This window comes from Ambystoma mexicanum, chromosome 9 (assembly GCF_040938575.1).
Source record: "Ambystoma mexicanum isolate Mex_15411 chromosome 9, UKY_AmexF1_1, whole genome shotgun sequence".
Taxonomy (NCBI): Eukaryota; Metazoa; Chordata; class Amphibia; order Caudata; family Ambystomatidae; genus Ambystoma; species Ambystoma mexicanum.
The window spans coordinates 769,399,115-769,543,293 of NC_090931.1; positions in this window are offsets into that span (position 1 = coordinate 769,399,115).

Below are 144,179 nucleotides of genomic sequence, written 5' to 3' on the forward strand. Positions count from 1 at the left end.
TGAACCCAGCTATGTTTATAGCAGACCCAGTCACTGAAGGAGAGCCGATACATGACTGCATGAATTATGAAGAATTCTATGATGAAATCCCCAGGGTGAAAGAAAATGCCTTGGCAGGAGGAGAGATCGTCTTTATTGACGGGTCTTCGAGGATCGACCAAAGTGATGGCCAAAGGTACACAGCGTCACTGTGATGAAACACACAGCAAATGGAATGAGAATTCCAAGTACTTGTTAGTGCGCAAATACCATCTCACTATTCAGCACAGGCTGCAGAATTATTGGCGTTGATACTCGCCATTGAGATCATGCAGACCAGGAACTAACAGTGTACAGTGACTCCGACTATGTGATGTCAAAGGTGCAAGCAGGCTTAGCGCGCTGGAAAAGGAGGGGCTACCTCTGAGCGGACAGCACGCCAGTGCAGCACGCAGCCTTATTGGACAGGCTGATAAAGGCACTACAGTTCCCAGTGGGAAGAGCAGTCGTGAAATGCACCGCCCACACAAAAGGGAAAGATTTTGTCTCACGTGGAAATCACGCAGCAGACACGGAAACCAAGCGTATGACATCCAAAAGTGAGATGGTTATGAATGTGGAAGTGTCGTGCACCCATGAAAGAATGATGGTTGCACGAACCACAACGGAAGCCTATAACAATCTTGGGCAAACTCAACTAATGGAGCTCCAAGGGGAGGCACCACAGGAAGAGAAAAACCTGTGGAAAACGTTGAGGGTGTTCTTTAAACCCCTCTGACAGCTTGTGGCGACAAGACAGCACTGGTAAACCAGTAATGCCTATAGCCCTACTAAAAGTAGCACTGGAGCAATTACATTACCCAGCTGTCATGCTCACCTGATTCCCACGGAGGCGCAGGTCTGGCTTCGAGTGCTGATGCTTCTTCAATGGTGAAGCGCAGGACTCTGAAGATGGACGGGTAGGGCCCCTCTACTCTGGCTTCTCTGGCTCATAGGAATATTCCCCTGTGCGTGAAAAGGGAGTATTACCTACTAACTGAATAATGCTCAAGCCTCCCACTCCCTTCCAACCCTCCACGATACCCTTCCACGATTCCCCATGAAGTCTCACCTTAGGGTCTGGAAGAATGAGTTCTCCATCCTGCTTCTGATGCAGGGGCGCGTTGAAACCCAGTTACTTCACTGGATTGAGGTTTGATGGAAGTTCAAATAAGCTTGACTATTCAGGTAAGGCACTGTAAGAGTTCTGTTGCAAGTTCAAAAGTTCAAGCTTAATAATAATGTTCATTGTCTTATTGGAGCAAGCGCTAATGCTTATGTCTTTTTCCCCTTAGGGGCCGGGGTTCGGAATGCCGGAGATATGGCGCCGACCCGAAGTGAAACGTGCAGTTCCAATAAATGACAGGTAAGTTCTGGATGAGCGTTCGGGTAATGTCTTTGCATTCGCTCATTCAATGTCTTTGTCTTTTTTCCCCATAGGGGCCGGGGTCCGGAATGCCAGGAAGCGGCAGGACCCGAAATGAAATGGGAATGACCCAACAGGTAAGTCTTAGAAGGAAACTGAGCTTTTCCTATTCCCTTCCTTCTCTCACCTTGTGTTCTTGTCTTTTTCTCTCTAGGCTCTGGGAAGTGGCTGTGGATCCGGATGATCGCTGCTGAAGATGGAGGTGCCCAGGAAAGGTGAGTGAAATGCAGCGCTGCAGCGATCGAAGCGAAATGCTTTTAAAAATGATGTCTTCACTTTCAGGATCGTCGGTGTGATATCTCTGTGATACAGCTTTAGCAGGTAAGGTCTTCTTTCTCTCCCCAATTCTCTCTTATCTCCCTTTGCAGGTGACCCAGGATGCTGACAGGCGTGGCTGAAGTGCAGATGCAGGAGCTGACACAGTGAGCGTCCAGCTGCGAGGAGCAGAACAACGCGAAGCGTGAGTTGCTGATCGGGCGTGGTTTAAATAGCTTTGGAAGATGTTCCAGGTATGTATCCTTCCCCGACCACACCCAGGTGGAAAGTAGTCCCACAGGTAAAGTAGTTCCATTCAGCGCATATGTCGAGAGAGAATCTAGCAGCAATGCTCGCGGAAGACTGGTTCATACCAAATTTAGCTGAGCATGTTGCATTCTTTATGGTGAACTGCATAATCTGTCAGCAATTCACCGCTGGGCACACATTAAAAGTAGTGAGAGGAGTCATCCCCAGGCCAAATGGGCATTTTCAGCAGTTGCATGTCGATTAGGTCGACATGATTCAAATATGCAACGGGTACAGATATTTAATTGTCGTGGTGTGTCCATTTTCTAGATGGATAGAAGCAGGTCCATGTACATACCCAAACTCTACCCGTGCGGCCACATTTTTTGTGAGGGAATTGTTCCCAAGGTGGGGGGTGTGTGAAGTAATGAGATCAGTTAATGGGGCTCATTTTGTAAATGCAATCTTTGAGCAGATTAGCTTGTTGCTTGGTATAAAGCACAAGTTCTCGTCAGCGTATCATCCAGAAGGTAATGGGATCTGTGAGAGGCTCAACGGCTTGTTAAAGGAAAGGATAGCCAAGTTGAAGTTTACTCTAAAGAAGGGATGGTTGCACTGCCTTCCACTGGCACTGTATGCTCTTCGGAAACCAACCTGGCTACGACCATCATCTTACGCCACACGAAATAGCCACAAGAAGAAGAATGAGAACTCCCCTCATACTCCAAGATAGAGCTAGATGTGACGCCCAGTCGACAGGAGAGGTTCTACGTTCTGAAATGCAAAACTATCTGAACTGTATGACATCTTGCCTTACTGTAATTTCAGACCAGCTGCAGCAACGATGAAAAGGGTGCAGTGCAGCACAAAACACAGAAGGAGACACTAAACCAGACTCAGCTCAGGGTCTACGTGTTCCACTCGTTTTCCCAGGAGACACCGTCTTGGTGAGAAATCATACAAGGAAAAAGTGGGATGAGCCAAGGTTCAACGGGCCGTTCACAGTTGAAGACGTTACTCCATCCGCAGTCAAGCTGCAAGGAAGAAGAGCTTGGATCTTCCTGGGTGATATCCAGCCATACATCGGAGGACCCTCCCTGCCTGCACCCCACCGTGAGGAGATTATAGACAACGGGGAAGAACCACAGCACGTGCAGACGAGATCCATGAAGAGGAAGAAGGACGCATGCCCAGCAAAGTAAAGACAAAGAACCTTTTGCAAGTTGTGGTTTAACCTGGACACTTCCTCTAAGCAAAACATGGATAAGGACATAAAAAATGGACACTCTGTGCATTCTAGTTGCAGGGTGGAAATTGTGCGTATAAGCCACATGTTTTGTTGATTTCAACTTTCAAACTGAAGCACTCTTAAGCCTTGAGGAGAAAAGGACTATGACCTCAGAACATGCATAGACTACCACGCATTAAATCAGATCACAGTTAAGAACCGATACCCATTGTCTCTGATCCCCGAATTACTAGACCCAGTAAAGGACGCTTGCATCTACACTAAATTAGATCTCCGAGGGAAATATCATCTGGTACGTGTAAAGAAAGGCGACGAATGGAAGACTGCTTTTCGCACTAAGTACGGGTTATTCGAATACCAGGTGATGACCTTCGGGTTGTGCAATGCACCAGCAGCCTTCCAGTATTTTATGAACGATGTCCTTCGTGAACTCATTGACGTTTGTGTTGTTGTATACATAGACGATATTCTAGTGTACTCCTCTTCAGAATCAGACCATGTGAAGCACGTTTGTGCAGTCCTTGAGAAACTACGCCAGCACAAGTTATATGCAAAATTGGAAAAATGCGTTTTTCATGCTACGGAAGTTGAATTCCTTGGATTTATCCTGACTCCAAAAGAAGTCCGGATGGACTCTCGAAAGGTGGATGCAATCCTCAAGTGGCCATCACCAAGTTCAGTTAAAGGGGTACAAAGCATGCTCGGATTTGCTAATTTCTACCGCAGATTCATTTCGGATTTCTCACATGTTGTACACCTTATCACAGTACTTTTGCGAAAAAACAAACGCTTCTTGTGGACCGAAGAAGCTGAAAAGGCCTTCCAAGAGCTGAAAGCGAAATTCATGTCTGCACCTATCTTAAAGCACCCACGCCCCGAACTTCCATACATAGTTGAAACTGATGCATCAGTTTAGCCATGGGAGCTGTCCTGTTCCAGAAGGATCCTGAAACCGGTCAACTTCACCCAGTAGCATTTTGGTCCAGAAAGTTCTCGGCACCCGAGTTAAACTATGCAGTTACCGATAAAGAATTATTAGCCATCAAATCCGCCTTCAAGGCTTGGCGGCATTATCTTCTCGGTGTCAGGCATACCATTACGGTAATCACCGATCACCGGAACTTGCAGTATTTAAAAACAGCCAAGGCCCAATCGTCGCGTCAACTTCGATGGGCATTGTTCTTTGCCGAGTTCGATTTCGTGATCACTTATCGACCAGGTTGTAAAAATGGCAAGGCAGATGCCTTATCCTGAATAGGGATGGGAGAAGCATATGCGAACCCGGAACCGGTGCCTATAATTTCAGAACAAAGAATTCTTGCCATAACCACTCTACAGACACTAGAGGATATTCAAGTAAAGATCCAACAACTCTTCGATCCAACAGCCCTGCTGGACTGGGTGAAGAAAGGCTCAGACTACTCAGTCATCGATGACCTACCTTATTATCAAGGCGACTATTTCTACCACACAAGGAACTACAAAAACTAGTCATCTCCAGTTATCATGACGCCCTGATGGAAGGACACCCAGGTATCGCAAAAACTGAAGCTAAAATTAAGAGACAATTCTGGTGGCCCACCTGGCAAAAAGACGTAGAGTCATTTGGAATGTCTTGTGGCATTTACGCCCAAAACAAAAGTCAGAAGAAAAAAACAGCTGGCCTCTTGCAACCTTTGGATATTCCACCTACACCATGGCACACCTTATCGTTAGACTTTATTACATATCTACCTCCATGTAATGGATTTAACACCATTCTAGTTATTGTGGATCTTTTTTTATCCAAGATGGCCCACTTTATTCCTCTAAAGGGATTACCTTCTGCTTCAATACTGGCCAAGGAGTTCCCCGAAAACATTGTTTGAATACACGGATTTCCTTCCGTATTGGTCTCTGACCGAGGTAGTCAATTCATTTCACATTTTTGGAAGAAATGTTGTCAACTGGCGCAAATCAACGTGAGGTAATCAACCAGTCACCATCCACAGACCGATGGTCAGATGGAGAGGACCAACCAGACCCTTGAACAGTACATACGTTGCATGCTACACCAGACCGAAAGTAATTGGAAAGATATTTTATGGATTTCCGAGTATGCATACAATAACTCTGTACATTCAGGAACCGGACAAAGCCCCTTTTATACCATATATGGACATCACCCTCAAACCTCAGAACTAGATTCGCTTCAGCATTTAGAAATGCCTGCAGTTAGTAATTTGCATTCTACTATTACACAAGCCATTAAAGAGGCAACAGAACATTTGAAACAAGCAAAAGAGAAATATAAGAAAAATGCTGATCAACATAGAAGTGAAACTCCACAATACCAGATTGGGGATCAAGTTTGGCTGGCTACAAAACACATACCTCTGAAGGGAACTTGGACTTTTAACCCTAGATATTTGGGACCTTACACTATTAAGGCCATTATCAACCCGGTAGCCATCAAATTGGAATTACCCTCTAATATGCGCATTCATCCTGTCTTTCATGTTTCACTTTTAAAACCAGTTCAACCAGGAACAAGATTAACCAAACCACCCAACCCCATCTTGATAGATGAAGAAGCTGAATTTGAGGTAAAAAATATCCTGGACTCCAAGATGGTTAAATCAAAACTTTTTTATTTAATCGATTGGAAGGGCTACGGACCACAAGAAAGGTCATGGGAACCTAGTGTCCACGTCCATGCACCTCGGTTGGTGAAAAGATTCCATCGGAACTTCCCAGACAAACCAGGGCCTAGGGGAAGAACAACTTTAGGAGGGGCCTTGGGGGGGAGTGCTGTCATGACGCCTACCCCCAGGTATCCGGACCAAGCCCATCAGCCCCAGGAGCAGGCATCTAGACATTTAGTAAAACCTCAGCAGCCCGGCTAGGGGCTATCTGGGTTCATTCCTGGCACCTTAGGCGCCAGGCTCATAGTAGAAATCAGTCCTGGCGCCTAAGGCGCCAGGCTCATAGTCATAACTTACCTCAGGCAGGCCATGCTGCAAATAACTCCAATCCAACATGAAGCCTGAAAGGGACTATTTTTCTACAGGGACTATTTTTTACTCTGGTGTGGTTCTAGGGACTTCTTACCTGGGACTACTTTTGAGGCTATTTAAACCACGCCCGACCAGCAACACACACTTCGCGTTATTCTGCATCCAGCATCGTAACGCTCACCGTGCCTGCTGCCTGCATCCAGTCTTCTGCCACGCCCGCCTCGAATCCAGAGCTCCTAAAACAAAGAGGAAAGAAAGGGACAAGGTTAGAAAACAAACTTATTTCTATTCCACACCTGATTCTGGATCCATCTCATCTCCGGACCTGTAAAGAACATCATTTCTGCATGCGCCGCACCTCCAGCTGCAGTGCCGCGCCATACTCACCAGTCTTCACAGCATCCTTTGGGTCGGCGCTGCCTCCATCATTTCTTCGCCGAACTTCGGCACCTAGGAGACAAAAGAAAACCACAAGGTGAGCCGAGGGAACCAACAAATATAATTCTTACCACCATAGACTTACTTGATTTACCACCGGAGGCATCCTTTTGTGACTCTCCATATTTTCACATGCCGCATCTGTAAAGAGAGACAAAACAACACATTTTCCATGTGCAACATTTACCGGACAGCGCCGGGTAATACAGACTCTTACCTGAGCGCCACCAGCTGCCACAAGAGCATCTTTTCACGAGCCAGCTGCAAGACAAGAAAGGAAGGGGGGAACAAGAGTGAACAATCGACATATTGAACTCTATGAACTTAATACTTACTGGTCCGCACAAGGAACCACAGAGTTAATACTCTCTGGAACTCTCCCGAGCCTTCAAACCAGTGAAGTAACTGGAATCGACGCGCCCCTGCAAATCCACGCAAGATGGAGAGCTCATCTTTCAAGAATATAAGGTGAGATTGCTGTGAGGGTATTTCGGAGGTGATTAGTTGGGGAGGACTGTGGGGGTGCCATCACTTGAATCCACAAGTGGCTAAATCCATCCCTCCACTTGTAGGAGAATATTTCTACGGGTTAAGCAGACAAGATGAGGAGGGCAGATCCAGTCAGTCATTACTGCACTACGCATCATGTGGGTGGAGACCGCAGCTGTCCGGGTCCGACCGACACCCCTGTGGGAGCCAGGTGAGCGTAACAAGGAACTGTACCCTGCATTAAGAGACAATCGTCACTCGCAAGAGGGGGGACACTTGTGAAGCACCGGACACTTTTGATACAGAGCTCGAAGAACGATATTGAGAGGGGGAACAATAACCTTGACATTTGGCGAATGATCGAGATGGGGTCCCAGAGCAGTAACCTGGTCCTCCCACAAGCGGAGGGGCACCCCCGCTTCACTGGAAGAAAATGTTGTCGCCTCACATATCAAACCATAAAGTACTTATGCATTGTATTTATCATTATTTTACTGTCATTAACAATCAGAACTACATTTTTTATTGGTGCACGGAGCGTTCCAATTTCAGTGCATCCACCTGATGATACACGCATGAAACCCACAAAAACACCCAGACCTTATATAGTCATTCCAGTCCCTAGAAAATCTGATGGTAGAGTAAATGAACTTGAAATGAACGTGATTAATAGTGATATATACATTCATGGTAACGAATGAACAGGAAAGCCGGAGACAGGGTCAGCACGAGAAGAATGAAGAAAAAGTACTGACAACTACACGCACACACACACTAAATGCATACGAACCAGGCCGAATGTCAATGACCACAGAACCTCAAATGAAAGCAGCAGAAAAGATGAGACTGCTTACTGAAAAACCCTTCACAGCAGATAGTGGGAGAAAACAAGAAGAATTAAGAGAAAGACCAACAGAAGCAGTCATATCAGAAGCCCTTAAGAGAACGGAAGCACCTCAGAAAAACTATCTGCAAGGACACGAATGTTAGTAAACTTTCTGTTCCCGCACATAACCAGAGCGAGAAAACATCAAGAGGAACTGAAGGACAACATGACAGAGGCTATATTACCCAGCACACGTATTCCAACACAAGGGACAAGTACCAGACCTACAATACAGCAATATACCGGACCGGTGTCAGGCTGGTTGGCTTGGGCACTTGCATGCAGCAAAGAAAAGATGCATGAGGACCAGGAAAGAGCTGCCAGCCCCTTGTCCACTCAAATAGAGCATATGAGGAAGCCTGCACCATGGCCCAGGATACCTGAGAACCCACCAGCAAGAAAAAGCCATACAGAGCATTCAGGGATGTAGTTATAGCAAACTACAGTAAAACATTAAGAATCAAGAGAAGCTTATATGAAGATAATAACAAACTAAACGATTACCTGGACAGCACAGCACATCTAGCTAACAACATTTGGTACCAGCACATGAAAGAAGTTGGAAGACGAAATTCTGAAGGAGAGTGCTTCGTTTGTGCACTTCTACCGTACAGCATGGGGAAATCCAAGATCTTTGTAGCTGTAGAAATCGATGTTCCGACAGCACACTGTCTCTCACACGTAGCAATGTGCAACACGAGAGTCCAGTTCATGGGAAGTGATGCCTCAATGATATGGGCAACTTAAACAGATTATCTCAATGAAGATGACTATGTTCAGGACACTAAGACAAGAAATAGAGCCCATACTAGGAATAACGTGATCAGGTACGAGAAACCTGAAGTAAAAGGAGCAGGAATAAGATGGGAAGTAAACCCGAGACTGAACGTCCAAGGAAAAACTATGGAAGAGGCTCAAATTTGGTAAAACAGAGGCCAAATGCTGATTTGGGGAACAATGCTTTCACCAGATGGATGGGAGCAAGGAGTAGTGATCTGCAGAGCATGGATGGTCCTTGGAGCCTGCAAGGAAGCAATAGAGAACTCACAGAGACTGTGCAAACCACTATGGCCAACGCTTACAAAATTACTAACATGGGTCGAAGATAGAGGAGTACCCTTGCAGATCTTACCACTAGAAATCCCTAAATTGTGCTTCAGGAACAATGGCACAATGAAGATGGGAGAGAACCAGGACTGCGGACACATTTTTGAGGCTCCGGGAATGACTTATGGAACTGCAGTAATTATGGATCATTATTGGGGATGTGGATCCAAAGCATACATCAGATTGCTGAAAAACTGGTGCGGCATATGTAGTGAATGTCCACGTTCCAGCACTAGTGATCCCGAAAGGTGAGCTGAATATTGATAGTATCCCGAAAGCAGATGCTCACCTGAGGAAGAGGAGATCTGTGGAACTGATAACTCTAGTAAAGAGCGAAAATTACTTTTCTGCCAAATCAGAAGAAGCGTTTCATGCAATCCCATATGAACACAGGCTGTTCAGCCTCACCTCATCAGTGTTTGTGACAATCATCATGCCACGATTCCAAGTTGGAGCAAATACTAAATGGTTGGAGATAACCAGATGGGAGTTACTGCAAGCCATCAACTCGACAAAAAAGGATTCAATTTGATCAAGGAAGAGTTAAGAGCCATCCGACTGATGACTCTCCAGAACAGAAATGTACTTGACATTATCACAGCTATAGATGGAGGAGTTTGTGCAAAAATTGGAGAATCATGTTGCACATGTATACCTTTTCACGATGAGGAAAATGGAACTTTGACAGAGGCTATAAGTATGCTGACAAATCTACAGAACCAGATGGTCAATGAAACCAACAAATTGATGATGACATCTGGTTTGGCTCGCTGTTTTCATGGGTTCCACAATGGTTGGCGGATGCATTCAAATTCCTAGGAGCCCTGACAGTAATGATATTATTAGGGTTTTGTGTTATCAAGATAATAATATTGCAATGCCAGAAAACTGCAAAGAAAGCCATATGGATGAAGATCATGATTGATGTCAAACCGGATGGAAGCCCAGAGATCTAACTGACGATGAAATAAGAGACTTTGTAAAGGCTAGCGAACATGCACCAGAAGGTACGAAGTTTCTGTATCCCAGGAAATGCAGAAATTATGAAGGGAAATGGATCTATTGCAGCCCAAATGGACAATGTCAGCTAATGACATGGAACCAAGACAAACATGTAAAAACAGCAGGAAGCCTGAAAGGAATGGTAAAAATATGGACTCCAATGAGACACTCCTTGAAACCATCCTGTACAAACCCAGAAGATGAAGAAGAAATGGATACAGAAGAATCAAGTAAGATGAATCCAAAAGAGGAAGCGGAAGTGGTCGATGAACCGACCAGAGGGGGGAGTGTAGAGGAGGTCCGAAATATGGCCTGCACTCCAGTCGCCCATTTTGAAGTTCCAGTAACATTCACATCGAGATATGTGACGTGTGATGAGCAAATAAACCAGCAGAGAGCCGCAGTAGAGCTCCGCCCAGTGCCTATCAGAAAAATAATACCTATTAAAGTACCAATAAACAGACAACCATGGACAGTAAGGTATCCATTGAGACAACCCTACCAGCAAATGACACGAAATGAAGACTGCTTAAACACTGTCCCAGAAGAAACTCAAAAGGCCTTAATTGAAGACGAATGGTGACGACACAAGGGCCCGGACAGACTCACAGATGAAAGAAACGACAACCAAAGGATGACAAACAGAAACGAAACGCCATGAGTAAGGATAGCGTGAACCTAGAAGGAGAGATGATGTTGAAATATAAAGGAACTTAAGCTGTAAGCAGGATGAAGATATTCAACCAGCTAACGCCTGTACATATGCTTGTGACCGCAAGAAGCCAAGAAAACAGTGTGGCTTGCTATGCTTAGTAGAAAAATAGAGCGGCAAGCGCTACATATATATATATATATATATATATATATATATATATATATATATATATATATATATATATATATATATGCATATATATATATGCATATATATATATATATATATATATATAAATATATATATATTTATATATATATATATATATATGCCTATACCTCAATGAAGCACACTATATAAGTGCTAAAAAGTGCAAAAGCAGAATTAACTCAGGTTACTAGGGGTCAAACAGGACAGGATTCATATTCCAACTAAAACCAGATGAGACGGCTGAATCAAAACTCAGCAAGAGCAGCTCATGCCTGGGAAGTCGAGGTCAGACCAAGAGAGGGAGGCGAACAGTAGCTTTGCAGAATTAAAACTTAAGAACAGAACAGCCTGCCCAAGCAAGGCCGAGATAAGGAGGCCCAGGCAGGTGGCGAGCCGAATAAGAATTAAATGCGCAAATAGAAGGATAACTAAGCCAATTCACGGTGTGCTAGCATGTGACCAGCCGAGCGAGAAGAGGCACAGTTTCACACCTACTCCTGGCTGTCTCCCAAACAGAAGATAGCATGACTTTTTCTGACAAGAGGCTACAGTTTCGAGGCCGACCACAGCCAACTAATTGACATATAGCCACTAAAGTACCGAATGATGGAAGGGAGGCCGGGTGAATCTTGGGGCATCCTGCACCTGGTTGACCATTCTACATGCTGCTAATTAAAGTGGAGATTTATGCATGTGGTCGAAGCCAACCAAATCACGATGGACCAAATAATCTTGGGGTTCTATAGATAGTAGAACCAATGGGACGTCGTACTTTTAGTAACGTTCACTGTATTCATTTTTGAAGGACGGGCTTGGACGCCCACCTGATAATGTTTATCCAATCCTCACACTCCGTTACCATATACTGATATAGCACCTATAGTTCAGTTACCTTTTCCAACCAATAGAATTGCATGATAACATTTGAGTGTTACACCTCAATGATGACGAATTTTGGGTATAACTGTTACTGATTGAATGAAGTTGTTGGGAGTTGAAGCGAGACGGGCTATCGCATCACTGTTGATTTCCATGTTTCCCTGTTTTTTTGTACTTCTCATTAAATGGACTCCCCTTTGCCACACCATTGAGTTGTCCTTATTGATTGGTGTTGGAGTAAGAAATCCTACACCCCCATCCACCTCAAGGTGCTGCTTTCTCGTCTTAAAGTACTACAGAACAAACTCTGACCCTATGGGTCGGTCGGGGGTCTCTCTAGTACAGGTGTGTGAGGGAGGGTGGGGAGGAGGGGTGGTGATGGAGATGAGGCTACTGTTCTTGCCAGGGCGAGACGTGCAGTAGTCAGGGAAGGTAAAGGGATACGGTGGGTGGTGGGTGTTAGTGGGAGTGGATGGGAGGATAGGACAGGGGATGGGGGATGGGGGTGGCTCTGCGAGGGCGGGTGGGCGGTTCAGTGAGGGGGTGGAGGGTATGGTGGCGGGGTGGGTAGTGTGGTCTCTGGGGTAATGGGGGTGAGAGGGGGAGTATGCTTGCAGGCGGGAGGGTGGAAGGGATGAAAGAAACAGAGGTCTTTGGATGTCTGGAGCACCATGGGGCTCCTCTGGCTTGGGAGTTGGATAGGGGGCATGGTGAGTTCATGGTGCTGGGTGGGGGTGGTTTGGGACCGGTGGTGTTGTTTGGGAAAGGAGGGGGTTGGGTTCAAAGGGGGGAGGTGAGAGGCACGCCAGAGTGAGGCTCTGAGTTTGGATCTATATAGGATGGGCGGGGTCATGGCGTGGTGCATTGGGATTATGGCTCGATCGTAGTATGGAGATGTGGAAATTCAATACAGTGGAAATTTAGAGCACTCCCAAATTAGTTTGGTAACACTATCTAGTGGGGAGCTTAATCAGGAAGCTTTTGGGCACACTCTGTGCTGCCTTACCATGGTCTCTGGTTGTAGAATTTGAAACAGTGAGGCTTTAAGGCGTGCTCAATGTTGCTTGGTCACACTATCCTGACGCAAAATTCACTACAGTGACATTTTGGGGGACACCCTCAGTGTTGCTTGGGTACACTATCTAGATGCAAATTGAGCACAGTGAGGCAAATAGGGCACACTTAGGGCCTCATTACACGGACGGCGGTAATGGTTAACTGTCACCGTTAATGGCAACGGTGACCGTTAACCCTTACCGCCGTACTACGAGGTCCCTTTGCGGGTTGGAGGATTTAACGCCTGCTTCTTGCAGGTGTTAAAATCCAACCCGCTAAGGGACCTCGGAGCTAATTACGGCACCGCAAAATTGCAGTGGCGTAATTAGCGCCTTCCCCATTTCCATAGAGCCCTATGGGGCAGAAATGGGAATGGGGAAGGGCAATGGCGGAAAGGGGATTTACCGCCCCTCCAACCTTGGAATGGGGCGGTAAATCCCCTTTCCGCCAAGGCGGTGCCGGTATTTTACCGGCATGAGCCATGGCGCTAATAGCACCATGGCTCACCTCCTACCGTGTAATGAGGCCCATTGTGTCGCTTGACCATAATATTTCGACACACCTATGAATTCAGCACAGTGAAACTCATAGGGCTCACTCAAAGTTGTTTAGGCACACTATCCAGAAGCGAAATGCAACACAGTGAAACTATCAGTGCACACTCAATATCGCTTGACCACAGTATGTTACTGCAAATTTCAACACATTAAAACTTTTAGGGGCGCTTAATGTTTGGGCAGACTTTCTAGGTGCGAAATTCAACACAGTAAAACTATTAGGGCACACTCAATCCAGCTTGCCCACAATATGCAGCTGCAAAATTCAACACAGAAAACTTTGAGGGACGCTTAATGTTGTTTGGGCACCCTGTCTAGGTGTATAATTCAAAACATTGAGGCTAATAGGGCACACTCAATGTTGTTTGGGTATACTATCTAGATGTGAAATTCAAAACTGTAAAGCTATCAGGGCACACTCAATATAGCTTGACCACAATATGTAGCTGCAAAATTCAACACAGTAAACTTTTTAGGGGCGGTTAATGTTGTTGGGCACACTGTCTAGATGCAAAGTTCAACAGAGTGAGACTGATAGGGCACACTCAATATCTTTTGACCACAGTACGTAGCTGGAATATTCAGCACAGTAAGGGCCTCATTACACGGTAGGTGGTAAGTGTTTACCGGTACCGGTAAGGGCACTGGTACCGGTAAACCCTTACCGCCTTACTACGAGGTCCCTTTGCGGGACCTGACCTTAACGGCTGGTGTAGACCAGCCGTTAAAGTTGGGACCCGCAAAGGGACCTTGTTGCTAATTACGGTACCGCAATTAGCTCCTTCCCCATTCCCATTGAGCCCTATGGGGCAAAAATGGGAATGGGGAAGGGCCATGGAGAAAGGGGAAATTACCGCCCCGCCAACCTTGGAATGGGGTGGTAATTCCTCTTTTCTCCATGTGGTACGGGTATGGTACCGGCGGCAACCATGGTACTAATAGCACCATGGTTTACCGCCTACCGTGTAATGATGCCCTAAGACTTTTAGGGGTGCTTAATGTTGTTTGGGCAGACTTTCTAGATGCAAAATTCAACACAGTAAACTTTGGGGGACGCTTAATGTTGGGCACACTGTCTAGATGCGAAGTTCAACAGAGTGAGACTAATAGGCCACACTCAATCTCTTTTGACCACAGTATGTAGCTGCAAAATTCAGCACAGTAAGACTTTTAGGGACGCTTAATGTTGTTTGGGTACACTGTCTAGTTGTAAAATTCATCACAGTGAGGCTAACAGGGCACACTCAATGTTGTTTGGGTACACCATCTAGATGCGAAATTCAACACAGTAAAACTATCAGGGCACACTCAATATAGCTTGACCACAATATGTAGCTGCAAACACAGTAAACTTTTTAGGAGCAGTTAATGTTGTTGGGTACACTGTCTAGATGCAAAGATAAACACAGTGAGACTAATATGGCACACTCTATATCTTTTGAGCACAGTACGTGGCTGCAAAATTCAACACAGTAAGACTTTTAGGGGCACTTAATGTTGTTTGGGCAGACACCCTAGATGCGAAATTGAACACAGTAAACTTTTAGGGCACACTCAATAGAGTTTGACCACACTATGTAGCTGCAAAATTCAACACAGTGAATTTCTGGGGACTCTTAATGTTGTTGGGCACACTGTCTAGATGCGAAATTCAACTTAGTAAAACTATTAGGGCACACTCAATATAGCTTGACCACAATATACTAGCTGCAATATTCAACAGAGTAAACTTCTGGAGACTGTTAATGTTGGGCAAACTGTCTAGATGCACAATTCAACACAGTGATAACTTTTGATTAAGAGTGTCAGGGCTTTCTGGAGTGAAGTGATTGCTTCAGTCCCCACCGGTGTCACACTTACTTTGTTGGTTGGAGCTGGTTGATGGCAGGCTACTGGCTTCTCGCTTCCCCTGCAGACACCTGCAGACACAATCTGGAGCCGCCTGGAGGGTCATATTTGCAAGAAACAGTGAAAATTCAGTTCTTCATTCATGCCGTATGGTACCAGGGACTCCAATCTGTGAACCCAAAAGACCTTCCTCTGCACTCTTCTCCTTGCGATATGACCTCAGAATTTTTTTCAGTCAGTACCTCTCGGATCTTGAATATCATTTGCGCAATAGGATGGCCATGTTCAATAAAGTGACGTGCCACTGATGAGTGCATATTTTTGGTTCTTATACAAGACTTGTGCTCGCTCCATCAAACTCTTGCCTGTGTTTTGGTCTCTCCCACATAGTACATGCCACAGGGGCACCTGATACAATAAATGACGTTCTCAGGAGATCATGTGGCAGAATTTCTTAACAATATTTGTTCCCTCGTGTGGGGGTGAAAAACATACAGAGTCTTCATCACACTATTGCAATTGCCACATCTCAGGCATGGATAAGTGTGCTTCCTCTCCGTCCTGGAACTGTTGGGTACGTGTTCTCTGGTGCTGATAAGCATGTCTCTGAGATTCTCACTCCTCTGAAAGGTGAAGACTGGTGCTTCGGGAAATAAATCCTTGGTACATTTGTCATTTCTAGGGATATCTCAATGTCTGTTGATGCTCTGTTTGACCTTGTTGTTCTGTAAACACAATTTGGACACAAATGTTAATGGTGGAGTGGTTTTCTTAGGTCTCATTTGTAACAATGCTGCTCCGGATTGGCTCATGTTTTTTCCAACATCTGCTTCCAGGTCATGCATTGGATAGCCTCTATCCTTAAACTTGTTCACCGTTTTGTCAAACTGCATCTTTCATTCATTTGGATCACTGATGATCCTTTTAATCCCCTTCTGCTGTCCAAATGGCAAATTCTTCAGCGTATTTTGAGGATAAAACTCATCCGATGCAGAAGATTATTCCTGTCTGTGGTTTTGGTGTAAAGTGTGGTTGATATGATGCTGTTGTTGACCTTTACATTCATAACCAAATCATGCACATTAGGTGTTCCAATTTCTGCTGTAAATTGAATGCTAGGATCAATCTTCTTTATAAACATATGGGCATTTCGTAATCTGTGAAGGGGACCGTGCCAGATGTCAAATATGTCGTCAATATACCTTACCCATTTGATCAAGTAGTTGCGCCAGACTGAGTGATGTATGATATGTGTGGTCTCAAACCTGTACATGAAACTATTGGCGGACACAGGGGCAATGGTGGCTCACACAGAGGTCCCTGATGTTTGGAGATAATGATGTTTCTTATATTTGTAATAAGAATTCTGGGAGATAAATTCTAGTAGAATCAAGATGAACTCCTTGTTAGTGCCAGTGGTGTCAGTTTGTAAATGTAACCATTCAACTGCCTCTTGACCGACATTGTGTGGAATACTTGTGTAGAGGCTACAAACATTGATGGTATATAAGATATCATCACTGGTGAGATGGACAGTCTCAAGTATTTGAAGAAAGTGGCAGGATGACAGGCACTCACAACGCAGTGCAGGTGGGCAGCAGGCGCATGCACTGCACTTGCAGCAGCAGATGGCAACGTGGGAGGCAGCCAAGGGCAAGTGGAGGCATGCAAAATGGCATGGAGGCAGGAGAGTGGCTCTTCCATGTCTCACTACTCAGGCAGCCATGTACGTTACATGGCACGTGCTGCATTCAGTGTGTCTATGTGGCTCACAGAATTGACAGGGATACACAAGGATGTGAAAACACATCACTGGCTGTGCGCACGAAGGAACAAAGATGGAGTAGTGTTCTTTACATGTATTTTTGGTTGCCAGGCAATCCGTTCCCTTCAGGTATTGTAAATGATTTTTAGTTTGGGGTTTATGACTCTGCAAATACATGCATATTTTCTAACCATATTTTGAGGCCCGCGGTCTTTCGCGTATACAATTTTTATGTTTGTGCATGCCACTGTTTAACAAATACCTTTCATTTCATTATTGGAAGCTGTCCGGGTGTCGCGTATGCAATTTTTGTCTTTTGGATACCACTGCGTATCGCGTACTGAATTTTTCAGTATTGGAAGCTGCCTTAGTGTTGTGTATGTACTTTTTGTCTTTTTGAGTGCCACTGCATATCGCGTACTTCATTGTTTTCCACTTTGGGGAACATTTGAGCCTTGCTGGACAACACATCTACGTTGCACATCACGTAGATTGCTCCCTTACTCATTTTGCTCAGGGCAATAACTTGGTGTGCCCCCCCATTCATCCCTTACACCTGTGACATGAGTGGAATGACCCCAAGAGAGAAAGGGGAGAGACAGACTTGGGGTGGAGGACGTGGTGAGGAAACATCTACCCCAGCCCTAGGGGGTCAGGGATGTGGTATGGAGACACCTGCCCCAGGGGGTTGGGGGTATCAGGTAATATTATCCCCATATATATGGTCATCGTAAATAATATCGCCGGGAAAAGGTCGTGGCGATATTATATGGGTGACCATATATATGGGGACAGGGGCAAAAAAAAATTATAACAAAAAAAGAAAAAAAAAGTTTGGGGGTTGCGGGGGTGTCCCCCACATGTTCCATGCAATAATGTCGCCACAAAAAAACGGCAATTTTTTGGTGATATTTTTGCATGGCAAGATTTTTGTGGCGACATTATTACATGGAACCGGGTTGGGATGTGGTGTGGAGACATCTTCCCCAGGACCAGGGGTTCGGGGATGGTGTGTGGAGACATCTGCCCCAGCCTCAGGAGGGCAAAGCAGGAACCAGTCCAAAGGGGGCCCGGCACCTGGATGCCAACGTTGCTCCACAGAGACAAGGGCAGCTCCAACACCCTGTGCCACGCGTGGCAGGAAGGGACACCTTGCACAGCAGGAAGATCCTCAGCCCCAACACACGGCACAGGACATTGGCCTGGTGAGGAAGAAGAACTTCACTGATAAGGGGCTCCAGATCCTCTTTAACTATGTATGTGACCGATCATTATCTTGCCATGTGCCTATATGCAGGCAGAACACATACACATGCACAACCTATGGTGCATTGACCTGGAGAATTAAGAGGACAAATCAGGTGAGTGTATGCCTTTGAACCTTCTGTGTTTTGCCAGTCATGCATCACCCACATCATATGTATATTGGCACACCTGGCTGCATTTCAATGACAGCCCTGGGTAAAGCATGACTTGTGACAAACAGACTCATGCCAAATGTATCCAGTGTGGCTACCATTTGTGGCACGTGTCAGTGCGACAGGACAAATCATCCATAGGGTACTCCCCCGGACATGGTCACCATGTGACACCTACATGTACTGTCGAGTGCAATATTCTTGTTGCATTTCACTCTGCACTGCTAGACTGGTGCATGCAGACAAAGTTTAACTTTCACGCCATGTCTTTCCTTGTCACGATGCCTATCAGAGCTGTTTGTCAACGCACATTGTTGTGTTCCCAGCATGGGTATCCACATACCACATACACATTGACTCAATTCCAGTGACAAAGATAGCCTACTCATTGTGACGCATGCTCCCACATACTGTCGCGCACTCTGGGACCACTTCATGGGGCCGCTCCCCTCACCCTCTTGTGGATCGGTGGACTTTGTTTACATCGCCCAATCCACTCTCTGTCTCTCTGCACTTGACGGACCTAGACTAGTAGGAACACTTTCAGGTGTACCTTGCCATGGCCTTTTTCCCTTTCCATACATCCCTACAGGCCCTCATTCTCTCCAGTTCCCTGTCCCAGACCTGATTAGTGTGTCATGTGTTGACTGTGATGTTGTCTGTGGTTATGGATGTCTGGCTGTTCCCGTGTGATGTCACTGAACATTCAAGTGAGGCAACTTGACATTTGAATGGCCTCTCATTGTGCATTTACACCACTGTTGAATGTCAATGTGACCACTGTTGGCCAGGACATGTTGGGTACAGGGAGGGGGGGTGTCACTTGTCAGCAAATGCCAAACATCTGTTGCTTACTGGACCAAATGTGTGAATGCACAATGTCTGATGGGTGTGTGTCCTGCCGTTTCTTGTTAGAGTGCACCTTGAAGCATATGTGCATTGTTGTCTATTTCAACATGGATCAATATGTCTTTCTCTGTCCATGTGCAGGTGAGGATGTACCAGATGCAGAGGATGCAGAGGAGGAGGAAGAGTTGATGGTGCATCAGACCACCAGTGGGGGAAGTGGTGTGGTAGGCTTTGAGAACCCACTGGTGCTCCAGACCATCCTGAGTCATGCTGCTGACTCTTCAGACTCTTCTGACTCAGTTGGCATTGAACCGGAACCTGATGTGCATATCTCAAAGAGAGCTAATGTGAGTGGCCCAACGGGTGGATCAGGTGGGTCCCATGAGTCTACGGCGGGGCAGTGGACTTCTCAAGGCCAGTCAGTGGTTGCCCCCCCATCTGCAGTGGTTACAGCTGTAAAGTCACCCTCCCATGACTTGGCTTCAGGTCCTGGGGCTGATGTTGAAGAAAGGGTTGCAGACCAGCGGCCAACAAAAGTGACGCCACAGCAATGATCATGGAACCTTGCATCTCTCCACCGGGGGCCCTGCACATGGGAGTCATGTGCAGGCTTGGGAGACATAGTGGGAGCGGGAGATGTTAAATGTCGTCCTCCGACATGGGAATGTGTTGGACAAGATATCTGAGGGGATGGATAAGATGGCCAAGTCCATGACCCTGCCAGCAGCCCAGTTAGAGCAACAGCTGCAGGTCATGCAGTCCTCATGCCACTCCCACAAATGGTGCATGGAAGCGAACATTCAGGGCCAATCGGCTAATCTTCAGGCACACAGTGCAGCCCTGAGGCATGAAATGTTCACCATGAGGACTGCTATCCATGAAGAACTGGCATCCGCTAGGACACAGATCGATCAGGAGATGGATGCCTTCAGGCAGACACTCTCCAAGCAACTTAATGCATCACGAGTAAGGGTGCATACAGACTCAGCAGCCATCTGTGAGGAAATGCATGGAGACCTCACCAACCTCACTGTGCTGGTGCATTCAACTGTGTCACGGCTGGCCACGGGCAGTGAAGACCAGGCCTCGGCACTGCATGATGTTGCTCCAAAACCACCTACTCCTGCAGATCAACCGTAGGATGCGGGTCCCAGCACATACCAGTGTCCTTGTCCACCGTTGCCGTGAGGTCCATGAGCCCATGGAGTTATCTTTTATTTTAAACTTTTATCACCTTTTTGATCCACTCATTGACATGCACCCTACCCCTCCACCTTCCAGGGTGGACCTTTATTTTATTTTTTAGTTGTCCATGTCCAGAGTTTGTTTTGCTTTTTTTGGTTCCACTTGATTCTGCATGGACACTTTCTGGTTGTTTATTATATTCCCCTGTAGCGGATGTGGGATTATTATTTTTTCTTCACTTTCCAAGGTGGATTGTATTCATTTTTCTTTTTTTGGGTCCCTTAACATGTGCAGTTGCACTCTGAGGGGCAAGATGGATGCAGTTAGGGACAAGCATCCATGCAGAGTGACGTCAACTGCCATGGTTGCATCATGGAAAACAGGAGGGCATGTGCAGGTAACATTGGGTTAAGTGAATATTAATGCATGTGTGCTTTATGCCAGATTGTGAATTACAGCTGTTGTAATGCATTGTCCCATGTTTTTGCAGTGCTACAGAATCATGCAGTCAATGCATTCCATTGGAGGTCGACCATGCTCACATTTGCATCCCAAGTCCCCATGCCCTCTGCCAAGCACTGGCCCTCCTCTCACATATTTGTAGGCACAGTTCCTGGTGGAGGTGATGAGGGAATCACATCATGCCAGCTCAGTCAGCAGGTACACATGGGCTATGTCTGGCATATTGTGTTGATGTTATTGTTCACCATGGTATTTGCATGCAGTACACATCTTGACATACTGGTGGCTTAAACTTGTGTCTTGGGGAATGTCTGGGCAGATGTGCTTGTGTTCATATGCATGTGTGCGTATGTGCAGTTACACTTCTATGTATGTACATTGTTTGTGTGGATGCACTTATATCATTGACACCATAATTGTAAGTGAATGGACGGCACTATACACACTTTACCCATTTGTAATGTTTCATTAAGTCTGGATGTGCATGCTGATTGATGGCATCTATTCACTGTGCATTTGCATGACCAACCGTGATGATATGTCCTTACTGCCACCCTTGCACTCCCCGTGACCACATGTTTCCTTCTGTGCCCTTGAGGGGTACTCCCTGTACACACTTCTCTTTCACCTGTGCCACTTTACAATTCACTACCTCTACACTTCCATGACCTGCCCAGACATGTCACTGTTCATCATGTGCCACACACATTGATTCTCATGTATCATCATCCGTTGCTTCAGCGTGTCATGCCGTAGACTATGGATATTCATTTTGTCCATTTGTGTGCATTGACTCCACAGGACATGTTTGTCACACTTGATGCATGTCAGGTTATATATGTGCATGTATTCCGGTGACTGACTGGTTCTGTGTTACACAATGAGGACACTTGTATTGGAGTGTTTGATTTTGTTGGTTATCTGCACCACGGTGTGTTACATGTTCTTTGATTCTGATTCCTTCTTCATGTCATTTGCCACTGCCAGTCAGTGAACATTGCGTGCCCACATTGGGGACCAATGCATGTGTATGATCGTCCACAGCTTTTCTTCAGCTGCTCTCCCTGTGTGAGTTGCAAATGCACCCTGGAATCCATGCACACTTCCTGGGCCAGTCTTAATCAGGGTGTTTGGTGTGTTGGGGGCGGGGAAACATCTGTATGTTGTATGTAGGTCCATTTGTGGGGTTGTAGTACCGTGGGGTATGTTGGTTGTTGTCAGGTCTGGGTGTATGGTTGGAGTGCCTTATTTGTCGAAATGTAGCATACATGGGTCTTTGGTTGATTTGCATGCCATTGTGGGTGGTGCTGTGGCCATTCTTTGTAAATCTGCCCTTTACCGTCAGCCACTTTTGTCCTTCATGTACCACTAGATGCGGTCCTTGTACATCTATGTTCCGCCTGTGCTCTCCCACCATGATCCTACTTAAAGAGATGTTCATGTCTCCATCTTCTACCTAGGGCGGATTGTCTATGCCCTCACACACTCTGTTGTCAGTCAGGTCTCTCCTCATCTCCACTCCAGACAGTCTCCTCCTTGCAAGGTTTTTTCCTTTCCCTCTCTCTCATCCTCTCCCACTCCACTCGACTGCTCGTCAATCGTCACTCTGTGTCCTGTCTCCCTCTTGCACTCTGTGATCCTTGTACACTTGGTGGAGCACCCCTACTTTTGTATTCCCTACATGAGTTGTCATGAATGGCCAGTACCTTGAAGTTGTTGCAATACATGTATTTGCAATTTGAAAATGTATTTGCAGGTGGGATGCAGTGGATGAAAGGCAGGTTGATAACATGTGCAGGTAAGTGAAGTGCACTCAGGGTGTGACTTGTGTTGTTTTTTGTGGCATGGTTTCTGTCCCTTTGTGAGGTTGCTTTAAATTTACAAAGGGTCCAGCTTTGTGGGTGACTGTGACTCATGTTGTTGTTAGGATGGTTTGTGTATGCATGTTGTTTTTTTAAGATAATCATGGTGGCACTGGTTGCAAGATCCTAGTTGGTGGTGGGTATCACTGTCATGGCTTAGTTGGTGAGTTGGCAAGGTGGTGGTGGTGAGTGTTTCCATGTACTTTACACATGTGTCTTGGCTTTCAAATGTCTTCACATTGGAAGCATTTGTAATAGTAATGCCTACACACACAGCCAGTCCAATCTTGGTACTTCCCCCCCTTCCCCCCCTTCTGGGGTTGCAGTCCCAAGACCAATCCACACACATACCAAACTTGCTGCACATTGTTGTGATGTAATGTACTCCACAGACACCAGACACACATAATTGTCCATTCTTTGTTGTTTGCTATGGTGACCATGCACCGTGCAGGGTGCGCTGTCACTTATTATGAGGCATGTTGACAGCTGCTAGGTGAAATCCAATGCTAACTTCAGTTAAATGCACATTTCACCCAATTCAATCCATTAGCAGTGAAGACTGACGTCCCTTGCACTTTACATGTGCATTCTCCCCTTTGTGTGTGTTTTTCCCTGGCCTCTGTTTATCATTGCTTTTTCATGTCTGCTTGTATGTTTCATGCCAGTTGCCTCAGTGACCTGCCTTGCAGTGTAACAGCTACCTCTGTGAAGTGCTGCCTTGTGCAAGATCCTATATTGTGTGCAATTGGTGAGAATTTTGGTTCACTTCTTCTTGGGCTTAGCATCATTGTCTCCACTGACAATGTTTACTGCATTGTCATACTGCCACGTTGATGAGGGGATGGCAGATTATGGTGTTGACAATACTCCAAGGGTGCTCCTGAGTTTCCATCCACTCAATGTTCTCTTTTTGGTGGTTGTCTCAGTGTAATGCTGACTGTGGCAAGATGCATGTGTTGTGAAGGTACCATCAGCATGATAATGGGTAAGTGTAACATGGTAATTCACTACATGTCACTTGGGGGGGTAGTGTGGGGGTTGTCGGTGGCTCAGATATAACTGTGTGGGTTGTTCATATTACATAGGTGTGAGGTGGGCAGAAGTGGCTGCATGTGTGCCAGGACACATGGTGATTGGATGTCTGGTGAGTTTGTGTATGCATTTGTAACATGGCATTCAGGGGGCACATGTTGGTGTATGTTTGTGTGAATGGATGTGTTGCCGGCACTCACATTGAATTGGTTTTCTCTACCGATAATTTTGTCATTGAATGATGGATGCAGGAATTGTGAAGGAAGTAGCAGCTCTATGAATGCACAGGAAACAGCATGAGGGGTTGGTAGTTTCCGGGCCGACAGAGGGGGAGTTTGGTGGACTTCATGCTTCCTATGATGCAAGTTCACATGGTTTGAGGTAAGATGTGCATTTCTCTTGCAGTGCACTTTATTTCCAGTTTCAACATGCTTTAATGTGACTGTGTATTGTGGCCATAGTGGTTGTTGTGGAATGGTTTGGCCACTGAACCAGTTTAGTAATGTGTGACATGCATTGTGGGTCCAGGGCTGTCCATGCATGAGTTTGTTAGCATCACATATGTAGTATACTTTCCCACTTGTGGTCTCATGTGTGTGATTTGGTGTCTACTTGCAGTCCAGTGGTTGTTGTACATGTGACGGCACTCTGGGACGTTGTTGGTCTACTACATGGACACTGGTGTGTCAAGTTGATATGCCTGTGTGGTTCAGTTGTGCACTGCCATGCAGATTGGGGACATGAATCACAGGCTTCTTTCATGTGTGATTTCACCATTATTTGACAGTCCTGAGAATGTGACCATTGGGTGTGTCAAACAATTTTGCTCTTTTACAAATCGACTATTATTCTGTTGTTTGTTTTTAGGTACTAAGATTTGATTGTTGCCTAGTTCTAATATTTTTTCAATAGCATCATATTTGTACTTGTGCATGCATTTTTGACAGTTCTACAGTTGTTGATACTCCAGCTTGATTTCACAACATCGTTCAGACAGTGGTAGTGGTATACTGTTATTTACAAGTCTTTTCAGATGCCTCTGCTTGAACATGTTGTTTTATATCTAATGGACACACACAAGTGTGTACTCCCAGTGGTACATTCTCTGGGTGTTGTTGTGGGCACAGAGGATATGCCCCCATTCATCAATGAATGGCACATGGGAGATGGCTTCACTGTGTGTACTCCACAGGGGCTGGTATTTAGGTGAAGTACGATTGCACCAGCTGTGTGCCTACAGACTCTCCACATGCCCTTTGGCCAGCAATGGGCAAGAGTGGTGCCTGTGGGTGCGGGCGGTGTCCCACCAGCATATCCACTGGAACACTGTGCCGTGTGGCAACATTGTGCAGGACATATGTCGGCACAATTATTCTGCAGACTACTGGACCAAAATAGTGGTCAAGGGAGCGGAAGCTTGGCTTTAGCACTCTGAATGTGCGCTCCACTATGCCCCGAGTGGCTATATGTGCAGTTTTGTACCTCACCTCAGCTGGGGTTGTGAGGTTCCTTACGGGTGTCATCATGAAGGTATTCAGCGAGTAGGTACTGTCCCCTGTAAATGGAAATGTCAACATGATGTTATTGTCATTTTTTAGCAAGGTCTATTGCTCAGTGTTTGACGTGCATGCATGTGCATGAGTGTTCATACTCACCAATAAGTCAAGCGCTGCCATGTTTTCCAGATACCAGGGCCTGGTGCAGTGGTGACATGCAAAAGATTTAGCTGTCATGGGTGCAGCCCGGGAAATTAGCATAGACTTCCATGACGATTCCCTTGACATCACACACTACCTGCACATTAATGGAGTGCCAGTGTATTCTGTTCCTGTAGATGTGATCAGTCAATTGGGGGGGGCGTAGCGCTACATGTCTGCAGTCTATGGCACTGAGTATATGGGGGAAACATGCCACTGCATAGAAATCCTGCATGATGTTCTGTCTTTCCACTGGTGTTCGGTCGGGGGATATATATGTGCCTGCGCACACATGTACATGCTGTTATGCAGGACAGCACCTGGTGTAGACCACGTGATTGGGTGGTCTGTGATATCGCATTTACTACTGCAGTGGTCCACTGGAAGGACCCAGTGGAAAGGAAATGGAGTGCAGTCAGCACTTTCTCTAGCGGGGTAAGGGCATGGGATTAGATGGTGGGTGGTGTTAGGTCAACTTCCCTCTCCCTGACAAGGTCTAGGATTATATGGGGGGGTGACATGTACCTGCCATAGACCTGATCATCGGGCATCCCAAAAAGTGTGGTGCACGTTGTGAAGATCCAGGCCCTGGGTATCTTCCTCCCCCTGCAGTGTCCCTGCATAATGGCTCAGAATACTGCTGGATTCATCGTGGTTTTAGACGATATTTTGATGTGTATTGCATGCTTTTATTTGCCTTTGTTCCTATGCGCACTGAATGCGCGTTGATGTTTACGCCTGCTATCATGTGGCCTATGGGTTCTGGGATTGGCGTGTACTTTTTCACAACCTTATGTTCCCAGTTCAAATGAATGAATATGGTTGCAGTTGCACGCCGAAGGGCATATGTTTGCTTGGCTGTGTACCATCCTGCAACACGCCCACATTTTCATGTGTTCTTCCTCATTCTGCATGTTCTGTCCCCTATTTTGGTCGATGTGTAGGCCGGGCCCAGACTCTGTGTGGAGTCTCACGAAAGGCACTGATGTAACGGGTCTGCAAAAACTCCATGCAAGTCCCCGAGAAGTACCACACAGTCGGTTCCACGAATCGACAAGCAGGGAATTGCAAGCAAATTTGCATGCAAATCCCCTATTGTCCCTGCAATATTACCATGAATCGGCCTCTTAATATGTAATCATCTGTAATTAAACTGGTATCATCTGTAATAAAACACATGAACATTGTATTGAGAAGTATATTTACCTAAAGAGTATGTATTTTTTGGACTTATAGAACATACCCAAAGTATCTGTATAACAAGACTGTTACCCTACTTTAAAACTTAATATTTAAAAGAATATTTTCTGATTTGTATTGTGCAATTTGGCGAGTATTTTCCAAAAACACGTGTTATTGTAATGAGCCACAGCAAAACTGAGCTGTGTTCATGCCTAATGATGGCCATGACTAAGAGGAAATCACAACAGATAGAGTTGACATTGATGAAGCAGAAAGAACAAGGATAGATGTTGTTAAAAGTGTTCATGTATAAAACTTGTTTCTGTATATTAACATATTGTTTATTGTACAATCTTTGAACATTCAAACGTTGGCATTAGTCATATAGTTGTTTACCATGCTCATTTAAGTTGCAAACATGTTAAACAAGCTGTTGTATTACTGTGCGACAACATGTTCATATTCCCATATTCTTCACTAAAACTACAATTGTGGTGTGCTGTCTAAAGTAAACATTGGATGGGAAAAGCTGCTTCTGTAATACAAAAAGAAAGTCTCAATGTTTGTTTGAAATGGAATGTGCAGAGAGAACAGGTTATGTTAACTACATTTGTAAAATGTTCGTACACCCGAGGGTATCTTGGCGCTAAGAACAGACAGAAAGGTTAGCAAGCAATTTGACCTAGAAGAGCATGGTTTTCAGAAAGCGTCTGAATTCCAGATTATTTTGAGTATGTCTAAGGGGAGGGACAGTGTATCACACAGCTTGCCAGCAGCAATCAAGAATGCTTACACCCTCTTTTTAGAAAGGCAAAACCTAGGAACCAGGACTAGACAAGCAATACCAGAACAGAGAGCTCAGCCTGGGAGGTAAGGGGCAAACTTATTGCAAAGACATAATGTAGTCCTCCCTTCCCAGGAACTATGTGACTCTATTTCCACCTTCTTTGTCACAAAGATTGCGAATATTCAAGACAACATAAAAATGGAGGCCCGGTCCTCAATGAAGGATATTGCCTCTGCGAAACCTCCTCCTATGGCAGAGTCCTAGTCCACCTTTCCTCTTTTCTCTAATTTCGACGTTATCTCTTCTGTTCAGAAGTTTAAATCATCCTCCTCTACACATACTATACCCCTGATTTAGGAGACATCTACTGATTTAATCAATTATATCACATCTGCTGTCACCATCTCATTTGCTACAGGTCCCATTCCTCAGTCTCTTAAACAGGCCTTGGTTATTCCCCTGCTGAAGAAGCCCTCACTTGATCCTGCGGTGTTGGCCAACTATCGCCCAATTTCTTTACTTCCATTTCTGATGAAAGTTCTGGAGGCACTGGTATCTCCTCTTCTCCCAGTATTTTTGGAATCCTCTCACCTCCTTGATCCCTTTCAGTCTGGCTTTCGGCTAGGGCATAGGCACCGAGTCTGTTCTAAACTCAGTAATGGACGACTTGTTGCGCCTCGTCGATCAGGGCGGTGTCCGGGCTGTTCTGCTTTTAGATTTGTCGGCTGCTTTCGACACCGTCGCCCACTCTCTCCTCATCTGCCGGCTCTCCGAGGCTGGTATTTCTGGCCAAATGCTTGATTGGTTTATTGCATTCCTTGCGGATTGCTCTCAATCAGTCTCTCTTCCCCATTTCTGTTCTGTCCCTGCCCTTCTATCTTGCGGAGTTCCCCAGGGATCTGCACTATCCTCTACCCTATTTAATATCTATATAAGATATCTCCTGCTCCTCATTGCATCACACGGGTTCTGCTTTTACTCTTATGAGGACGACACCCAGATTCTAGTATTCCTTGAATTAACTAAAGCTGATATGGATTCCCGTCTTAGATGCTGCCTTGAGGATCTGGGAATATGGATGTTGCAGAACTAGTTGAAACTTAATGGAAGTAAAACCAAGGCTCTTATCGTGGGTATCCTCAGTCCTCAACTATTCTGGACTAATGATTTTTTGCCCCGTCCCTTGGTCCCCTTCCCACACCAGTCTCGTCTGTGTGGAATCTTGGTGTCCGGATCTCAGCCACTCTGACCATGGACGAACAGGTTGGTGTGGTATGTAAATCCGGCCACTTTAAACGTTGGATTCTATGAATGGTTCTTCCTTTCATTCCATCAGAAAATCAGGCACCAGTGGTGACTGCATTGGTTCTGAGTGTTCTGGACTACTGCAATTCACTCTATTTGGCTCAACCTGGTTACTTGATGAGGTGGCTGCAATTGCTTCAGAATTCTGCGGCTAGATCTATCGTCCACCCTCCTTTTGGGGCTCACATGACCCCTCTGCTGAGGCACCTACACTGTCTCCCTGTTGCAGAGCAGATTATGTTTAAATCCATGTGTATTGTGCATAGGGCCTTCTATGGTACTGGAGCTGAGTACCTGAAAGCCAAATTTCCCTGCTACTTCGCAAGCAGCCTGTTGGGTCGCGTTGCCTCAGTTCAGATTTGTCCGCAAAGGCGGCCTTGCCTTTTTTGGTGGCAGCCACAAAAGGATGGAACAACCTGCCCCTCCCCCTCCGTGCGACTACTGACCACCTCACATTTCGACGGAACCTGAAAACTCTGCTCTTTTAAAAATGACACCTTGAATTCTCACCTTCCTTGTCCCCCTCTCAGCACCATGATGCCCTCGGGTGTACATGCGCTTGATAAGTGCAATTAACATAACAAAGACTGTCTGCCTCTGGATGATAAAAGGCCCGGTGCACTAGCCAGAGAGTGTTAAACTCCACTCGGCTGGCCACTGAAAGCCAGGTGAGGAAACGCAAAACAGGGGTAATATGTGCGCCATATGGTGAATAAGTGGCCACTCTAGCCCCAAATTCTGCAGCACCTGCAGCCAAATAATGAAAACCCCCAGTTTGAGCCAGGAACAGGCCATTGCAGTGATCTATTCTGCTAAGGGCTAGTGAGGCCACTACCAAAGGATGCAGTTGATTCAGTAGGAATATTAAAACCTTGGGCAAAATCTTGAGGTGGAAGTGACCATCTTTACAGACCACACCAAACTTGAGAGGCCATTGAGAGAGTCGAGGACAGAACAACCCCTACCTTCTTGCCCACCATCAGTGGCATAGGAAAATCACCAAGTGCAGAAGGCCTGAAAGACAGGGTCCAAAGAGTAGGATTAGTAAGAGAGCACACCACAAAGACCTCAAGATACAGGGAATGTATCTAAAACTTTCACATTTAGGCATTAAGGAATGTATTGCTAGGCAAGGAGAAATGTTATCAAAGGGCAGAACAGGGTGAGTTAGAGATGGAAAGTTACAGAGAAAGAATGCGATGTGGGAAGAAGGGATGTAGGCAATAGTGACCGGAGGGGTTGGAATCAGTGTAAAGAAAATGTATCTCTGGGTGTAAACAAATAATAATGTTTATTTTGTAATACGCTTAACACCGGAGATCATTTAGTTTTTAAGCGCGATACTGAGATTCACTCCAGTGTTGTTATGCGTTATCTTGCTTCCAAGACAAACACATTGCCCCTGAGCTATCCTTCCGGCCTGTAAAAAGGTTTGAAATACATTATGAAAAAAAGGTAGGGAGCATTTGGGCTGCGGGTTGGGGGCTATGACAATTGCTGGCTGTTTTTGAGACTGGTGTTGGTGAGTCAAGATTTTGTGGATCGTCTTGCAGCTAGTAGTAAAAAGACAGCCTGAGCACTGTCTTATTGCGAGAAGGATTGCACAACTCCAATGTGCTAGTGTCTTTAGAGAATTGAATCCAATGTTGGGAGAGGAGTGAACATCTGAGTGATAACCTAAGATGAGGGTTCATGAAGAGGCCAATGAGGAAAAGAAAAAAGGTTGTGAGAATTTGACCTGGGTCAATTTGAGGACAAAGGGGCTAGAAATCATCCAGTCACAGTGTGTATGGTGAGTTACTACAAGGATAGAATCACCCTTGCATGGCTGATTGGCACAAAGAGTGTCAATTTAGACATAAGAACAGCATTTCATGAATCTCCTTTTACCGGGGCTCTTGAATATGTATTAAATGGAATTGGAATAATTGTTTTCTTTTTAATAAATAGGCTCTGGAAAATGTACTCAGCCATTCTTATCAGGTTTTGACTGTGTGAGCAATTTGGCTTGGGGAACTGTGAGTTAGAAACAAGCATATTTTTCTCACATTGTGGATAAGTCAGCATGTTCCATCCTGAATGTTATATTGTATTATTTTCTCGTTGTTTGATTTGAAAGTTATATTAAATATGGTTTCAAATCGCTGGGTGGTAAAAAGAAACAAAGTACATTTTGTACAGGTTGGCATGTTTTTGAAATAGTAGATAACCTCACCATTCCTTCAATTACTATCAATTTACTGCATTATAGGTGTACTATCATATCTTGTATGCGTATACACTAAATGACATAGCTTCATGGGTCCACAATTCCGAATGGCAGTGCGAGGCTGAAGAATGGATAGTTGAGATCCCAGAATAAAAAGACAGCACAAAGTGGGAGTGACAAACAAATCCTTCCACATATTGGGCCTCATTACGAGGTGGGCGGTAAGGGGTTACCGGCACCGGTAAGGGCACCGGTGCCGGTAATCCCTTACCGTCCTACTACGAGTTCCCTTTGCGGGTCCTCCCTTAACACCTGGTTTTTCCAGGTGTTAAGGACAGGACCCGCAAAGGGACTCTGGAGCTAATAAAGGTACCGCAATTTGCGGTACCGTTATTAGCACCTTCCCCATTCCCATTGAGCTCTATGGGGGCTCAAATGGGAATAGGGAATGGCCAAGGTGAATGGGGAATTACCGGTCCTGCCAACCTTGGAATGGACCGGTAATTGCTCCATTCACCAGGGCGGAGTTGGAACGAGTTTGGAGGCTAATAGCGCCATGGCTACCTCCAACCTCGTAATGATGCCTATCGTCTTGGTGGAGAATAGGGGCAATGCTTAGTTAGTGTTCATTATTCAGGCATGATAAAGCCTTTTTATCAGATGTCTGCTGTCTATTTCAAATTGTAGGCAGTTATTAACATTGTTAATCCATATCCAAGGTAAAGGAATGGCTAACATTGGCATACCGAATTAACAATGCTGCATAAAGGCGAGGCTTTTTTGGGTTTTCATGATGGTTGTCTAATACTTTGGAGAAATTACATCAAAAATTGGCCAAAGAGATTGCTAAACAACTTCTAGATTGTTTATTTGGGTAATGCACAATTCTCCGTACATGCTTGATTACAATTGCACATTTCAGAGAGATGGTTTAACACATTTGGGTGAAAAACGTTCTATCATGTTAGAACAACTGATAACATTTAGAATGCAGGATCTGCAAACAGATGTAAAGTGTCAGAATTAGTTGGCAAAATGACATGAGAAAGTGGCACAATCCTAGAAGGGAAAAGACAGCAGGGAATCAGAAAAATAACAGTTACAAGAGAAATGTAATAGTTTCATATATGCGTTGGTACAGCTAGAGTGTGATTATCAGAGATGTTTATCACTGCAGAGGAAGCTAGAGGTGCAAAACAAACATATATGGGATGCCAGCTGTTACAATTAAAAGGTACATTAAAATGTTCACTGCAGGGCAGAGACCAAATACGTATGCAAGTGCAAATATTGTGCCAGCAGAAAGAACTGTTGAAAAGCGATGGTTTGGGCAATTAAATGGCAGATTTAGTCTCTGAATTCGATAACAGTTTTAAACGTGTTGCAGATTATAAAATGCAAGTCACAGAACTAACAACATTTGTTTCAAGATTACAACTAAATCGAAACCGGATTACGTTCAGGCAGGCTTAATGTGAAACTTCACAAACACAGTTTCAGGAATTAAAGTTAAACAAAAGAAAGAAAGGGCAATTAGCACAGTTACTGAGACATGAGTGAGACACTCTGAATCCGAGAGTGGGCATGCTCATTGAGCTAGATGGACGAGTTGAGAACTGCCCGACATGCAGATTTGATCTGGGAACGGCACGCAGAGTCAATGAGCCACGAAGAGAAAGTGACAGAGTGGAGGGACGTGTGTTTCCCCATGTGAGACAGAAGTGTAGAACAAGACAAATACAAAAACAAACACTTCATGTTTAATATTAGGCATCACAGACAAGTCAGACTCTATGGAGGAGTTGGAATCCTCCGGACCGACCTCAGGTTTAGACAAGAAAAACACTCACAAATAAATAAATCCTGCTAAAATGGTGAAGTGACGGAATCATATTGTGAAGCCATTCACAAAAGATTCTGATTACTCGATTGAAGGAAATGTGGATCAAGTTGGGCAAATTGCTCAAACACTGGCACTACTAGAACACGTTATATAAAGTGTTTCTCTTGGACTGTGAATCCTCATCATGCTGGGTACATGCGCAGTCTAACAGAACAGAACCTTACATCATGGGGTAACTATACAGAGGAAGCTATGAAATATTCTTTGCAAGATGCAAATCAGGCGGCAAATGCATTGTCAGCAGGACCGGTGGAGTCTCTAAAGACAATTGCGACAAACATTAAGAAGGAATATCTTAAGGTTTTACCCAGAATGCAATAGCAATTCCAAAGAATCCAGGCTTACATTTTTTATGAATTTCTCCAGCCAATTATATCACAGCTAGCGAGAGAGCTTGCGAATGAAATAAGTATTCACTGGGTGCTAGATCAAGCAATGACGATATGGGAGTTTATGCTACATGCAGAAGTAAAGGGTAAGGGGAATGAGAACAAAAATAAAGAACAACCAGATTGCCAGAAACGGCCAAGATAAACGGACAAAAAGGATTTGGCACTAGAAGGAGTAAAGGCACAAAGTGCCACATAACTAAATTAGAAGGAACAACCACCACAGGGAAGGTCCAGGTTGAGTGTGCTGCACCAGTAATGCTGGCATTTCAGTCTATTCATCTCAGCAACCTATCTACATATGTAAGGCCTAATTATCATGGGGCAAACTCAAGGCCGGGATTCTGTGTAAATCCTATAAAACCAAGAAGCTGCAATGGGCAAATGCCACATGGGTCTTAACAGCAATTCGGAACTTGTATTATGTTTCACCATATAACAATGGCATATGGGCACTGAAACAAGATAGGACAAAAGTATGTGGACAGATTCCGTGATCCTGGTGGTCAGCAAAATGCACCATCCGTAACAGCATAATGAAGGGACCCAATGTGACATACAACCCCCTCCCCCTGGACATTTATGCAAGCCACTTGTAGGATGCTTATGGTAAGGGGGCAACCCCCACAGCCACCCCCTCCACTGTCACATACATCAGAACAAGAACGTTTCAGAGTTTGGAGGCACAAATGGGGGTGCTTGCTGAACAGGTATGGAGAATGTGTGATAGTCAGTAAAAGCATCTACAGACATCAACCCAGAATGAGCACAATAATAGATCCTGAATAAGAAACAATAGGTCATCCAGACACCAAGGCCGGATTGGCAAGAACAAATTGAGACACTAGTGGACAGGCCCATTCCTATGCACATTGACATAGAAGAAAGGAACATGGTAATACTGGAAACAAAATTATGCACAAGAAAGAAGTGTGGTTAAACCTAGAAATAAGTAAAGTAAGTAAAATGCAAGTGTGTTAGAGCAGTGGCACACGAGGCATAAAGTGTCATGGCTGTGCACATGTGCTGTAGAAAGAATTCAGAGTTTTACACTATGCACTTCAAGGTTTTATTGTTTAGTATAAACAATATTCAAAAAGCTCAGTATGTTAACATGTTACATTTTTGAGGTGCAGGGGAGAAACAACAGTCCAGGCACATGGACTGATAATAATGAACAACAAAGACAAAGTTCCCAGGATGAGGGAACTCCGGTCCCCTGCACACTCCCAACGGCCGAGAATTCAGCCAAGAACTCAATATATAGTTTTAAGCCGTAGCTGTCACAATGTCAGTAAAATTATTCAATATGGATGACAACTTAGGTTAACACCAATTTCATAAAAAAATCCAATAACATGTGTGCACACAACTGAGTAATTCCAAATGATTTATTGATATGACCCAATGCAGATCGAGCTTCAAACTCTTCATCAGTGGTCTTCATTGGATAATATTTCTATAAATAATATAAAGTATAATATCATATCAATATCAAACAATCATATGTATCATTAGTTACAATCTATTCCATTTGAAATATCCCCAAAACACAATTTTTTAAACATGCATACTGAAAACATCAATATGTTGGCCCACACGAATTTGAGAAGAAAGGACAATCGCTTTGTCATGGACAGTTAATGCCATATGCAATCGAGCTGCCGGTGAAGGGGTATGTTTATATTCCTGCATTCACAAGCCAATTTACAGTGACATTGAAACCTCATGCATTTGTGTGTATCAATGAAGTCACAAGGCAGCAAGGAATAAAATGTGAATATAACACACTGATTGAGTTTGGACACATTCCCATTTGGATACTGGTAGATAACTTGGGGGAACATAAAGCCTAGGTCATCTGTATAAGGGAACGGTGTGTTCTACAAAAATGCTCAATGAGCATGATACCCTTTCTACAAACTGTTCACATGGTTATTCAAAGTAGCAGCATACTGTATAAATTCAAAACACTTATCGTAAAAAAAGTGGACAGAATTCAAATGTAATTTTTGACCTAAGGAGGACATTGTTCATACAACAGGGCCTGCCTATGTATTTCGAAAAAGGTCCGTCCTCAGGGCAACCTATGTGACTGTCACTAACTCCTAATCATCTGTACCACTGTAAATCTTCTATAAAACAGATATAGGGCTTAAACCTCCAATTCATAGCATATCTCCTCCCCCAAAGGTTGAGATTTGAGCTTGCTAATAATATCGGGTATCATGGGATTTGCTTAGAAGAAGGTACACCAATAGGGACGGCCATTCAAGAATCACATTCTACTGCAGATCTAAACAACCCAGAGTTTGGTCATTTTCCAGAAATGTATGCCACTGTGAGTTGTCTGAGTTCATTGATTCAAGACCAAAAATGGCCAACAGGTTGCAGTCTGGGTATCCATATGAACCTAACACTGTGATATGCCACCCATGAGATTAATGCTTTTTGTTTCAGTTGGGTGATGTGGATCAATAAGGAGGGCAGCCACAGAAAGCAAAGACATTTCCCTCCTGGAAAACTTCCCAGAGTTCTCTGCTCTTATAGAGGAACACATCCAGGCTGCAGTTGCCTGTGCAAATGACTTGGAGAGATACCAATTGAGGAAATGTATTTCCCTATTATGCATCTGATTCTGGGCACACTGCCCTTCATGTCACTACAGTACCAGAAGGGCATGAGATGAAACCTGTTTTTGTGGAACAATATAGGGTACTTTTAGCCTGTTTGGAGTTGTTGCCAGATATCACTAAACGTCTAGAATTGAGAGGGATAATTAGACTCATTAATAGCACATCAAACGTTGCTATATTAGGGATATTGATACCTGATGATGAATGGCGATTGTGTTAAGACTTAAGGGAACTTAACAAAAGTGTTCCTTTTTCAAGATGGGCACTTCCATTCATCAACCGAGACCATGCACAGATGCAGAGGTTAAAGGCTGTCACAACATTATATTTAACAGCTGGATACTGGTGCATCACAAAAGCACAGAATATCCAACATTTGTTTTCTCTTATGTTCCAAGATATACAGTAAGTGTGGAAATGCATACCATTTAGCTACATGAATAGAAAAAGGTGGGTGTGGTGGGAAAAGGGGACCGTAGTATATGTACTAGAAAGGGTGGCCATACTATAACTAGATGACATCCTGATTAAGAGTGTGGACCTAAAGGTCCTAAAAGATCATTTCAATGAGATACTGGGCCCGACTCATGGAATTAGGTGCACGGTTCAAAGTATATTTGTACAGCTGAAAAGTGACTTTACACAACCAACACAAACCATGATTCATGGAAGTGTGCAAAGTTTATTTTCTCGGTGCAAAGTCACTGCAAAGTCATTTTTGCAGTACAAAATGAACTTTGCACTGCAAAAATAGACTTCACACAGGTCCATTAATCGGGGGTTTTGTTGGCAGTGCAAAGTCACTTTTTTAGCAGTGTAACATCACTTTGAACCGTGCGAAAAATTCCATGAATCGGGTCAAAAATAAGTTTTCATTCTATTACAAAAAGCTGGACAAAGATGTCATTGGAGAAGGGCTGATGGTGCAGAAAATGAGTTAACATTTTGGGGTAAGAAACCACAAAAGATAAAAGGTTAAGGCTATCCAAAAACTGAACAATCTCCACCAGTGTGAGAATTTGAAATATCTATTGGGTATGACAAGTTGCACTAGAAAGTTCTTTGAGGATATGCAGAGATTATACAACTGCTAACTAAACTATTAAAAATATGTATCATGGAATGTGGGGGGACAACATTAGGTTGCAGGTATGTTAGCACATGATTCCAGCCACAGTCCCCTATTAATGGTGCCAAGCTCCAGTTGGAAGCAGCATGTAGAATCCTTCTCCTCGTCAATATTCCATCTATCATAAAACAAGTGTTATACTTAATGAAATCTCTCATAAAGTGTTGTCACCCAATTCCTTCTATTTAAAATAAAGCAAAATATAGACATTACACAAATTGATCACTACTGTTTCCTTATATTGAGTGTTATACATTGACATACACCATCAAGAACATGGTTTTGGTCTCAGAGGCTGATGCACAATTTGAGTCACTGTGTAAGAGGCTCACTCCTCAGATCAGAGTCTAAATGTCAGCTACCCCCTCCAGACAGCAATCTAAGGTGACAAAGACTGATATGCAAATGAATATTTCCCATCTGTTAAAGGTACAGTGAGCTAAAATGTGGCTGCAGACTCTAGAGTGGGTACCATCCCATAGAACAGGCCATTTCTGCCATGTTTGTTCTCATAGAGGGGCGCCCATGACTAATTTTTGAATTAGGTGAGACTCTCACACTGTTGAAATATGTTCATTTTGAAATTTTGAAATTCTGGATTTGCATTATGTTGACATTACTAATTTAATTTTCCCTGCATACAGTCCCACCCCAAACTTCTGGGAAACAAACATACAGTCTAGTTTAAAAATTCACATTTTCTTTACAGAATAACTCCAATTTAAACAAAATTGGTCTCCCTTTTTACTCCATGCCAATCACCACAATGTTGTATAGTCATAAACACTTCCTCAACCAAACTAAATGTTCCCTGCCTCTATGAATCTCACTACTGGTTCTGATTTAAGCATTCCTTGGATTGATTCTAGGAACGTAGTATATTCTACAAAAATAGTAGGCATTTTAAATACACTCATTCTAAGACGGCTTCTATCTAGGCAGGACAGTTGTACTTTTGACTTTTTTAATACATCTTTTTGTTGGTTTTTACAGAATCGAGCAGATAGCTTCAACAAATTCGATGATTATAAGACTCATCAGTCAGAACAATAAATCAAGATATGCCCTCTCATCCTCTTGAGTTACCACATGTCCTATGGTGGGTGGTTGCCTTTGTCCTACATTATTAATAATCAGATTAGATCTCTGTCCCATCGATTACCAATCACAGGCTTCTGGGGCGTGAATGTTTCCAGGTGGATCTGCTTTATTGCAGTAGTGATCCCCACGTCCTGTTAAAGTTTTGTGAAATCCCGCTATACCGGACCATTAGCTTTTCCATGGCTATTATGTTCCATCGTTTTTTCATCCATAATCCAAGTGATGGCGGTTCTTGTTCCCTCCCACAAGTTGTCAATAGCCCGTTTCACTGCTAGAATCATTTTTGCTATCAGGGCCACATGTTATCCCATTTCCACTGAATCCTCCTGCTTTGATGGTATAATTAAGGCTGGTCCCAGTTTACATACCACTCCTGTTGATTCTTTTATTATTAGTTTCATTTCAGACAATAATTCTTCAAGGTTTGTGTACTCTCGCAAGATATGTCAGGGTCTCTCCTCCTCCACAAATTCTACATTGGTTCCCTCTTTTTCACACGAACATGTGTAACTTATCAGGTGTGAAGTACCATCTGAGTAACACCTGTATCCGCATTTCAATATGGTGTGTGCATATGGTACATGTCCATTTTATTCTGTGTATTTCTGTTTAAACCATTTTTATTGAGAACATTAAGGATAGAAGGTTTGAACAGTACTTAGAACATCATAGTATGGTGTACATGGACGTTTTTCAAAAGAAATATTCAGCAAGATGCCCAAAAAAGCAGAAAAAAAGTGATTAATAAACAACACAAAAACCCTATATAGCAAAGATTAGAGACTATCCCAAATGCAGTACACTGCAGATTATCATAAGCTAGTATTTGTATAAGGTGCTTATGATTTAAAGCTTGAACACAAAAACACTAGACAGACGGAAGTTACATACACACAGTGCTTAATTTGTGGGGGTGGTTGCCAGTGCCCAACACTGGCACTCTTTTTTGGGCACCGGAACTCATGCGGGCCAGTGCCCGTGCAATTGCTTTATTTGTTCTTCCACGTTGCTTTGCTTCGATTATAAATCATTGGGATTTGTCATTCTGATCTCGATCCCTCTCTTGCTTGCAGGTTGCAGGCCATGGCTGGCTGGACCTAGGAGGGGCCAGCAATAGCAATGAACAACAAACTGTTACAAACAACAGCCAGTGAAAACTACCATTCTGTTGTTACTATGCAGTATTTGATACTTTCTGTATAGTAACACAGAATGTGCAGTTGTCCTTGGCTGTTCTTCTGAGCCAGTGAAATTACATGGTGACGTGTTGTTGTTGCCACAGGAGGCGGTCTTGACTTGTGAGAGAGAGACCCTGCCCTGCTGCACTGGTGGTGCGGCCTAGTTGATTCCTCGGTCCCTCTCTGCTTGGTTTTTCATTTGTGTGGGTGCCAGTGTGTGCACCCGCCCCCCCCAATTCTGAGGCCCCGACAGGAGACCAAGAACTAGCCGGCAAAGCAGGTAAGTCACTTGTTGTTGCATGCGGTGCAGCCTGAGCCTGTCACAGTCAAGTGATCAGGCAAGGAAGTCCCAGGTCGGGGCCCGGGCGGTGGCGTGGTCCCTTGAGGTGTCCTGACTGGGCTTCTGTCTGTGTGACCTGTGTGCAGTGTGCTGCTGACTGCAGTCAGTGCCAGGCCTAGGCCAATTTCTGTGACCAGGGGCTGCCGCAGACTGAGTCGATGACTCTGCCGCTGTAGGCCGAGCCCGTGGATTGTGCCCAAAATGTTTTACTTTTTTCTTTGAAAACCTGACCTTCCGTGGGACTGGTGGCCAGGGCCCCGCCCCACGGAAGGTAGGTTTTAAAAGAAATAACTTATTTTGAGTGGCGGCTGTGGCCCATCACTTCGAAAGTGATGGGCCTCAGCCGCCCAAATATATGTTTTTTGTTAAAATCTTACCTTCCGTGGAGCCGCTGCGCTGCACACCTATTTTTGTCATCATCAGGCTCAGGATGGCCGTGGCGGTGGTGGCCCCACGGAAGGTAGCCTAAGTGATTGAGGCAAGGCAGAGCAAAGCCCAGGACCGGGGAGCACGGGCGGCAGCGTGGTCCCACAAGTGTCTGTCACAAAAGGAATGAATTGTCATTTGCAACTTTGACCACTTTTTCATTGGTGCCAACCCCGACTCGAGACAATTGTATGCCCCAGTCCGACCCTAGATAACATTCATCTAAGCGAAACATGAACTGTGAATTTTTGCCTGGGTGTTTCCGTTCTTCCTTTTGATGTTATCGGCCTCATTAGTTCACAAACGAGCTTCAGCGAGGGGACCCGGAACGGTACACGTATTGAGCCGAAACCGAACCGGCTGCACTTTGCGAGAAAATCCCATTCAAAGACGAACTTCAGAAATGCTATTTCAGGCTTAAAGATACACACATAGAAACTAGACGGGGATAAACATGGTGCACATGCCCACTAATCTGTCGTCATAAATAAAAGCACTAGTTGAGTATTCGTGTATAATTCTCAACCGTCTTTTGCTGTCATTGTTTTACATAATTCCAGCACATGTTTTCTATCATGATGTGTGGTTTATACACCAGATGTGGCCCCTTAACCTGGGTACAGTACACTCCGAGCATGTGCTCTGAATGAGAGCCCATGCAATCCTCAGATAGGAATCCTCAGATAGGGAGGTGGGTGTCTGCTACACCCCGCAGTTTAGTGAAGTATGTCAAGAACATGTCATTAGGAAGGAGATATCCGAATATGCACTCTCCTCTGGCTCCTGAATTTGGGTGACAAAACATATTTAGTTTTTTAATATGTGTTAAGGTGGAAAGAGGCCCTAAAGCAGAAGTAGCAGAGGCTGTTGATTTCACAGCAATGTCTTGCAGAAATGACTTTTTCCAAGTAATACAACACATGCTTATGCTTGAAGGAAGGGTGAAGGGGGATGCATTTATGAGATGTGATGACTGATAAGGGCTTGAGAGTAAATTGATTACACAAAACACCTGGATGAGTTAACTGAAGAACGGGCTGAGGGGAGGGTGCTCTTCCTGGAGGTAACCGATTAACAATACTTGGTGTATTTAACTGACTGCCAGATGGGGCAGAAGGGGTAGAGACAAATACAATGCAACAGTGACTGAAAAATAATGCTTTTTTATTTATTTGCATTTTTAAAGCGCTCACACAGCCCGGGGGCATCGAAGGCGCAGTTACAGGAGGAGCATGCCTTAGTTGCGTATTTACTACTAGCCTGTGCCAGCAGTTGCTGCAGCACCAAACATGTGACATGGAGCAGCAGCAGTGTGATGGGCTGGTGGTGGGCCGATCAAGGTAGGTCTAGCACTGAACTGGCGCGGCAGGTGCGCCCGTGCTGAGGGCAACGCCGCGCCCGCGCTGAGGGCAGCACCGCGCCCACACTGGGCACCGTGCCCAGCATTGTGGGGCCAATATTTTTTTGGGCACTGCCACTTATTTTTTTTACAAATTAAGTACTGCATACACAAGAGGAGGGAAGGGGATGGGAAAACTAAGAAAAGGTGAGAATCAGTATTATAATGTATTCCAAATGCCTGAAAATAACCATTACTTAGAAATTCTAAAAATGATTGCCATTTCAATTCATGTTTATGCAGAAGTTGTGGGGACAATGCAATGCATGTTCCATTCTATGAATATTGCAGACTGAATTTCACCATACTTTAAAATGAACTTTCTTTATGTCTTTCCAATTAAAAGTGATAGTTTGAATAGCAATAACCAAAAGTAGATCAAACAAATAACAATTATTCTTAGTTCTGTTAGGTTGAATACTTTTGCTTCCATGAACTAGAACTATAAAACGAAAACTCGGACTGAAACTTGAAAATGTGTTTTAAAGTTGGCCACACCTGTTTCCAAAATATTTTGACATATATACATTTAAATAAAATATGTTTAAACGTTCCCTGAGAACTAAGACAACTCCAACATTTATCATCCTTGGAAAGGCCTACTTTAGAAAGTGTTAATGGAGTTATATATGCCCTATGATGAACAAAGAACATTGTCTGGAGCAGGCTAGCTGAAACAATTGACTTGGAGATATTGGACCAAACGCCGAGCCAGCACTTTTCGGAGTGATCGAGGGAGCAAACTTGATTCCATGCTTCTAGGCACTAAAGTAAAATTCTTTCCGTTGGTGCCGACAGGCTGGCTTTGTATAACATGGCCGCTGTGATACAAGGATTCGATAAATGGAATAATCTTTGAGAGGAAAAGGTAGTTGCACTATATCTTAGAATGTTGTAATTCTCCATAATAGTTTCTACAAGTCTAGCATATTGCTGTAAAAAGGACAATGGTGCATCCAATTTTGCTATGAATTCATCAAAGGTGAGCGTGATACCTTTATTAAACAATTGTCCCACATATTTAATGCAGAGAGCTAGCCATGGCCTCCAACACAGGGTTCTTTATTAACTTTTACCAGGGGATTCATCCAAATGTACTGGGAAATAAACTGAGATCTTTTTGCAGTTGACAGTAATACATATGATCGAAGGTACAATATCGAGATACTGATACTCGTGCTATATAAGTGTTCATTCTTATTATTAATATAAAGGCAATCCGTAAGGGTATGTGGGGAGAGCATCGCTCTCTCTATAGCATACCAACTTGTCATGATCTCTGCTTCCAAAAGGTCAGGGTTTTCCCAACTCCCTTGGAAGCAGATTCATAACCCAGGTTCCGAGTGCCAACCAGTCCCAATTGGGACCTTTTGGACCCAGTCCTGGCGCCAGTGGCACCAGGCTCATAAATATGCCCAGTCCCAGCGCTGGAAGCGCCGGGCTCATAATGCTTGGGTGGACTTACCTGCAGCAGACCATGCTGCTTACTTGCCTGCCAGTTGAGCCACTGATCCTCTTCTGTTTGGAACTACTTTTCCTGTTGGGTGGGGCAGGAGCCACTCCCTAGGTTCAGAACACTGGAACTCTTCTGGAAAGCAGGAACTCTTTTCTTACCTAGGCGTGGCTGTGGAAGGAGACACCTAAGCACTACAGGAGGCTATTTAAACCACACCCGATGGATGAATCTTGCTTTGCGTTATTCTGCATCCTCTGCAGCAGAACGCTCATCGTGTCTTCTGCATCTGATCCTGGGCCTAAGGAAAAAGGCTTACCATCCTGAATCCAGTCTTCAGCAACACCTATAAAGACAAGAAAGAACAGGTTAGCATTACGGTCTTCAGTGACACTACTTCACTTACCAGGGCCATCGGCTGTCACCAACGCCTCGCGCTGCATTCTGAAAGACAAAGGCTTACCTACTCTTCGTGCGCTCCGGAGGTCTTCACACTGCATTCCGGCATCTGAAAGACAAAAGCTTACCAACTCTTTGCACGCTCCGGAGGCCTTCGGCGCTGCATCCCGCATCTGAAAGACAAAACAAGGTGCGTTTAAAGACATTGGGGAACTTTAATACTCACGTGCCATTACTCCTTTCCACATCTAACCCAGTGGGTATTCCGGCACCCTGCAGCCGCTCCGAACTTGTACCTGCAAAATAAAAAGACAGTTAGAGCGCATCGTGAAGCAGGCAACAAGCGCTTACTTACGTGCTTCCAGGCGCTTCTATTCATCACACGGGCTCCATCTTCAACTCACTTCAGCCCGTCATCCACCATCGCCGGAACCCTGCAAAACAAGAGACATCATTACTAAAGACTTTAAAGACATTGGGCCTCATTACGACCCTGGCGGAAATCGAAAAACGATGGCGGAAATGCAATACCGCCATCGAATAGCGCTCGGTGCGACTATGACCCGTCACCGCAAAGTACGATGCCATTAGCGACACCGTAGTGAACGCCAACGCTAACTGCACCAAGTACGCGCGCGCGCGCCATGCCAAACCGTAATTACCACCATGGCGCAACGGTACGCGAATTCTGACCCTAGCGGACATGCACCTAACGCCATCAAGCACGGCGGAAAGTACCATTCCGCCATGGTGAGAAGTACGGCATCGCGAACCAACCGTAAATGGCCCCACTGAGTGCCTGTACACCGCTCCCTGGCCACATTGTACAACTCCCCGTAGGTGCAATGAAGTCACACAATGCAACCAGTGAAATGTACTAGTCATCCATGCCTGCCAACGAACAAATGAATCTCAAGAGGGGCCAATGGGAGCTGCAGGGCACAGATGGCACGAATACAGAAGCCATCCCAATGGACATGACCTCAGTCTCCCACCAAGAAACGCACGCAAACACAGGCACCTGTGACCAGCAATATTCCGAAAATCACATCATTCCACCAATCCACCTGGCGGACCGGCATCTGTTACACAAAAGCTAATCCCCCGCCCCTGAGCATGACATCATTAAAACAGTCATATTGGCAGCCCTCATCCCTGACCTCACTGGGCTTCGTAGGCAAACGCGCCCAGCACAGTACCACGCAACTATACTCCGAAGCTGGAACCCAATGCAGATCTCCTCACAGTACATCGCTCCCCAAATAGGAATATGCCACATCACTTGCAAAGAAGAACGCTACACGGTCCATATCAGAATAGAAATTTAATGCACAACAAATTCACCAAGCCCATACAGCCATTAGGCCATGAACTCCAAAACACATTTCAATATTGTGGGCTGCATCCGCAATAAATGACCAGCTACTTCTTGTGTGACGCCCTGTTCCTTCATGGTACACAGGGGCTACATTCTCGTACGAAAAGGCAACATGGAAGCGCCTAGAACCGCAGGGCCGTCCCAATAGGGAGGCACTAGTCCAGCTGAAAGGCCGAAATGTTGCTCCTAGCCACTAGTACTGCGTAAGGGCATGTGGCCCATTGGCGATCGTCCCATAAGATCGTAATGCTGCTCCACTGATTAACACGAAGCAGCAGGTGTCGGGAGTAAAATCCATCTGCAGGAGTGGCATACAGATGGCAGTGGCAAAAGGGGAGGAGATACCTGTCAACCAAATGAAATGAAAAAGAACAGTATGGCCATCAGAACTACATTTGAATTACTCACTTCAATGATCACACCAAATCCACAGCCATATGCATGCTAGCCCCCTCCAAAGGATCATCACCACCCAAAAACCACTTGCGAATCATAACTATCTATATCGAGGTGAAAACACCATCACAAACGAGTGTACCTGTGCATGCGTCTGTTAAAACAGAATCCATCAGATGGGATTGGTAACGTGCATAGACACAAGTGTCTGAAGGCGCGTCGAGACAGGGAGGGCTCAACAAGGCCAGATAGACGATGGTCCCACTATGGCAGCCCTGCATCACATAGCGCAGGGGAGGCGGACAGATTCCAAGAAGCCCTGTACATGGCAAACTCTGTATCAATTCATCTGTCCATGCATCCATTCATCATTCCCTCATCCCGTAATGAGAACGCCTGTTTCCATACTCACATAACATGTGAAATTTCCATTGAGTCTGTGCGTTAGGCAGCCTGCAAAATCCACTGTGCCCCAGCCCGTAATTCCAGTGTTGTGAAGTAACATGTATTTGGGAACGTCCGGCCTCATCGTCCACTTCGCCATTGCGCATCCCAAACTATTCATATCAATCATTGCATCCTCGCCATGGCCCCTGTCCCAAGGACATTGAACAATAGAACGTTATATTTGCAGTCAGACCTGTGGGCATCTCCTCGCTGCTAGCTGAAAACCGAAAGCGCCGCCCTTCGAATTCCTCATTTGCAACATCACGTCGAAAAGGCATCTGTGGCCGCTTGAAATCACAAATTAATCCATCTAGTGCGACTGTGTGTGAAAATGGCAACTGCCTTCACTCACAAATGGGACGCCCCGCCCGTCGTTGAACCTCGGTACAGTGATGCATGAGGGTCCACCGTTACTCGAGTACTACGTTCCACTGACCCTTCACAAGTCTGTTCGCGACTGCAAAGATAGTATGTGAAACAATGGGACCATAGCCGAATGAACATATCAACCAATGTTACACTGCCATCGGGTAAAAATACATGATTGTAATAGCAAGATGCCATTCGTCGAATTGCAGCGTTGTGTGCGGGACGTGCTCGCCCAAAGGGGCGAGCAGCTTGCACAGGTCGAATGAATCACCACAGGTGGAGGCCATACAGCCTGAAAACACATAAATTGCACGCCCAGTCTCCTCCCACAACCACTCCGAAATGCTACCGGCAGGACTAGCTATGTTGGCCCTGGGGGACCTGATAGCACTGCAGGTACTCCAACTTCAAGAAGAAGACGAACACCAACTACAACCGGCCGCACGGAGGAGACGCAGGAGGAGGAGGAGGGCAAGGCAGGGCCAGCAAGGGCCGCCAGCACAGCCACTACCACCACGCAGGCAGCCCGCAATCCCACGCCTCCGAGCACATCCGTTCAACCTCACTGATGAGCAGATCCACACCCTCTACCGTTTGGACCGGGACACCATAACCGCCATTGTGGACATGACACAGGCTGACCTTGTCAGCATGATAGATAGCCCAACCGCCATCCCACCCCTACTGAAGGTGGTGTCTGTACTCCACTTCCTGGCCACAGGCACCTACCAGCACACAGTCGGACAGTTGCATGGCATTTCACAGCCACTGTTCTCACGGACACTATTGCAAGTGCTCGATGCCCTCCTGAAGCACGCAGACGACTACATCTCTCTACCACGCTCGGAGCAGGAAATTACGAACACAAAAGTGGGATTCCATGCACTTGCCGGCATACCGGGTTGCATTGGTGCCATCGACTGCACCCATGTGGAATTGGTCGTCCCACATGCCATGGAGGCCCAGTACCGCAACCGGAAACAATTTCATTCTCTGAATGTACAAATGGTGTGTGACTCCAACAGGATCATTACACATTGTTGTGCCCGATTCCCTGGATCAACCCATGATTCTATGATCTTGAGGAACTCTACAATACCACGCTACATGGAGCGACACGCAGGGAACAGATCCTGGCTACTCGGTGAGTCTCATTTCATGCATGATGATGTGGGGTATGTGATGCGGCAATGACCTGGCAGGAAGGGGGGGGTGCGTACGTAGCAATGGCATTCCACATGATTCGTTTATCGTCCACATACAGGTGATGCCGGATATCCACTGAAGAGATGGCTCCTCACACCAGTCCGGAACCCACGGGACCAGCATGAGGAGGACTACAACCATGCCCACTCACGTACCCGTGTAGTCATAGAACAGGCATTCGGCCTACTGAAGACTCGTTTCCGGTGCCTCAGCAGGTCTGGCGGGGCACTCCTGTACCGCCATGTGAAGGTTGCGAAGATGGTGATGGCATGTGTCATGCTACACAACATGTGCGTACGTAGAAATGTGCCCATGCCCCCTGACGCAGAACTGCAAGCACCTGAAGATGGTCATGATGAGGGTGGGGATGTGGCAGCACCTCAAGGAGTCTGCGAGGCACAGGAGGGCCGTGACATTCGTCAGCATCTCATAGATGCATGCTTCTAGCACTCACGCCTGGTGGCTGATACATGGACACGGGACTCGTGGCACTGTGTGTGTATGGTACATGCACAATATGGACTGTACGCCTATAATGGCCTCGTACACAAAGATCAATGTCCACACATCTCATTGGTTGATCGTGCATTGTTTATGGCATATGTGATATCATGTTAAACACCCTATCGACCCGCCACCCAAGTGAGCCCAACACCCCCCCTCCACCCTCCTACCTCCCCCCCGAACACCAGTGTCCAGAGATGCTCATTGTCAGTGGGCAGTCGCTATTGCAAGCCCCCACTGCGGGTATCAGGGGCACCCCTGCCTGTGGAGCGCAGGTTCCTCCCAGATCTACGTTGGGGGCTGCCCTGGACGGAACTTGCAACGGATGATGTCTCTGCCTGCTCACGTCCATGCATGTCCCTAAGGGTTTGTGAGAGCTCAGTGAGCACACGGCGCACTGCGGCAAGTTCGGCACATACGTCTTTGGACGTCGCATGCAGTTCCCTCCTCAGGCTCTCGGTGCTTCTCTCCATTTGGACTCTCAGGCTCTCGGTGCTACTCTCCATTTGGACTCTCAGGCACTCGGTGCTACTCTCCATTTGTGCCCTTAGTGTCTCTGTACTTCTCTCCATTTCTGCCCTAAGTGTCTCAGTTGATGTTTCTATGTCTGCCTTAGTGCCCCCACATTCATCGGCATGGTCCTTGAGGAGCGTGGCCAGTTGCTGCTGTTGCACGATTAACTGGTCGAGGGACTGTTGCCTCTGCTGGGCCATGGCCATTTGCGGTGGTGTCACAGAGTGGCTGTTCGCCTCATGTTGCCCTGCCTTAGGGCTTGTGGGGGATGGCCAGTCGTCGTCTTGTGGGTGCCCCTGCGTGGTATCCTCATGGTGTACGGGATGGAACAGACAGGGGGATTGGGACAGGTCATGGATGGATCTGACTTCGACATCCCCGTTTTCTGTGTCGGAGCATGCTGCCATTAATGCAGTGTCACCTATGGTGCTGCTGCCACCAGAAGCAGTGCCTACTGTGGCATCCATTGGGATGACCTGTGGTGGTGGTGGTGTGGGCATGCTGGCTGCTGGGGTGCCTGTTGGAGTTCCCTCCTCTGTGCTGCCACTTGATTTGTGCTGCTGCCGTGTCTTGATGCGTGCAGCTGAGGTGGAGGGTCTTTGGCCGTTGGTCTTGGCCCTCTTTGCAGGTGTGCTGGTGGGGGTGTCCTGGAGTTCGTCGTTTGGATCGGACCCTGTGGTGGAGTAAAGGAGGGCGAGCGTTATTAATGGGTCTGTGGGAATTGGAATGGCAATGTATCACATGCATTGGGGTGGTACCTGAGGGTGATTTGGGTCGGGGCCTTGGAGGTGGTTTCATTTGTGTGTGGTGTGAGGGTGCAGTTGTTTGGCAGCCTGCAGTTAGGGTGTGCCTGCTGCACGTGTAGAGGGTGTTTTTAGGATTTTTAATTATTTATGTATTTGATGTGAGTTTTGAAGTGTGCTATCAGGCCTATGTATGTGGACGTTCTCCTGGACATGTGTTACTGTTGCAATATGTGGGCACGTGGTACTTCACATGATTGGACATTGTGGTTTTGGCATTGTTTTATTTGGGCCACCTACCTGATTCTTCGGATGTCTGCACTCCTTTCTCCATCCCTCCGACTCCCTCTATGCTCTCCATTCCTATGGTGGAGGCACAGATTTCTTCCCAGGGGGTCAACTTGATGGGTGATTCTGATCCTCCCCCGGTGGCTGTGGCAATGTTGCGGTTGGCAGAAAGTATGCTACGGACGCGTATCCGCAGGTCGTCCCATCGCTTTCTGCATTGCTGTGGGTTGCGGGGTGCGGTCCCCACCGCACTTACCCACTGTGCCACCAGGGCCCATATGGCCTTCTTGTTCGCAAGTGCCGTCCTGGTCATTTGCGTGGAGAAGACGGCGGCTGCATTCTCCTGGAGGGTCTCTGTGAGTATGGTGAGTTCCTCACGGGAGAAGTGGACCTGCCGCTTGCGGTCGCACGCTTTCTTCGCTACTTTTCCCATTTTTCTTGGTTTCACTAGGGTGGATGACGGGTTGGGATGTGTCTCAGGGTAGTATTTTTAATGGTTGTGTGGATTTAGTGGTTTTATAGGTGTACGGCGTGATGTTTCCCGTTCCGGGACCATGCTTTTACTTCCATTTTCGTATATTTACGGTCAACGTACTTTCCGGTTGGCGCTCACTGCGGTGTCCGCTGAGATGGGTGGCGGTATTGCACCTAGGGCGCCGTACGGCGGCGGTGTGGGCCGTTTTGGGGTCATTTCCGCCATCGCGGACTTTGCACTTCCGCCATGGTGCTCGTGCCCGATGGGTCGGAATGAGCCGCACTTTGCTCCATCGTGCAATGGCGGAAACGCTATTTACGCTGTGGCGGTCCGGTCAGTCACTTTCCGCCAGTGTCGTAATGAGGGCCATTAGAATTACTCAAAACTTACCGTTCGTGCAGTAAACGACGGACAGCAGTCCTCTGAAGTCAAGAGGCCTGCTCCCCTTATCCAGTGAAGAAACTGGTTACAGCACCCTGCCCCGAGGCAGATGGAGAGCACGGCGTTCACTTACCTAAGGTGAGAGCGTTAACCTTCGGGGTTCTACAGGAGAAGAGAAAGGGAAGAAGAGAGAGACATTCAATAACCCAGTTCATTAATCCCATATTTTCTATCTGCAGACATCTTACCCTTCGAGTCAAACATACAGTGCACAGAGGTCCAGCCCAAAGAGCCAGGCGTGTGTTACACGTCACCTTTGAAGATACGGTATACTCCCAGTCAAGACCGGCGCCTCTACGGGAATCAGGTGAGCGTTACAGAACGCAAAGCCTACCACAAAACTCCCGTCCAGGCGCTATGGAAACCTCGGATACCGACCAACTAGCCCAGTTACTTGGGGAACTAAGGGCAGAAGTGCATGCAGCCCGTCAGGAAACGAACGCTCTAAGAAGGGAACTGATTATTTCCAAGGAGCGAACAGATGATCTCGCTAGACAATTGCTACAGTCACAAGCCGGACAGACCCCGTTACCCGCATCTGGGGGAAATCTTCCTTCTACATCCTCTATGAATCCAGTGCAGATCAACCTACCTGGGAATGTACCTCTGGCTCCGACCGAACGATTTTCTGGTGACCCAAAGAGGTTTGCAGTATTTATCAATCAGTGCTGGTTGCATTTCTTATGCCGGCCAGCAGCCTTTCCAACCGATCAAGCTAAAGTAGCTTTCGTGCTTTCGTACCTCAGTGGCAATGCGGCAGACTGGTCGATCCCTCTAGTAAATCAAGATGATCCAGTCCTCCATGATTTTCAAGCTTTTCAGCTCAGTATGGAAAAACTGTACGCAAGACATTCACAGGGGCAGGCCTTGGACAATGAGCTTCTTTCGTTGCGACAAGGTAATCAAGACCTTTTGGTTTATATTGCATCTTTCAACAGACTGATAGTGGAAACTCAATGGCCTGAGGACAAAAGGATTACGCTGTTTTATAGAGGTCTACGTGGAGAGCTCAAAGATGTGTTAGCCCAACTAGTGAATCCCCCACAAGATTGTTCGGACTATATAGACTTAGTCGTTCAAATAGATCACAGACTGCAGAACAGGAAGGCCGATCGTTCCAAGTTTGATGCTCGAGTATTTTCCAAACCGCCAACTCCTTCCAAAGGAGTAGACTCCGGGGAACCCATGCAAATAGGGGGTCTGAAAGGTCCTCTAACACAAAAGGAGCGGGAAAGGAGAAAACAGTTGCAATTATGCCTCTATTGCGGAAACTCAGGGCACTTTCTTCGAGACTGTCCGGTGAAACCTGCTAAGAAGGCAGTAGGAGCTGCAGTTACCAAAGTTACAAACTCTGAGCAGGGAAACGACCTCGCCCGACAAGAATAGAGGTCCTCTTGCCGAGCGTGAAAACCAGTTCCGTGACCTCGCATTTCGTGATACCTATGGTCCTCATTAGCCCTGATAATCAGGATCGATTACATGCAATTGAAGCTTACGTCGACAGCGGTGCCATCGGCAATTATGTGGATCATGAAATGGTTTTGAGGATGAATCTAACTCTTTGTCCCAAGGCTGTAAAGGGCGTCATTACTACGGTGGATGGTACGGAGATAGCCTCCGGGCCAGTAACGCATACCACTCAAGAAGTGACGCTAATAAGTCAAGATGGACACCATGAGAATATCGTGTTCGATGTGATCAAGGCCCCTCAGTTTCAGATTATTCTAGGAATACCTTGGTTAGAGAAACACAATCCTCTGATCGATTGGCGAGCAAGAACGGTCCAGTTTCCAGAATGTGTCTCTACTTGTCACCCTCCACCTGGTGTTGCACTGGCAGCAATTTCTTCAGAGACTCCCCAGTTACCTCCCGAATACCTAGAATACCAAGATGTTTTCTGGAAGGATCAGGCTAACTCTCTACCTCCTCATAGGTCTTATGACTGCCAGATAGACCTGATACCAGGATCTACTCCTCCTTGTAGTAGAATGTATGCCCTCACCGAGCCTGAGAACCTTCACCTTCGACAATACCTGGATCAATACCTGGCAAATGGGTTTATTCGTCCTTCCAAGTCCCCTGCTTCTTCAGCTTTGTTCTTCGTTCCAAAAAAGGAAGGAGACCTTAGAACTTGTATAGATTATCGCTCCCTGAACCAGATCACCGTTAAGAATAGATATCCGTTACCTTTGATCCCTGAACTCCTGGACCAAGTCAGAAAAGCATGCATATATACAAAGCTGGATCTTAGAGGAGCTTACCACTTGGTACGAGTAAAAGAGGGCGATGAATGGAAGACGGCCTTCCGCACCAAGTATGGGCTATTTGAATATCAGGTCATGCCCTTCGGACTTTGCAATGCCCCGGCCGCCTTTCAATATTTTATGAACGATGTTTTCAGAGAGCTCATAGATGTGTGTGTTGTTGTTTACATTGACGACATCCTCGTTTATTCTTCATCGGAATCTGAACATCGGAAACACGTGAAAATGGTCCTCGAAAGATTGCGTCAACACAAACTTTTCGCTAAGTTGGAAAAATGTGTTTTCAACGTGACTGAAGTTGAATTCTTGGGATTCATATTATCACCTGGCGGAGTGCGTATAGATTCAAAGAAGGTCGATGCAGTTCTCAAATGGCCATCACCATCCTCCGTAAAAGGTGTGCAAAGCATGTTAGGCTTCGCTAACTTTTACCGCAGGTTTATCCCCGAATTCTCTCGAATAGTCCAGCCCATCACTGCCTTGTTAAAGAAAAACAAACGTTTTGAATGGTCTACCGAGGCGGAACAAGCTTTCCAGGATTTGAAGACTAAATTTATCTCTGCACCAATCTTAAAACACCCTCGCCTCGAACTCCCCTACATCGTGGAAACTGATGCTTCAAGCCTTGCCATGGGGGCAGTTCTATCACAAAAGGACCCGGTAACCAATCAGTTGCATCCCGTGGCATTTTGGTCCCGCAAATTCTCGCCTCCTGAAATCAATTACACGATTACTGACAAGGAACTTCTGGCTATCAAGTCTGCCTTTAAGGCTTGGCGGCATTATCTGCTGGGGGCCCGACACACCGTTACTGTGATTACAGATCACCGAAACCTGCAATATTTGAAAACCACAAAAGCCCAATCCTCTAGACAACTCCGTTGGGCATTATTCTTTGCCGAGTTTGACTTCATAATTACCTATCGACCTGGTACAAAAAACGGTAAAGCTGATGCCCTTTCTCAGATGGGAGTGGAAGAACACTTGATCAACCCTAAACCTGTACCAATCATTCCCGAACAAAGAATTCTGGGTGTAATCGCCACACAATCCATAGAGGAAGTTAAGGATAAAGCCAGGCAACTTAACTCCAGCAGACATACAGAATTGGCATCTGCAAGGAAAGTACTTTGCAGTAAAGGACAACTTATTGTATTTCCAAGAATGATTATAGCTACCCAGCACAGATCTACAGAAAGAAGTAATCTCTTGTTATCACGATTCTTTAATGGAAGGACATCCCGGTATAGCCAAGACCTCAGAAAAGATCAAGCGCTACTTCTGGTGGCCGTCTTGGAAAAAAGATATCAGAGACTTTATAATGTCCTGTGGAGTATGCGCCCAAAACAAGAGTCAAAAGGAAAGACCAGCAGGCCTCTTACGCCCTATTGACATCCCACCTCGCCCTTGGCATACGCTTTCTATGGACTTCATCACCGATCTACCTCCATGCTCCGGATACAATACGATTCTAGTAATCGTGGACTTATTCTCCAAGATGGCGCATTTCATTCCGCTCAAAGGCTTGCCAACAGCAGCAACTCTGGCCCGAGAATTTCTCGAAAACATCGTCCGACTGCACGGTTTTCCTTCGGTTCTAATTTCGGATCGAGGTAGTCAATTTATTTCTCATTTTTGGCGAAGTTGCTGTCGGTCGGCTCAAATTGATGTGAGACTATCGACCAATCACCACCCTCAGACCGACGGACAAACCGAGAGGACCAATCAAACTCTGGAACAGTATTTACGCTGCATGCTGCAACAAACTGAAAAAACTTGGAAAGACATCCTTTGGATAGCCGAATATGCCTACAATAACTCTGTCCATTCGGGAACTGGGAAAACCCCGTTTTTTCTTTTGTACGGCAGTCACCCTCGAACCTCGGAGTTGGATCCCCTCCAAGATCTTGAAACACCAGCAGTAGACTACCTGCATTCTACAATCACCCAAGCCTTTAAGGAAGCTGTTTCTCACCTTCAAAGGGCTAAAGAACAATACAAGAAAGGAGCAGATCAACATCGGAAGGAAGCCCCTCAATATCGAGTAGGGGATCAAGTCTGGTTATCCACCAAATATCTACCTCTAAAAGGGCCACGCACATTCAACCCAAGATACCTTGGTCCCTATTCCATCACTACCATAGTAAACCCAGTAGCGGTCAAGTTGGACTTGCCCCCGCACATGAAGATACATACGGTCTTCCACGTCTCTCTATTAAAACCTGTGCAACCTCAAACCCGACTAACTAAATCTCCAAAACCTATCCTAGTTGATGGGGAACTCGAGTTTGAAGTCAAAAGCATTCTGGACTCCAAGATCTCCAAATCTAAACTATTTTACCTAATTGACTGGAAAGGCTACGGCCCCCAAGAGAGATCCTGGGAACCTGCTGAATATGTCCACGCTCCTCGCCTAATCAAAAGATTGCACCAAACATTTCCTGACAAGCCAAAACCCCCGGAGAAGCCCGGTTTGGGAGGGGCCTTGAGGGGGGGTACTGTCATGATCTCTGCTTCCAAAAGGTCAGGGTTTTCCCAACTCCCTTGGAAGCAGATTCATAACCCAGGTTCCGAGTGCCAACCAGTCCCAATTGGGACCTTTTGGACCCAGTCCTGGCGCCAGTGGCACCAGGCTCATAAATATGCCCAGTCCCAGCGCTGGAAGCGCCGGGCTCATAATGCTTGGGTGGACTTACCTGCAGCAGACCATGCTGCTTACTTGCCTGCCAGTTGAGCCTCTGATCCTCTTCTGTTTGGAACTACTTTTCCTGTTGGGTGGGGCAGGAGCCACTCCCTAGGTTCAGAACACTGGAACTCTTCTGGAAAGCAGGAACTCTTTTCTTACCTAGGCGTGGCTGTGGAAGGAGACACCTAAGCACTACAGGAGGCTATTTAAACCACACCCGATGGATGAATCTTGCTTTGCGTTATTCTGCATCCTCTGCAGCAGAACGCTCATTGTGTCTTCTGCATCTGATCCTGGGCCTAAGGAAAAAGGCTTACCATCCTGAATCCAGTCTTCAGCAACACCTATAAAGACAAGAAAGAACAGGTTAGCATTACGGTCTTCAGTGACAGCTCTTCACTTACCAGGGCCATCGGCTGTCACCAACGCCTCGCGCTGCATTCTGAAAGACAAAGGCTTACCTACTCTTCGTGCGCTCCGGAGGTCTTCACACTGCATTCCGGCATCTGAAAGACGAAAGCTTACCAACTCTTCGCACGCTCCGGAGGCCTTCGGCGCTGCATCACGCATCTGAAAGACAAAACAAGGTGCGTTTAAAGACATTGGGGAACTTTAATACTCACGTGCCATTACTCCTTTCCACATCTAACCCAGAGGGTATTCCGGCACCCTGCAGCCGCTCCGAACTTGTACCTGCAAAATAAAAAGACAGTTAGAGCGCATCGTGAAGCAGGCAACAAGCGCTTACTTACGTGCTTCCAGGCGCTTCTATTCATCACACGGGCTCCATCTTCAACTCACTTCAGCCCGTCATCCACCATCGCCGGAACCCTGCAAAACAAGAGACATCATTACTAAAGACTTTAAAGACATTAGAATTACTCGAAACTTACCATTCGTGCAGTAAACGACGGACAGCAGTCCTCTGAAGTCAAGAGGCCTGCTCCCCTTATCCAGTGAAGAAACTGGTTACAGCACCCTGCCCCGAGGCAGATGGAGAGCACGGCGTTCACTTACCTAAGGTGAGAGCGTTAACCTTCGGGGTTCTACAGGAGAAGAGAAAGGGAAGAAGAGAGAGACATTCAATAACCCAGTTCATTAATCCCATATTTTCTATCTGCAGACATCTTACCCTTCGAGTCAAACATACAGTGCACAGAGGTCCAGCCCAAAGAGCCAGCCGTGTGTTACACGTCACCTTTGAAGATACGGTATACGCCCAGTCAAGACCGGTGCCTCTACGGGAATCAGGTGAGCGTTACACAACTAGGCATATCATGAGACATAGGGATAAACCATGACTGGGCGTGTTTTAAAACAAAGGCTGAGTGGTAATTCTTGTAATCAGGGAATCCTACTCCTCCTTCTGTTCTATGCATCTTAAGCTTACATAGTGATATCCTTTGTTTCTTGCTTCTCCAGAGAAATTTAAGAATACAGATGTCTAAAGATCTAAAAAAGGAAACAGGAATATGGGTAGGAAGAATATATAGATAATAAAGTATAATTGGAAAAATCATCATTTTAATAGCTTCAAGCCTGCCCCACTAGGATAAGAAGAGGGGGGACCAAGAGTTGGTTAATTCTTTCACTTTAGCTAAAATATTAGCTATATTCCATTTAATAATGTTTTTCTCAGAGGGCTCAATGTGGATTCCTAAATATTTGATACCAGCTGAGCACCATTCCATTCCAAGCCTTGCAATATGGTGGTTGGTGCAAATAATGTTGAGTGGAAATATCTCCGATTTGTCTGTATTGAGTTTATAGCCTGAAGCTTAAGAGAATTGTGAAATAATGCTAGGTAAATGGTCTAAACACTTGTCAGATATATTCAAAAAGAGTAAAATATCATCTGCCTAAGCCACCATTTTGATTTGAATAACTTTGTATTGAATTCCATCTATATGTTCATCTTGTCGAATCACTTGCAGGAAGGGTTCCAAAGCTAGGATTTAATAAAAGGGGTTGGAGGGGGGCATGCTTGGCGAGTGCCCCTATATAAAGGGAAGGAAGGAGATAAGTGATTGTTTATGAAAACTGAAGTAGTAGGGTTAGAGTACAGAGCTTTAATCATAGATATGAATGAGTTAGGAATACCATGCCAGGAAAATGCATTGAACATGTAGTTCCACTCTACTCTGTCGAAAGCTTTCTAAGCATCAAGGGCTAGAGCAGCATATGGGTTAGAGGAGTTATGGATGACTTTTACAATGTTCAGAAAGAGTCTGGTGTTAGCTGAGGATGATCTGCCTATAACATAACCTATATGATCATGTTTGATCATATGTGGAGAAAGGGGATGAGTCTATTAGAAAAAAGTTTAGCAAAGTTCTTACAATCAGTGTTAATTAAAGAAATAGGTCTATAATTGTGTACTAGTTCAGGGTCTTTTTGGGCTTGGGGAATACAATTAACATCGCTTCAGAGAAGGATCCTACTGCTTTCTCTTGTTGAATGCATGAGGTAAAGAGTTCATTAAGTTTAGGTACTAATATATCCTTGAAGCTGGTAAAATAGTTAGTTGAAAAGCCATCTGGGCCCAGGGCTTTACCTTTCTTAAGATCATTAATGGCTTTGTATACTTCAATTGATGATATGGGGAATAGAAAGATTGTAAGTTAGGCCTTTTATAACAATTAGGATGAACCTGTTCAAGGAAATCTTTAATTTCAGTATTATTGGGACGAGCCTCTGATGAGTATAATTTCTGATAACATTTAGAAAACACCTTCAGAATACCTTTATCTTTCACAACTCTTTTGCCATCTTGATCTGTAATAACAGTGACTTTTGCTTTGTCTTTTTTGTCTTAAGATAGGACGCTAGAGCTTTCCATGTTTTATTTGAGAACTGATGAATCTTGGATTTGTATTTTAGAAGATTGGTGCATGATAATTCACTTGCTGAGTTATTGTGCTGTATCCTTAGCTGAGTAATATTATGAAGAAAAGGAGCGGCATTAGTCCGCATATATTCTGATTGTAAAGTTTTTATAAATTGAAGAATATCCTCAGCTTCTTTTTAAGTTTTTTCGTCTTGGCAACAGAATAAGATATAATGTGGCCCTTTAATACTGCTTTGTAGCAGTCCATTTATTCTGTACTGAAGTGTCTGCTGGAGAATTTTCATTAAAGAAGTGAGTATGTTGATGGTGAATACATTTCACAAACTGTTCATATTTCAAGAGTGCTGAGTTGAACCTCCATCTATTATTATGATGAACAGTCTGTGAGCTGGATAATTTAACATGGACAGGGGCGTGGTCAGACAATGAAATGCCATCTATTTTGGCCTCTAATAGATGCTTAGCTAATGATTTGGATATGAAGAAATAATCAATTCTTGAAAACAAATTGTGTGGAGGTGAATAAAAAATGTAGTCTAGATAATATGGATGGGTAATCCTCCAAGAATAAATGAGGCCTAATTCTGAAATGAAATTGTTGAATTGTATGTGGGATTTAGTAGCTTTAAAATGCACATTATACTTTTTATCAAGAAGTGGGTCAAGAACATTGTTGCAATCAGCACATACAAGGAGGTTATTTGAGCGGAATTTAAGATTTCTGTTCCTTAACTGAGTCCAAAATATAGGATCTGGATTTGTGGGACCATAAACATTTAATATAGAGTATTCTGTGGAATCAATTAGGAGTTTGGCTAAAATCCATCTTCCTATGTTGTCAGTTTCTATGGATAACCCTTTACAGTGGAGGTGTTTATTTATAAGAATAATGACCCCATTTCTTTTCCCATCTGCAGCACTCGAGATAACATGGCCTACCCACAGACGTTTTCATTTATTAGCTTCTGTTGGTGAGAGGTGGGATTCCTGTAAACATGCTATGGAAGGCTTAGACCTATTAACATACGATAGGATCTTCTGCCACTTAATGGGGTTATGTAGACCTTTAACATTCCATGTGGCAATATTAAGTGTCATGGATATTGTTAGTAGCAATATATACAAATATATAGCTCACAATGAGGCATTGGTAGTATGAAACAATCAAGGGAAAGAGACACATGGGAAGGGGGATGATGAATAAAAAGAACATGGAATTTTCCAACTTCCATTTGAACCAACACGTGAATATCCAAGTAGTGGCTAACCGGAAAGAGTCTCTCCAATCCATGTTCATAAAATGTCAGTATGAGGTATGGGTGGAGAACCAGATATAGACGGGTCCATCCTTCGCCCCACCTCAGCGATATGGTGGAGTTGATAGACAAAGAATAGTGCATATATTAATTTGAAGTAAATGTAGGTTTGGAGACATCCATCTCTTCTCTCATATGGCTTTGGATGAAGCTTTGTAAGTCTCCTGAATTCTGGAAGGTATATGAGTGCCCATTTAGGGTAACCTTTAGGGATGCTGGTTGAATAATCCATATCTGTCGTTAAGTTGCCTCAATGCTGGTTTACACACTAGTTGCTCCTTTCTTCTTGCTGCTATGGCATTGGAAACATTTTGTGAAAAGAATATTTTTGTACCTTCCCAGGTGAGTAATTTCTTTTCTTTAGCCTTGTCCATAATGAGGAGAACATGCGTTTAATCAAGCACTGCAAATATTATAGTTCTATGAGAATTAGTAGATTAAGTGTTTGGTCCAACACGGTGGGCCCTCTGGATATTTAGCTGCATAGATGCTGGAAGATCCAAAAGCAGAGGAAGCATATGGTAAGGGAACTGGGTAGGACTATCTCTTTCAATATTTTCTGGAAGGTCCACAATCCGAATATGATTCCTTCTGTTTCTGTTTTCTAAATTCTCAGCTTGTTTTTGTGGAGACGTAACAGCATTCTCGAGCTGCATCACTTTTCCTGCAATGTCTTTGGTATTATTGACTCTTCTCTCTTCTTCCATAATCCTTGTTTCGAAAGAGGACCACTTGTCATCCAGCAATTGTAGTTTGGTTGTAGTTGCTTCCATGAAAGGTTTTAGTGATTTCATTTCATCTAAAATGGCTTGCATGACTGGGTCTTGCAGGTCGTCTTTGGGCGTAGGGAAATCACTGTTTTGCTTTTTGGGGGCATTGCTTGTAGATGCTGATGGCAAGTTCTCCTGATAAGGTCTCCTGATATGGTGCAGTATAAGCAGAGCTACTTACCTGTGTTGGATGGATGAAGTATAACACACTTCCTACAGCATGTGGCAAATTGAACCCTCTTACTGTGGGAAATAAACTCTTTTCAATGCTTAACCAAAAGTTTTGTACATAACTTATATGCAGCCAAGTTCTTTGTAAAAAGGCCCTTAAACCTAGAGTGGTTGAGTATTCTCCTCTGTTATTCCCATTGTAGATATATTAAAAAAATAACATCGGCTAATTTTTGTATACAAAATATTAGCAAAAGGCACTGCAGTATAATATCTCTTCATATGCCACAATTATTTAATTAACTATGTAGGAAATATGCCCAAAAACGACTTTTCATTTCTTTCAGGTGCTGTTAGGAAGAACCAGAGGTTTGCATACATTTGGAGAGTTTTTTATATTTAAATATAAATTGTTGTGCTGAATTAAACAGTAGCAGCGTGTTAAAATGTACTGCTGTACATTAGAAAGGCTTTGTGTGCCTTTAAGTCCAACGTTGCCAGTGTTGTGGGGATAACGCGCTTACTCGGGTTCACCGGAGATTGTGGGACCAGCTCACTGAACGCGTCGGATTACTTGGAATGCGATTTCCCTGTCGGAGGCCATGCCCCCGGAGGTACACAGTTCGTAGAAGCTTGGATTATAACACAATACCCTCGGGCCACACTGGTACCGCTGTAGCTTCCACATCCACAATGACACCAAGTGGGTATAATACATCTAATTTAGGGCATAAAAGGCACTGTTTAATATATTATAATAACGCTGAGATGGGAGCCTCAGACTGGGCGTCCGTCTCCATCGGCACCTGGCCATGCCCCATCCCATTCTGTGTATTTCTAACCACATCTCTTCTTTTATGTTACACTTAAACTCTTCCCTCCACCTTTGGTGGTAGGACCATGCCTCGTTCCAAGCAGGTGATGTCAGACAGCTTTACAGTGTCCCTATTAGCATGCTCATGCATGTGGCTCCATGGATTTTAATTTCAATGGGGGACAGTCTTCCAGTGTCCTATGTTTTATTATTGGGATTTTGATGCCTTCATCTTTCACTTTCATGCAGGTCAAAGTCCTGTTTACATTGATCAAATGGTTTACCAGTATTTTGCGTGAACATGTTCCTAGATTTCTACATCCTCTAATACCATTTATCAAACCCTTTATATATTAAAGCTGGAATGAATGTGTCATGCTCCTGCATTGCTTTGAATGACAAGGAGACAGTAATCAGGTCTTTCCATTGTTCCCCATCTGATCCCATTCAGTTACACCCCTTTTGACATTCGGTTTTTCTTCAGCTATGGTTATCGCCATATGTATTGACTAGCCATTACTTGTTCTATTAAAAGACAATTGGGCATCATTATGAGATGGGCGGTAGCCATGGTGCTATTAGCACCATGGCTGCCTCCCATACCGTGTCCGAGTCCGGTCTTGTTCAATGGGGACTTACCGGTGCATTCCGACCCTTGCGGGACCGGTAAGTCCCCATTGAACAAACCATTCCCCATTCCAATTTGAGCCCTTATAGGGCTCAATGGGAATGGGGAGGGCGCTAATAACGGGTTCGCGAATGGCAAGCCCGTTATTAGCGCCCTGGTCAGACCACACGTCCCTTACGGTTCCCTCCAAGGAACCTCGGAATCGGGCAGTAAGGGATTTACGGCACCTGTCTCCTTACCGGTGCCCGGTATCCCTTACCGCCTGACTCGTAATGACCCCCAATGCTTTTCGTATTCAGTCTGCATCCATTCCGCTATTTTGGGTACTAGATAGTAATTCAATATATCTGGACACAATTGTTCTCCCTTCTTCTTGCTTGTCAGCATCATTCTTGGTTTTAAAAGTCCGCATATAAACGAGAGTCGTAGGCTTTGGACAATCTTTAATTCCTTACAGGGATGTGGTAGTTTATCGTACGATGACGTTCATTTTAGTACTGGCTAATCTTCCGAGCCAGCGTATGTACATATTGCTCCATCTATTTTGGTCTGTTTTAATCTCTCTTATAATGACTTGGTAGTTTGCTTGTTCAAGATGTCTACTCTTCGGTGTGATGTTCATGTCTAGATATTTCGCCAGTGTCTCGGCCCACTGGAAAGTTCCTATGTTCTTTAAGTTTTTATGTTACCCATGGTGGACAAAGTTTAAATCTGTGATTTAACAATATTCACTTTGAATCCCTATACCTCTCCAAATGTCTCTATCCTCTTCATCACTGCAATTACCGATCCGGGTGGGCTAGTTATTGATAGGATGACTCATCAGCAAAGAGCATTTCAACTGTGCTAATTGGTCCTGCACTCTGGCACCCTAACTACACTAATTCGCTAATTACATGTATGAGCAAGTGTTGTAAAGTGCATAACAAAAGTGCGCCTTTAGGTACTCAGCCCTGTATGTACAATGTGCCTTTCTGAGTATAGGTGAATATACAAAATGGGCACTACGTCTGTGTAGCATACTCAGGTGACTGTGAGCTCACATAGTTCAATCTTAGGTATGCGACCTTGATTTGATGCGCCGCAGGAGGGAGTGCTACTAAAGACTAAAAGAAACATTACACAATGAGGTAGTGTTTTTCCCATCTCACACCAACATCAAGCAATCAAGGCACTCTATATGTGTTTGCACATACTATTCATTAACACCTCACATGATAAAAACCACGTTTAATGTGTTAATTCAGTCATCACAAAGCCTGAATCAGTGGGCCAATGAAAAGCATGTCATGTGTCAAAGTCTACCGATCCATCGCAGACCGGCAAAATGATGGGTGTTTATTAAATTGACTTGAGAGCATGCTATTTTCTGGCGGACCCAAAAATCAGTCCCGATATTGTATTTCAGTTAAAAACAGGGCGCATTCACAAAAACGAAGCTTTCACAGAAAAGCACCATAGACATCCATTTTATAGATGGACAAAATGTCCCTTATTCCCAAATGGAAATGTGCAAATTACTGAACATGGGCGTTATCTGTTTGAATTCAAGCACACTGCATGTTGCCTCTTTAGTCTTTGGCTGAATTTTGTGAAGGTCAACCAAAGAGAAGCATCCATTATGTTCAATGTTGAGAAAACCTCTGCTAATATATTTATGTGCCAAGATACTTCAGCTATACTAACTACATGCTACGGTTGTTTAAGAAACACACGCTCCTTCATATTACGTGTCATTTTCAAAACGATTTTCACACATTCTTGGCAGGCCCGTGAACTATGCTGCCTTGCCTTTGAAGTGGTGAGCAGAAGGAGTCCTCCATTACTTGTTCCTTCCAATTCTTTGAGGAGGAAAACATTTGACAGATCTGCTTTGTTGATCATCTGTTCTAATTTCAGGAGTGGGAAACGTGGTCTTTCGCATTACCTCTTCAAAGTATGCTTCTCTCAAACAGGAGAGCAATTATAGAGGTGTTAAATGTCAGGTGCACGTGCGGAACACTGAGTCCAACCATTAGAGGCATCGCTGAAGTCTTAAAGAAAGTGTTACAAAATGCATTATTAAGAGATGTCACTCAAAAATAAAGTGTAGATTGTTAAAGAGCACACTGAGACGAAATGTGGCTAGAAAATACATCAGCCGTCCACAACCCATTGAGATTAATGCCTTTCCGTTATGAAATGCAGAGATGCTATCATGCATCTGCTCCCAGAATCAGTCATAACAAGAATTGGCAAGGCCAATAGTTTGGGATTTTGCATACACATTGCCAGTCATAGAACGTTTCCAATCTAACCTGTTTTATGCCTAAGCTACTGAGTATATCCAAGTGCATGAGAAAACCCTGCTGTATTCAGATACAAATGGCCACTGGGAGATCGTACAAAGTGAAGTAAGATAAACATCACAGATGTTGTTATAGTTAGTAATTATCATAAAAACGTCTGCTCTCTTATTTAATTGCTTAGTGGTATATAGAACATATAGCTATCTATAAGAGAACCTTTTACTATTGGTTCTTTCACAACTGACAGGTCCTCCAAGGTTCATCATTCTAAAAATGATACATTTCACTCTAACTTGCCATTGGTTGGCATTCTACTACACTAGTTGATAAGGTGAAGAAGGTCATGATTGGTTGATTGTTTGGTTATCCAGCCTTGGGCTTTATTATGCGATGCCAAGGTGCATGGTGGGGAAGAAGAGATGAGTGAACCGCTGTGAGCCAGCCTTGATAGTTACTCCCATCTTCTTCCCATGCTAAGGTTCTCTAATCCAGCTTGTGGTCTTGGCGTGTCATCCCACTCCCTATATACACAATTGGACTAGCAGGTGCACTATCTAATTTGGCATGGAATAAATGGTCACGGTTCCGACCACATGAAGAGGGACCATTGTGCTAAAACCTGTTCCCCTATTGATTGGATAGCCTACTGTCCTAAAGTGTGTGTGCCCTCTTCGTGGCCACTCAGAGCGCTATATGTTCATTTGTCATGGGATCATTTGACATGGCAAGTACTTGCACCTGGAATTCATAGATGTGTATGTTTTCTCACTGCTACCAACTAAAACAAATTAGTGTTGATAATTGCATGCTATGTGCCCTGGGAAACGTTATCTGGTGTGGTTTTAGCTTCTAAACAGAACTCCCCTCAGCACAGTGACCTTGGTGCTTGGGCTATTGCTGGAGCAGCGTGAGGCCTGAAACTTTGTGTTATGCAATTTATTGTCAGGATGCAGTATTTGAGAATTGAGGTCTTGCAGGGTGTGCTCTGAGTAATGGTGGTACCTCTGCTATTTTTTTTGCCATGTTGGTGCTCTAACACTACGCCAAACCGTTCATCCTCCACTGTACTACACATTTTCTTCTCACCTATACCCTTAACATGCTTAGTAAACAGCACCCTAATCGTTCCTGTCATTCTCAATGTGCATACAGTAACCTCACCTCTTCCCTTGTCTCCACCGAGAGACTCTCTCTCCACCCTCTAGTTATCCAACTGAACTGAATCTGGGCCTCTGGAATGCCCACTCTCTCTGCAATAAAAAATCTTTCTGCAATGACCACTTTGTCTCCAGTCACCCAAACTCTCTCTGATGGCATTCGCCCAAATGTGTATTTCCCCTCTCAACCCATATGTGCTTGCTGCCCCCACACAGACTTTGCCAACTTGCCCTACTCTACTCATTTAACAAATGACGAGGTGATGTTGGACTGATGATCAGTAAGGAAATTCCATCAGCTGAACTTGCCCCTCTGAATTTACTACCGCTTCATTTAATCACATCTCTGCCTACTTTGTTTCTCCTAATACTGCTCTTCTCATTTTCCACCCACCTGGTGTCCTGAATTTTGTATTCACACTCCTGGACCTATACACAAAAGGCTGCCAGTGCATGACCCTGCAGTCTGTATTTGTAACCTACTTAACCAAGGTCCATCAATTACAACTGGACCCAATTCTCTCTGGGAATCTCTCTGATCCACTCACAAAATCTTGCTTATGAAACACATAGCTACTCACAATAACTAATCTTCCTATTCTTCTTTATTGACTCATGGTCCTGGCTGTTGATGCTTCACCATCTGACCATTCAATCATCTATTTCACCAAATATTTTCCCCCTTTACTCTTATTCCCCCCTCCCTCATCCATTACCAAAATGCATTTTGGTTCTGACTCAATAATCCCTTATCTTGAGCACATCAGGACATATCTCCAGGCTCACATTTTCCCACTTGGCCAAATCGTCTAACTCTACACTGCAGTGACTTCCCACTTTGGCCAACCCTATCAAGTCTGCTCCTTTGGACACTAGCTCGCTGTATGCATCCAATAGCTGGAGATTACTATGCGTCTGAACTTGTGGAAAGCTCAGCCCACTCATTACCTCACTGATTACTAAGAATCTATTCCTGTCCTCACCTTGACTCTGCAAAAACTTCCTACTACATTGCCTTTGGTTCCTCTCTCTGTTCTCACACTTGCAAACTGCCTATGCTCCTCCAGCCTACACAAAATGTCATCCATTTCCACCTCCCTCTACTTCTCCTCTAGCATCAACAAAATATAGGACACCCTGTCCAATTTAGAACCACCGATATCTTGTCTTCATACCCGGTCAATCTTATGATGTCTTCTCTAACTTCTCTCCCTCTTTCCCTACTGAGTTGTACCTTATCAATTCATCCTACGCTACTGTTTATCTCTTTGTACCCGAAGAAATCAAAGAGCTTTTCCTTGTTGCTAAGTTCTCACCTTTTTTTCTCATTTGAATCTGTCTCTATTAGCTGCCATCTTACTAGCCTTGTACAAGGTGGGCACTGTCATATCTAACCTAACAACACTTGTACTGATGCTTATAAACTCTCCTTCAGTAGGTCCATCTTTCTTCTTCCCCATTGATCAAAAATCCTTCAGAGATTTATTTTCAATTGGAATGAACCAAAAGCTGATTTAATAATGACATTCTGTCCCTCAGACATCTCAGGAGATCTGCTGAACGAACTTGCCTTTTACAAACTGCCAGTGAAGAACTTTAAGGTCGTTGTCATCCAGGCCAAATCCTCTTACCCCAATACCAGAATCCTACAGGCCAAATCAAATTCAAAGGAATTGTTTGCCATCCTGCGGGACTTTGAGAGGAAACCTTACACCAAAGATGTACCTCCTGGGGACTCCGCATGGTGCCAAACAATCCACGACACATGTATTACTAAAGTTGCTTCTCATCTGCAAGCTATTACACCTCACAATAGTCAGTATGGTAACCTTAGCCCCTCTCCCACAGGCACAGGACTACCTTTCACTCCTACTGCCAAACCCCAATCACCATTTTTTTTCACTCCCCGTACGGTGGTTGAAATCACCCAGATTATATCCAGCATGAAGCCCACCTCTTGCAAGGGTGACTCCTGTCCTTCAAGGCTTATCGTCAGCTGCCTTGGTACCCTAGGACCATGGATAACTAAACTCGTTATCCACTCTTTTCTTGAGAGGTGTGTCCCCTGTGACTTCAAGGAAGCCTGTATTACTCCCCTAAAGACATTCTGGACGCCCCTTCAGCAAAAAAACTATCGCACAATTACCAATGTTCCATGTTTCCTCAAAGTCATGGATCGAGTTGCATATCTGCAACTTCAGATATTCATCAAGGAAAAAGGCATACTGAGCCCCCGTCATTCCGGTTTTCGAGCTTGACATGACACAGAGACCCCCATGCTCAACCTTAAATCTAACCTTTCTTCTATCATCGATCAAGGGAACCCTTCTCATGCTGCTTGATCTTTATGCTGCCTTCCACCTGGTTGACCATGAATTGCTGGCAACCAGGTTGCAATCGTTTGTAGGCTGTTCGAGAACAGCTAGTCAGTGGCTGTCCTCCTTTCTGGGCCCACGCACTGCCAGGGTTTCCATCGATGATGATGCCTGCTCCTTCCCTGCATTACTCACCCACGGGGTTCCACAGGGCTCTTCTCTGTCACCCACACTGTTTAACATTTACATCCTCCCACTTCTGGCGACGCTTGACCACCTGGGTGTCCTGTATACTAACTATGCAGACAACACTTAGGTCGTCCTAAAACTTTCTGGCATCTATTTCCAGGATTCACAGGCCATCAACTGTATATATCACATCATCTACTCCTGGATAGTGGCAAACTCAATGGCCCCCAATGCCAAGAAAACAGAGATTCTCATCACCGCATCTAGCCACATGCTAAAGAAACTCTCCCTAGAGTATATTCATTTCTCCATCGTCAACACCATCATTAGGTTCGCCATGTGTGTTAAAGCGCTGGGCATCACCCTTGACACTGATCTCACCATGAGACAGCACATTGCTAAACCTTGTACATCCTGTGGGTTTATTAACAAACTTCTCAATCATATTCATCTCTTTCTCTCCGAGAAAAATATGTCTCTTTTGGCCTCTTCCTTAGTCAACTCACAGATTGACTATTGCAAAGGTCTTCTGGCCGGCACTGCCCAATCAAACTTTTCTGCTCTCCAGGTGACCAAAACAGGCCAGTAAGAGCAGTCTTCGGTATCTGCAGATGGCATCCTATCTCAGAGGCAAGAAGAAAGCTGCACTGGCTGCCCGTGAGGCAGCGTGTGTCACACAAAATCTTGACTCTCACTCACAAGTGTCTGACCAATGAGGTGCCTGTTTATTTTACAGGGCGCCTGACACAATACCTACCCTCACGCTCTCAAAGATTACAAGACCATGCCAAACTTTTCCAACCCAGATTCCGCCTGACCAAGTATGGGGGGACAATCTTTGATGTCCTGGCCCCTGTTAATTGGAACTCTCACCCCTTGAACTCAAAAAAATCCAAACCATCATTGAGTTTAGAAAGAGGCTGACAACCTTACTTTTCAATGCCCCCTCAATCTAAATCCTGTCTTCTCTCTTTCTGGCGTTCACTTTCTATTGCCTTATCTTGTTTGTTTTACATGCGGCCTGAGGTCTTTGGGCGAGTTGGCATGTTTACAAAAACTAAATAAATACATTGTCAACTATATTGAGGTAAGTACATTATGTGACCCCCCTCAACTCTTGTTTTCATGTCAAACCCTTCACAGAGACTTGTCACAACTATGCCTCCAATGTTCTTACCACATCTCATCACTCTCACCGCTCCTCCATCCACATTGTTCTTGATATCCCTGTCATTCTTGACACTGTGTATCATCTCTTCTCGTTCAAATCTCTACTTTAATGGCTTCAAACAGCATGCCTTCAATGATGTGACCTCTTATGATCCTAACTGCCCATTCCTAAGCTTAATTTCCTAGAATTCTAGCACTTCCACCCTACTGCCTTTCAGTAGACATTTACTAGAACCGGTTTGGGGCCCACTGCTCATTACCACATATTCCACCTCTTTAGGTAAGCTAATGTCATCCTTTGGCTTCCATTACCAACTATTTGCTGATGGCACCCATATCTTCTTCTCCTTCCTCTTCTTCTCAACTGGCAACCAGAGTGCATCACACCTGCTTCTCTGATTTCCAGCACCGAATGGAACTATGCTGGCTGGAGTTTGAAAATGAAAGACATTTTACTTCTGGCTCCCAATGCCAACCTTCCTATCCCCAATCATGTCTACTCTAGACCTCCTTGCTCCTATACCAAGTCCTGCCACCTTGGATTCTTCATTGACAGCATTATTAAACAAAATCACTTTGTACAGCCATTGCCACTACAGGTAGCATTAGCCTTATAAATATCCAGAAGAGCAGTCCTCAACTCTAGCACCATTCTTCCAAAACTCTTATTGCTGCCATGTTCCTGGCTTCTCCTCCCTCTATGTTCCCATCAACTAAGTATTCACATTTTCAACACACATGCACTAAACCATCCTAGAACTTCTCACAAGTCAATGTACAGCCACCATGTTAGATGGCTCCCAATACAAAATTAATCCCTCCTAAAGTGTCTACTCCTCTTCAAATCTATCCATTGTCTAGCCCCACAAATCATAATCAATCACATTTCATTTTCTTCGATACTCACACTCAGGTCTCTGCTTAACAACTCTCAACAAATGTTCTGTATCTCACCCTGACCACTGCCTCACATTTCTGATCTTTCTACCTACTGGCCCTTCTATTTTATTCTATTCTATTCTATGGTATTTTTTTATTGTGCCTCACGCCAGAAGGCCTCAGGGCGCTCACAAAATTGGGGGATAGATGTGAGAGAAGGAGTGAGAGCACTTCACAGAGATGGTGCCCAAAAATCAAAGTCTGACTCACCAATCTTTTTCAAGGATGTGTGAGGTTTAGTAAGAAGTGCTTGATTGTTGGAACCTCAATTTCAGATCCAAGGTATTATGGGTGTCACCGGAAAAACATTTGTAAACAATACTTGATGCCTTAAAGGAAATTCTCTGCTCAACTGGAAGTAAGTGTAATTTCCTATGAGCCATGTGTTTATGTGCCCGACGATCCAAGCCACAGACTGTACAAACTGCTGCATTTTAGATTACCTGGAGATTTTAAATATTTTCCTGAGTAGTACCTACAAAAATGCTATTACAGTAATCCAATTTTGTATTAATGGTTGCTGTAGCAATCAGCATCCTATTATTTTCTGAACGATACGGACACATTTGCCACAGCAAATGTGTCATGTAGGCACAAGAGGAACTCAAAAAGGAAACATGTTTCTTAAAAGTTAGTTGGGAGTCAAAAAAGACTCTGGGCCTCATTACAACCATTTACCCTTCCCCATTCCCATTTTTGCCCCATAGGGCATAATGGGAGTGGGGAAGGCGCTAATTACGGCACCATAAATTACGGTGCCGTAATTAGCACCAAGACGGGTTAGCGCCTTGCATTTTAACACCTGCTAAAAGCAGGTGTTAAAATGGTAATCAGGCGTTAAGGGTTAACGGCGCCGACGGCGCCGTTAAACCCTTAACGCCTGGGTTGTAATGAGGCCCTCTGAGTGTTTTTACTCAATCAGACACCACAATATTATTTCCCGCAATAGTGAAACAGCTATGTTGAGAGTCCAGTGCAAGTGAGTTCATCGCCATCCAAGATTGGAAAGCCTCAAAAACCACACTTACTCTTGCCATTGCAGTAGCATACAACCGAGATAGTTCCAGGATGAACTGAGTATCATTGGCATAATTAGTGTATTTCACACCCAGTTCATCCAGGAGATCAAGTAGTGATCTGGAATAAATGTTGAACAACAAGGGCGAGAAATAATTTCCCTGAGGTACCCCACAAAACAGAGAGACCAGCTTTGACTGGGAATCCTCCTTAAACACCCTTGCAAACCTAGGACCGAGAAATTATGTAATCCATTGAACGGCCATGTTTGAACACTTCCCCATCTCAGTTTTATGGTTGAGAAAAAACCCCAACCTTTAACAATTTTAAAATGACAGCTAAAAGATTAAATCCAATTTATCAAGAATACACAGATTTCAGTCATATCCACAAAAATACAAAATAAAGAAAAATAATCAAAAAAGTACATTTCGTAAAATATAAGTAAATTCATACAAATTCAAATACTGCATTTCATAAAATGTAAGTAAATTCATACAGATTCAAACAACATCATCATTATACAATTAATCCACGTACAAATGTCCATCCTGCGTGAATAGAATTTGCTCAAAACACAGTATAATGTACACATTAGACTACATAGGTGTAATCTCAATTGACATTTCCACATGTCCAATTTTTCATGGATTTTATAAAATGTATAATTGACAATACGGTAGATGAGGAGTTTCCCCGCAAACAAGCAGCCAGACCAATTCTTCATCACTAATTAAAAAAAGGGCAGAGAACATTTTCAAGTAGTTCCATCTATTACCTTGAAGAGCTGGATAATATAGTACAAGATGTTGGGTCTTGGTTTCTGTTACAGTAACAACATATTAAATCTTCCTTGTGAAAAATGTTATATCTAGTCAAGATCTCTTTTGTTTTATACCAAAATTCCAAAGAAAACAAAGGAATCCATCCCTTACTAATTTTGCAAGATAAAGGTCTAGAAACTGAGCCAATGTTCCAAACTTCTTATGATCCCACAGAAGATATTTTAGAGAGGAATACGAGTATAATTTCTCTATAGTACAAATTCAATCATACTGGAAAAGCTATTTCTTCATCTTCACTGGGATCACGTTCAACTCCTCAAAAGACGTGCATACCACCGTCATATGAGAAGAGCAGGAAGAAAACATCTCATCCAGCCCTGAGCATCCCTGAGCCTGAGAGATAATATTTAAATCCTCAAACAAAGTAGCTACTGGGGGCATAATATTTTTTGCACTAAAGAAATAATCTTCCAAAAGGCTCTAGCCCACAGTGATAGTATACATAGCTCATACCTTAAGGCATCAATAGGTATTCAATTAGACAAGTGCAAGATCTTGTGCCATATCAGAGCTTTGAGTGTTGTTAGGTAATCCCAGATAGAAAGTGGATAAATGTCCTTCTTGCGGTTCTTGGCAGTTCACCAGCGGCTTCAAGCAGTGCGGTGAGCAGATCAAGCTCATTTCGGGTACTGTGGACAGTGTGTGCCCAGGCAGTAAGCAGGTGTTAAGCAGGTTCCAATGCAGTAACTCTTTGCAGGTCAAAGGCAGCGTTTGGCACAGCAGGTTGAAGCACTCACCAGGATCTCTTCGAAGCTGAGCCAGGTCACGCCAGAGAGTATCCACCGGGAGCAGTAGATGAGTGGGATGCAGTTGTTGAAACAGTGATCCTGTTGCTGCGATGAGCATTTTGGCGAAGTGGCAGTACAAGTGTAAATTGGTATGAGTCGTGGTGTAACTCCTGCAAGGGCACAATGCTGTGTCGAGCAGGCTCACTAGGCAGGTATTTGGTCAAAGTTTTGGAGGTGTGCCAGGAAGCAGCAGCAGTGTGATTCCTCACATTGAGGGTGCCACACGTGGCTTCTATGGCAGTTCGATCAGTTTCAAGTCGGCAGAATGGGGAGCCTTACCTGATGTGGTCCTCCAGATGCTGTGAGACCCAATGCAGGGGCTTCAAGACAGGGTGAGTCCTTTCTGGGTCTGCTCTCCAAGTTGTGTCAGCTTGTTCTGCATATGTTCCCAGGTAGTGGGCAGGGGCTGGAACTCTCCTCTGACTTCAACTGCTCCTTCTTCACCTCAGTGGCTGAGGGCTTTGGAAAGTGCAAGTGTCCCAAAAAGAGGTCTAATGAATCCTCAGTTGTTGCTCCTGAGTAAATCAAAGAAGTGGTGTGAGATTCCTTCATTTAAAGATAAAAGCTCACAGGTAATTGGACTACAACTAGCCTGCTTTAGAGGTCCAATCCCTGCTGTTAAAATAGTGTACTTTGCCCCGAAAAGTGCTATGTGCTAAAGTAAATTAAGGGAACAGGAAGGAAAAATAGAGGCAGAGAGAAACACAGTAGCAGCATCTTCCTTCATCTGTACAGAGCTCCCCATGTCTACACTAACCACGCCCCCTTCCCTTCTCAATAGGATTAAAGGCCCTTTGAAATGCAGCACTCTGGTGTGAGGCCTAGCGTGTTGTGAATGTGTCTGTCCTTTGATTTCTGTCCCTAGGCCAGCTTCCTGTGGAGTGGCCTCCATCTTGGAAGGATGTTACATACCCTTACAAAGGAACACAGAGAGGAAATCCCCAAGGCTACAGTGTTTCCAGGAGTGGCAAAGTCCAGCCTACCTGGGGAGAATACACATAATCCCTCCACAGCTGAGTATGAGTTTACAGGGCTGACACATTTATTTATTTATATTTATATAGCGCGCAAGTAACCCACGGGCATTGAGGCGCTGTTACTTGCAAAAATCTTAGTTACAGGCATATAGTCATTCATAGGTACATTATGAGCTCGACAAAGTATAGAGCTGACATTTTGGTTGGTACAGTATGTCATTACAGTACAGTTTATGCATTAGGAATATATGAGATATGAATATATGACATGTGTGATATTGAAGTGCTATGGCTGTAATAATTATTAGCATACCATCCACCATACCATAACTCAGCTGTGGCTTATTTTAAAAAAATGATTCTGCCTCCAGGAGGAAGTTTCGTTATAGGGTTTTTAAACAGAGGTGCATATCTTAAATTCAGCTCCTGCACAACAGAGACTTGGCTGTCACTGCAGCTGTCAAATGAGTGCATGTGACCACTGAAACAGCTCTGTGCCACTGGTATAGCTGGTTCTACAGGTCAGGGTCCAGAAATCAAGAAGTGACACAGCGATTTGGAAGCGTGGAAAAGGAAAAGAAGAGCAATCTTCAGCCCCAAAGCACGTTTAGAATCTGATGTCTGCCAGGTAGGTTGGGCAGCCAGGTGTGGAGAGAACTCAAAAGGGCGGCCAAAGTTAGTTTGGGAGTGAACAATGCATGCACATTGCTAAGAGATTCAGGTTGTTTTGTAGTCAGGTCGATTTGCAAGAAACAGTCTTCAATATGAAATTATGTTGAGAATTGCTTACCTGACAGCCATACAATAAATTAATACATTTGCAGGCATTTGTCCAAAGGTTCTTGCAGAAATGGTAACGCAAGGTATTTATATGTGTATCGCACATTGCATAATGATGCACACCAGGTTTCTGCCAGACATAGTCAAAACTGTGGTAGACTGGTGCTGTAGTTGGCACACATACTCGAGTGAATGTCACACTTTTCCAAACAATATTTCAGGCTATGTAATCCAACTGGAGACCAATTACATGTTTTATTTTCACCTTTAGGCTGAATTGTCAGCACCAGAGAGTCTCCAGTTGGAGACCAGAACCTTACACCAAAGCAACAGACACAGCCTCCCACAGGTGACCTCCAGACTTGCTGTACACGTTAACTTCCTTTTCCTTCATCCCAAGGGTTTTTCTTTAAACTTGGAAGCAGAGCTATGATAATGCCCTTCTGGCCCTTTCAGGCTGGTTTCCTGAGGCCTTGGGAATGTGTGTAGGTATACCAATACTTCGCCCTCAGGCCCATCACCTTCTCCCCAATACTGCGGGCCTTGATCATCCCCTAATATTGTCAGAATCTCTGCAGATGGTGACATGGAACATTTTGGGGATAATCAAACACCAGAGGGACTTGGGAAGGTAGCGTCACAATTCTTATAGGAATCCTTCAGGCTCAAGAAAGCAATGCATTTCCATTTCACTTGCCTAAAGAAAACTAAGGAAAGTCTGTGTCTGTAAGTCCAAATCAAAAGTCTGTCTGTGTCAAAGCCTATTCTTGCACTCACATCTAGAAATAAACAGGGTGTGGGGTTTCTTCTTAATAAAAACAGTACTTGAAAATAAAGTCTCTGCTGTTCTCAGCTTCAGTTCTTCTTGGGCTTTCTATATCAGGCTCAATATAGTTGCAATACATGTTTAGCTCATCAATATTCTTCCAGGCCTTGTGGTTCCCTTCCCTAAGTGCAATATGCTACAGTTCACACAAAAGAAAGAGCCTGAGTTTCCCTTCCCCAAGACAACACTTCTTGGCTCCCTTTGTTTTCAGGGTTTCTTTCCCCGAGATTTTGAGATTTCAATACAGTGTTTCAGTGGCTTACTCACAATGTCCTTTGCTGGTCTTCATTTAGGTCTTACTGGTCTGGGCGCAGTTATCAGACAACGTGGTCCACCCATCACAGGTCACGCAATCAGGAACCCAATGCTTCTGCTTGGCTTGCTTTAGCATGTCTGTGATCTTCACAGTAGAGAGCTCTTTGGTCTAGGCACAGTGGTCAGACAGAACTGTCCACACATAGCAGGTCGTGCAACCACAACTCTCCCCCATAGATTCGGGTTAACCCTCAAAGGCCGTTCTGCCTTGGGCTTTGGGTTTTCCACACTTGGCTTTCCTTTTGGCTAGTGTAATCCTTTTCTTAGTCTTTTGCTTTGCCACAAGCTCACAAATCTTCCTCACATTTTTGTTTCAAATAGTAAAGTGTTTGTTCAATTTGCCATATACTTTCATTGGGTTCACAATGTAGCTGACATACAGTGCAACATTCACTATGTCAGTTTAACTTTCAAATGTTTGTTTGATATTCAATATCACTTGTTTATAATCAAAATAGCCATTTCCATTCAGTTCAGTATTCAATACGGTGTGCATTCACTCGTATAGCACTTTCCATTCAGTTCAGAACACAATACTGTTCACTTTTACTTCAGCTTGCGGACCGTTTATTGCCTGCATTCTCATGGGAGAGCTACAGTCTTCCTTTCACACTCACCGGCACTTTGTGTCTCCCTTCTGCAAATCCTGCTCACCTCTTCCGAAGTCAGGAAGGAGACCGCATATGTGATGCACTCACGGCCGGGCACGTCCTCACACATGCCAGCTTCTCAGAGCACCACAAAGAATGCCAACTGTGTTCTCTCTGCTGCGAGATGCTTCTTGCAGCCCAGCTGTTCAGCAGTTCCATCTGCCTGCCTTCCACGCTGAAGTCTCCCGGTCCTGCAAATGCCACGTGGCCCATTCTCCATGGGTCCTGCAGGTCTTCCTGGACTGTTGCCCCAACCCGGCGGTTCTCCTTCACTCTTCAAATGGTTGCCTCCTCTTCTTTTATACACTTGAGCACTCTTGAGGGGATTCAGGTGTGTGTTGTTGTCTTGACCTGCCTGGCTATAATCAGCCCAATTAGTGGGACATGCCTGACCTTCAGATCTGCATGGCCATTTAACCTCTCTTCCTTGTCTCAGTAGTAGAGTGGTGTTTGTCATAGGATGTGTGCATTGCTCCTAGTTGCCTCTCCCTGTTCTCAGTACATTGTGGGTATTTACAGGGAAAGAAAGGGCATGAGTGAAAATAGCCCATGAAGACTGAGATGAGGAGGGTGTGTCTATATTAGGATAGGGAGGATACCATGTCTCATCATTATGTTTTATTCCCTTTCTTAGAAGTAGGAGTAGATGTGGATTAGTGAATTGGGATTTCCGATCGGAAGTATATGTTCCTGTATGATTGCTTCTCTTTTATCTTATTCCCGAAGTAGTTTCTGGATAGGGAGCAGATAGTGTTTCCTGTTGTTCTATTCAGGATCTCCTATTTTGTAGCCGTGGAGAAGGGAGGAGGGAATAAAAGGTTGGCAATACCCCATACATTTAGAGGGAAGGTGGGATAGGTCTTCACCATGACCTGGGGAATACTGGGCCTTGCCTCAGGGTTTTCTACCCAAAAACCCAGAGGACCCGCCACTCAGGTGATCCTCCCTCGCTTGACCGCCCCCGGGGCTTTGATGCAAAAGAGCTTGCCCTTCCCTAGCCACCTGAGCAAAAGATCCCTCGAGAGTCGCTGTCAGTGCCTTCTGTTTTCTCGCACATCTCAGCTCAGCACAGTGGGAGCATCTGCCCAAAGGAGCTTGGGATTAACTACTGTTCTCCAGCCTGTTGGTTGTGTCTCTTTACACCTGAAGATCCATCATTCCACAGGTTTAGGGCACAAGAGGAACGTCAGATCCAGAATGAGGTCAATCAGGACGACTGTAGGGATAGTGGAAGGACAGAGTCTCAAGTGACTACATTTTCCAAAGTTCTGTCTTTTCTTACGAAAATCCCATGAGGTTTTAGTGACAGGAGCCATCTTGAAGGAAATCTATAAATTACCATGCCTATTGCATGCTATTTTCATAGCATTCAGTTCCATGGGAGAATGCTTAATGATGCCTTCACCTCTGCACACCTGCATACCCGCTGACTTTTATGAACATCACCAGCAAAATGTAGCATCCAATCGTACTCACAATTACCTTTTGGTTCCTACAAACATCATCAGTGCTATGATATGATATGACATTGTATTTATATTGTGCTCATACTTAAGTGTTTCAGAGCGTGATTAGGCAAAGGGAGGAGAAAAGAGGGGAGAACAAACACAACAATCTTACTGGGCTCAGTGACATTAAGAGTGCACAAGTGCATGGGAAAAGGAAAAGGGGATAAGTGCATGGAAGGCGTGAGATGTAGAAAGTGCGGAAAAGAGGAGAGAAGAGAATAAATATTAGTAAGTAAAATAAATAAATAAAGACGATAAACAGTGGTAGTGCAGCCAGCAAGTGGCAAGTGCTAGGTTAGTCAGATAGGGTATATCTGATAAGTGTAGAAGAGAAGCGAATGGGGGACTATATGGGTACAGATACAGACCCCAGTGCAGGGGGTGGCCCGGAGGCAGTGCAGGAGGGTGGCAGGGTGAGAAGGTACCTGGGCCCGAAGGACAGAGAGTGGCCAGGTGCATGGTGCCGAGAGAGAGAAACCGATCAGCAGCGGAGAATAGGGGAAAAGGCAGAGCCAAAGAGGAAGGTCTCGAGGTGCTCCCGCAACCGTAGATGATTCTCCTCAAGTTTGCAGGTGGCAGGGAGGCTGTTCCAAAGGGAGGTCCCAGTCGAAGACAGAGATCTACCCTGGTATGTTTCTTTGAAAAGCGACTGACCCAAAGGGAGTTAGAAGTAGAGGAGCGAAGGGCTCAAGAGGGGAGGTATTTACAGAGAGATAGTTGAAGGTATTTTGGACCCAGGCCCCAGAAAACCCTGTGGCCAATGCAAAGGGTTTTATATTTAATCCTTGCATCCACTGGGAGCCAATGGAGGGATTTCAGAGCTGGAGAGATACGATCCCAGGGCTTGAGGCCAAGGACAATTATCGCAGTCCTGTTCTGGATTAGTTGTAAAGGGCAGAGAGTGGAGGCAGGTAGATTTTGAAAGAGGCTGTTACAGTAGTCCAATCTGGAAATAATCAGAGATTGGGCGACAATGAGATTCTGAAGGAAGGAGAGGGAAGTCAGAATGCCTCTGAGGAGGTGCAGTAAGAAGTTTGATTTTTTTAGAGACATCTGAGATGTGTGAGGAGAAAGACAGTGTAGAGTCAAAGTTGACCCTGAGGTTCTTAGTCTCGCAGGTGTGGGTAGGACGAGGGCTATGGGAGTCCGGCCAGAGAGTGAGGGGAAAGGATGGTGAAGGTGTATCAATGAGGAGGATCTCAGTCTTGTTGGCCAATTTTGAATGGCTCTTAGGCAGTCAGAGATGAGGGAAGGAGAAGAGGTGGCTGAAAGAAGCCTGAAAATGAGTTGAGTGTCATCAGCATAGCACTGGAAATTTGAGCCGAAAATGGAAATGCAGCAAGCGAGAGTTGCCATGCATTGGTTGAAAAGCCAGGGCAAGAGGTTGAACCCATGGGGAACACCACAGGTAGAGAGGGAGATAGAAGAGAGGAAGGACCCAAGTTGTACCTGGGAAGGTCGATCAGAGAGGAAAGAGGTCAGCCAGGCCAGAGCCTGATCGGTGATACCCAGGTTGTCACGGAGATGGTACAGCAGGCTGGTATGGTTGACCGTGTTGAAAGCAGAGGAGAGATCATGTAGGATGAGGACAGAGGGAATGTTAGAGTCAAGGTTGTATAGCAGTTCTTCACGAATGTTCAGGAGAGCAGTTTCCGTGCTTCTGGAAGCTCTGAATCCAGATTGGTGGTCATGAAGAGAGCCAACAGCATTAGAATGAAGGTTAAGCTGAGAGATGGCCAGTTTTCCCAAGAGTTTACCCAAAAATGCTACCTGGGACTCCTAAACACACGTGTGCTGGAGTTTCCCTGCACCTGAAAGACAAAAAGAGAAGAAATAGATGACTTAGACGCACATATGCAATTGTGGAACTAACTTCTAACTTACATGCAGGGCTGGGCATGCAATTAGAGAATGCTTACAAAAATATAAAATACAAAGACCCTTCACTTCAATATGCCTTTTAAAATAGTACCAGTTATTTAAAGAAATAATTCAGGCCTCTTTTAAGAATCACTGGGCCTAACTTAACAGTACATGTGAAAGGGATTTTTTCAATTCTCATCACAAATAGGTACTGTTTCAAACTGTTATGTTGTCCTTGCTTACAGGAGTTATCTGATCTTTTAGATCAGACAGCAATTCCAGTCCCATATTTGATGCATACTCTTCCTTTAGACAATGAAGTTTAAAATGTTAGTTTCTTATGCCTGTTTTGAAAATGTACAGTGCTGTTGCTTTCTCTTTACTAATCACTTCATTCTGCATTATCTGATGAAGAAATCTGTGATACTGTGAAAGTGAATGCTTTGTTCCTTCCCTGCATACTATCTACAGTTAGCCAAATAAAAAATATCAGAATCTGCATCTTGTCTGATTTAAAGACTGGACTAACACTATAGCACCCCTTCCTTTAAATAGGAAACATGGACAAGAAACGTCAATGATCAAGTGCATCTTTGTGCATGAACATTTGATTCAAGTATATCCAATGCAAACGTGAACTCTCAAGCCCAGCACATCTCCTCACTTGTGCCAAAAAATAGCTGCCCTATTCATATGCTTTTTTTCCTCCTTTGCACATTTGCACAAATACAGTGTTTTTTCTGGGCATTTAAAAGTGCAATCCGAATTAACAAACATGATGCACTTACAAAATACCCAGAAATGACCTGCCCCTTTCAAAACAGAGGAAGACACAAATCATGACACAGGCCCTCATTACGACCCTGGCGGAAATCGAAAAACGATGGCGGAAATGCAATACCGCCATCGAATAGCGCTCGGTGCGACTATGACCCGTCACCGTAAAGTACGATGCCATTAGCGACACCGTAGTGAACGCCAACGCTAACTGCACCAAGCACGCGCGCGCGCGCCATGCCAAACCGTAATTAGCACCATGGCGCAAGGGTACGCGAATTCCGACCCTAGCGGACATGTACTTAACGCCATCAAGCACGGCGGAAAGTACCATTCCGCCATGGTGAGAAGTACGGCATCGCGAATCAACCGTAAACGGCCCCACTGAGTGCCTGTACACCGCTCCCTGGCCACATAGTACAACTCCCCGTAGGTGCAACGAAGTCACAATGCAACCAGAGAAATGTACAAGTCACCCATGCATGCCAACGAACAAAAGAATCACAAGAGGGGCCAATGGGAGCTGCAGGGCACAGATGGCACGAATACAGAAGCTATACCAATGGACATGACCCCAGTCTCCCACCAAGAAACGCACGCAAACACAGGCACCTGTGACCAGCAATATTCCGAAAATCACATCATTCCACCAATCCACCTGGCTGACCGGCATCTGTTACACAAAACCTAATCCCCCGCCCCTGAGCATGACATCATCCAAACAGTCATATTGGCAGCCCTCACCCCTGACCTCACTGGGCTTCGTAGGCAAACGCGCCCAGCACAGTACCACGCAACTATACTCCGAAGCTGGAACCCAATGCAGATCTCCTCACAATACATCGCTCCCCAAATAGGAATATGCCACATCACTTGCAAAGAAGAACGCTACACGGCCCATATCAGAATAGAAATTTAATGCACAACAAATTCACCAAGCCCATACAGCCATTAGGCCATGAACTCCAAAACACATTTCACCATTGTGGGCTGCATCCGCAATAAATGACCAGCTACTTCTTGTGTGACGCCCTGTTCCTTCATGGTACACAGGGGCTACATTCTCGTACGAAAAGGCAACATGGAAGCGCCTAGAACCGCAGGGCCATCCCAATAGGGAGGCACTAGTCCAGCTGAAAGGCCGAAATGTTGCTCCGAGCCACTAGTACTGCGTAAGGGCATGTGGCCCATTGGCGATCGTCCCATAAGATCGTAATGCTGCTCCACTGATTAACACGAAGCAGCAGGTGTCGGGAGTAAAACCCATCTGCAGGAGTGGCATACAGATGGCAGTGGCAAAAGGGGAGGAGATACCTGTCAACCAAAAGAAAAGAAAAAGAAAAGAATGGCCATCAGAACTACATTCGAACAACTCACTTCAATGATCACACTAAATCCACAGCCATATGCATGCTAGCCCACTCCAAAGGATCATCACCACCCCAAAACCACTTGCGACTCATAACTATCCATATTGAGGTGAAAACACCATCACAAACGAGTGTACCTGTGCATGCGTCTGTGAAAACAGAATCCATCAGATGGGATTGGTAACGTGCATGGACACAAGTGTCTGAAGGCGCGTCGAGACAGGGAGGGCTCAACAAGGCCAGATAGACGATGGTCCCACTATGGCAGCCCTGCATCACATAGCGCAGGGGAGGCGGACAGATTCCAAGAAGCCCTGTACATGGCAAACACCGTATCAAATCATCTGCCCATGCATCCATTCATCATTCCCTCATCCCGTAATGAGAACGCCTGTTTCCATACTCACATAACATGTGAGAATTCCATTGAGTCTGTGCGTTATGCAGCCTGCAAAATCCACTGTGCCCCAGCCCGTAATTCCAGTGTTGTGAAGTAACATGTATTTGGGAACGTCCGGCCTCATCATCCACTTCGCTATTGCGCATCCCAAACTATTCATATCAATCATTGCATCCTCGCCATGGCCCCTGTCCCAAGGACACTGAACAATAGAACGTTATATTTGCAGTCAGACCTGTGGGCATCTCCTCGCCGCTAGCTGAAGACCGAAAGCGCCGCCCTTCGAATTCCTCATTTGCAACATCACGTCGAAAAGGCATCTGTGGCCACTTGAAATCACAAATTAATCCATCTAGTGCGGCTGTGTGTGAAAATGGCAACTGCCTTCACTCACAAATGGGAGGCCCCGCCCGTCGGTGAACCTCGGTACAGTGATGCATGAGGGTCCACCGTTACTCGAGTACTACTTTCCACTGACCCTTCACAAGTCTGTTCGCGACTGCAAAGAATGCATGTGAAACAATGGGACCATAGCCGAATGAACATATCAACCAATGTTACACGGCCATCGGGTACTAATACATGATTGTAATAGCAAGATGCCATTCCTCGAATTGCAGCGTTGTGTGCGGGACGTGCTCGCCCAAAGGGGAGAGCAGCTTGCACAGGTGGAATGAATCACCACAGGTGGAGGCCATACAGCCTGAAAACACATAAATTGCACGCCCAGTCTCCTCCCACAACCACTCCGAAATGCTACCGGCAGGACTCGCGATGTTGGCCCTGGGGGACCTGATAGCACTGCAAGTACTCCAACTCCAAGAAGAAGACGAACACCAACTACAACCGGCCGCACGTAGGAGACGCAGGACGAGGAGGAGGGCAAGGCAGGGCCAGCAAGGGCTGCCAGCACAGCCACTACCACCACGCAGGCAGCCCGCAATCCCACGCCTCCGAGCACATCCGTTCAACCTGACTGATGAGCAGATCCACACCCTCTACCGTTTGGACCGGGACACCATAGCCGCCATTGTGGACATGACACAGGCTGACCTTGTCAGCATGATAGATAGCCCAACCGCCATCCCACCCCTACTGAAGGTGGTGTCTGTACTCCACTTCCTGGCCACAGGCACCTACCAGCACACAGTCGGACAGTTGCATGGCATTTCTCAGCCACTGTTCTCACGGACACTATTGCAAGTGCTCGATGCCCTCCTGCAGCACGCAGACGACTACATCTCTCTACCACGCTCGGAGCAGGAAATTACCAACACAAAAGTGGGATTCCATGCACTTGGCGGCATACCGGGTTGCATTGGTGCCATCGACTGCACCCATGTGGAATTGGTCGTCCCACATGCCATGGAGGCCCAGTACCGCAACCGAAAACAATTTCATTCACTGAATGTACAAATGGTGTGTGACTCCAACAGGATCATTACACATTGTTGTGCCCGATTCCCTGGATCAACCCATGATTCTATGGTCTTGAGGAACTCTACAATACCACGCTACATGGAGCGACACGCAGGGAACAGATCCTGGCTACTCGGTGAGTCTCATTTCATGCATGATGATGTGGGGTATGTGATGCGGCAATGACCTGGCAGGAAGGGGGGGGTGCGTACGTAGCAATGGCATTCCACATAATTCGTTTATCGTCCACATACAGGTGATGCCGGATATCCACTGAAGAGATGGCTCCTCACACCAGTCCGGAACCCACGGGACCAGCATGAGGAGGACTACAACCATGCCCACTCACGTACCCGTGTAGTCATTGAACAGGCATTCGGCCTACTGAAGACTCGTTTCCGGTGCCTCAGCAGGTCTGGCGGGGCACTCCTGTACCGCCATGAGAAGGTTGCAAAGATGGTGATGGCATGTGTCATGCTCCACAACATGTGCCTACGTAGAAATGTGCCCATGCCCCCTGACGCAGAACTGCAAGCACCTGAAGATGGTCATGATGAGGGTGGGGATGTGGCAGCACCTCAAGGAGTCTGCGAGGCACAGGTGGGCCGTGAAATTCGTCAGCATCTCATAGATGCATGCTTCTAGCACTCACGCCTGGTGGCTGATACATGGACACGGGACTCGTGGCACTGTGTGTGTCTGGTACATGCACAATATGGACTGTACGCCTATGATGGCCTAGTACACAAAGATCATTGTCCACACATCTCATTGTTTGATCGTGCATTGTTTATGGCATATGTGATATCATGTGGAACACCCTATCGACCCGCCACCCAAGTGAGCCCAACACACCCCCTCCACCCTCCCACCTCCCCCCCGAACACCAGTGTCCAAAGATGCTCATTGTCAGTGGGCAGTCGCTATTGCAAGCCCCCTCTGTGGGTATCAGGGGCACCCCTGCCTGTGGAGTGCAGGTTCCTCCCAGATCTACGTTGGGGGCTGCCCTGGACGGAACTTGCAACGGATGATGTCTCTGCCTGCTCACGTCCATGCATGTCCCTAAGGGTTTGTGAGAGCTCAGTGAGCACACGGCGCACTGCGGCAAGTTCGGCACATACGTCTTTGGACGTCGCATGCAGTTCCCCCCTCAGGCTCTCGGTGCTTCTCTCCATTTGGACTCTCAGGCTCTCGGTGCTACTCTCCATTTGGACTCTCAGGCTCTCGGTGCTACTCTCCATTTGGACTCTCAGGCTCTCGGTGCTACTCTCCATTTGTGCCCTAAGTGTCTCAGTTGATGTTTCTATGTCTGCCTTAGTGCCCCCACATCCATCGGCATGGTCCTTGAGGAGCGTGGCCAGTTGCTGCTGTTGCACGATTAACTGGTTGAGGGACTGTTGCCTCTGCTGGGCCATGGCCATTTGCGGTGGTGTCACAGAGGGGCTGTTCGCCTCATGTTGCCCTGCCACAGGGCTTGTGGGGGATGGCCAGTCGTCGTCTTGTGGGTGCCCCTGCGTGGTATCCTCATGGTGTACGGGATGGAACAGACAGGGGGATTGGGACAGGTCATGGATGGATCTGACTTCGACATCCCCGTCTTCTGTGTCGGAGCATGCTGCCATTAATGGGGTGTCACCTATGGTGCTGCTGCCACCAGAGGCAGTACCTTCTGTGGCATCCATTGGGGGGACCTGTGGTGGTGCTGTTGTGGGCATGCTGGCTGCTGGGGTGCCTGTTGATGTTCCCTCCTGTGTGCTGCCACTTGATATGTGCTGCTGCCGTGTCTTGATGCGTGCAGCTGAGGTGGAGGGTCTTTGGCCGTCGGTCTTGGCCCTCTTTGCAGGTGTGCTGGTAGGGGTGTCCTGGAGCTCTTCGTTTGGATCGGACCCTGTGGTGGAGTAAAGGAGGGCGAGCGTTATTAATGGGTCTGTGGGAATTGGAATGGCAATGTATCACATGCATTGGGGTGGTACCTGAGGGTGATTTGGGTCGGGGCCTTGGAGGTGCTTTCATTTGTGTGTGGAGTGAGGGTGCAGTTGTTTGGCAGCCTGCAGTTAGGGTGTGCCTGCTGCACGTGTAGTGGGTGTTTTTGGGGTTTTTACTTATTTATGTATTTATTGTGTTTTTCAAAGTGCGCTATCCGGCCAATGTGTGTGGACGTTCTCCTGGCCATGTGTTGCTGTTGCGCTATGTGGACACATGTGAGTCACATGATTGGACATTGTGGATTTGGCATGGTTTTATTTGGGCCACCTACCTGATTCTCCGGATGTCTGCACTCCTTTCTCCATCCCTCCGACTCCCTCTATGCTCTCCATTCCAATGGTGGAGGCACATATTTCTTCCCAGGGGGTCAACTTGATGGGTGATTCCGACCCTCCCCCGGTGGCTGTGGCAATGTTGCGGTTGGCAGAAAGTATGCTACGGACGCGTATCCGCAGGTCGTCCCACCGCTTCCTGCATTGCTGTGGGTTGCGGGGTGCGGTCCCCACCGCACTTACCCGCTGTGCCACCAGGGCCCATATGGCCTTCTTGTTCGCAAGTGCCGTCCTGGTCATTTGCGTGGAGAAGACGGCGGCGGCATTCTCCTGGAGGGTCTCTGTGAGTACGGTGAGTTCCTCACGGGAGAAGTGGACCTGCCGCTTGCGGTCGCACGCTTTCTTCGCTACTTTTCACATTTTTCTTGGTTTCACTAGGGTGGATGACGGGTTGGGATGTGTCTCAGGGTGGTGTTTTTAGTGGTTGTGTGTATTTTGTGGTTTTATAGGTGTACGGGGTGTTGTTTCCCGTTCCGGGCCCATGTTTTTACTTCCGTTTCCGTATATTTACGGTCGCCGTACTTTCCGGTTGGCGCTCACTGCGGTGTCCGCTATGATGGGTGGCGGTATTGCACCTAGGGCGCCGTACGGCGGCGGTGTGGGCCGTTTCGGGGTCATTTCCGCCATCGCGGACTTTGCACTTCCGCCATGGCGTGGTGCTCGTGCCCGATGGGTCGGAATGGGCCGCACTTTGCTCCATCGTGCAATGGCGGAAACGCTATTTACGCTGTGGCGGTCCGGTCAGTCACTTTCCGCAAGGGTCGTAATGAGGGCCACAGTCATTTATAACCCTGTCATGCCTTTTTTTGTTAAGTGTGTGTTAGGGAGAATTCTCCTTCTAGGGCTAGTTTCCCTCACCTTGTGAGTCCCCCAGCAGCTTTGCTGGATTTCTGGAGTTTATTTTTTCCACCTGGTAAGAGTGTACATCCTTTATCCACTCTTACATGTGTTTTGGCCTATGTGTTTTTACTCATTGTGTGATCTTGGGCACTGGAGCACACCACCCCAGGTGCCCCTGTTCTTGTACGGGTTACACAGCACCTTTAGTGTAGTAACCCAAGGTTGTTTTTAAGACTTCCCTCTGACTCCATTTCGCTGGGGCTGACTACTGTCTCACAGAGAAAGGTAAAGTTGCCATTTACTTTCCATAGTCATTTTTACCACAGACCCAGTACACCCCATCTTACATGGAGTACTGGAAAGGGCTAATCTGTACCCCTTTTCTGTCTGTACCTCCCTGAGCATTGTTTTGCTCTTTTAACATTTAGACTTGGCTGGTGGCAGTGTTATCTACCCTAACTTTTCTACCGCGATTATATTAGATAAACGTGGTACTGTTCTTGGCTATTATATTAGCCTCGAACATAAACCCGCTTGACCAACTCGTCTTTCTTTAGCTCCGGTTGGGTTTATTCGCCATTTCTTTTTGTTAAAGTCCTTCTTGTGTTTTACTTTGCGTGGCAAACTAGGTTTGCCTTCTTTGTTCACCATGTTTTGGCGGGCTTCTGCAGAGAAGCCCTCTTCTTGGCGCCTGGCTGTCTAGGTAGACTGAATGTGGGGAAGGGGTGTAGTCACTCCCTGCAGAGGGTATCCTAGGAAACCCAAGTCGCACTTTGCCATGATTGGCTGAGGTGGTTGTCCCGGCTGGACAACCCCCCTGCTGCGTTATTGACAGTCAGGCTGTGTGAATGGGGGTTTTGCACATAAAAGGCAGGTCTCTTGGGCTAGAAGTCAGAGTCGCCTCTGGAACTACAAGGAACCGAAGACAAGTGGAGAGAACGACGGCTTCTGCAACTACCCTGTCCCGTTGAAGCCCTGATGCAGTCCCGAGCTATCTACCCTTTGATGATTAAGCGGAGATCCAGTCCAGAGTCTTCTTCCCTTGAGCCTGGTGGGGATAACCAGCTCATCTTCTTCAGCCAGAGATCTCTGCCGTGGTTGAAATCGCTGCACACTGCTGTAGTGGTCCGGATAGCCACCTGCTGAGCCTCTCCTGTTTTTAAGGAGCACACCTTTTTCGTTGTTGCTACTGCCGGCTTCATCCCTGTGTGGTGCAGACCCCCTTCAGACGTCCTCTTTCACAACGAAGCTCCAGGAATCGTGGGTCTGCGGGAAACCAACAGGAACAACTGCCAGGGCACCAGCTGCAGCGTGGAAATAAGGTACTGTGTTCTTCTCGAGGAAACTGGGTGAATCCCTTTTCTTCATCCTCAAGGCTCGTCCTTGTCTTCCCTCCTTCTTATAACTTTTGCTTCCGAACATTGACAATACCCAAGTACTTTTGGGCTACGCTGAATCGTGAACTGTCTAACGGTGTGATCTTCGGCACTGGTCTCCGGTGTCACTTAAACCTGGCTCCGACCCTTTGACTTTTGAACTCCTGTTTCTGAGTGTTTCTCGATACTGTCAGCCTAACCTAAATATTGCCTGTGAATTTTGCCTCCAACTCCCTCTGGGTATCTCAGGTGCTAAGTGTGCTTTTGCCCCTGTAGCATTTCATGTCACGGATACGCGTTTATTGAGTAAAGCGAACTGTCAAAAAGTGATTGCAAACGTATCCGTGGTATCGTGTTTTGTTCATAACACCGGTTCATTCAAACACAGGGTACTTACCTTGAGACATACTGTACAAAGTGAATTGGTTAGTTGTAGTATATTTAACATGTGGTTTTGTTCAAAGTTTAATAGAGGTGTTGTGTTGATAACTGATGTTTTAAAAATAAATGTACTTATATTTTTTACCTGAAACCTTGAGTCAGTCTTTGCTTGAGTCACAGCCATTGTGGTCCCTTTGTGTAATCTCTGCTACTGCTCATATACTCTTGAGATAAGCCTGGCTGCTCTGCTGGTGCTACCACTATAACTTAGTAGTACAGGCTTGTACCAAACGTAAACTTGTATTACCACCTGTGGTCTTAATTGTGTGTAGTGGTCCCTAAGGGAACTGCACAGGATTCTTCCTAACACTGGTGTACAGCGGTGATGATTTGGAAGTAGAGTGATTACACTTAGAGAACTGCTATTGCTTGGGTTCAACTAACCACAAGGATAACACCACTAAATCTATTTAACCGAGAAATCATGTCAAGTATGGAAAACTAGACTGAAGAGAGTTTTTTACTCTATACTGCTGAGGTTCTTAGAGACATGTGTAGGGATAAGAATCTCTCTGGTAAAGGAAAGAAATCTGAACTGGTTGCAAAGTTAATGGAAAAGCAAAGTCTGGAGAGTGGGTCAGAAGGGCCTACCACTCCAGCCAATGTGGATTTTGATGTTTCTGATTCTGAGAGTGTTAATTTAGAAGAAGTAGATGAGTCCTTGCTAGGAAACCCTACAACACCTTTGCCTGCTCAGAATGCACAGCCTCTGTCCACACGCCCCCACAGGTCCTAACCTTACTCCTGAATTTATTGCACTTGAGAAAATGAGACTTGAATTAGAAGTGAAACGTATTGATGCACAAACTGCCATGAAACATCAAGAGTTGCGGCTCAGAGAAATGGAGCTGAATCATGAACTAGAAATGAAGAAACTGTCTCTAGAAAATGCTTCTCTTCCAGAGTCTTCTAGGTCTTCCAGTCCTAAGAGAACCCGTATGCCAAAGGAAATGATTGGTATGTATGAGACTAAACTTGATGTTTTGGATTGGTTAGCACTGTTTGAGTACACTCATGGGATTCAAGGTATCTCAGGGAATCAGTTGATTCCTTGGCTTTTCTGTAGGCTTCCCCCTGTTGCAAGTGATGTTGTAATGGAGTTGGGGGAGGAGGATAAGCAAGATTATGAGTGTGTGAAACTAGCATTAATAGCTAGGTTTGGGAAGACCCCTTCCCAGTATCTTAAGAGGTTTAGAACCCTCAAAAAGCATGATGGTACCCCTTGGGCTACCTGGGTGTGTGACTTTTTGAAAAACGTAGATGGTTGGGTTAAGGGTTACAAAGTGAACACTTATGAAGGTTTGAGGAATCTTGTACTGTTGGAGTCTATTTTTGATGCCTGCTCTCCTGAGCCTTGACAGCACTTGGCTGATTCAAAGGAGATAAATCCTAAGAAGTTAACTAAGGCTGCTGACTTGTGGGTTGCCAACCGGGATACTCAAAAGGATTCTGGGGCAACTCAGAAGAAGGAAGAGGGAAAGCAGTCCAAGAAAGACAACAAGGAGAATTCCAATAATTCCCATTCAAAAGAGGGCCCCAAACATAACCAGGGTAAGCCACAAGGTAAACCGGATCAGGCTAGTGTCCCATCTGGTTCCACACCAGATGGAGGTCAGAGGAAGCCCCCATTCCAGAGAGCATTTGGGAAATGCTTTGTTTGTGGATTGCCTGGCCATGTGAAAGGAGATCCCAAGTGTTAGGGTAAACCTTCACTTATCAACACTGTCTCCTTAGTCTTCTCCAGGGGGATGAAGTACCTATGACAAGTGGAAATTTTCAGCTACTAGCTGATGAGCCCATTAGAGGCTCAGCTAGTGTTTCTTTAGTGTCCTTGGGTCTTTGGGAACAACAGAACCTAGATGTCTACAACTCAATCCAAGATAATACTAAAGAGTATTACAAAGATAGTGTTCTTGTGAATGGTCAGGAGACCCCTGCCATTAGAGACACTGGAGCCAGCATAACTGTGGTTGATGAATGTTTTTTCAAGGTGGAGGATGTTGCTAAGGCACCCAAACACCTAACCAAGTTAGCTAGAGGCCCTGTGCAAATGGTTCCCCAGTTACCGGCTCTCATCCAGTGTAATGACATGACTGTCAGGATACCTGTAAGTGTGCAAAATAACGTACATGGGAGGGTCCTGCTGGGTAATGACCTTAAAACTCTTGGAGTTGTGTCTAGTACCCCCAGGCACCCCAGCAGAAGGAAGCAGCAGCTCACAAGGTCTGCAAGGGAGAGAACCTTAAGAGGCTCTCCTGGGGACATGATAGAGGAAGCTATCACCCCAAGTCCACAGGTCTTACTTACTGCCATTGCAGGGCAAGAAAAGACAAAAGGGAAACCTAAGTCTGCCAGCAAGAAACCAGCAAGCACTCCTGTGCCCGGGAGGACATCGCCGAGACTGTCCAAAGTCACATCTGTGACTCCCACACCAGCTGAGGCTGAGTGTGAGGTTCAACCCTGTATGGTCAAACTAGAAACTGAGGAATCAGATCTAGAAGAGGATCTTACCTTGGTAGGAGATATTGACCCTGTTGACCATCCTGAGCTGCAGTCTTTACTGGCAGAAGGTGGACCCAACAGGGAGGATTTCAGCAAGGGACAAAGAGAGTGTCCTACCTTGGAAGGTCTTCACCAACAGGCCACTTCTCAGCTCAATGGGACTGAGCCTGGGAAGTATAGGTTGCACTGGGAAGATGGCCTCTTCTACAATGAACCGACTGAGTCAACCCCTGGAGACTGCAAAAGACTTGTAGTACCTCTGGTGAACCAACTCCAGTGTCTGTAGTTAGCCCACGAGATACCTTTGGCTGGTCACTTAAGTTTTAAGAAGACCAAGGAAAGGCTCTCTCTTTACTTCTACTGGCCTAAGATGGGTTCAGAAGTAGACAAATTCTACAGGAGCTTCGACACTTGCCAAACCTCTGGCAAGCGTGGGTCCAAGAATGTGGCACCCTTAGTGCCTCTCCCAGTGGTGGGAGTCCCTTTTGAGAGAGTGGGGATTGACATTGTTGGTCCTCTTGACCCTCCCACATCTTCAGGCAACAGGTTTATCCTGGTTGTAGGGGACCATGCCACTAGATTTCCTGAAGCCATACCTATGAGGACTGTTACGGCTCCGGCTGTGGCTAAGGCCCTACTTGGTATTTTTACCAGAGTAGGTTTTCCTAAGTAGGTGATATCTGACAGGGGATCACATTTGATGCCCCACTACATGCAAACCATGTGGAAAACCTGTGGAGTTACCTACAAGTTCTCAACTGCCTACCACCCTAAACCAATGGACTGGTAGAGAAGTTTAACACAACTGTGGAGAGCATGATAGGTGCTTTAGAAGAACCCCTTAGAAGAAAGTGGGACCTTCTACTGCCATGCCTTCTCTTTGCTTATAGAGAAGTCCCTCAGGAGGGAGAAGGATTTAGTCCCTTCGAACTTCTCTATGGCCATCCAGTCAGAGGCCCATAGGTCCTGATTAAGGAGGTGTTGGAGAGTGCTCCTTCCCCCAAGCCAGTCATAGTGACTGACTATGTGATAGGTCTCCGGAGGAGAATGTCACACATGATGGCAGAGGCAAGAGATAACTTGAGGGCTGGTCAAGCTCTGGTCAAGCATTGGCATGACCAGAAGGGTAACATGGTTGAGTTTACTCAAGACCACTTTGTTCTTGTTATGATCCCCACAAGGCAGAAGGCCTTGCAGGACAAATGGATAGGACCCTTCAAAGTTGTGGGTAAACTTGGAGAGGTGAACTATCTGGTGGACTTAGGCAACCCTAAGGAAGCTCCCAGAGTCTCTCACACCAACCGTTTAAAGGCTTATGTCTCTAGACCTGACATAGGAGCTCTGCTTCTAGCTTCAGTTCAGGAGGAGGAGGAGAGTGAACTTCTGCCTGATCTCCTCAGAAGCTTACCTTTAGATGAGCAAGTGGAAGGAGTTGATATCTCTTCCAGTCTCACATCTGACCAGCAGGATGAGTGCAAGTTACTGTTAAATCAGTTTGCCTCCCTGTTCTCACTTTCATCAGGATTGACCCCTTGGGGCCAGGATGACATAAACACTGATGACTGTTTACCTGTCAAAAGCAGGGGGTACAGAATGTCAGACAATATCAGATCCCACATAAGGAATGAGGTCAACAAGGTGCTTGAACTCGGGGTTATAGAGCTCTCTACTAGCCCATGGTCTAGCCCAGTTGTGCTTGTACCAAAGGCAGGATCCAAGGAGTAGAGATTCTGCATGGACTATAGAGCTCTAAATGCAGTCACCACGACTGATGCGCGTCCTTTGCCTAGGACAGAAGAGCTGGTGGACAAACCTCGTGCAGCCAAGTACCTCAGCACATTTGACTTAACATCAGGCTATTGGCAAATAGCCCTGACAGACCCTGCCAAGGAGAAAACTGCATTATCCACTCCAGCTGGCCTCTAGCAATTCAAGGTGATGCCTTTTGGATTAAAGAATGCACCTGCTACATTTCAGAGGATGGTCAATCAAGTTCTGAATGGGATGGAGGACTTGGTAAGCATGGCATACTTGGATGGCATTGCAGTGGTCAGCCCTACATGGAAAGAACATATTGAACACCTAGGTTATGTATTGCAGGCTCTGGAACAGGCCCATCCGACCATAAAGGCAAGCAAATGTCAAATTGGTAAGAGTTCAGTGGTCTACCTTGGGCATGAGGTAGGAGGAGGTAAAATACGGCCATTGCCTAGCAAAGTACAAGCTGTACAAAACTAGGCCACCCCTACTTCTCAAACCCAAGTGAGAGCCTTCTTAGGTCTCACTTGGTATTAAAGGAACTTCATAGAGAACTATGGGACCATAGCTTCTCCCTTGAATGTCATCTCCTCTCCCAAATTTCCTAAAAAGGTCAGGTGGAATGAGGAGTGCAATCAAGCCTTTGAAGGTCTAAAGAAAGCCCTTTGTCAAGCTCCAGTCCTAAGAGCTCCTGACTACCACCAATCCTTCATTGTACAAACTGATGCTTCTAATGTAGGTATAGGTGCAGTCCTTAGTCAACTGGATGAGAAAGGTAGGGAACACCCCTTTTGTTACACCAGCAGGAAGTTAAAGGATCCTGAAACAAAGTGGGCAACAATAGAAAGAGAATGCTTTGCTATTGTGTGGTCACTGAAGAGCTTTAGACCATACTTGTATGGATCTACCTTCATCATTCAGACTGACCACCAACCCTTGAGATTGCTCATGCAAATGAAAGGGGAAAACCCAAAATTACTCAATGGTCAATTTGCCTGCAAGGATTTGATTTTTCCATTGAGCACAGAGCAGGAAGTCACCACCAAAACGCTGATGGTCTCTCTAGGGTGTTTGTAACCGACTAGAGGTATGAGATCCAACCAGGAGTGGATTAAATCCTCCTGTCCTTTGGTCTGGGGGGTGACTTTTAGGGAGAATTCTCCTTCTAGGGCTAATTTCCCTCACCTAGTGAGACCCCCAGCAGCATTGCTGAATTTCTGGAGTTTATTTTTTCCACCTGGTAAGAGTGTACATCCTTTTTCCACTCTTACATGTGTTTTGGCCTATGTGTTTTTACTCATTGTGTGATGTTGGGCACTGGAGCACACCACTACAGGTGCCCCTGTTCTTGTACGGTTAGACAGCAACTTTAGTGTAGTAACCCAGGGTTGTCTTTAGACTTCCCTCTGACTCCATTTCGCTGGGGCTGAGTACTGTCCCCCAGAGAAAGGTAAAGTTGCCATTTACTTTCCATAGTCATTTTTACCACAGACCCAGTACACCCCATCTTACATGGAGTACTGGAAAGGGCTAATCTGTACCTCTTTTCTGTCTCTACCTCTCTGAGCATTGTTTCGCTCTTTTAACATTTAGACTTGGCTGGGAGCAGTGGTATCTACCCTAACTTTTCTACCGCGATTATATTAGATAATCGTCTTTCTTTTGGCTCCGGTTGGGTTTATTCGCCATTTCTTTTTGTTAAAGTCCTTCTTGTGTTTTATTTTGCGCGGCAAACTAGGTTTGCCTTCTTTGTTCACCGTCTTTTGACGGGCTTCTGCAGAGAAGCCCTCCTCTTGGCGCCTGGCTGTCTAGGTAGACTGAATGTGGGGAAGGGGTGTAGTCACCCCCTGCACAGGGTATCCTATGAAACCCAAGTCGCACTTTGCCATGATTGGCCGCGGTGGTTGTCCCGGCTGGACAACCCCCCTGCTGTGTGATTGAAAGCCAGGCTGTGTGAATGGGGGCTTTGCGCATAATAGGCAGGTCTCTTGTGCTAGAAGTCAGAGTCGCCTCTGGAACTACAAGGAACCGAAGAGAAGCAGAGAAAACGACAGCTGCTGCAACTACCCTGTCCCGGCGAAGCCCTGCTGCAGTCCCGAGCTATCTACCCTTCGACGACTAAGAGGAGATCCAGTCCGGAGTCTTCTTCCTTTGAGCCTGGTGGGGATAACCAGCTCATGTTCTTCAGCCAGAGATCTCCGCCTTGGTCAAAATCGCTGCACACTGCTGTAGTGGTCCGGATAGCCACCTGCTGAGCCTCTCCTGTTTTTAAGGAGCACACATTTTTTGTTGTCGCTACTGCCGGCTTCATCCCTGTGTGGTGCAGACCCCCTTCTGTAACGCTCACCTGGTATCCACGGGGACGTCACTCAGCCTGTTCTGACCTCTTACGACCTCAAACCCTTCCCTGGAGTCTACTTGACTGGAGACTGGGCCTGAAACACAGGATTGGCAGAGTTGAACTCCCTATTGTCTCTGTGTGCTTGAACCCCTTCTTCCCCGGGGTCCAACCCTTCCCTTTGATCCACAGCTCACCTTGTTTTCTTGAAAGTGTGCTCTCCGTCCTGCTTTCAGCGCAGGGGCGGGTTGATTGATACAGGCTTGTTGCTGCCTAGTTACTTCACTGGCAAGAGTCCGACAGGTAAGTATAATGAGTCTTTTGAACAGTTCTCTAACTTCATTCCTTTCCTTCCTTAGATGATGGCCGGCGTCCGGGGATGGCGACGTGCTGCGGAGATGAGTAGCGCTGAAGGTGAGTGAGAGCGTGATGTGTGATGCGACCCTTTCGTATTTGTATTGAACTGAGTTCTTTTTCTGTGTCTTTTAGGTGCCGCAACGTTTTCAGCGTGGATGCCGGTTATGAAGAAGAAAGGCGGTGAGTAAGCACGGTATGCGGCACCTCTAGATGTTTCCACGCTAACCTGGATTGTCTTTTCCCTCTTGCAGTTGGATGAGAAGTTCCGGAGACAGAGTTCCCCAGAGCGACTGGGATTCAGGTAAGGGTTTGAAGCTCGTACAGTCTTTAAAAAATAAGCAAAGATTTGCTGAATGCCTACTAATGCCTTTTATCTGTTCTTTTAGCTTTTCCTTAGTAAGCAGCATGCCGGGATGGGAATGACACTGCCAAAGAGCCCGCAGAACAGAAGGAGCGATGAATGATGGGCAGAAGTGCCGCAAGGTAAGGCTGTTCCTAACGGTGTTCTTGTTCTTGCAGGAGCTGAGCGCAGAAGAAAGATGCAGGCCTAGTGGAGACCGATCCGAACACGGTGAGAGTCATGCTGCAGGTGCAGAAAACACAAAGCATGTTTCTCAGCCTGGGCATGGCTTAAATAGTCTCTGGGTATCCCAGGTGTCTCTGTGCTGAACCACACCCAAAAGACTAGACTGCACATGCAGTTCTGGGAACCGAAATATGTGGGGGCATCCATCTTGGCCCCATCAATGCACTACAAGTTCAATACCCAATGTTATCCTATGGGAATGAGTGAGTCTGGTGCCACAAGCGCCAAGTCTGACTCAAAGTGGGTCTTTGGAGGGATGGAGATGCCCTTGAGGTTCATGTAGGTGATCATGGCCTTGCTCCAGCCTGACATCTTGGAGGGCTGGGGACATGAGGGGCAGGAATCCTGGGATGAACCGGTGGTAGAAGTTTGCAAAACCCAGAATACTTTGAACCCCCTTAAATGAATTTGGGGATGGCCATTTCAGGATAGCATTTACCTTGTGTACATCCATTCAGATTCAATTCGGCTGAGAATAAAGCCCAGGAATTCCACCTCGGACACGTGGAATGAGCACTTTTCGAGCTTGGTGTAGAGCTGGTGTTGACAGAGTTTCTCCAATACGGATCAGACGTGTTTAACGTGGTCCTGCTTTGATGCAGAATATACTAGAATATCGTTGATGTACACTAGAGCAGAGACATCAATCAATTCCCGTAGGACATCGTACATGAAGTATTGAAATTCTGCAGGCGCATTGCAAAGGCCAAAGGGCATTACTTAATATTCGTACAAGCCGTATTTGGTTCAAAAAGCAGGTTTCCATTTGTCCCCCTGTTTTCCGCAAACAAGGTGATATGCCCCCCTCAGGTCTAGTTTTGTGTAGATTTGGGCATCTTTGACTTGATCAAGCAATTCAGAGATCAGTGGCAGGGGGTAGCATTTTTTTACGGTAATCTGGTTCAGTGCGTGATAGTCGATGCACGTTCTCAGTTCCCCCTCCTTTTTCGGTACGAAGAATAGAGGACTGGCTGCTGGAGACTTCGAGGGACGGATGAACCCGTTGGCCAGGTATTGGTCAAGATAGGCCTTCAGGTGCTGGTTGTCTGGTTCCGTGAGTGTGTAAATTCACCCACAAGGGATTTGTGCGCCAGGTATCAGGTTGATTTGGCAATCGTATGGTCTATGCGGTGGCAGGGTATTAGCCTGTTCTTTCTGAAAGACATCTTGAAAGTCCTGGTATTCACTTGGTAGGGTGCTGATTGCCACAGTCGTAAGCGCAGAGGTTCTGGTGTCTATTGGTTGTTTCTCTTGGCAATAACATGTGTGGGCGCAAGTCTCGGGAAAGGCCAATTCTTTTGCTCGCCAATCGATTCGAGAATTGTGAGCTACCAACCATTCCCAAAATCAACCGGAACAGTGGTGCCTTAATGAGGTCGAAAACGATAGATCCTTGGTGTCCATCCTGGCACAGAAGGGTTAAAGCTGCAGTGCATTGGGATACTGGACCAGAAGCTATTTCCATGCCGTCAACAGTGGTAACAGTGTCGGTGGTTGATTTAGGGCGTAATGGAAGCCCCATCTTTGCCGCAAGATCCTGGTCGATGTAATTCCCAACGGCTCCACTGTCAATGTACGCTCTTACTGCGTGCATCCGAGATGGTTGTTGGTGATTGATCAAGACCACAGATAGTGCAAAATGGGAGGTCTGTAGTTCACATTCTTCGCTCGACAAGTGGACCCCTATACTTGCCGGGCTGGGGAGTTTTCCGATTCCTTGATGGTATCTTCCTTGTCCGTGGCCCCTACCGTCCTCCTCGGTGGCTTCACAGGGCACTCTTTAAGGAAATGACCTGACCTTCCACAGTACAGACATAACTGCTGCTGTATCCTTTTATCCCTTTACACTTTAGTCAAGGGGGACCTGACCCCCCCGATTTGCATTGGTTCTCCTGAACTTTCCATTGTGCAGGCAATATTGTCCTTTGAACGCACATACATAGGGCGAGGGTCCGGTCTGGTTCGATCTGCTCTTCCGTCCTGCAACCTATGATCCAGTTGAACAACAAGGTCAATGAATTCTGAGCAGTCTTTCAGGGGTTCACTACTTGTGCAAGAACATCCTTGAGCTCCCCCCGCAATCCACGATGAAATAACGTGGTTCTCTTCTCCACTGGCCATTCTGCTTCAACTACGAGTCTATTGAACGTGGCTATGTATGTTGATAGGTCTTGATTCCCTTGGCGTAGGGACAGAAGTTCGTTGTCTAATGCCTGCCCATGAGTGTGCCGGGATGGGAATGACACCGCCGAAGATGCCCGCCAAACAGTAGGAGCGATGAATGATGGGCAGAAGCGCCGCAAGCTAAGGCTGTTCCTAACGGTGTTCTTGTTCTTGCAGGAGCTGAGCGCAGAAGAAAGATGCAGGCCTACTGGAGACCGATCCGAACACGGTGAGTGTCATGCTGCAGGTGCAGAAAACACAAAGCATGTTTCTCAGCCTGGGCGTGGCTTAAATAGTCTCTGGGTATCCCAGGTGTCTCTGGGCTGAACCACACCCAAAAGACTAGACTGCACATGCAGTTCTGGGAACCAAAATATGTGGGGGCATCCATCTTGTCCCAATCAATGCACTATAAATCCAATCCCCAATGTTATCCTATGGGAGTGAGTGAGTCTGGTGCCACAAGCGCCAAGTCTGACTCCAAGTGGGTCTTTGGAGGGATGGAGAGACCCTTGAGGGCCATGCAGGTGATCGTGGCCTTGCTCCATCCTGACATCTTGGAGGGCTGGGGACATGATGGGCAGGAATCATGACACCTTCAGACGTCCTCCTTCACAACGAAGCTCCAGGAATCGTGGGTCTGCGGGAAACCAACAGGAACAACTGCCAGGGCACCCGCTGCATCGTGGAAATAAGGTACTGTGTTCTACTCGAGGAAACTGGGTGAATCCCTTTTCTTCATCCTCAAGGCTCGTCCTTGTCTTCCCTCCTTCTTATAACTTTTGCTTCCGAACATTCACAATATCCAAGTACTTTTGGGCTAGACTGAATCGTGAACTGTCTAACGATGTGATCTTCGGCACAGGTCTCCGTTGTCACTTAAACCTGGCTCCGACCCTTTGACTTCTGAACTCCTGTTTCTGAGTGTTTTTCAAATCTGTCTGCCTAACCTAAATATTGCCTGTGAATTTTGCCTCCAACTCCCTCTCGGTATCTCAGGTGCTAAGTGTGCTTTTGCCCCGGTAGCATTTCATGTCACGGATACACGTTTATTGAGTAGACCAAACTGTCAACAAGTGATCGCAAACGTATCCGCGGTATCGTGTTTTGTTCATAACACCGGTTCATTCAAACACAGGGTACTTACCTTGAGACATACTGTACAAAGTGAATTGGTTAGTTGTAGTATATTTAATGTGTGGTTTTGTTTAAAGTTTAATGGAGGTGTTGTGTTGATAACTGATGGTTTAAAACTAAATGTACTTATATTTTTTACATGAAACCTTGAGTCAGTGTTTGCTTGAGCCACAGTAATTGTGGTCCCTTTGTGTAATCTCTGCTACTGCTCATATAATCTTGAGATAAGCCTGGCTGCTCTGCTACTGCTACCATTATAACTTAGTAGTACAGGCTTGCACCAAAGGTAAACTTGTTTTACCACCTGTGGTCTTAATTGTGTGTAGTGGTCCCTAAGGGCACTGCACAGGATTCTGCCTAACAGTGTGACAGCCGCGGGTTACACTTATTTTGGCCATTTTACTGAGAAATGGCCTTTAATGGCCCATCTTGGTAAAATGTACTCCCAACAACCACATGGGTGCTTGGACTATGTCATATATTAGTGTTGGGAGTGCACTCCCAACGCTAATCTATGCAAGTAGGCTGGACAAAGCATCTTTGTGCTATTGTCCAGCCCCCTCCAGAAATGCTCAGGTCTTCTTTGTGAATAAGGTCATGGGAGCACTGATGAAAAAGTAGAATGAAGACATTGTTTGGAGTTTGATGAATTAAATCATTAATTAAATATCAACGATTTATAAGATGAATTTTAGATAAAACTGATAAATGAAAAGTTTATTTTAAACTATAGCATTTTAAATTTTTTAAAAATGATAATTTCTCATAATAGCATGACCCAGGTGTGAAGAAATCTCCAGGGGGTTTCCACAGTGATCATCGTTAATCCTTGCTCCCCAATAGGTATATCAGAAACCTCAAGAGATATTGAGGAGGCGCAGCGTTAAGTAAAGATAGGGCTAATATTGTAAGTATTTCGTTCATCTTTAGCAGCCAAGAAGATATGTGGGTAAGGAACAAGGGGGTAAACGAGTTGACATCCATCCCTTGCCGTGCTGGCATTCTGATAGGCTGTTTTGGGGCTACACATTGTTCCCAAGGAAAATAAGGTAAGTGTTACACCTCCTTCCACTAGATATGATGTATTCTGGGAAGTTCATTTGGTGTTTTTGTTTTTAAAGACTGTTATAACAATGATGATCTCTCTATTAAAGGCCATTTAATGTAAAATGAAAACTCTAGTGTTCTTGATTTACTTTTGGAGAGTGTTTGAACTTAAGGCCTTAGACCTCGAACATGTTTCAATTAATAAAGAAAAATCTCATGTTTTCAGATTCCCCATACTTATCAGAATATCTGGCTTGGATTTAACTAAATAGAACTTAGGATCTCACTATGTGTAAACCCCACACACCAGTCAATTCCCCTACCTTGGCCCAATGAGTTTTCTGGACTATGACTCAAGCACATATTGATGCAACTGTTTTTGGGGTACCCCTATTTGAGCAGAAGCCGATTTGTAAGATATTCTCAGGTCCGTAGACTTGCCTTCACAGTTACCTCTGCCTGCAAGATCGTGGAGTGAGGCATCAGCCTCCTCCTACAGCACATCACGCAGCATAGGGAGGCCGGTGACAAAACCTTTTGAATTTCCTTTCTGCATTCACGGAGCACTTGCTCCTTAAAGATGGCCGCCTGCCCTGACTCTGACCATCAAGTCCATCTGGGCAGGTCAGCCCACGACGTTGCTCTAGCTACCGGCTACAACTATGGCAGCCCTGGCTGCCTGTGATTGGAGGAAGCTGGAGAAATGTCACCAGTGGCTGTAATCCACCGTACCACAGGGCTGCCAGCAGATCGGTGGGGCTCCCTGCTCCTGTTTCCCGATGTACCCCTCCTCACTTGCCTTTCACTGTTACTCCCCAGATGCAGGGCTACCTACTACACCTCTCTCCCTTAAGGTGAGGAAGGCCTGAACCCCTTCCAGCTGGTGTTTGACCTATATTGTCTGCCAATCATTTCACTCTGTTTACCTTCCAGCTCCCTAACCTCACGTGTTCCACTATTGCAGTGCCTCTATCCGAGTTCGCTCTGTTTCCTGTTGATTGTTCCTTAGAATTGTTTGTCTTTATAATAAACCTTTCTCTCCACTTGGTTCCCACTTGCCACCTTCTCCAGCCACCTCGAGATTCTCTCTCCTCTTGATCCGGTTTGCCGCCTTCTCTCGTGCCCCACCCCCTGTCCCCAGCCACCTCAAACCGTTCTCTCCTCTTGGTCCCGCTTGCTGCCGTCTCCGGTGGTACACCCCCTCTTCAGCCACCTCGAGTCTTTTTTTCCTCTTGGTCTGATTGCTGCCTATCTGGTGCCCCCCCCCTTCCCATTGAACCTCGAGAATTGATCTCCTCTTGGTCACGTGTTTTTGCCTTCTACAGTGGTCCCCTCCATCCCCAGCCGCCTCTACCCTCTCTCTCCGTTTGGTTACTCACTCTCACCTGTAGCCTTGTTCTTGTTCATCTTGCTGTTTCGCTTTCATCCACTTGCCAATGTGACTCTCTCCCCCCTTCTTTTCCACCTTCCACCCTGCTCTGTCTTCTCCACATTACCATTTTTCCTTTTTAGCTGCTACTTCTGTTTTACTTGTGTTGCCTCTGCTTCTGCACCTGCACCCATTGGTTATGAATTCACATCCTGGGTTTCCTCGTGCTCTCTACCCCCTCTACCCCCTCTACCCTAATGACCCCTGCTTAATGCCCTGTGCTGTGTTCTCCACTTCCGTACCTACCTTTACCCTCGGGTTTGAATCTGGGTCCTTGCTTGTTAAAATGACTTCCTGCAACCTCTGTCTCTCTCTGTTTCTGGGCCTGTTTGCATTGACGTTTCCTGCAACCTCGGTTTTCACTTGGATCCTTGCTTTTTGGATTGCCTACCTGCAACCTCTGACTGTCTCTGGATCCTTGCCTGTTTGCATTGACTTTTACTGCAACCACCATGACTCTGGTTTCCTGATGTGCTTCGCACTGTCTTTACCTGCAACCATGGATCACTCTGAAACCGTATGATGTTTTTGTCTGCCTGCATGTCTTATGTAGTCCCTCAATCCCTGAGGTGAGGCTTTCCCGCCTGTAGCCATTAACTTCTCGCTCTTAATTGTCTGCTGCCTGATGTAGCCCCTCAATCCGTAAGGTGAAGCTTTCCAGCCTGTAGTCACTAATTTACCTAGTCTTAATTGCCTGCTGCCTGATGCAGCCCCTCAAACCCTGAGGTGAGGCTTTTCCCAGATTGTAGTCACTTTGACCTGCTTGTCCGAACTGCATGTCCGGTTTCTCGTCATGCAGTTTACCTACCGGTTCCTGCGCTTATTAACTGTTTGCATTTTGTACCTCTTACTTTCTGCACTCCCCCTCTCCCACCTTTTCATGTCTCAGCACTTGCATGTTCTAATACTTCTCACGACCTAGTCAGAGCGATTTGTTTTTTTTGCCCCCTGTGCCTACCCCATCTCTCCCCTGCTCTCATGCTATAGCACTTGCACGTTCTGAATGTTTCAAGACGTTTTAAGAACGTTCTTGGTTTTGTTGTATACCCTGCTCCCCTGTCCCTTGCCACCCCCTACCTTGTCTTGCTGTGCCTCGAAACACATTTCTGCTGTAGTGTGCATAAAACATAATAAATAAATAAATAAATAAATAAATAAATAAATAGTAGGCACTTTCTACTGCAAACCTATTTCTAATGCATCGGTTGTGGCTCTGTCCCAGCTTTTAACATGCATAATTCAAAGTCTCTGTGCCTTGACTTAAAATTGTGATTTTTCTGATAAATACAATGGAAAGTAGATATTCTGTAAAGGCACAGATGTGAGTATAATCCCACCTCTCTTTTGTTAATTAATTAGTTAAGGACTCACTACCACACCATGCATTACATTTTGTTTTCTCAGAGAGGGGGTCGATCTTTTTGGAGAACACTTTAACTGCATGACTAGCCTGAGGGGACAGGAGGAAGGGCATTTGATAAATACTGATACTGAGTCATGACAACAGGATTTGCATTTGAGGAATCTACATTATATGGTTTCCTGTGACACAATGGCAGCTCCAAAGGGATTGCAGTAACGATTAGTCAGCTAGATAAACTTAATATGTAAAGATTTTAAACTATCTTCTTGCTGCTGTAAAAATAAACAGAAGATGAACTTGTCTGTACTTGCCTCCCTTCCTTAATGAAAAGTGTTACTTTCCATCCTATTTAATAGGAACATCGAAATGGTATTTTGTGTGAGGTACCTAGTGTGAAATGGTACGGTTTATATACTAGCATCCTCTTATAAACAAAAGTATTTTTATTCATTCGTTTTCAGGGGCTCTAGAGTGAGTATTGCTACCCCCTAAATATGTACGGACGGTGATATTAATATGATCCACTTGGTTGGATACCTTTGTCGGTCTGAGACTAATTACAACCTAGTAGCCATTGGGCCTTTTCACCTATTTCACTGCAGCCATCTGTGAAAGGACGGAAAATGGCTCAGGAATGATTCTTCTTTTGTGACAAGATTGAGTTACTCCATTCCTTTTCTCTAGGGTTGTATGATCATTATGGGGGATAATTCTGATGAATCTTCCACTTTCCACTTCAAATGCTTGGAATAATTTCCTCAAACTCATAGACAGAGCTTTGAAAATATCTATGCCAGCCACTGAATCCTATGAGAACGACTACCCCCTGTGCCCAATGTATTTTCTTAAGTTTACAAATGACTTTGCAAATTACTTGCAAGAAATCAGTTTGGTTCGACATCTACACTATCAGCCCTTTTGTTGACGTCTCATAGCATTTCCTTTGAAAAACGTCAATATCTATTTTGGCAGCTTTTACTTCAAATGTACTGCTTGCATTTTTTTTATTTTACAGGATTTCTACAAATGTGTGAATTGTGTTGCCTTATTTGCATCATTTCACACACCCCCACTTCAGAGACAATACAAAGTAGCTGTTGCAAATAAAAAATGATCTTTTTTCCATCTTTTGTTGCGGAATATTAAACATCCTGAAACAATGTCAATGATTCCTAGCCAGACAGTGTGATTGATTCACTGATATCCACATCACAGATGTTGGTTCCTGGGGAGGATATGGTTCATGACATTTATCAGTCTTCTTTCTGGTGAAGCCCACATCTTACTAAAACAGAGAGTGGTGGTATCCTTACTGACGTGCTCTCACATTGGTCTTGAAAAAACAACTACATTTTGGCCTATTTCTAAACTCCCTTGGTGTGCAAAACCTTAGCTGCAAATAGTGTTAAACAAGCGCCAAATATTTGCAGAGAACAAATCATGTACTGCTCGAGCAGCATCCAATCCTCAGCAGCAGTATGGATACCAAGGGGGGGTCGAGGGGGGTTGGTAGATGGTCTAAATAATCTTAGAAGAGTGGCTGATGGTAGAGGCAAACTAATGCCTTACATATGTTGACAACTTCCATCAATGTGGAACACCAGTTGCTCCTCCATCTCATCAACAAGATGGGCATTACTTGTTCTACTTTGGAAATTGTCTGATGTCCTGTTTGTTTGATTGGACTCAGTCCGTTTTACTTGCATCTTTTGATTCTTCTCTTCACACACTGGCAAATTGTGCCCCAATGTTGGCCCATTCCATTTCACATTTTAACCTTTTAGTCATTCATTGACTGAATGTTTGATATCCTTAGTTCTCATTCTACTGTATTAATATGCAAATGTTACCCAGAACCTTTCCATTTTGGGAACCAAGTTTTCGGCTTGCATGGCTTAGGTTGCCTCTAGATTGTGAACTGCTTAAAGATAAATGGGATGAAAACTAGGGTCCTGGTTCTGTACACAATTCTGGGGTTCTTCACTTTCTCTACCCAGATTGGGATTGCACGTTTCTGGGGTTACACCTGCGGCTACCAAAAAATGTTTTGAATAAATAATGCATAATAATACCACATTTGTATGCAGAACATAATACTAGATTCCATCCTTCATGTTGTTGCTGTAAGAATAGGTGGTACCCTTATCCATTGCAATGGTACTTTAATCTCCAATGCGGCCTTAATCTGGCGGGTTTGTTCCTTTACCATCCATTTCCCTGGGAACACATGATATCTACCCAGGCTTCTTATCATAGTGCCTAATTACGATTTGCCACTCAAGAATGAATTCTGGTGTGGCTTACTGCAGAAAGTCTGTAATCATTTAGAGGCTATCTATTTGAATGTGCATTGTGTGGTGAATGTATTTTAAATCATCTGACACATTTACTTTCCTGCCTTGATATTTCCCTTGGCCTTGACCATCTATCAAGGTGAAGCTCATGACTGCCAATCGGGATCGGGAGGTTACTGTGCAGCATATTTGGTCGAAGGAGAATAAATCACAATTTGTGGGACAAAGTTTGCTGCAGCTATATGTAGGGGATGGGTTTAGGTAAATGATGAAGAGGGATTTAGGGGACTAAGGGATGCAGGGTGTCTCCCCCACATATAGATGCGGAAAGATCAACCTGTCAAATAAAACAATTGAGGAATTCTCATTCAAATAAATGTTTTTTTTTACATCACCCTAAACCTTTCATTCAGTCGGACCAAAGGGTGCATTCTACTACCTTGGGTTTAACTCAAGAATCAGTGCTATGGGTGCTTTCTGTGAAGGAGCTGGGACTGCTGTTCGTTATAGTAGGAAACAACTCCAAAATCCATATTTTATGGTGCTTCATGTGAAATTCAATTAAATAAAAAAAAGAGAAGACAAATCAAAGAAGCCTTTTATTCTTAAACTAGCTGTTCCCGCCATGACATACACTGTCTTAGCATATCCTAAATGTCAATATCGGTCGGTAATTCATAGGGTCATTATTGTCCCCCTTCTTAAATATCAGAATTACCACTGATCGCTTCCAGGAAGGTAGGTCCTTGTGACTTATTAATGGTCATTGAAATAGGTAAACATATAGCTAACTGTCTTCTTTAGAATTTGAAAGCCATATTTTTATCAGATGGAATGAGCGGTATGCATGGTATAAGAACAGTATCTAAGTTCCATCAAGTACAAGGGCCTCTATGATGTGTCTTTGCAGATGTGTAATTGTCAACCTTGTTCAATTGCAGAGTCCCTTTGATGGCATAAGATAATAATTACAGCAGCTGCTTTCAGTTTTAGCTTGTTAGGAGGAATTTGTCCTACAGCATTCAGCTCTTTAGAGACTGAAATGTTGAGCCGGTAATTAACTTTTCATTGACACTGGAACCAACAAGCCCCGTCTGAAGAGAAGTACGGATGGAAATAAGTAACTTGAAATGATTCCAAATGTTTGTTTTAGTGGAAGGTGAAGGTGACAGCGTATAACCCTGCTCATTCTGTTTGTTAAAATGATAGCTGTTGTTGAAGTGGAAGGGCACACATAGGTGCACGTTGCCATTCGGGCAGCAGAGGGCAATCTAACACTGATGAATTGAGTACAGAAACATACTAACCGTTTGATAAATATTCTATCAAAGCATCTGTGGAAGCTCTGAAAAAGGAGATAGAGAAGTATACCTGTACAATGTTTATAAACATTTGGACACATTTTGGAGAAAAATGCATAAGTGTCGTGGTCACACCAGTGACATACATCAACCAGTTGGAAACATATTCTCTACAAGAATAAGTTTCAAATGGGAATTCTAAGTTGATAGCTTAAACTTTAGAAGGACCCACACATAAAGAGAGTGGGTATTATGCAAAAATTATGCATAACCATAATGGGACAGATTCTCAAACCTTTGTTTGCTGCTAGTGAAGAGATGTGCTCATGCATCTCCTCACTTGAGACAATAAAATGAGAAAGCTCAATTCACAAAAGGGATCTGGATGAGCGCAGCATTTGGAGGCGGGATGGACTTTTAAATGCCCTGCACTGAGGATCATCTGGCTGCACCTTTTGATGTCCAACATATGGCAGGGTCATTTCTGAACCTGTCATGATTTTTTTTTTTGAGTGTGAAAGCCAAGTGGTAAACCACAGCTTTCAAACTTGCATATAAATCCCCCAAACAGGAAATATTTAAATTCTGGTTGGGAATCACTCCCATAAGGCACTATCTGCCCTATCCACCATCTTTATCCACTATCCACCACCAGGGGGCACCAAGCATCGGATGCCTGATCCGACATCTCCCTTCATCAGGCTGCATTAAACCTTTATGAAGGCTGTATTATCAACAATTTCTACAGCTATTCTGCATATTTTGCACTCTTATAGCCTTGTGCTCCTCCAGATGGCCTGATTCCTGCCTGAACTCCCTTCTCTTCAGGATTCTTCATCTAAATCTCCTCCTGCTGCAGGCTGCAAAATGGTGAACTCGCCCCGTCCTGCCTGATCCCTCCTACCTGTGCTTCTGGAGACCGTTCCCCTTGGTGTCCGCTCCTGCCTGCTTCTTTGTGCTCCTTCCACACTGATTGCGGTGCCCTCCAAGGCTGCCTGTGCCTGCTCTTCTCAACTACTGGGCATGCGCTGGTGCCCTCCAGGTCTGCCTGCGGATCCTTCTTCCATTCCCCGAGTGTGCGCTGGATTCGTGCTCCTCTGGCCCGTTCTTCAAGTGGAAGCCCTTCTCTTGATGTTCAGCCTTCTCCTGGCAGCCCGCCCGCTCCCCTGCACCTCTGCACAGCCTCCTATTCTCCAATCGTGCTTTTGGTGGCTCGTCCCTCCCTTCTCTGGACTGCTCTTGGAGGCTGGCCCACTCTCTCCGCCTGCCTTCCCCAGATGGCCACACTTCTGTCTTCCCCAGGCGGCCACACGCTTGACAACTTGCTGGTGGCTGGGCCCTCCCTTGGTCCATTCCTTGGGGGCTGGCCCCGTTCTTGCTGACTTATTCTGGGAGGCCGCCCGATTCATTGCCAGTCCACAGGGCAGCCTCTCTCCAGGTAATTTCCTGCTGCTGGCATTCCTTCTTCTGGACTACTCTCTGGCTGGTGGCCCGCTCCGCTGCTCCTCTGCACGGCCTCCTATTCTCCAGTCCTTCTGCTGGTGGCTCGGCCCTCCCTCAACTGGACTGCTCTTGGAGGCTAGCCCCGTTCTCTCCGCCTGTCTTCCCCAGGCGGCCCCATGCCTGAATTCCCCAGGCTGCAACACGCTTGAGAACTTGCTGGCGGCTGGGCCCTCCCTTGGTCCATTCCTTGGGGGCTGGCCCCGCTCTTACTGATTTCTTCTACGAGGCCACCCGATTCATTGCCAGCCGCACGGCAGCCTCTCCCCAGGTAATTTCCTGCTGCTGGCATTCCTTCTTCTGGACTACTCTTTGGCCGGTGGCCCCTGTTCTCGCTGTCTGCCGTCTCCAGATTGCCCTTCTGCATTGTGGCTGCTCCCTGTTGCTCTTGCCGACCCTGCTGCAGCTTCTCTTCTGAGGGGCTGTTCCTCCTCAGCCCGCTGCTCCTGCTGGGGGCGGCCCCCCATTGTCAGCTCAGCCTTTCTGGAGACTCTTGTGGTCTGCTGCCCCTGTTATCCTTTAGGGTTTATCCCTCTGTGTGTGGCTGCTCGCTCCTCTGGCGGAAGCCCTCCACTTCAGCCCCCTGCTCCTGCTGGGGGGGGGCCTCCTTTGCTTACTCGGCCTTTAACCGCGCTGCCTGTTGTTTCTGCTTTGGGTGCCCTTCATCACCTGTGAGTCCTTCGTCCATGCAGTCCTCTGCTTCTATTGGGGGCACCCCTCCATCGCCAGCTCAGTCTTTTGGAGTCTTTTGAGGTCTGCTGCCCCTCTGCCCCTTTTGGGTGTGGCCCTTCTGCGTGACTGTCCTCGGATGTCCTCCAGTGATTCTGCCTCCACTTTCCACCTCTGACTACTGTGGACCCTATGCTGTAACTACGGCCTTCTCCACAGCTCCTGCCAGTGATATAACCCCCAAATGGTCTAACGGAGCCCTCCTGTCAGCATCTTCCCTTTGGATGTCCTCAGTGATTCTGCCTCCAATTCACACCTCTGACTACTGCGGGCCCTATGCTGTAACCACTGCCTTCTCCACAGCTCCTGCCAGTGATATAACTTCCATCCTATTCACTCTTGACTATTTTGTTTGTTCCACTGACCCCTCATACTGACCTTAGGTTTCCTTCCCCCAGCCCCTGCATTCCCCTGTGGCACCCTGGTCATTGCTACCCCCACTGCTCCCTCATCTTGGACGTCCTGCCACTTTGTACCCACTCTCGTAGCCTGCATCCTCTACCTCCACCTTGTCCTTTCCCTCCAGTTCCTTAATACTTTACCTTCTGGCACACTCTCACACACTGGGCCTCATTACGACCCTGGCGCTAAGTGTTTAACGGCGCCGTAAAAGGCTGCGGCGCCGTTAAACACATAGCGCCTTACTACGAGGTCCCTTTGCGGGACCCGACCTTAACAGCTGGTCTTCACCAGCCGTTAAAGTAGGGACCCGCAAAGGGACCTCGGTGCTAAGTACGGTACCGCGATTTGCAGTACCGTACTTAGCGCCTTCCCCATTCCCATAGAGCCCTATGGGGCAAAAATGGGAATGGGGAAGGGCCATGGTTCAATGAGGAATTAACGCCCCGCCAACCTTGGAAAGGGGTGGTGATTCCCCATTGAATCATGGCGGACCCATTACAACACTGGCACCAAACATGGTGCTAATAGAAGTCTCTGCCTCAACATCATGGCCATCTCTTCTCACCACCCTCCTATCTACCACCACTCCCACTGTAGCCCTCCGCCAAACACCTCAACCCAACGTCCCAACCTCATCTACCCTCAAATCACTAACACTTCCAATGCCTTTGATGTTGCCCTCTGGGAAACCAGATCAATCTGCAACAAAACCGTATCAGTTCTTTATCTTTTTCTGCATCTCAACCTCCAATTTCTCTGTGTCACTGAAACCTGGATCCCTCCCCACAATACCTCTGTTTCTCTTACCTCTTCCTCCTCTTTGATTGAACAAGTTCCTCATCCCTCCAGCCACTGAGGTGGCTTAGGCCTTCTTTTTCGTCCTCACTTTACCGCCTCTCCCTCTCCTGCTTCTCTACCTATGTTTCCCTCCTTTGAATTTATGTATAAAATCTTTAATTCTCCTCATTCCATTTCTTTCCTTATCATGTATCGCCCCCCTGGAACTGTCAGCTCCTTCTTTGAGGATTTTGATAATCTTCTTAGCCTCATTACCCCCACCCCTACTCCTTTACTTGTACTTGGCGACTTCAATCTCCATCTCTGTTCTAACTCTCTTACCTCTCCTCTCCTTTGACATCTCCTCTACATTGAGCACTTGAAGAAGCATCTCTAGCATGCTTTTGCATATGCCCAGCACAATATGGAGGAATTCACTGAAGGGAGGAGGATGTATTAAGTCCTCAAAACAACAACATGTGAGTATGAGGTAGGTGACCGGGTTTATCTATATAATCTTCAGAGAAACCAAGCCAATGAGAAGAAGTTTTTACCTTCTTGTGGGGGGATTTTGTGACAATCAATACCATTTCTCCAGTCACCTATAAGATCTGAATCCCAAAATTAGATGTGGTTAAGGAAAAATGGTCCCATATCAATCAATTGAAAAGCTGTCACCTTCGGCAAGCTTTGAGAATGATTGAGGAGCCATCTGAAGTTAGGCCTGAAGAAAAGGATGAAGTCTAAAGTCAAAAGACCAGAAAAATGAAAAGGAATAAGCAGGAAAAGTAATGGGCGAGTAATCAACGTAGAATGCGAGAAAATGAATGGATGAAAATATAAGTATTAATTAATAAGAAATTTAAAATGTCCATGAAACGGGATATTGTGTTTGTATAAAAATGTGCCCCTATGTGTCACTGAACCAGCCTTTCTACCCTCTCTGTAGACAACAAACAAAGAATTCTTTCCAGGGCCTGTGGATCAGGAAAAGGGACCTGAACAAGGAAAACAAATGGAATGGAGAAGATCTGGTTGTAAAAGAAGACTTCTAACGTTCCATGAGTGGATGGTCACAATACTGGAAAAGACAAATCCAAGATTAACCATCCCATTTTGCTGTCGCAAAGAGTAAGAGTGGGGTCTGGGGGGTGTGGGGAAGTATAACTCAGAAAAGATTCAAAGCAAGGAGCCATTTTAGCCCTCAGCAGTTGGGAAACACACGGGAAAACACATGTGAAATTCTTTACAGTCACTCAAATAAAACTACAACCGACAAGGCCTGAGATGAACATAACCTTTAAATGTTGTTAAAACAGAGAGCTACCTAACCTAAGGAGAAAGAGAGCAGTAGTTTAAAGAAAGAAAAACACATTTTCATTTGATGCTTCTGTATTTTTGGGGAGATGATCTAGTGTAGTGCCATAATGATAAAAACTGAACGTGACTGTAAATCCAAAGACAGCATTTATTTTTTGCATCTCTGTATGGTGAGCTTCAGATAAGGATCAATTAATGGGGGTTCAGCATATCTTTGGTGTCTAATATGAGCTCAATGGCCCTCATTAAGGCAGAAAAGAAAATATCTGGAAAAACAAAGGTGCATCTGAAGAATGTAAAGATCTGGCAACTGGCCAAGTGGGCAGCGACAAAAGTCAAACCGCAGGACCAAGGGAGGCCTTCCAGAGAGAAAGAGGGAAGGCGGGAGAAGGGGTCCCAATGACGACAATCTCTGTCTTACTGGCATTGAGGCAGAGGTTGGTTGCAGCACACCACGACTGAATTGTGGACAGACAGTCAGATATAAGTGAGGAAGAGGCCGAGGGTAACCTGAAGGAGAGCTGCATGTCATCCATGTAACACTGACGTTGGTGGTGTAGTTGGCAATCATACGGGCTAAGGGGGCCATGTAGCCATTGAAAAACTAGGGGGATAGGTTAGATCTCTGGGGGACACTGCACAAAGTGTGAGTGATAGGGGAGAGGAAGGACCCGAATTCCACCTGGGATGGGCAGTCGGAGAGAAAGGAGGTAAGCCACACCAGGGCCTGATCGGAGAGGCCCAGGGCATCATGGAGATGTGCGATCAAGTAGAATGAGGACAGAAGGAGAGTTAGAATCAAGGTTTGAAAGCAGATCTTCACTGGTGTTCAGAAGAACAGTTTCCGTACTTCTGAATGCTCTAAATCCAGGCTTGAGGTCATGGAAGTAACCAACAGATTTAGTGTGGAGGGTAAGCTGAGAAATAGCCACCTTCTCCTGGAGTTTGCCCAGGAAAGGAGTCATAGATATTGTGAGGTAGTTTGCCAGAATGGAAGGGTCAGCAGAAGGTTTTTTGAGGAGAGGGTGCACAAGGGAGTGCTTAAGAGAAGTGGGGAAAACTTCAGTGGAGAAGGAGGGGTTGCAGAGGTCGGCCAAGGCTGGAGCAAGAGAGTCAATATTGTCCTTGAGGGTTTTGGAGGGACAGGGATGCACCTGTTTGGAGGAGGCTTTCATAGACCCGACATGTCTAGTCACTGCCTCAGGCATGACAGGGGCGAGGGAAGAGAGAAGAAGGGGCAGGGTGGGGGTGGCCAAGGGTGGTACAAGCAATATTGGTGCAAGAGGTGGTGGGGCAGAGAGAGAGGATAGGATATACTGTGTTTTTGGGATGAAGTATGCAGCCAGGGCCTGGGTGGTTGAGATGGTGGGCGAGGCTGGGATACAGAGATCTACTCAGAGAAGATCATTGCTATCCTCCACCTGGTCTGTTTGGTCTAGGCAGAGAGAGTATATTGGAGCATTCTGGGAGAAGTGTGTCAAAACTCGTGACAGAGCTATCCTTGAACTAAGTTTCAGTGAGGGCAAAACGTCAAGATCCAGAAGTTCAAGGAGGTTGCAGATGTCAGAGGAGTGTTTGACAGCTGAGCGAGTGTTAAGCATGGCAATGTGGAGAAGATTTCCATCTGTGAAAGACTTACAGGGGGAGCAGGGGACAGTGATCCTCCCCATAAGTGGCAAGAGTGTCTGAGGGATAGAGGTAGGAAGGGGAGGAGGAGCCCAGGCTGGCGGGGTAGCCGGAACCACAGTGGTTGAGAAGGGAGCCAGTGAAGGAGGAGCCACAGAGGACAAGGGAGCCCCAGATATGGTGTTAGAAGGTGGCAGGTTCACCAAAGTAGAGGAGGCTGACAAGGTTGTCAATATGTGGGGTGGTGGCAAGGAGGTTGTGGCGAGGGTAGGTGGCAATGGATCCAAGGAGGGCAAAGCTGGCAGGGGAGCCAGGGATGCTGAAGGAGAACTGAGATTGATAAGGTAGGGAAGGAATCTATTAAAGGGTAGACGGTTGGGCTGAGGACCCTGTACCATGATGGTACCATTGTGGTAGACATTGGTGATGACCCTGGAGCTGGAGAGGAGGGCAAGAAGGACCTCCTAGCGGGTGCCACCATTGATGGGTGAGGAAGAGAAAGGTGAGAGAAGAGCAATCATATGGTCCATAGGTCGGGTGAGGGAACGACAAAGAGGATGTCGGTGAGCATCTCTCTGGCAGAGGCAGTGACGTAGGTATCTGAAATTTGAAAGCCTTGGTTTGTGCCCAGTGTGTCCTTCTTGAGTTTCTTAATGCCAGACTTAGTAAGGGGTGAAGGATAAGAGATAGAGAAGCAGTTTGAAAAGATAGGAGAGATAGAGAGAACAATAGCAGACTGTAGAGAATGAAGTGCACTTAACCAGGCTGAGGCCACAGAACCATGGCGAGGGCAGTAGGTAGGGGGGAGGGAGATAGGAAACAAGAGTGGGAGAAGAAAACTGGGAACTGGGGGAAGTAATATGCACAGAAAACAGTGAACACATAGAGGAATATAGATAGCGGTTGTGTGACTGAAGGGAATAACAAAACAGAGAGACAATGGAACTGAGGGAGCAGGTAACATACCAGAGTACAAGGGGTAACCAATCACCGTAATCCCAACAATGAACAATGTGTACACAGTGGGAGATGATGAGGGTGAGGGAACAGGTAGCGGACTAGACAGAGAACAGAGGGGGTGGAGCTGTCATCATATTCTCATGATAAGCAGGTTATGTAAACAGCTAAAATAGAATTTAGAATAGCAGCAGACAATCAGGATGGCTAACAGCTAAATAAGAATTTAGAACAGCAGCAGACAATCAGGATGGCAAACAGCTAAATTAGAATTTAGAACAGCAGCAGGAAATCAGGATGTACACACTGCAAAGCTCGAATTTAAAACGGCAGCAGACAATCAGTATATGCACACAGCTAAGCCCGAATTTAAAATGGAAACATACAATCAGGATGTGCAAACAGATACATTTGAATTTAAAACAGCAGCAGACAATCAGGCTGGTAGACAGCTAAATTAGAATTTAAAGCAGCAGTAGGAAATCAGGAAAAGCACACAGCAAAAAAACAATGTTCTTTTTAGGTAATCAGATATATGAGCAAGATAGTACTGAGGTGTAGCTGTGGAGTTAAAATTCCAGGAAGATGAGAGTGTTATGGTTTGGTGTGTTTGCAGAAAAAAAGAGAAGAAAGTACTTCTGAAGATAGTAGAGATTGTCAGGAGAGCGTCTAGGTCCAGAGGATGGTTGCAGGCAGTAAATACATTGACAATACTTACATGATTTTTGAGGGGGGTGGGCGAATCACATAGCCCAAGAGCACCAGGATAGTGTCCCCATCAACCAGGTGCATGATGGGGGTTGGTCAAAGTAGAGGGGCCCACAGCTCCCAGCCAGGACTGTACAGGGGCAGACAGGAGCCTTAAGAGTGGGCCTTGGGAGGCGGGCTGGCATTTGCCTGCTGGCTACCTCTGATTGCCCTAATCTGGTATACAAAGCCCAATCAGAAGTGAAGACTCTCCCCAGGACAGTGCCAAGAGGACAGGTGGTCATGTTGAAAAGGGGGTGCAAATGCAGCCACTCTATGCAGCCTAGATCGCCCTGCTCCCGAACATGGTGCACATGTGTTATTTGCAAAACACTCCAAATAATTTAGGATTTTATTTTCTTATGTTTCTTTTTCTTGTTTCGTAGATTTTAACTTATTACAAATTGAGCTGGTGCATCGTCGCATGCGCTAGGGCTTACCTTCACTTTGTGCTTCCATGGGGGTGCGCTTCCTCTGCTTGCAATCTGCGAAGGCCTGTGCTGGACGGGTCTCTGATTTAGTGAATAATGGAATGTTGTCTTAATGGGCTAACTGGGCATAATGGCTTGTGTAATTGCTGCATAATAGCAAAGGACTTGCTGTGCTGAGTGAGCATAATGAAATCAGAAATTTCTGTCATAATTGGGCAAAATGTTATCTTGTGCTGCTATGCTCACTAGCTGCTGTGCTAACTGGCCACAGTAGAGCCTGCCAGTGCAATGCTAACAGACATTTTCAATGTGAATACCTGGGTATTGGTTGTTAACAGTGCAAGTACAAGGTTGTTTGGCACCAATATCTTGCAATGTTCCGAGTACTAGCTACTTTAATAACAACACTTCCTAATGGTTTGGGTCCCGGGGCATTAATTGTCTTTACCTACTGTATGATATCAGTTCCTGGTATATGATGTAAACATAATCATTCATCATGCTAATATCCTCAAATAATGGTGATTTCTGTGGGTATGATGCCTACTTGATACTTATACATCAGCTCAAACTATAGTCTTCATTACTGCTTCTTCAACACTTTAGTATTACGAATTCCTTATGACATTCTCATTTACCACCCTTCCTAGTGTGTGCACTATGATCTAAAAGTAAGGGACCATATCAATTGCTTAAGTCGAAGCCCAGTCTTCATTCCTCAGAAAGAGGTTTTGTTTATAATATCCAGGCCTTTGGTATCCATATTTGGAGAGTGTGCATCAGGGCTGCTTCTGCACTCCTTTGAGTTGTTTCGACTATGCTAGACCGCATGCAAGAGGACAGCACTGCCCCCTGTACAGCAATGGTACATGCTTACCATTGCAATGTATGTATTGAATGTGGAATCCGAGTCCTCTGCTTCTAACAGATGCAGGGGTCAAGTCCTAAAAATAAGAGTGGGGGACTCATCAACAAACGCAATTGGGGTGATGTCACCAGAAATTTGCATATCAATGTGAAATAAGCACATTTTATTAAATTGGCTTTGCATAACTACCCAAATTGCGCAGGGCGATTGGCATTTGCCTTTCATAACATCAACACACACACACAAAACCAAGATAATACATTTTCTTTTAATAGTGTTTTGGAAAACGTTAAAAAGTGTGCATGTTCTAAACTCCACGAACCAATACTACACATGTTTTCCCCTAGAACATGGAGTACCGAAATGGGACATTTCACCTTTAGTTTGTCATTTTTCATATTCAAGTGTCCAGCTTCCCAACCTGACAACTGTGGTTCGATCCCCGAGGTCGGCCTTTCAATTTTTCCGATTTTAGCTGGAGGAAATTAGTCCACCCTCTGAAACAACCCTCGACTTCAGCCATGAACAGATATATACACCCACTCTGAAAGTAATATGCGTTTAGCATTGCTAATAGAAAGTCTGTCGACAAACCTCAGCTTGACACGTCTTCTTGCCCACTGCGGATCAGACTGATACATATGGGATACGCTAGGATGGAGTTTCATATCGTATATAAGCACTGAGATGCCCGCCCTCACTCTGCCAGGCGTGCTTACTGAACACATCTGTTAAACCCGCGTCGATGATTGTACACGTCGGATGAGGTAGGCGTTAATTATTTTGCAGCATTTCACGCATCTACCAAGAATTTCGGCCATTAGGGATTAGACAAAACATCGTCTAATTAACTAATGTGTGATACATCACTTTGACATGTTAGTGTAAGTGCTCGGTACAGATGCAGTGGTTGTCAGTTTACTTAGACACTGCGCATTCGAAACTGCTACCAACGCATGATAATTCAACTTGAAAGCACACATTAGCGTTGTGTAGTTAACCTCCTCCATGATGAATAACCGCTACCGAAGGAACGAATGCTAGTGCCATCATGATATTATTGCACTGAGTTTATCAAGGACCAGTTCCCTCGCTTCCATTTCCATTCCCTATATGTGCCAATGATCCCTGGCATATGTGGCGCTATAAGGTTTTGCATAATCATATGTGTATTTCCATTTAATAATTAATGTATTATAGTCATTGCTTTCCCATCCTGACCAACGCTATAACAACTGATTTAAATTTAAAAAAAAAACAGTTCAGCCATATTATGATATTTCTCTTATTCTGTGTTTTCACAAGTTTCTTGGAGTGGTTGCCCTTTTGCTGCATGCACATCAATGCCCTGTGCGCAGTATATTTGCAGCACCAGAATCTTTCGCACAATAGGACAGCCGGCAACTCCCTTATCACATCCACACAAAGTCATTGTGATAAAAATTAGTTTACCACAAAGTTCACCAAACAGTGACATATGATTGTACTGAGCATGAAAGGAATTCCCTTAGGAACTGCTGGTCCCATCCTATGAAGTCTTCTATAATCGATTTTATATGAAAAACACATTTAGGGACTTTCTGTACCACCATCTTTTGCCTGGTTTTGCTTCAAGGAGATGTTCTTATTCTGCCATACACATATGGTCATATTCTGTGATAATTCTGTGCCTTTGATAAGTGACCAAGTGGATATCAACTACAGAAACAAATCATCGGGCAATCTGCTGCCTTTGTCTCTCCAGATGTTTTGGACTAAAACTACCATCAGTCCTAGGGAGCATAGGCAATTGTGAGGGATCATAAGAGTCAAGGTCCAAAACATCTTGAGAGGCACAGGTTGCAGACCCCCCATCTCGACAATGACAAATGATTACCTAGTATGTCCCCATTGCCATATCCAGTACCTCAAATTAATGTTAGATATCACTAATAACCATTGTAATTAAACCTCAAATGGCAACCCAAGCATACCCAATATGTCTGTAGCATCACTTTCCTTGTTATTTTCTCTAACAGTTGCAAATTGCACATAATCATTCTCCCTACCCTATAACCATGTGCAACTATTTGCTTCTCAACCCTGAATGGACTGTCTTTGCTGCTTTGAAGTGATATGCTTCCAAGCTGGCACAACGATAACTACAATACAATACAAACACAATACAGTAGAACACAACACACCTTGTTCAGGGGAGTTTGGCTTTTGTGAGATTCACATATTCACATGAAATATCCTAAAACATCCTATTTACCTGGTTTTCCTGTGGTCCACAAAATAATGCGATGTATGGCTTTGGCATTTTATTCACAGTCCTGTGGTTGCTCGCCATAATTTGGAAGGCTATGGCCTACATAAGAAGTTATGAAAGAAAGAATAGTTTGAGAAAACCTGTGTCCACGTATGCCTGCTAGATAGCTGCCCAACGGAATGCACACAGGAATACATATTTGGACCCACTTTCTAAAGATTCATGCTCATATGAGAGGGAGTTGGCATCCTTTGAAACATTGTATGAGAAAACAGAAACATGTGCAGAAGTGGGCACATGTGATGTAATCAGAGGTCAAGGGCTATGTGATGTCACTTCCACTACCCCTGCCATCTTGGTGAAATGACGTCCATGAGTCTAAAGAAAGTAGATTATATGCTCCTGTCCAGATTCAAGGTCCATGTAAAGTGTCAGCTCTGGTAGCCACAGGATCACAGGCGACTATGATAGAAACAGGGTCACAGGCGACCATGATTTCAAAACAAACCTTCGATAAACTCAACCTAAGAAGGGGGAGAGTCATAACATTCCTCTCAAACCTCTTCTAGCATAACTCTGCATTTTTGACGAAAAGGATATTTCTGTCAATGGGATTGTGGATCTGGAAATCAAAATTGTGCTACACCCTCTGAAACATCTGGTGATCATCGTTGCTCCAGAGAGTACACTGTGTTTACTTGGGAATTATTTTCTTTGGAGGAAGTCCCCTCTGATTGATTGGGTGAACCAGATTCTCTGGACCCAAACAATCCGTCCCATCAAGCTCAAGAAAAGTAGAAATTAAATTATGCCAACCTGAATGGTCCTTGTAACATCATTGCACGGCATCCCAATAACATTTCTTTTAATTTTCAAAATAATCAGGTTCCCAAAATCACAATCATCTCAGTAGGAGAACAGACTAGTGAGAGGACCGCATCCCAACTTCGGACAAAAATAATCTATCTCCTAACCACAAATGGTTTTCCACATTGGAAAGAGATACCCTGAAGTTCTATTTTTAGGAAGACCCCAAAGAATTTAAAAGCGCTCCTGAAAACAGTTCATTAAAACATAGATATAATTCGACCAATGTCCAGAAAATAGGCAAATACACATTGTTCCCCATTCGGATAAATAGAGAGAACAATTCTGTGCTTCCCAGAGACTGCCTAAACAATGGAAAACGCTTTGTAAGTGAAGCACTGTTATGGCAACTGCAGAAAGTTCAGATGACTCCCTCCTTTAGTTTGACAAATGAATGGGACGATGGTCTGGAAAGCCAATCATTAAAAAATGTACTACCTAGTAGGTGCATGTTAAAATGTTCGATTAGAGATAAAACTATTGATCAAAATTATTGTGTCGTTAGAGATGTCACATCTGAATTTTATCTGAGTAGTGATATTCTCCATTGATTTGCAATTAATTTAGATTTTATCAATGGGAAAGTTTGATCACGTCTGGGAGGTAACTTAATGAGCTTTGACAATGATGAGAAAGCATGTTGGCCATCTCAATTGTTGCCTTATGCTGTTGAAGGCCAAGCAAAAGAAGAGGTTACTATCCAAGGCAGGTGCTGCAATTTACAGTACCAATCAAAATGAAAAGAGGACAAACCCTGAAAAATCAGGAAGTGTTCATAAATTTGAGTCATACCCTCCAGCAACAAGGATTGTGCCTACATCCAACACAGCTGGTCGATCTAAAAGATGAAACCATCTGAATATTGGTGGATAACAGTGACCCCCAATGCATCACTTGGCAGAGACACATCTATAGGAATGGTGGTTGATTCCAAATACTATTCAATTGATTTGGAAAATAAAATCATAGGACCAATGCCTTAAGATTCCTTCAAGAAGAAAGACAGTATCCCACTGGAAAAGGTCAACACTCAATGGGGGGGAGCATTTCTTGGTGTATTTGTCATGCCCTTATGAGATAGAACAAGTTATATGTAACGGCTTGGAAGATGAGGTAGGATTTAGAGTTCACAGTAATTATCACAAATCCATCTAAACCCCTGCCCAGGTAACCAGCATTACAATACATCTCTCCACCCAACTGGAGGATACTTCAGAAATATCAAAAACAAATATATGTTTGGGGTTTCCAGCAGATGATCAAAGAATAGATCAGACTGGCCAATGCCTGTGAGACCAATGAAAAGCAACAACAACTGAGACAGGTATTTCTGTATTTCCAGAGTATCTTTTCAGTTTACTTGTATGATTGTGGGCATACAACTATTCATTCTATGATGATACCAATGGTCCCTGAAATGACTCCCGTGTTACAGGATGCTGCTCACGTCCATTGAACCACTCACTGAGATTATCAGAAATGTGGAAACCTATGCCATAATTCATTCTATCCACAGAACATTTAACAATCCGGTACTGGGAATCCTAAGACCTAATGGACAATGTAGACTTTGGGCTCGAATCATGACATTTTATGCAGGGTTCAATGTGACTTTGCACTGCTGTAAAGTGTTGACACAAACCCTGATTCAAGGAACTGTGCAAAGTGTATTTTTGCAGTGCAAATTCCATGCAAAGTCAGTGCATAGTAATTTTTGCAGTACAAAAGGACCCTGCACTGCAAAAATACACTTTGCACAGTTTCATGAATCAGTGTTTGTGTCCGCAGTGCAAAGTCACTTTTCAGCAGTGCAAAGTCACTTTGAACCATGCAGGAAATTCTATGAATCTGGCCCTTTGTGTTGACATGTGGGAGTTGAATAGACAGGTTCTTATGTCAAGGGGGCCTCTATATTGATCAAGGAATGACACAGATCCAAGGATCAAACATGTACTCAACCCTTGACAGGTCAAATGGTTACTGGACAGTTTCCATGAATAGGGAAGATCATTATGGGCTTGCCTTCAACTTTGGGGGGCAACAATAAATGTATACCCCTATGCCATTCGGATACATCAATTCAGGAAATGATTTCAACATGTTCCTTAACAAGGCCATGCCTGATCTGAGTGAAAGAGGAAATGTGGCCAGTGGTTGATTGTTGATACAAAGTAAAACTGTGGAAAAACATATGGCCGAAATCTGATATGCTCTTAGCCAGTTGCAAAAAGCTGGTGCAAAACTATCTTTCGAGAAAGTACGATAGTGCAAAACCAGAGTGAACTTTCTTGAACTTGAAATTACATCTGAGGGTCTAAATCCCCAGAAAAAGAAGGTTGAGGACTCACTCATATTAAAGAACCCCACAACTCTGCATGAGTTTTGAAGTCTCCTTGGAATGACTAACTAAAGTCAAAAAATCATTGAGGATTATGCAAAGATCACTCAACCTTTGGTCCAGTTTTTGAAGGCCAGGGTAACGTGGGAGTGTGGTGAAGCACAAAGCAAGGTAGTGTAGCAAGTGGAAAGAAGCTTGTCACAAGCTCTGTGTTTGGCTTATCCCATCAGGAATGATGAGTTTTTTCTTAAAGGTTGGTTTCTCAGATACCGACTTGATGGCAGTGTTATTCCAAAAACCTGATAAAGTCAACAAGGTAATCTCCTACGTGAGCAAAACATCATCCTACATAGAAGAAAAATTCAATGATTGTAAAAAAGCACTTCTGGCAACGCGGGTTGGGCGTGGGGAGTTGAAAAACAGCTGCATGTTTATCCAAGGGGAGCACGCCATAGAGGAGTCCTCCTAACATCCGTTACAATATCTAATAATTGATAACTGGGAATGTTTCTAATTCAAGAATCACTTCTTGGATTCTGTCAATGAAGGGCTTCCCAGTGGAGGTCAAATATGGCCAACATAAGAAGAGCCCTCCATATCAAGGATTGGTAGAGTTACATGATTGTGCTGAAGAACATTGTCTCAAGGACAAAAGTCTAATCATCAATAGTAATATGGAGGCATTCCAGGCATCCCCACAAAGGGTATATGAAGAAAACAATTGTCAGGAGATAATCACAGTTTATGTGAACAGATGTTCCTACCATATTACAAAAGACAGGGAGAAATAATTGGTTGCTGGCATTGGGAATGCCTGGGTAAATGTTCTTCCAGAAATCTCGGATGGTTACAAAATAGGTCCCTGAAGTAGTGAGGTGGCCGAACTGATGGCAATTTATCAAGCCGTTCGTACCGCAGTAAACCACCAATTCACAGAACTGGTGATTAACAATGATTTTGATTATGTGCAAAATGGGTTTGTGGAACACCTGATGAATTGGAAAAACAGAGGTATGCCTGTACAAATAATAAGCCATTAACACATGGTAGATTTATCCGGACTTTTGATTGTCTGGTGATGTCTAATAAGATGACCATTTATTGGAAGAAGATCGAAGGTCATTCCTGATAAGACTGGCAATAACTTGGCCGATGAATTGGCCAAAACCAGAGCTCAACAAGGGAAATTCATAGATATAGAATACCTCCTGGGAGAAATCTAAGTCATGGCAGTGACCAGATCACAAACTCTCACTGACAGTGAACTTACAGCTGCCCAATGAGGTAGAGATGCTCTTGATACAGATTTGATCACTGCTCAAAAAGAAGATCCTATTTTTGGGAAAATCTATAAATACTTAGACGATCCAGTCAGAACGCCTCTGGCAGAATCAGACTATATGGGAAATGGATATCTTCATGTTCTGATAACACTTCAGAATATGTTTAAGATTCAAGATTGGCTTTTGTGAGGAAACTCCAATCTGGGTATGACTAGTGGGTGGTCCCTACCTCCTTCCAAAGTCTGATGCTGAACCATGTCCATGACACGGCCACTGCTAGCCATAGGTGATTTGAAAAGACCCTTGAGATTCTGTGAGAAGTCACTTACTGGCCACATGTGGGCCAGGATATCAACACATATTTAAAAGGATGTCTCATATGTGTTCATTTCCAAGCAAGTTCTCCCACACACAGAGCTCCTTTTCAGAAAAGAGGAATGATGTTACCATGGTCTGATTTGCTAGTCAAATTCATTGGACCAATAACCCATTCTTTAAGAGGAAATAAATGCATGTTGACAGTGACATGCCCCTTCACAAAGTGGATTGAGTGCCTTCTTGCCCCAAATTGTAAGGCAGAGACAGCTGCCACTTTGATGAATAACCACATCTTTTGTCAACTTGATCTTCCACAAATGATTGAGTCAGATAGAGGCAGTAATTTTACCAGTGAGATAATGACATAGGGACATTTGAAGAGTGAAAAGAAACCTCCACATCCGCTACCACCCTGCACCAATCTAGGGTGTGGTGAGATACAGAAAATAAAGTCTGAGTATCTTAAAGAAGTTTGTGTTTGATTCTGAACCAAGTTGGGACATCTGATTGTTGCTTGTCCCAATGGCCATTCAATCTACCCCTCTTCTGCACCAAGATGTCTCCATTTGAAATGACAGGACGAATAATGATATTCAATCTACATCTGCTTTACTGAATTCAGGAGCACATGTTGATAAAGGCTTCAGCTACTCATATGTACATTGAGCACTTGAAGAAGCATCTATAGCATGCTTTTGCATATGCCCAGCACAATATGGAGGAATTCACTGAAGGGAGGAGGATGTATTAAGTCCTCAAAACAACAACATGTGAGTATGAGGTAGGTGACCGGGTTTATCTATATAATCTTCAGAGAAACCAAGCCAATGAGAAGAAGTTTTTACCTTCTTGTGGGGGGATTTTGTGACAATCAATACCATTTCTCCAGTCACCTATAAGATCTGAATCCCAAAATTAGATGTGGTTAAGGAAAAATGGTCCCATATCAATCAATTGAAAAGCTGTCACCTTCGGCAAGCTTTGAGAATGATTGAGGAGCCATCTGAAGTTAGGCCTGAAGAAAAGGATGAAGTCTAAAGTCAAAAGACCAGAAAAATGAAAAGGAATAAGCAGGAAAAGTAATGGGCGAGTAATCAACGTAGAATGCGAGAAAATGAATGGATGAAAATATAAGTATTAATTAATAAGAAATTTAAAATGTCCATGAAACGGGATATTGTGTTTGTATAAAAATGGGCCCCTATGTGTCACTGAACCAGCCTTTCTACCCTCTCTGTAGACAACAAACAAAGAATTCTTTCCAGGGCCTGTGGACCAGGAAAAGGGACCTGAACAAGGAAAACAAATGGAATGGAGAAGATCTGGTTGTAAAAGAAGACTTCTAACGTTCCATGAGTGGATGGTCACAATACTGGAAAAGACAAATCCAAGATTAACCATCCCATTTTGCTGTCGCAAAGAGTAAGAGTGGGGTCTGGGGGGTGTGGGGAAGTATAACTCAGAAAAGATTCAAAGCAAGGAGCCATTTTAGCCCTCAGCAGTTGGGAAACACACGGGAAAACACATGTGAAATTCTTTACAGTCACTCAAATAAAACTACAACCGACAAGGCCTGAGATGAACATAACCTTTAAATGTTGTTAAAACAGAGAGCTACCTAACCTAAGGAGAAAGAGAGCAGTAGTTTAAAGAAAGAAAAACACATTTTCATTTGATGCCTCTGTATTTTTGGGGAGATGATCTAGTGTAGTGCCATAATGATAAAAACTGAACGTGACTGTAAATCCAAAGACAGCATTTATTTTTTGCATCTCTGTATGGTGAGCTTCAGATAAGGATCAATTAATGGGGGTTCAGCATATATTTGGTGTCTAATATGAGCTCAATGGCCCTCATTAAGGCAGAAAAGAAAATATCTGGAAAAACAAAGGTGCATCTGAAGAATGTAAAGATCTGGCAACTGGCCAAGTGGGCAGCAACAAAAGTCAAACCGCAGGACCAAGGGAGGCCTTCCAGAGAGAAAGAGGGAAGGCGGGAGAAGGGGTCCCAATGATGACAATCTCTGTCTTACTGGCATTGAGGCAGAGGTTGGTTGCAGCACACCACGACTGAATTGTGGACAGACAGTCAGATATAAGTGAGGAAGAGGCCGAGGGTAACCTGAAGGAGAGCTGCATGTCATCCATGTAACACTGACGTTGGTGGTGTAGTTGGCAATCATACGGGCTAAGGGGGCCATGTAGCCATTGAAAAACTAGGGGGATAGGTTAGAAATCTGGGGGACACTGCACAAAGTGTGAGTGATAGGGGAGAGGAAGGACCCGAATTCCACCTGGGATGGCCAGTCGGAGAGAAAGGAGGTAAGCCACACCAGGGCCTGATCGGAGAGGCCCAGGGCATCATGGAGATGTGCGATCAAGTAGAATGAGGACAGAAGGAGAGTTAGAATCAATGTTTGAAAGCAGATCTTCATTGGTGTTCAGAAGAACAGTTTCCGTACTTCTGAATGCTCTAAATCCAGGCTTGAGGTCATGGAAGTAACCAACAGATTTAGTGTGGAGGGTAAGCTGAGAAATAGCCACCTTCTCCTGGAGTTTGCCCAGGAAAGGAGTCATAGATATTGTGAGGTAGTTTGCCAGAATGGAAGGGTCAGCAGAAGGTTTTTTGAGGATAGGGTGCACAAGGGAGTGCTTAAGAGAAGTGGGGAAAACTTCAGTGGAGAAGGAGGGGTTGCAGAGGTCGGCCAAGGCTGGAGCAAGAGAGTCAATATTGTCCTTGAGGGTTTTGGAGGGACAGGGATGCACCTGTTTGGAGGAGGCTTTCATAGACCCGACATGTCTAGTCACTGCCTCAGGCATGACAGGGGTGAGGGAAGAGAGAAGAAGGGGCAGGGTGGTTGTGGCCAAGGGTGGTACAAGCAATATTGGTGCAAGAGGTGGTGGGGCAGAGAGAGAGGATAGGTTATACTGTGTTTTTGGGATGAAGTATGCAGCCAGGGCCTGGGTGGTTGAGATGGTGGGCGAGGCTGGGATACAGAGATCTACTCAGAGAAGATCATTGCTATCCTCCACCTGGTCTGTTTGGTCTAGGCAGAGAGAGTATATTGGAGCATTCTGGGAGAAGTGTGTCAAAACTCGTGACAGAGCTATCCTTGAACTAAGTTTCAGTGAGGGCAAAACATCAAGATCCAGAAGTAGGTTGCAGATGTCAGAGGAGTGTTTGACGGCTGAGCGAGTGTTAAGCATGGCAATGTGGAGAAGATTTCCATCTGTGAAAGACTTACAGGGGGAGCAGGGGACAGTGATCCTCCCCATAAGTGGCAAGAGTGTCTGAGGGATAGAGGTAGGAAGGGGAGGAGGAGCCAAGGCTGGCGGGGTAGCCGGAACCACAGTGGTTGAGAAGGGAGCCAGTGAAGGAGGAGCCACAGGGGACAAGGGAGCCCCAGATATGGTGTTAGAAGGTGGCAGGTTAACCAAAGTAGAGGAGGCTGACAAGGTTGTCAATATGTGGGGTGGTGGCAAGAAGGTTGTGGCGAGGGTAGGTGGCAATGGATCCAAGGAGGGCAAAGCTGGCAGGGGAGCCAGGGATGCTGAAGGAGAACTGAGATTGATAAGGTAGGGAAGGAATCTATTAAAGGGTAGATGGTTGGGCTGAGGACCCTGTACCATGATGGTACCATTGTGGTAGACATTGGTGATGACCCTGGAGCTGGAGAGGAGGGCAAGAAGGACCTCCTAGCGGGTGCCACCATTGATGGGTGAGGAAGAGAAAGGTGAGAGAAGAGCAATCATATGGTCCATAGGTCGGGTGAGGGAACGACAAAGAGGATGTCGGTGAGCGTCTCTCTGGCAGAGGCAGTGACGTAGGTATCTGAAATTTGAAGGCCTTGGTTTGTGCCCCTTGTGTCCTTCTTGAGTTTCTTACTGCCAGACTTTGAAAAGATAGGAGAGATAGAGAGAACAATAGCAGACTGTAGAGAATGAAGTGCACTTAACCAGGCTGAGGCCACAGAACCATGGCGATGGCAGTAGGTAAGGGGGAGGGAGATAGGAAACAAGAGTGGGAGAAGAAAACTGGGAACTGGGGGAAGTAATATGCACAGAAAACAGTGAACACATAGAGGAAAATAGATAGCGGTTGTGTGACTGAAGGGAATAACAAAACAGAGAGACAATGGAACTGAGGGAGCAGGTAACATACCAGAGTACAACGGGTAACCAATCACCGTAATCCCAACAATGAACAATGTGTACACAGTGGGAGATGATGAGGGTGAGGGAACAGGTAGCGGACTAGACAGAGAACAGAGGGGGTGGAGCTGTCATCATATTCTCATGATAAGCAGGTTATGTAAACAGCTAAAATAGAATTTAGAATAGCAGCAGACAATCAGGATGGCTAACAGCTAAGTAAGAATTTAGAACAGCAGCAGACAATCAGGATGGCAAACAGCTAAATTAGAATTTAGAACAGCAGCAGGAAATCAGGATGTACACATTGCAAAGCTCGAATTTTAAACAGCAGCAGACAATCAGTATATGCACACAGCTAAGCCCGAATTTAAAATGGAAACATACAATCAGGATGTGCAAACAGATACATTTGAATTTAAAACAGCAGCAGACAATCAGGCTGGTAGACAGCTAAATTAGAATTTAAAGCAGCAGTAGGAAATCAGGAAAAGCACACAGCAAAAAAACAATGTTCTTTTTAGGTAATCAGATATATGAGCAAGATAGTACTGAGGTGTAGCTGTGGAGTTAAAAGTCCAGGAAGATGAGAGTGTTATGGTTTGGTGTGGTTGCACAAAAAAAGAGAAGAAAGTATTTCTGAAGATAGTAGAGATTGTCAGGAGAGCGTCTAGGTCCAGAGGATGGTTGCAGGCAGTAAATACATTGAAAATACTTACATGTTTTTTGAGGGGGGTGGGCGAATCACATAGCCCAAGAGCACCAGGATAGTGTCCCCATCAACCAGGTGCATGATGGGGGTTGGTCAAAGTAGAGGGGCCCACAGCTCCCAGCCAGGACTGTACAGGGGCAGACAGGAGCCTTAAGAGTGGGCCTTGAGAGGCGGGCTGGCATTTGCCTGCTGGCTACCTCTAATTGCCCTAATCTGGTATACAAAGCCCAATCAGAAGTGAAGACTCTCCCCAGGACAAGGCACTCTAGTGCCAAGAGGACAGGTGGTCATGTTGAAAAGGGGGTGCAAATGCAGCCAATCTATGCAGCCTAGATCGCCCTGCTCCCGAACATGGTGCACATGTGTTATTTGCAAAACACTCCAAATAATTTAAGATTTTATTTTCTTATGTTTCTTTTTCTTGTTTCGTAGATTTTAACTTATTACAAATTGAGCTGGTGCATCGTCGCATGCGCTAGGGCTTACCTTCACTTTCTGCTTCTATGGGGGTGCGCTTCCTCTGCTTGGAATCTGCTGGACGGGTCTCTGATTTAGTGAATAATGGAATGTTGTCTTACTGGGCTAACTGGGCATAATGGCTTGTGTAATTGCTGCATAATAGCAAAGGCCTTTCTGTGCTGAGTGAGCATAATGAAATCAGAAACTTCTGTCATAATTGGACAAAATGTTATCTTGTGCTGCTATGCTCACTAGCTGCTGTGCTAACTGGCCACAGTAGAGCCTGCCAGTGCAATGCTAACAGACATTTTCAATGTGAATACCTGGGTATTGGTTGTTAACAGTGCAAGTACAAGGTTTGTTGGCACCAATATCTTGCAATGTTCCGAGTACTCGCTACTTTAATAACAACACTTCATAATGGTTTGGGTCCCGGGGCATTAATTGTCTTTACCTACTGTATGATATCAGTTCCTGGCATATGATGTAAACATAATCATTCATCATGCTAATATCCTCAAATAATGGTGATTTCTGTGGGTATGATGCCTACTTGATACTTATACATCAGCTCAAACTATAGTCTTCATTACTGCTTCATCAACACTTTAGTATTACGAATTCCTTATGACATTCTCATTTACCACCCTTCCTAGAGTGTGCACTATGATCTAAAAGTAAGGGACCATATCAATTGCTTAAGTCGAAGCCCAGTCTTCATTCCTCAGAAAGAGGTTTTGTTTATAATATCCAGGCCTTTGGTATCCATATTTGGAGAGTGTGCATCAGGGCTGCTTCTGCACTCCTTTGAGTTGTTTCGACTATGCTAGACCACATGCAAGAGGACAGCACTGCCCCCTGTACAGCAATGGTACATGCTTACCATTGCAATGTATGTATTGAATGTGGAATCCGAGTCCTCTGCTTCTAACAGATGCAGGGGTCAAGTCCTAAAAATAAGAGTGGGGGACTCATCAACAAACGCAATTGGGGTGATGTCACCAGAAATTTGCATATCAATGTGAAATAAGCACATTTTATTAAATTGGCTTTGCATAACTACCCAAATTGCGCAGGGCGATTGGCATTTGCCTTTCATAACATCAACACACACACACAAAACCAAGATAATACATTTTCTTTTAATAGTGTTTTGGAAAACGTTAAAAAGTGTGCATGTTCTAAACTCCACAAACCAATACTACACATGTTTTCCCCTAGAACATGGAGTACCGAAATGGGACATTTCACCTTTAGTTTGTCATTTTTCATATTCAAGTGTCCAGCTTCCCAACCTGACAACTGTGGTTCGATCCCCGAGGTCGGCCTTTCAATTTTTCCGATTTTAGCTGGAGGAAATTAGTCCACCCTCTGAAAGAACCCTCGACTTCAGCCATGAACAGATATATACACCCACTCTGAAAGTAATATGCGTTTAGCATTGCTAATAGAAAGTCTGTCGACAAACCTCAGCTTGACACGTCTTCTTGCCCACTGCGGATCAGACTGATACATATGGGATGCGCTAGGATGGAGTTTCATATCGTATATAAGCACTGAGATGCCCGCCCTCACTCTGCCAGGCGTGCTTACTGAACACATCTGTTAAACCCGCGTCGATGATTGTACACGTCGGATGAGGTAGGCGTTAATTATTTTGCAGCATTTCACGCATCTACCAAGAATTTCGGCCATTAGGGATTAGACAAAACATCGTCTAATTAACTAATGTGTGATACATCACTTTGACATGTTAGTGTAAGTGCTCGGTACAGATGCAGTGGTTGTCAGTTTACTTAGACACTGCGCATTCGAAACTGCTACCAACGCATGATAATTCAACTTGAAAGCACACATTAGCGTTGTGTAGTTAACCTCCTCCGTGATGAATAACCGCTACCGAAGGAACGAATGCTAGTGCCATCATGATATTATTGCACTGAGTTTATCAAGGACCAGTTCCCTCGCTTCCATTTCCATTCCCTATATGTGCCAATGATCCCTGGCATATGTGGCGCTATAAGGTTTTGCATAATCATATGTGTATTTCCATTTAATAATTAATGTATTATAGTCATTGCTTTCCCATCCTGACCAACGCTATAACAACTGATTTAAATTTAAAAAAAAAACAGTGCAGCCATATTATGATATTTCTCTTATTCTGTGTTTTCACAAGTTTCTTGGAGTGGTTGCCCTTTTGCTGCATGCACATCAATGCCCTGTGCGCAGTATATTTGCAGCACCAGAATCTTTCGCACAAAAGGACAGCCGGCAACTCCCTTATCACATCCACACAAAGTCATTGTGATAAAAATTAGTTTACCACAAAGTTCACCAAACAGTGACATATGATTGTACTGAGCATGAAAGGAATTCCCTTAGGAACTGCTGGTCCCATCCTATGAAGTCTTCTATAATCGATTTTATATGAAAAACACATTTAGGGACTTTCTGTACCACCATCTTTTGCCTGGTTTTGCTTCAAGGAGATGTTCTTATTCTGCCATACACATATGGTCATATTCTGTGATAATTCTGTGCCTTTGATAAGTGACCAAGTGGATATCAACTACAGAAACAAATCATCGGGCAATCTGCTGCCTTTGTCTCTCCAGATGTTTTGGACTAAAACTACCATCAGTCCTAGGGAGCATAGGCAATTTTGAGGGATCATAAGAGTCACGGTCCAAAACATCTTGAGAGGCACAGGTTGCAGACCCCCCATCTCGACAATGACAAATGATTACCTAGTATGTCCCCATTGCCATATCCAGTACCTCAAATTAATGTTAGATATCACTAATAACCATTGTAATTAAACCTCAAATGGCAACCCAAGCATACCCAATATGTCTGTAGCATCACTTTCCTTGTTATTTTCTCTAACAGTTGCAAATTGCACATAATCATTCTCCCTACCCTATAACCATGTGCAACTATTTGCTTCTCAACCCTGAATGGACTGTCTTTGCTGCTTTGAAGTGATATGCTTCCAAGCTGGCACAACGATAACTACAATACAATACAAACACAATACAGTAGAACACAACACACCTTGTTCAGGGGAGTTTGGCTTTTGTGAGATTCACATATTCACATGAAATATCCTAAAACATCCTATTTACCTGGTTTTCCTGTGGTCCACAAAATAATGCGATGTATGGCTTTGGCATTTTATTCACAGTCCTGTGGTTGCTCGCCATAATTTGGAAGGCTATGGCCTACATAAGAAGTTATGAAAGAAAGAATAGTTTGAGAAAACCTGTGTCCACGTATGCCTGCTAGATAGCTGCCCAACGGAATGCACACAGGAATACATATTTGGACCCACTTTCTAAAGATTCATGCTCATATGAGAGGGAGTTGGCATCCTTTGAAACATTGTATGAGAAAACAGAAACATGTGCAGAAGTGGGCACATGTGATGTAATCAGAGGTCAAGGGCTATGTGATGTCACTTCCACTACCCCTGCCATCTTGGTGAAATGACGTCCATGAGTCTAAAGAAAGTAGATTATATGCTCCTGTCCAGATTCAAGGTCCATGTAAAGTGTCAGCTCTGGTAGCCACAGGATCACAGGCGACTATGATAGAAACAGGGTCACAGGCGACCATGATTTCAAAACAAACCTTCGATAAACTCAACCTAAGAAGGGGGAGAGTCATAACATTCCTCTCAAACCTCTTCTAGCATAACTCTGCATTTTTGACGAAAAGGATATTTCTGTCAATGGGATTGTGGATCTGGAAATCAAAATTGTGCTACACCCTCTGAAACATCTGGTGATCATCGTTGCTCCAGAGAGTACACTGTGTTTACTTGGGAATTATTTTCTTTGGAGGAAGTCCCCTCTGATTGATTGGGTGAACCAGATTCTCTGGACCCAAACAATCCGTCCCATCAAGCTCAAGAAAAGTAGAAATTAAATTATGCCAACCTGAATGGTCCTTGTAACATCATTTCACGGCATCCCAATAACATTTCTTTTAATTTTCAAAATAATCAGGTTCCCAAAATCACAATCATCTCAGTAGGAGAACAGACTAGTGAGAGGACCGCATCCCAACTTCGGACAAAAATAATCTATCTCCTAACCACAAATGGTTTTCCACATTGGAAATAGATACCCTGAAGTTCTATTTTTAGGAAGACCCCAAAGAATTTAAAAGCGCTCCTGAAAACAGTTCATTAAAACATAGATATAATTCGACCAATGTCCAGAAAATAGGCAAATACACATTGTTCCCCATTCGGATAAATAGAGAGAACAATTCTGTGCTTCCCAGAGACTGCCTAAACAATGGAAAACGCTTTGTAAGTGAAGCACTGTTATGGCAACTGCAGAAAGTTCAGATGACTCCCTCCTTTAGTTTGACAAATGAATGGGACGATGGTCTGGAAAGCCAATCATTAAAAAATGTACTACCTAGTAGGTGCATGTTAAAATGTTCGATTAGAGATAAAACTATTGATCAAAATTATTGTGACGTTAGAGATGTCACATCTGAATTTTATCTGAGTAGTGATATTCTCCATTGATTTGCAATTAATTTAGATTTTATCAATGGGAAAGTTTGATCACGTCTGGGAGGTAACTTAATGAGCTTTGACAATGATGAGAAAGCATGTTGGCATTCTCAATTGTTGCCTTATGCTGTTGAAGGCCAAGCAAAAGAAGAGGTTACTATCCAAGGCAGGTGCTGCAATTTACAGTACCAATCAAAATGAAAAGAGGACAAACCCTGAAAAATCAGGAAGTGTTCATAAATTTGAGTCATACCCTCCAGCAACAAGGATTGTGCCTACATCCAACACAGCTGGTCGATCTAAAAGATGAAACCATCTGAATATTGGTGGATAACAGTGACCCCCAATGCATCACTTGGCAGAGACACATCTATAGGAATGGTGGTTGATTCCCAATACTATTCAATTGATTTGGAAAATAAAATCATAGGACCAATGCCTTAAGATTCCTTCAAGAAGAAAGACAGTATCCCACTGGAAAAGGTCAACACTCAATGGGGGGGGGGGCATTTCTTGGTGTATTTGTCATGCCCTTATGAGATAGAACAAGTTATATGTAACGGCTTGGAAGATGAGGTAGGATTTAGAGTTCACAGTAACTATCACAAATCCATCTAAACCCCTGCCCAGGTAAACAGCATTACAATACATCTCTCCACCCAACTTGAGGATACTTCAGAAATATCAAAAACAAATATATGTTTGGGGTTTCCAGCAGATGATCAAAGAATAGATCAGACTGGCCAATGCCTGTGAGACCAATGAAAAGCAACAACAACTGAGACAGGTATTTCTGTATTTCCAGAGTATCTTTTCAGTTTACTTGTATGATTGTGGGCATACAACTATTCATTCTATGATGATACCAATGGTCCCTGAAATGACTCCCGTGTTACAGGAAGCTGCTCACGTCCATTGAACCACTCACTGAGATTATCAGAAATATGGAAACCTATGCCATAATTCATTCTATCCACAGAACATTTAACAATCCGTTACTGGGAATCCTAAGACCTAATGGACAATGTAGACTTTGGGCTCGAATCATGACATTTTATGCAGGGTTCAATGTGACTTTGCACTGCTGTAAAGTGTTGACACAAACCCTGATTCAAGGAACTGTGCAAAGTGTATTTTTGCAGTGCAAATTCCATGCAAAGTCAGTGCATAGTAATTTTTCCAGTACAAAAGGACCCTGCACTGCAAAAATACACTTTGCACAGTTTCATGAATCAGTGTTTGTGTCCGCAGTGCAAAGTCACTTTTCAGCAGTGCAAAGTCACTTTGAACCATGCAGGAAATTCTATGAATCTGGCCCTTTGTGTTGACATGTGGGAGTTGAATAGACAGGTTCTTATGTCAAGGGGGCCTCTATATTGATCAAGGAATGACACAGATCCAAGGATCAAACATGCACTCAACCCTTGACAGGTCAAATGGTTACTGGACAGTTTCCATGAATAGGGAAGATCATTATAAGCTTGCCTTCAACTTTGGGGGGCAACAATAAATGTATACCCCTATGCCATTCGGATACATCAATTCAGGAAATGATTTCAACATGTTCCTTAACAAGGCCATGCCTGATCTGAGTGAAAGAGGAAATGTGGCCAGTGGTTGATTGTTGATACAAAGTAAAACTGTGGAAAAACATATGGCCGAAATCTGATATGCTCTTAGCCAGTTGCAAAAAGCTGGTGCAAAACTATCTTTCGAGAAAGTACGATAGTGCAAAACCAGAGTGAACTTTCTTGAACTTGAAATTACATCTGAGGGTCTAAATCCCCAGAAAAAGAAGGTTGAGGACTCACTCATATTAAAGAATCCCACAACTCTGCATGAGTTTTGAAGTCTCCTTGGAATGACTAACTAAAGTCAAAAAATCATTGAGGATTATGCAAAGATCACTCAACCTTTGGTCCAGTTTTTGAAGGCCAGGGTAACGTGGGAGTGTGGTGAAGCACAAAGAAAGGTAGTGTAGCAAGTGGAAAGAAGCTTGTCACAAACTCTGTGTTTGGCTTATCCCATCAGGAATGATGAGGTTTTTCTTAAAGGTTGGTTTCTCAGATACCGACTTGATGGCAGTGTTATTCCAAAAACCTGATAAAGTCAACAAGGTAATCTCCTACGTGAGCAAAACATCATCCTACATAGAAGAAAAATTCAATGATTGTAAAAAAGCACTTCTGGCAACGCGGGTTGGGGGTGGGGAGTTGAAAAACAGCTGCATGTTTATCCAAGGGGAGCACGCCATAGAGGAGTCCTCCTAACATCCGTTACAATATCTAATAATTGATAACTGGGAATGTTTCTAATTCAAGAATCATTTCTTGGATTCTGTCAATGAAGGGCTTCCCAGTGGAGGTCAAATATGGCCAACATAAGAAGAGCCCTCCATATCAAGGATTGGTAGAGTTACATGATTGTGCTGAAGAACATTGTCTCAAGGACAAAAGTCTAATCATCAATAGTAATATGGAGGCATTCCAGGCATCCCCACAAAGGGTATATGAAGAAAACAATTGTCAGGAGATAATCACAGTTTATGTGAACAGATGTTCCTACCATATTACAAAAGACAGGGAGAAATAATTGGTTGCTGGCATTGGGAATGCCTGGGTAAATGTTCTTCCAGAAATCTCGGATGGTTACAAAATAGGTCCCTGAAGTAGTAAGGTGGCCGAACTGATGGCAATTTATCAAGCCGTTCGTACCGCAGTAAACCACCAATTCACAGAACTGGTGATTAACAATGATTTTGATTATGTGCAAAATGGGTTTGTGGAACACCTGATGAATTGGAAAAACAGAGGTATGCCTGTACAAATAATAAGCCTTTAACACATGGTAGATTGATCCAGACTTTTGATTGTCTGGTGATGTTTAATAAGATGACCATTTATTGGAAGAAGATCGAAGGTCATTCCTGATAAGACTGGAAATAACTTGGCCGATGAATTGGCCAAAACCAGAGCTCAACAAGGGAAATTCATAGATATGGAATACCTCCTGGGAGAAATCTAAGTCATGGCAGTGACCAGATCACAAACTCTCACTGACAGTGAACTTACAGCTGCCCAATGAGGTAGAGATGCTCTTGATACAGATTTGATCACTGCTCAAAAAGAAGATCCTATTTTTGGGAAAATCTATAAATACTTAGACGATCCAGTCAGAACGCCTCTGGCAGAATCAGACTATATGGGAAATGGATATCTTCATGTTCTGATGACATTTCAGAATATGTTTAAGATTCAAGATTGGCTTTTGTGAGGAAACTCCAATCTGGGTATGACTAGTGGGTGGTCCCTACCTCCTTCCAAAGTCTGATGCTGAACCATGTCCATGACACGGCCACTGCTAGCCATAGGTGATTTGAAAAGACCCTTGAGATTCTGTGAGAAGTCACTTACTGGCCACATGTGGGCCAGGATATCAACACATATTTAAAAGGATGTCTCATATGTGCTCATTTCCAAGCAAGTTCTCCCACACACAGAGCTCCTTTTCAGAAAAGAGGAATGATGTTACCATGGTCTGATTTGCTAGTCAAATTCATTGGACCAATAACCCATTCTTTCAGAGGAAATAAATGCATGTTGACAGTGACATGCCCCTTCACAAAGTGGATTGAGCGCCTTCTTGCCCCAAATTGTAAGGCAGAGACAGCTGCCACTTTGATGAATAACCACATCTTTTGTCAACTTGATCTTCCACAAATGATTGAGTCAGATAGAGGCAGTAATTTTACCAGTGAGATAATGACATAGGGACATTTGAAGAGTGAAAAGAAACCTCCACATCCGCTACCACCCTGCACCAATCTAGGGTGTGGTGAGATACAGAAAATAAAGTCTGAGTATCTTAAAGAAGTTTGTGGTTGATTCTGAACCAAGTTGGGACATCTGATTGTTGCTTGTCCCAATGGCCATTCAATCTACCCCTCTTCTGCACCAAGATGTCTCCATTTGAAATGACAGGACGAATAATGATATTCAATCAACATCTGCTTTACTGAATTCAGGAGCACATGTTGATAAAGGCTTCAGCTACTCATATGTACATTGAGCACTTGAAGAAGCATCTATAGCATGCTTTTGCATATGCCCAGCACAATATGGAGGAATTCACTGAAGGGAGGAGGATGTATTAAGTCCTCAAAACAACAACATGTGAGTATGAGGTAGGTGACCGGGTTTATCTATATAATCTTCAGAGAAACTAAGCCAATGAGAAGAAGTTTTTACCTTCTTGTGGGGGGATTTTGTGACAATCAATACCATTTCTCCAGTCACCTATAAGATCTGAATCCCAAAATTAGATGTGGTTAAGGAAAAATGGTCCCATATCAATCAATTGAAAAGCTGTCACCTTCGGCAAGCTTTGAGAATGATTGAGGAGCCATCTGAAGTTAGGCCTGAAGAAAAGGATGAAGTCTAAAGTCAAAAGACCAGAAAAATGAAAAGGAATAAGCAGGAAAAGTAATGGGCGAGTAATCAACGTAGAATGCGAGAAAATGAATGGATGAAAATATAAGTATTAATTCATAAGAAATTTAAAATGTCCATGAAACGGGATATTGTGTTTGTATAAAAATGTGCCCCTATGTGTCACTGAACCAGCCTTTCTACTCTCTCTGTAGACAACAAACAAAGAATTCTTTCCAGGGCCTGTGGACCAGGAAAAGTGACCTGAACAAGGAAAACAAATGGAATGGAGAAGATCTGGTTGTAAAAGAAGACTTCTAACGTTCCATGAGTGGATGGTCACAATACTGGAAAAGACAAATCCAAGATTAACCATCCCATTTTGCTGTCGCAAAGAGTAAGAGCGGGGTCTGGGGGGTGTGGGGAAGTATAACTCATCAGAAAAGATTCAAAGCAAGGAGCCATTTTAGCCCTCAGCAGTTGGGAAACACACGGGAAAACACATGTGAAATTCTTTACAGTCACTCAAATAAAACTACAACCGACAAGGCTTGAGATGAACATAACCTTTAAATGTTGTTAAAACAGAGAGCTACCTAACCTAAGGAGAAAGAGAGCAGTAGTTTAAAGAAAGAAAAACACATTTTCATTTGATGCTTCTGTATTTTTGGGGAGATGATCTAGTGTAGTGCCATAATGATAAAAACTGAACGTGACTGTAAATCCAAAGACAGCATTTATTTTTTGCATCTCTGTATGGTGAGCTTCAGATAAGGATCAATTAATGGGGGTTCAGCATATCTTTGGTGTCTAATCTGAGCTCAATGGCCATCATTAAGGCAGAAAAGAAAATATCTGGAAAAACAAAGGTGCATCTGAAGAATATAAAGATCTGGCAACTGGCCAAGTGGGCAGCGACAAAAGTCAAACAGCCACAAAGCCCTGAAGAATCAAAATTCAAATACCTTTTCATTGCAAAGCCTCTGCATCATAAAGATTAGCCCTGAACTAACAGCTAAAGAACTGATGGCTCCAGATGCTCCATGGGTGACGGAACCGTACTGGAAAAATTCATGTTTTTACAGTAGGATTAACTATTTCACTGATAATGTTTAAACTGAAAGTGAAAGAAAGGTAATTTTTATTTTGCAATGTTCAACTTGAAATGCTCAATTAGATGGAAGAAAAGCAAACTTGTGTGTGACGTAATTTTCAGTATGCAAATTAGGTGAATTTGCATGTTGTTGCAAAGAAATGACACTTGCTAGTGTGTTGTATGTCATAGCTTCAGCAGGGATGACACTTTCACTTTGAAATGGAGAAATCATTTGTACAGAAAAGTATCACGAGGTTATAAGCCAACATTTGTAAGGAATTAACCATGGTTCCTATTATAATGAGAATTGTGTTGTTTGATTCACTTCAGATAAAGGAATCTGCTGAGCAAATTAGTAGAGTGGTAATATGTGTGGAATTCACTGTCTTAGAAGGTAGCAATATTTAATGCAAGAAATCCCTGAGATGACATCACATTAAATGGGAGGAAAACTGGGTGTTGAAGTTACTCCCATTAGATTGTTTGCTTCATTAAAATGCCCAATGACTGTTAAGGGATAGGTCTACTGTGATGTCATTTTTGGAATACTGTTCAATCACATACATTGACCAATTCGATCGGGGAAAGTATGCACACCTCAAAAAGGTGGGGTTACGGTTCTATATAAGATTCAACGCTCACTCACTCACTCACTCACTCACCCACTCCCACTGACACACTCACTCGCTCACTCACTGACTGATAGAGAAAAATAAGAATTTATAACAACAGGAAGGAGAACAAATAGATTGCTCTCCTTGTGGACCCATTTTGGATTACAACCAGCATCCTGAAATTGAGGCCTAATAGGAGATAACGTCCCAGGTCTCATTCTAAGGAAGAAATGGCAGAAAGACTTTGGAGGAAAGCTGATCCCATCTTGCTGACAGATGCCCACCTGTTCCTAGAGGGGGAGAATTTAAATAATCCATAAGAGGATGCACTAATATCTGTGACAAAGCCAAAATAAATCATATGTGAGTATGTTCTAAAGGGGAAACAATTCTAAGGGGAGTGATAGTATAAGGGGATTTACACTGAATCCTGCCCCTGTTCTTTGGTAGTACTGAGGGTTGGGAATGTATACATTGATTGTGATCAATTACGGAATATTTCGTAAATGTATGTGCTTCTGAACAAACATATATAATTGATAGACTAGGTCCATGGTGTGTCTACAGTGAGATCCTCTCACTCTTTCTTTGAAGTTGTGTAGAAATGGACATCTCAATGTGTGCATACCTAGAAATGAATATAATTGAAGTAATTCCTTGGTATACCATTGAGTAGAATACTGTTGTTAAAGCTAAGTTGTTCCAGACCAAACTTTCTTTTGAGTAAGGAGGGTGGGATTTTGCATTAATGGGAAGTAGCAAGAATTGGAATTAAAATAATATGTTGTTCAAAAATGAAAGATTCTTCCTGGACTCTCATGAATTCAGTGCATGGGGCCTGCATGCTCAGGGTGAATTAAATGGATAGATACATATGGTGATGTGGGTGTTACAAAAGTCTCTATTTTCATAACTGTAGCATTGAAAACTGAAGTGACTAGTGTGTTGATTATTTCTCATCATTGGCCTTTTATGAAGAAACTATTGTCTTATCTTTAATTTTGATTCAATTAGTTCTATTTCTTTAATGAATAGACCTTCTATGTAGCCGTGTGTGTTTCTTGTCTTGAAAGAAAGACAAACTGTAAGGAATCGATGTTATTAGACTGGAGGTCCCAGATCCATACAAAATAACTTGATAACATGAAGGGTAATGGTCTTTGCCTGGTTTGGGAGGGGTGGAAAGCTCCCCTGAATTAGCTGTCACCCGGTTAAAGCATCCTACAGTTGAATTTGCATTCTAAGGCAAGGGCAGTGCATCCAAGGGTGCAACTTGACTAAAACCTCAGTGGTGAGGGGGGTTGCAACCTTTCAAATGTTGCGTGAGAGGCCAACTGCAGAGACTGTAGAGGGAGGAACACATTTGCTTGTTTGAGGGTGTTCTCTGGCAGAACAGGATTGTGAGAATTACCGACGTAGTGTCAAATCAGCAGGCAATGGTGTCATTTAAAGCAGATTAGGCCTCTAACACTGCCTTTCGAACATGGTAGGATTGAAGCACTAAATGCATATTTGTATTGGTTCTTGACAGCAATGTAATGCTTTGGTTGGGATGTGATCTGTGGTAGGCTTTGCCCTCTGCAAGTTCATTATGCATGCCCAGCTCCATTGTATAATTCCATTCAAGCTTTAGTCTCACTATGGTTGGAGTTTTCTTATAGTCTTAAACTATTAGACTTCATAGATATAATGTCAGATTTAAAAAGTAGCTTTATTTTGTGAGTTCCTTTCTTTCTGTGAACATTTTGGACCAAATGTAATGTTTAGGGCATCTAACCTCTTTACACATTTTAGTGAGACTCTTATGGTGACGCTTCAATGTTAAAAGCAGTTAATTCTCCCGATCAGTTCTGAAACCAGACATTTAAGGACAGTTGTAAGGATGAGCTGTCTCCTGTCCCTTCTTCCTCTTCTAAGCTGTCCTGTAATATGCCAGTCTAACACACCATCAGCATGTTAATTGCCTAAAAATGTTTGCATACAAAAAGTGCAGTTGCTAACCTTGATATGCTTTACCAAATTAATTTCGAGTAACCTTAGGCACTCTATATCATCTGTGTTCTGTCCTGCCTGCCTCCAGCTCTTTAGGTGAGTGAGGTGAAGTCAACATAACCTAGTATTTCAGGGTTTCGGGGGGTGGGGGAACGGACAGACCTAAAGCCCTATTTGCCCAATAGTTGTTACACATCTGAAAGTGTGTTCTTCCGGAATGGTGCCCCACTGGCCTATTCAGTGAACACAACCTCTCCACCAAATGCACATACTTTGAAATTGGCATACTTTCCCAACATGTGGGTGAAAATGTAGTGGGTGGCATAGGTGCATAAAGTACGGTACAGTGCTGCCTTCTAGTGGTGACTGTGTGTTCATGCAACAGATTGACATGGACATCCTCTGTCTCACTATAAATGTGGCACGGATTGATTCTTTACAATACTGATAAGCACTTATTTGTCCTTAGTAATGATGTAGCATCCCCATTTGTTGTGTTACAGATAATGTTTGCTAACTAAATGGAAGCTGTTGGAACATCACTAGAATTTCTCTGGTTATTGTTAAGAAAACGCATATGTATTTGAGCAACTACTGTTGTATTCATTACCCCTGGTTTGTTTATCAATATCATTTAAATAATTGGTTTTAATTGAAGTTATTGACTAGTTATGTGACCACACTTGAACCATCAGGGGCATTCATTACTTAAAATGTAAACACATGAGCCAAATGCATGCAAGACCGTTGAGAATGTCTGCAGTGCCCATTACAAATTAGAAAGGGAAAGGAGTAGTACCAGATGCTGGATTAGGAAGTTTGCTTCTTGAAGGGGCCAGCTTTGGAAAACTGAAAAATATGCTTGTGACAGAAACAAGGGAATACAATTAAGTCAGGTGGTAAGGCGTTAACGGCGCCGGTAAAGGTGCCGGCACCATCAACCCTGTACCGCCTGATTACGAGGTCCCCTCGCGGGACCCGCTCTGCACGTCTGGTTTTACCAGACGTGCAGAGGGGGTCCTGCGAGGGGAAGAGGGAGCAAACAACAGGCCGCTCGTAATCGGCCTGTTGTTTGCTCCCTCTCCCATTCAGCCCTATGGAGGCTGAAATGGGAATGGGGAAGGTCCGGGCGGGAGGAATTACCGGACCCTCCGAACTCGGAATGGCCTGGTAATTCCCCATTCTGGGAACCCGGACCCAGACCTGATTTTGGCAGCAGCCATGCCGCCAATACCGGCATGGCTACCGCCAAAGTCGTAAAGACGGCCAATTCGTTTTGTAAATGATTATTTTAAGATATCATGTTGAATGCTGCATGTTTAAGGCATGAGAAAATATACTGCAAACTATAATTGTATTGTTCCAAAACATTTGTTTAGCTTTTGCTATTAAGTTTGCCGGTAAATATGCCAATGTACTGATAAATTACCTTTACCGCCACTTGGTTCCAGGGTCTACCGCTTAAATAGGATTGGTGGCACAGTGCATTTTGGAGTCCGTAGGGAATGTTGGTTGATTTAATCTGAGCGATAGTTCTGCACAGTAAATCCACTTGTTGCTAAAGGTAAATCCCCAACTTCAAGGTCAAACTCAGAGTTTGGTGGTGCAGTAAAGGTGGAAGTACTTCCGTTAACCCCCCAAAAAGCGGCAGTAACAAAGTTAACGCCACTTTTGTACCATACTGCCAAACTCAAAATGAGGCCCCATGTTTTCTTCCCATTTAAGTTAAAGGCATCTGCTTCACCATGAGATACTGTTTTTTTCTCTACCATGAACTGTGCAAAGATGACTGGGATAGGAAGAAGATTTCCTCCAGGCAACTTTAAGTTGTTTAAATGTGTGAATGAACAATAAACACACGCCATGGGTTACTTGGTTATTGATAAAGAAGAAACCAGTCTTGGACAGTGATATGGTTATCAGACTGGTGTCATATCCAACACAAATGTTTCAATATTGTAGAATCAATCGAATTGTAAGCAACTAGTAAAGATGATTCTGCAACAGAAAGGCTGTTCAAAGTTTATTCAAAGATTGACCACCCTCTTCTGATTGTTAACTGGATTTTAAACAAATAGTCTGATAACCCCTATAAGCTAATCATTTCCTATTTATCATGAAACCAAATATTATGAATACCTTTCCAGTTCATCAATATTTCGTATATGCAATACATATATTAAGTATGTATCTTGAAAACGAAGCTCTTCCACAACATGTTTCTGTGTAACCTTTGTTAGTTGCATCTCCACTATCAAGCACAAATAAAACAATATACTTTGATGTTTACTAAATGACACCAATGTATGTTAATCTTCAGTTGTACAAGGTTTAAAAAACAACATTGTCAAATGGTTAATGACAAACACATACGAGCTCATATTCGAGTTCCTTGTAAAATACACAGAGGAGACATGTTAGGTTTTCACTTTTGCATAAGGGTCCCCTCATTTTTGTATGGCAGATTGTTAAGGTGGAGAGTAAAAAAGTGGCGTACATGCTTGTACACCATCCTTTTGCACTCCCATGTGCACAATGAGTAAGTGCTTCCTTCCATTTACACAAGACAGGCAGCATTTACAGTGGAATACTGTGTTAGCCACCTGCTTTCCGCTCATGTAAAGAGCAGGTGGATTTCGAAGGAATCCACAGCATCTGCGCCAGCATGAATATACACGCTGGTGCAAATGATGCTCGAGTGTTTGCATAGGGGAGAGTCAGGGCAAGGTAGAATTGTAATTTATAATCCACCTCTCCTCTCTGCCATGCAAATGATTGAAAATTAGCCATACCGTTAATTGAATGTGTTAACGTCTTACTTAGGACCCTTACACATTTAAATAACGGTTTGTCTCAATGAAAATTAACATCATAGGGCCTCATTACGACCCGTGCGGGGTCGGAATGAAGGGGGCCGGTACGGGACCGGCCCCCTTCATTCCGACAGGGTTGATTCCAAGCTTCCCATCGCGGGACATGGATTGCACGCCTGGTAAAACCAGGCGTGCTTTCTGGGTCCCGCGAGGGGAAGAAGGAAGTAACAACGGGGCGCTCATAATGTGCCCATTGATATCTCCATCCCCATTCCCATTGAGCCCTATGGGGGCTCAAATGGGAATGGGAAATGGTTCCTGCAAGAAGGAATGACCGGGTCCTCCAATGTTGGAATAACCCGGTTATTCCTCATTGCAGGAACCCGGTAAAGGAGCTTGGTTTGGTGGCAGCTATGGAGCTGATAGGTTCATGGCTACCGC